This window comes from Rattus norvegicus, chromosome 1 (assembly GCF_036323735.1).
Source record: "Rattus norvegicus strain BN/NHsdMcwi chromosome 1, GRCr8, whole genome shotgun sequence".
Taxonomy (NCBI): Eukaryota; Metazoa; Chordata; class Mammalia; order Rodentia; family Muridae; genus Rattus; species Rattus norvegicus.
This window is the reverse complement of record NC_086019.1, coordinates 147,870,396-147,982,319: the sequence shown is the minus strand read 5'-3', so window position 1 is coordinate 147,982,319 and position 111,924 is coordinate 147,870,396. Positions and strand designations below refer to the sequence as shown.

The 111,924-nt window shown below is 43.8% G+C and overlaps 2 protein-coding genes across 12 annotated transcripts; one reads left to right on the top strand and one right to left on the bottom strand.

Annotated features, from left to right (window-relative positions):
• The first annotated feature begins 1,611 nt into the window (after positions 1–1,611).
• Fah (fumarylacetoacetate hydrolase) lies at positions 1,612–24,389 on the top strand. Of its 2 annotated transcripts, XM_039108811.2 has the most exons (15): positions 1,612–1,895; positions 3,561–3,739; positions 5,193–5,303; positions 6,226–6,347; positions 6,552–6,601; positions 8,234–8,324; positions 10,313–10,410; positions 10,500–10,552; positions 12,035–12,134; positions 12,725–12,855; positions 14,424–14,499; positions 16,418–16,464; positions 19,197–19,298; positions 19,931–20,048; positions 24,206–24,389. In XM_039108811.2, exons 4-15 carry the CDS (start codon positions 6,244–6,246, stop codon positions 24,283–24,285), a joined length of 1,050 nt encoding a protein of 349 aa, XP_038964739.1. In that variant the 5' UTR covers positions 1,612–1,895; positions 3,561–3,739; positions 5,193–5,303; positions 6,226–6,243; the 3' UTR covers positions 24,286–24,389. The 2 variants fall into 2 exon arrangements, with proteins under 2 accessions (XP_038964739.1, NP_058877.1); NM_017181.2 differs by lacking the exon at positions 3,561–3,739 and having other exon boundaries at positions 1,715–1,895.
• A 1,724-nt stretch (positions 24,390–26,113) lies between these two features.
• Positions 26,114–77,560, bottom strand: Ctxnd1 (cortexin domain containing 1). 10 transcript variants are annotated; one of them, XR_010063087.1, is made up of 7 exons: positions 77,272–77,560; positions 51,823–51,968; positions 51,426–51,495; positions 39,886–39,981; positions 36,772–37,057; positions 33,892–34,179; positions 26,114–32,891 (listed from the first exon to the last, which is right to left on the bottom strand). XR_010063087.1 is itself a non-coding variant. In XM_063280965.1 (6 exons), the coding sequence occupies exon 6, from the start codon at positions 32,830–32,832 to the stop codon at positions 32,653–32,655; it is 180 nt and encodes a 59-aa protein (XP_063137035.1). In that variant the 5' UTR covers positions 32,833–32,891; positions 33,892–34,179; positions 36,772–37,057; positions 51,426–51,495; positions 51,823–51,968; positions 77,272–77,515; the 3' UTR covers positions 26,114–32,652. The 10 variants fall into 10 exon arrangements, 1 of the variants encoding a protein (XP_063137035.1); XR_010063089.1 differs by lacking the exon at positions 39,886–39,981 and having other exon boundaries at positions 51,823–51,963; XR_010063092.1 differs by lacking the exon at positions 51,823–51,968.
• Positions 77,561–111,924: the final 34,364 nt, after the last annotated feature.

The window sequence follows — 111,924 nt, the reverse complement described above, 5'->3', positions numbered from 1 at the left end:
AAGAAGCTTTAGAGTCCAATTTAGATGAGACCAACCTAACACATCCACAGAATATTCCATCTGTATTAATTACTACTCTCATGGCTGTAACCAAATACTTGACAAGAGGTATTTGAGGGTAGAAAGATTAAGTTTACGGTTTGAGGAGATGCAGCCCACCGTACTAGGAAGGCATGGCACAGGATGGAGGAGAAGGCAGGCCACATTGCATCCATTATCCGCAAGCAGAAAAAGATGAATACTGCTGTCCAGATTCATGTTTCCTTTATTCAAAGCCTCCAGCCAAGAGGTGACGCTGCACAGTCATTTAACCTTTTGGAAACGCACAGACATGCGGAGGTGTGTTTCCATGGTGATTCTAAATCTGATAGTTAAATTGACAATATTAAACATTAAACTCTCCAACAGCCAGAAAATACAAATTCTTAGCAGAGCTTTCTCTAAAATAGATCACAGTTTAGACCATAAGGCAGGTCTCCACGAATACAAAAGAATTCAAATAACCCCCTCCCTTTTTTTATTTTATCAGATTATGTTTCTAAAGCATTTGCACTAACACAGCCACAGTCTGAGAGGTACTTCCTTGAAACCTAACTTCAACTATAGTGGACGCCCAAGTTTCTAGTCAGTGATTAGCCATACTTCTAACATCTCTGGCCCCAGAGTCTATATGTTTTCCTCCCACTCTTTCATTTGGAAATCAACTAACATTAACAAATCGAATTCTTGTATCTACTGTGAAGTGGACGACCCCCACCTCCCCACCAGTACTGTATGGAAGAAGGCAGAGACAGAAGAACCCCAAGACTTTAACACAGTCGTGGCACACTTTTCTAGATGAGGGCTCAAACTCCAGCCTTTACAGGCTACACAGGCAGATGAGCTAGGGACAAAGCTTCTGAAGTATCCAATGACACCAGAGGAGCTGGAGGCAGACCTAGACAAATAAATGGGGTCACTGGGTGGATCCCAAATTGAAAACTGGAAGTGGGGTCTGGCTGGGAAGCTTTGAAAAGGGGCGAGGCCTCAGAGATTATGGAAATAAAACACCTATAGGGGCGGGGCTTTGGGTCTTGGGCGTTTTAGGTGAGACCAGTACCTGGGCCCAGGTGCTAGACCCGGAAGGGGGAGGTTTAGACATAGGGGCGGAACGGTCTGACAGTTCCGGGATGGAGATGGGAGGGTGGAGGGTGGAAGGGGGAGGATCAAGGCGAGGCGTGGACAAGACGCCCTTTCGGAGGCGGGGCGAGGGCGGGGCGACCCCATGATTCGGGGCACATCTGGGGCAGGGCGAGGGCCGGGCGATCCCAGGGCTTCCGCACATCTAGGGTTGATGAGGAAGATTGCTTTGTATATCCGAACCGAAGCGGTGGTCTTGGCTTCGTGGATTTCGCCGGAAAAGAAAACCGGGTGGTCCCAGGGCGGGTGCCGGGTGGTTCTGGGACAGGAGCTGGCCAGGAAGGATGCGGGGCAGTCGAGAGGCGTGGGAATGGGGTGGTCCTGGGGCGGGTGCTGGATGGTATGGAGGGTAGGCCCAGGGTAGGGGAGGAGGGAGGGGTGTGGGGCGGTCCCGGGGCGGGTGTTAAAAGGATCCCTAGGGTAGGGAGGCGGTCCCAGGAGGGCGGGGATAGGGGTGTGTGCCTGGTGGTACCGGGTAATGGTCAGGGGAGGAGCGGGTGAAGGGGAGGGCAGTCCCAAGGTTCCGGGCGGTCCCTGAATCTAAAGGCTCTCAGCTAGGCTGATCTTTGCCCTAAGCATAATCCCGCTAGCCAACCCCTACCCGTTGTGGGTTCTGCTGCCCAGTGCTCTTCAGCATGTCCTTTATTCCGGTGGCCGAGGACTCCGACTTTCCCATCCAAAACCTGCCCTATGGCGTTTTCTCCACTCAAAGCAACGTGAGCTTCAACATTTGGGTTCGGGAGTGGGGAGGTGGAAGCTCTGGTGGATTTCTCCCCCAGTCTCGGTGAAGGGCTCCTGTGGCTCCAATGCCTCTCAGAACCCATAGTTGTGCACAATACTGAAAATTCACTCTCGGTATATGTGGGGCTGTGCAAGAACCAGATGCAAAGAGAAATGGGAGCTATCACGCCTGCACGGGCAGCAGGCCTATGCGATTGTGTCCCAAAAGGGGTCACATAGTTTCGCAGGCTATTTCCTTACGCTGGGTGGTCGTTCACTTCACAGCTTAGCCCTTGATCCTGTAACCTCGAAAGTACCAGCTGACTCCCATAATTTTGAGCAACTCCTCTGAGCACTTCCTGGCCTAGAGACTGCGTTCTAAGACACCGTTTTCTTTTACCTCTAGCCTAAATTCTTTTTGCTCTAGAGTGAGCTGCTAGGCATTCACTGAACTAATCTCAAGCAAGTCTCATGGGGCAGGAGAAATGAACTTTGACTTGTACACATAGTCTGACTTGAAAGAAATCTTTGAAAATGGTTTAGTGGAGCTGACTTGTTAGCAAATACATAAAACGGATCCTTGGGTGGGAAAAGCACATCCCCCTGAAATGTCTGTGGTATTTTCTGTTTTTCGGGTTAGTTTGTTTTGGGTGGTTTTGTTTATTTGTTTACAGTGTTGATTCAGCTTTGTAAGCTACAGAACTGTGGGAACTGCTTGCACCTAACAGAAGTTAGGAGTCTGAGTATCTTTGCCAGGACAGACGGGTAGCACTGTGGTAAAGTGCTTGGCTAGCGTGCACCAGCAAAAGGAAGAAAGGAAGGAGTGGTTCCTGGTACTTGATACCTTTCTCCACATCTGTTGTTCTTTTGTATCCTGCCTGTGCCGAATGCCTTGGTCCGAAGAGTCAACTGGTGGTTTCACAACCACCAGGCATGACTAGATGTTGCAAGCACACAAAGTTAACTTGTCCTTTCCACATATGAGGTGTGTGGAGGCTTAACCTGAGCCAGCCAACCACCTTCTGGAAGCAGAATACTCCCTCTGGCCTCTTCTGATACTTTGCCCTCAGGAGACATACTCTCATCCTTTTCTGAGAATACCAGTGGGTTTGGCAGGGACATTATGCAGGCAGGCACATTGTGAGGACTTGACTGGGTAGTTAAGAGGGTTGCTTTCCCAGGGGAATCTGGAGTTACTGTTCTTTGATGTGTGGCTAGAGGCTTTGTAGACACAACGCTCTGCATTTTCGTCATCTTGTTTTTCATCATCTTGTTTTTGTTGGGGAAGGGGGTTGTTGTTGTTGGTGGGTTTGTGGGGTTTTTGTTGTTGTTTCCCTGTGTAGGCCTGGCTGTCAGAGAACTAAATCTGTAGACCAGGTTTACCCCGGACTCAGAGATTGCCTGCCTCTGTATCCTAAGTGCTTGGATTAAAGGCATGTGCCACCATGTCCAGCTTCTTTTTTATTAGTAATAATTTAAATTTCTGGAGCATGTCATACAAGCACTGTATCTATATCATTCCTATTGCTCCCTCTCATCTTTCCAACTTCTCTCTTCCCTCTCCCAAATTCACAATCTCTGCTTTAGTCATTACTGTTACATGTATATTCATATGCATGTATAACCCACTGAATGCTTTGTTCATATGTGCATGTATCCAGGGCTGACCACTTGGGATTGGACTGCCTATTCAGATGTTTGTCCCTGGAGACAACCATTGACTTCCTGTGGTTCGTCATCTAATGGTGGGACCATGTGGAATTTCCCATCAGCAGTGGCAGGTCAACTGGTGTCATTGTGCTCGTCTTGTTTAGGCAACTATACTGTCAAGAGTTTCTAGGTACATTTTCCTGGTCATGTCTAGCGAAAATGATCTATCAACAGGTGTCCCAGGCCTCTAGCTCTTACATTCTTTCTGTTCCCTCTTGGGCGATTTTTCCTGAGCCTTAGGAGTATTACAGATGTGTCTTAGGGCTGGGCGCCCCATGATGAGTTGTTTTCTACATTTTGACAGGATCACAGGTTTCTATCTGCTGAAAAAAAAAAGTTTCTTTGATGAGTGAGAGATACACTTACTTGCCAGTATAAGGATACATATTTAGAACACACTTAGATATTTTATTGGTTTAGGAAAATGACAGTAGTGGGTTCTCCTCTTGGGTCTGTGTTCTCTCCAACAGTGGTCAGCTGGCTAGGTTTTTACACTAACAGACATGAATTCCCTCCTTTTGAGCAGGCCTTAAGTCCAATTACAGCTGTTGGTTACCCTCAGAATATACACTATTATGCCACTATTACAGCATTGTGGAGATCTTGCTATCCCAGTGATTGTTGGGATACATAGGCATTAGAGCTGGGTAAGGCTACTCATAGCTCTCCTCGCTTGGCAACTTATAAAGCACTAAAATGACTTAATACAATTGGGAGGCCTTGTTCACACATGACTAGGCAGGTAATGCCTGTGATCAGGTAACAGATGACTTAGTGAGAGGTTCCTTCTTGCCTTCAGCAAGGCATAGGATGATTGCCTCTGAGTCTTTCCTGAACACCACCTGAGTGGACCCCCCAACTTAAGTAAATTCAGCTTGCTGATCTTTGTGGCTGAATGAAGGCCCAGGGAATTACAGAGCTGAGAACACACAGGTTCTCCAGGGAAGCTTCTAAGGTTTATGTGGCCTTAGTCTACCCCTAATCCCTGGGGGCTTCCAGGCAGCTACTTCTCTTAGCCCACTGAAAGGAGCACTGGAGACAGACACAGCCAAGGATTCTACATCTCACCTCTCCTGGATCTCCTAGAATATGGCAGAACTGCTGCTTCAGGTGCCAAGGAAGCCTAGCTTAGGACAGAGTTCCAGGAGGTGAAATCTTCCAACATGCTCAGTGCTGTGAGGTCAGAGACCAGCCTTGACAAGATATTGGGCCTCTGTGTTCATTTGAATCCATGCAGAGCTCTTACAGTGCATAAAAGAAATCCATTCATTTGGTCTGAGCACTGTGCCTTCTGCAGTTCCCTACGGCCTGAGCTCTGCTGCATTTAAGCTACCACAGAGCTGATACTCCAAGTTACTACATGTGTAACACTCACTGCTCTGCTTCATAAGAGAATGGCCCTGAGCAAAGCCCTGGGCCGAGCATGAAAAGAGGTTCGGGTTCTTGGTAAGGTGATGAGCAACTCATAACTAGAGATCATGGCTCTGCTTTCTTTCTTGTCCTGGATCCCGTCTCAATGGAATCCATGAGTCCCTAAGTAACTGTGCTGTGACTGTCAGAACTGACTGTCACTCTTCTCCTAGCCAAAGCCACGGATTGGTGTGGCCATCGGTGACCAGATCTTGGACCTGAGTGTCATTAAACACCTCTTTACCGGACCTGTCCTCTCCAAACATCAGCATGTCTTCGATGAGGTAGGACATTGTGTCATGGACTGTCTCTGTCTCACCACCTACTACAAATGACATAGCATCTTCATAGTCACCAGTTATTCCCGGATGAGGAGGAGCTGTTCTGAGACACACAGGTGGCATGAGGTAGCCTCGACACCTTAGGGCAGCTTCTCAATAGAATGTGAGCTCCTGAGTCCAGTGGATCTCTCCAAGTTGCCTATGAGGTGAGACTGTTGTGTTAGCCTGGTTCCTTTATATACAAGGATGTTCATGCTTTGGTCTTTGGAGGCTCAGGAAAACCTTGAGAAAAGGAGCCATGAGCCTTGCAGTCTAGATTTTAGGGTAAAGCTTGAGACACTCATCCTGGCTTCTATGTTCATGAATGATGACTGCCCAGTACTTCAAGGGTACAGTCCTGGGGCATCCAACCTTGCTTGTGTGTCTGTGTAGGATGCCTACCCTGTCATCCAGGTATGCAGTTGTGCCTGGGGGCAGCCAGCTTGTCTACCTCGTCTGTGTGGGATGGATGTAACTTTCCTCCCTTGTCACAGCTCAGCTCTTAGGGTCTGCTTTTCCCTGAAACACAGGCAGGGATAGTTGTGGTATTTACCAAGTACCTCTTCTGTTCAGGAGCTTTGCATGAATCCTTTCTGCCAGTCCTCCTGGCCACCCTCTGCTACAGAGCCGGCATTGTTGCTAGATAAGTGGGACTTGTACAGTTCAAGAGTTGCTGTCTGCATAATAATAATTGATTGTGAGATGTAAATCCAGAAGTGGATGGGACATCAGGGGAGGTGACAGCTTTCTCCAGCTCTAAGCAGAGAGGGCAAAATGTAAACAAAGGTCCCAACTTGTGAATGGATGCAGAGAAGTCAGGCTGACAGGAGGGATGGTCTAGGGGTTTTCTCAGGTACAACCTCTTCTATTCCTGTTTTGGTCTTAGACAACTCTCAATAGCTTTATGGGCCTCGGCCAAGCGGCATGGAAGGAGGCAAGAGCATCCTTACAGAACTTACTGTCTGCCAGCCAAGCCCAGCTCAGAGATGACAAGGAGCTTCGGCAGCGGTGAGAATACATGGAAAGAGTGTCATGTCAGGGGAGATTAGGCCTGGGTAGTTGGCAGTACCCTTCTGCATGACTGCTTGGTTACTTGTCTATCTATCCTGGTACAGTCAGGCCCACTCCATCCATCCCCACAGCTGGGTTGCATGCTGGTGGGAGGTGTCTGGGCCTGGAAGACTGGATGAAGCTCCTGATTCTGTGTTTCAGTGCATTCACCTCCCAGGCTTCTGCCACGATGCACCTTCCTGCTACCATAGGTGAGTCCTGATTCCCTGCTTTGCCAACCCGAATAGCTTAGTGGGCCTAGATAGCTAGACAGATGTGTTGGAACCCCATATCTTGGTGGAGAGAAAACAGATCAAGAGCTCCAGGATTGCCAGCTGATCCCAATGTGACCAAGCTCATGGAATAGTGAGCCTTGGCTCAGTTGTCACAAGCCTGCTCTCCCAGAGCAGCAGCCTAAGTTTTTTACTACCTGCATGGATACCTGTATAGCAATTTGCTTCATCTTCCCAGATTTTGAGGTAAGCACTTTGAGCAGTCAGGAGAGAGGTGTTTTGAGGAAAACCACAGGACCCTGCAGGGAGCATGTATACATTTGACCAGGCATTTGGTTTGACTGATTCAGCAAGTTGCTGTCAGTATAGTTTCATAGCCTGAAGCAGGTTTAGGCTGCTTCATCTCAGTATGACAGCAATGAGGGGAAGCCTTTGCTCTTGCCTGGGCACCTGTGGTCTGAGAACTGTATAGCTTTGCTGTGGGAAGATGGAGTTTCTTGAACAAGTCTCCCCATTCAACAAAACCTTTCAGAGGTGCTGGTAGCCAACAGCTAGGCAGAAGGTGGGCTTGAGGATGGGCTCCTCTCTTGCTTCTCTATAGGACTGTGCTATGTGTTTTTTATAGCAAGCCGTTTGTTTTCTAGGGATCCTTCATCCTTCCCAGGTCACTGATGCTGTAGCCTCTTGTTTTTACTGTTATGGATGTGATTACTCTTATGATAAATAGTCTCACTGTTATCTCTGTCCACAGGACTGAAGGTGGGAAGTAGTAAGCACAGCTCAGACTGTCTGCCTTTTGCTTAGCTGGCTCCCAGACACTGTTTCCTCTCCTTATTCTGCCGCTTATACTTCTAGTCCAGGCGCTGGGGTTGGGGTACTCAGCTTTGCTTTGTGGGAGGATGCAGAAGGTTTAGGAAGATGAGTAAGCAAACTAGCCTAAATGGATTTTCTAGTAGAACTTAGTAACTCACATATGGGAGGGGATATCTGCTGTCCATGAACCCCCAAGTTCAGCTCATCACAATCAACAGACACTGATAGACAAGTTCAAATACAAAGGCAAGATGCTTTATTCTAGGTGCTAAGGGGCAGGCACATGACATGAGAGCTGAACCAGGACTTCCGGGAATGGTGACATTGAGCAAAAGTCTCCATACATGGAACTAGAGGTCCACCCCAAAGAAGGGTTCAGTAATGGGGCCTTAGACTTGCCAGGATTTAAACCAACAGGGATACAGGAGAAGTGGGACTAAGGGGCAGGCATATATTAAACGAAGATGTAGCAAGGGTTGTGCATGTAAGGGTCACAGCTCAGGGCCACAGTCTGTCATATCCACCCACCTTAAGCAAGAGCCTGGCCTGCTGTGTCCTGTAATTCTGACTGTATTGTCCATTTTTTTTGGACATCTATGATATGTGGTATGAATTGGGAGGGGCATAATGGCAGCTACTCTGCATTTAAATTTCCCTGTCTGACTCAGAGTGTGTGGAGTTACTTTCTTTTTCTGTGTTAAGGGGTCCTTGAATCTTGAAGAATGGTTTGAGGCCCTGCTTTTGGACCTGGACTTCCTCCATCTGGGTGACTGGCTGTTTTGGGTGTTCCCTCTGCAGGAGACTACACGGACTTCTACTCCTCTCTGCAGCATGCCACTAACGTTGGCATTATGTTCAGGGGCAAGGAGAATGCGCTGTTGCCCAATTGGTATGTCCTAGACCAGATGCTGGGATAAATTCAAATCCAGCTGTCTTCTCTACAATATGTTTTTCCCAGCAGCAAAGACCCTCTTTGGTCAAAGTAGCCAAGGGGAAAACGTAGAACCGATGGTGTTACAGCCTCCAGAAAGAACAGGCCCAGCTTCTGGTTCCCTCAGCATGACTTTAGGTGTCCTGGGCTACCCAGACTATCACTGGCCTGTGGATAGGTCCTTTCAGCTCTCCTCTGGAGAACAGACATGGAGATTTGACTTCCTGTGATGCTTGGTCCTCTACCTCCTTTCCTCGACAAGCTGCCTATTACTGTTCTGTTACTATTGCGCTAGCATTCAGAAAAAAAGATCAGAAGTCTAAATTACGTTCAAGTATTTTAGAGTTCAAGTATTATCTCTATAATAAAGTACTTGTGCATGGTGGGGGGAGGGGTAACACTGTGGACCACTCTGATGTTAAATAAATGCAGGCCAAAGGCTGAGGCCCTCAGTTTGGTTCAGATGAAGGTAGGGACCAATTTATTTCCTTACTCATCCTTGCTCCTCACTTTCTTATCACTGGCATTTGACTAGAGGAGTTCTAGTATCCTGATGAAAGCCAGCTCTGTTGGGGCTAGACAGTCTGCCGGATCATCCCCCATCCATCCCCACCCTCCCCCACCCCGAAGTCATGCAAACAGTTTCTGTTTGGCTGGGGATAAACACAGCCTGGACCTGTGCAGGGCAGCAGTCTGTCATTTCCACCCACCTTAGGCAGGAGCCTGGAGACAGGCCCAGCCTGCTGTGTCCGGCAAGTCTGATCCTATTGTCCATTTTTCTGGTGCAGTGGACAGTGCTTGTGGCTGTATCACTCCCATCTGTTTCTGTCTTCACATGGCTGACTCCTCTTCTTCATGTCTTCTACCTTGTACCAGGGCATTCTAGTATACTGGGATGCTCAGATGGGTCCTGGGCTATTAGTTACATCTATAAAGACTATTTCCGCATCTTCTCGGGGGTTGGGGTGTGGACAGACCTTTTGTGGGGTTGCCACTCACTGCACTGCAGGCCTAAGCTTTTGCTTTATTCAAACAACCATAGGTATTTATCACAGCCTGTCTTCTGTGTGTTCGTCTCAGAGCACTCCTAGCCCCATCTTACTTGTTCTGATATTTGGGGGGAAAAGCTCTTTTATTTCCTCTCCATATTCTTGTTTTACATTTTGTATTTTTATACATAGTGTTAGGGGTCAGCCATTTTTTTTTTCGGAGCTGGGGACTGAACCCAGGGCCTTGTGCTCGCTAGGCAAGCGCTCTACCGCTGAGCTAAATCCCCAACCCCCATATTCTTGTTTTATAAGTATCTTCTAACAGTTTGCCCCAGTGTTGGATAGCTATTTGCTCTGAGCTTTATGATTTATTCCCTTTTATTGGAGATGGGCAGAGTCCACAATGGAAGCAGAAGAGCTCTCTGTCTGTGATCAGAAAAACCTAGGTTATTTATAGTTCCCCCCCTCCTCCCCCTCTTCCTCCTCCTCTTCCTCCTCCCCCTCTTCCTCCTCCTCCTTTTCCTCCTCTTCTTCCTTTTCCTCCTTCTCCTCCTCTTCCTCCTTTTCCTCCCCTTCCTCCTCTTCCTCCTCTTCCCCCTCTTCCCCCTCTTCCTCCCCTTCCTCATCTTCCTCCTCTTCCTCCTCCTCCTCACTGTATAGCTAGCTCTGGCTTTCCTAGAACTTACAATGTACAGGAGGCTGGCCTCAAGCTGGTGGTACTCCTTCTGCCTCTTATCTCCTGAGTACTGAAATTGCAGGCATGGCCTGCCCTCTTTTCTTCTTAAAGTTGAATCATTCCTGCTACCCACCTCACCCCCCCCCCATATGATATACCACACTTCTATCCATTCTTCTATCATTAGGCACTTGGGGACATGTTTTATTTTTTGAATAATGAGTGTATGTCGACTGTTCTTTCTGAAGTTTGGGTACCCTATCACCACCCTCCTTTATCAGGCTCCACTTACCTGTGGGATACCATGGCCGAGCTTCCTCCGTTGTGGTGTCTGGTACCCCAATTCGAAGACCCATGGGACAGATGAGACCTGATAACTGTAAGTGACTCCAGTAGCCTAGCTCTGCTCTGTTGCTAGGAGCTCTGTAGCCTGGTGTTGATGGTTACTTTCATCTGTCCTCTTCCCAGCAAAGCCTCCTGTGTATGGTGCCAGCAAACGCTTAGACATGGAGTTGGAAATGGTGAGTTACGGCTGGAGCTTTATTGAGTGGGATCCACAAAGGCCTGTGGCAGTAAGGCAGTCCTTCTGGGGCAGCAGTTCACACCTGTCTGGCCACAAATAGCAGCCCTGTGTCCCCATGTGACCACTGAATGCATGAGGCTCTTTCTTCAGATTCTGTGTTTGTGAATTCTCCCACTCCCTAAAACTTATTTGCAACCCAAATATTAACACAAGTCATCACCAGGCAGAGAGGTGGAAAATTTGAGTCTCCTGATACACACACTTGTCCCCAGTTGAGGTCACACCAGGCTCTCTGTCTTCTTGTTTCAGGTCTCACGCTATAAAAACATGCTAATTTTTTTGGTTTGTTTTTTCCTTATTTTCCACATTCCTATGTGATTTGAGCTGCTTTTAGTATTTATAATGCCCCCTAAATGGAGGTCGGTTGTGGTCCTCTAATGGCCGGAGGGCAGATACCCCTTGCAAAGACATGTGTTAGAAATGTCTCACTCATACCTAAGTTGTAGCCGTTGATGGGGAATGCAGTGTTGATGAGCCAACACTATGCTATCTTTAATAAAAAGAGGTAAAATATGGTTAGGTGAAATGGCTTCCTGGTCATTTTTAGTGTTGTAGTCAGAGGCTAGGAAAACCTAGCGTGTTATATCTTGTGGCAGCACCAGCTCCCTTGTTCTGTCATATTCATGGTGATTTTATACAATGTCACCTGAACAACAAGCGTCAAATAAATGGACATATCAACCTTGCTGACCTGCCACCTTTTCAGTGGCAGGGCCTGTATCACTTTAGAAAGACTTACACCAAGGCTCCACTCTTTATTTAAATTAAGCACTTTATTTTGAGAGTGCTGAAGTCTCACATGTGGTTATGAGAAATGAGGTGGAGATCCCCTGAATTGAAAGAAGTGGGGTCCTCCATGCCTCAGTGCCCTCGACTCTTTTCTGTGTATCTTGATGATGCTGCTGCACTGTTTAAACCTTATCTCAAAGACAAACTAAACTGTGACCCTAGTTCCATGAATGTAATGATTCTGTGCTGTTCCAGGAGCTCCCTCTCCCCCACATTTAGTTTCCCCAGACATGGTTGGTGGATGTTCTCTTGGTTCATGGCTATCGAACAGGTGCCATTCCTTTGGGGACTGTGAGGTCAACTTGTCAATTCTCCTGGCATGAGCATGCCTGATACTTTCATTCTTCACAAGTGTCCTAAGCTGTCAGTTATTAGGGTATGGGGTATGGGACAGAGAAAGAAGCAGAAAGGTCCGAGGTGCCCTGACAGTCAGGAAGAAACCGTCATGGGGCTGGGGAGAAAGGGCATACATGAGTACAGTGCCATCTTAGAGAGCCAGTGAATTAGTGCCAGGTCCTCAGGCAGCCTTAGTCCCCGGTTGAACTTTGAAAACATTTTCCCTTTGCTCTGTAAGCCACAGTGACCCAGAGCAACAGGTCATGTAGATTCTAACCAACTTTCTCCACGGCAGGCTTTCTTTGTAGGCCCTGGGAACAGATTCGGCGAGCCAATCCCCATTTCCAAGGCCCAGGAGCACATTTTCGGGATGGTCCTCATGAACGACTGGAGTGGTAATGTCTGGTGGCCCAACTTCCTCTGATGTTCTGTTCTGAGGGGCACACACAGGACATGAGGATGGGATAAAAGCCTAAGTACTGCAGGGGTGGGTACCCTACAGACCTGTGGCTCTGTGGGTGTGGGCCAGTCAGAGCTTCCCTGAGGAGCTTTCTCATACATGGAAGGATGGAGCTGACAGAACCTAAACCTTTATCAAGCCCTTCACACTCCACTCACTGTTGCCAGCACCATCACCAGCTGATGAAGAGCTGAATATGGGGATTTTAGCCAATGACTGAGTTGAGACTTAGCCCAGCATCTGAGTCCCAGCTCTGCACCTGATACCATGCGTAAGAGGAAGTGGGTTCAGAAATCTTGGGAGAGGGCCTTCCCCCATTCAGGCCCTTTATAGGGATTGTCCTTCATTGTACCCCAACACAGTGCCTCCAAGGACCTCTGTCTTCATACTGAATACCCTTCTTTTTGTTCTCTGGGAGATCTGGTTGGCCAGAGCCCTGTAGAGAGGTCCATGTAGGTCAAGGGCAAGAAGCAACTTGGAGTGACTCTAAGCCACTGTGAGTCTAAGCTTACTGTCTTCCCATAGCTCGAGACATCCAGCAATGGGAGTACGTCCCCCTTGGGCCATTCCTGGGGAAAAGTTTTGGAACCACCATCTCCCCATGGGTGGTGCCCATGGATGCTCTCATGCCCTTTGTGGTGCCAAACCCAAAGCAGGTAAGCACTTTCTGCTGAAAGCCCTGCTCTAAGTTCCTGTTTCTGCCCTTTCCTGTTGCCCTCTGAACAGATACTGAGACATGGTGGTTCTTTGGAGGATCCTGGTGCACCATCCAGGCAGCCATGGTCCGAGGGTTTTCTTCCTCCAATACAATTCATAGAGAAAAAACATAATTTTGTAGTTTTCAGAGTTCAGGGAAACTACCTGACAAAATGCTAACGGCAAAGCTGCCCCATTGCGCTATTTTGGTTTATGCAATGGCTCCCTCTAGAGTCTAATTTGTAGACTGCATTTTGGGATAGAGGATATAAGGAGGAAAGTGTGTGTCTCCAACTTGGTTCCCAGCACAATATCCCACCCCTTCACTACAGTCACCCTGCCCTTATAGTCAATACCTTGAAGGTCCTAACTTCTCTCAAATATGGCTCTGGAAAATGACCTATCTGGTCCTCCTGTATCTCTGGGCCTAACTCTCCTCCAGAGGGTTCTGTTCTGCCCCTGTGTTCTGCTGCACTTTCTCCCGGACTCATCCATGTCATTTTATGCTTGAACACGCTTGGGACTTTTCCCCTGCAAATTGGTCCTTTGTAAAAGTCCCTGCAGGGTTTTCACTCTGTCTCCTTGGATCTTCCCCAGCTGTTCCCACCACAGCACCCACCTCTCCCCTCTGGTGGTCTCCCTCCCCTCTGTCTCTCACGCCCTGCTTTCCTTCTCATCTTCTGCACACCCAGGACCTGTTGGGCCCCTGCTTTTAGTGGACCACATCCTCCTGCACAGTCCTTCCCCCAGGCCTATCTTCACAGGGATGCCTGGATGCTGACTGCCTCTGTTCTCCCCAAGTACTGTTTAAATACAGCTGTAACCACTCTTGCCCTTTCCCAACTAGTCAGCAGCCCCCCCCCCCCCGGGCCAAAGCAGTTTCTAGTTTAACCCTTCATACACTGGGAAAGGAGCTGTATTCACTACAAGTATCGCCAGTCACATTGTTACCAGTGAAAACGCACAGCTGTTCCGACTACCCAGAGTGATCTTAGGTCCTGCTAAATGATTTGTGTGTTGTATTTTGGGACAATACTGTTTGTCCAATAGGCAGCATACTACCTGGACATCAACTGCCTTCCCACATGTTGCAGCACCAAAGATGGCTGCCAGCTTCACTTCTTCCAGTCACTCCACCTTCCAGGACATCCACCTTGCCCTCACTATTGTCCTAGCCTTTTCCTTACAGGTTCTATGGCCCATCTCTGATCTCCTATTGTCCCCCTCCCAAGTCTGTCCTCCTCCAGCTTCCTGAAGCATTGTTACTTCCTGTGACCTCTAACCTACTTCTGTACACACACACACACACACACACACACACACACACACACACACCGCAGCTTATTTTCTCAAATGTGGCACATGTGACCCCCTGAATCTTACAGTACAACCAAGGACAGTGTTCTGGGACTGGGTCCCTGGAGAAGAAATACTGTTGCCACACGGTACACTCTGTACTGGAGAGCAGAGGCTGCTGGGAAATCAGTCCTCCTGATAGCCACATCTTTGATGTGCTCTTCCCTTTTAGGACCCTAAGCCCCTGCCATATCTCTGCCACAGCCAGCCCTACACATTTGATATCAACCTGTCCGTTGCTTTGAAAGGTATGTTATGGGGTGAGTAGTGTTGCCTAGGCTCAGCAGGCAGGCACGGGAAGGCTCTGTTGTCCCAACGGATCCTGAACTTTGCCGGGTAGAACTAGAGGCACCTGCTCCAGCTGTATGGAGCTCTTGTAAAGAAAAGTGTGAGAGCCATCCTCCAGTTCCGGTGCATTGTCCTACACTGGAGGACCTCGTCCTCTACCCCGCATTTCACTCTGCAGCCTTTGAGCCATCGTCTACCTTGTCTGTTCACATTTGTCACTGCAACCCTGATGTGTGGCACATTTCATCAAAACCCTGTTTAAAAGCCTGATCTTACTGGCTCATGAGAATGAGAGAAGTAGGGCTCTGTCATGACTATATCCTGGGCAGCCAAGACAGCCACGTTGATAGCCTACCTCCGCTGAGCCTGTCTGCAACTAAGCTGTGGTATGAGGGGCTAGCACTATAGGCCAAGCTGTGATGTGAGGGGCCTACTATGCAGGCTGTGGTGGAGGTCTAGTCTCAGTTCTATTCTTGTCCCCCTTTTGCCCTAGTTTGTCATCTGTGAAACGGGAACTATAGCATTGGTTTTTTTTTTTTTTTTTTCTTTTTTCTTTTTTTCGGAGCTGGGGACCGAACCCAGGGCCTTGTGCTTTCTAGGCAAGCGCTCTACCACTGAGCTAAATCCCCAACCCCTGTAGCATTGGCTTTATAGATGATAGTGAGGACTACAGCAATGGGTCCTGAACAGAACCTATAACTAGGAAGGGGCAGGTGTCATCTTCATGTTCAGGGTGGAAGACCACTTGCCTGTGGGACACATTTAGAGATATTAAATTCCCCAAGGCCGAACTCTAGCCAACCCCTTATTCGCTCAATTTCTCTCCTTTTATCTGTGTTCACACAGAGGCACCAGTGTGTCCTTATGGCCAGTCCCTGACTCCTGGGAGTAGCAGGAGACTTGGTTTCTTGAGGATCGAGTAGCAAGATGCTTCACCTAGGAAAGATCTCAGAGCCACCGTACCTGTTCCATCCTTTCAGGTGTCCAGTCAAGAAGCTGAGGCTCAGAGAGGAAGAATTACCCAGAGTCACTGAGATAGCTAGGGCCAGGGTGGAACTAAGTGGCAGGGTTGTAAATTCCACACTAGTGCTTTCACTCACAGGCATATCCTTGAAGTGTTATCCCATCTTGCTTTTGTTCTGAACATTTCCCTCTATGTCAGTGAAGGGCGCTGTTATGGAGGGATGGGATGGGAGTGAAAACACTTCACATCTGGCACACTACAGTGCTGAAGTGACAGTTCTGGGGTTCCACGCTGGCAGCAGAATAACAGGGTTGGAAATCAGCAATGTGGGCACTCTGACCTCCCATGGGATTGCTGACCACACCTCCTGTTATAGAGGGACCGCAAGCACAAAGGGAAGAGCTAGGTTTGGAGGTTGCAAGTACTTTCTAGTAGTTCATACTGTTTCAGAACATGGCAGCATTTGCTGAGCTCTTGCATGGAGAAAGGACTGCTGGCATCAATGGTGAACTATTACACTCTCTATCACTACAGAAGTGTAGCAGGTAAACCAGCTATCCCAAGGGTAGCATGCTGTGCTTGATCAAGGTCACATGTAGGTTTCAGTCTGTAGTGTCTTCAGTGGCCTGATGGATATCAGGAGAATTGTTGTAAAAAGTACTTTGAAGCTATGCCTAGATTCAGAAGCACACATGCTTCTGTCAGCTAGTGGTGCTTGCTCAGGTTGATAGCATGGGTGCACGTCTTTGCCCTTCTTAGACCAGATGGCTTCAGTGGTCATATCCCAGTTCTGACATCCTCCAAAGCCTACTGTTCCACCGACAACGTGAAATCATATCAGAGAGCAGGAAGCAGTTTTCTTCCTGGTCAGTAGGACTAAATCTGCATAAGTATTACTTCTCAATTTCTGACAGGAGAAGGAATGAGCCAGGCAGCTACCATCTGCAGGTCCAACTTTAAGGTGAGTTTGGGGGCCATCAGACTGCTTTGTGGAAGGGAAGAATGTGACAGGAACAGGGGATATTCTGTTCCACTTGGGAGGGACTGACACATCAGCCTGGAAGCCCGTAGTCTCCTCTACCCTCTTCCTTTCTAGAGATGCTTGACATCACAGAGTTCCCTCAAGATGCAAGCTGCTGCACAGAGATGGCCAAAGTTTCCTAGGTGCATTTCCCATCCTATAAAGACCAAGCCTCTGGATCCCATGTCCTGATAATCTGGGTTGAAGAAAGTGCTGTCTGTGTGTACATGAGGGGCCCTGAAGTTGACAGGGGGTGTTTTCCTTAGCCAACCTCCACCTTATTTTGGGGACAAGGTCTCTCAATCTGGAGATCACTGATTGGCTAGGGTGTCTATCAAGCAAGTCTTGGGGGTCCTCCTGCCTCCACCTCCTTAGTGCTGACATTACAGGCACACAATGCACCCTGATTTTTAGGTGGGCCATAGGATTTAATAAAACATGGGCCCTTGTGCCTGTGCATCAAGCTTTACTCACATGGCAGCCCACTTATTCTTTAAGCAAACATTTTTGAAATATTTATTATTTTTTACATTGTGTGTGCATGTGTATACACATGTGTAAACACTTACGGAGTCCAGAAAAGACTGTTGGCGTTATGGGGGCTGTGAGACATCTGACACAGGTGTTGACCAACTACCTTGGGTTCTACGCTAGAGAAGTATGTATTCTTAAATGTGGGGCCATCAAAAGGCAGGCTTTTTATTGAAACAACAGCACACACATATACAGATACAGTACAGATTTGCAAATGCCAAAAATTGTACATGAAGACACTGAGGAGTTTTCACAAAGAAAGTATACCTATGCATCTAGTCTGACTCATGTTGGAAAGGGGAATTCCCAGCCCTCAGTAGGTTGCTGCCTCATTTCAGCCATGCTTTCATTTCCCCAGTGTAGGCCCCATCTCATTGTTTCTGTTGCTATACAGTAACTTTGTCTGTTTATTAGTTTAATATGGATTGATATAGTGTGTATCTATTCTGCTGGGCTTCATTGTTGCATGCTGGATTTGTGAGGTTCAGCCACATTGTTTGCAGTGAGAGCTTGTCTCATTGCTATACAGGATACTACTGTGCCAGCTCTACAAAGGGTGATGGCCATTTGGTTGCTTCCATATTTTGGCTATCTTTGAATTACTGTCAATAATGTAGTACACATCTCTTGGAGTAACATGTGTATATTTCTGTTAGGTATATATCTGGGAATAGAACTGCTATGTCATAACACACACATTCACACACACATAAAGAGAGAGAGAGAGAGAGAGAGAGAGAGAGAGAGAGAGACAGAAACAGAGACAGAGACAGACAGAGACAGAGACAGAGACAGAGAGACAGACAGAGACAGATAGACAGATAGACAGACAGAGATCACATGTACACATGTACAATGACAAATATACACATGACAAAGCAAAGTGTATAGTTCAGTCTACTGAATATTCAAACGGAATAGTTTTGAATAACTTTCCAAAACGTTTATCCAAGTGGATTGATTTGGTTACTTTTCTGTTGCTACTGTAACATACCATGGCAAAAGCAACCTAAGGGTTTATTTGAGCTCACAGTTTGAGTTTGAGTCATAGCAGCAGCAGCTTAAAGTAGCTGGTCACATCACAGCCACAGTCAAGAAACAGAACAAAATTTTTATGCTCCATTCCTCTCACCTTACGTTCTATCTAGGACCCAGCCCATGAAATGCTTTCCTCCAAATTTAGGGTTGGTCCTTCCACTTCCATTAACCCTCTCAAGAGAAACCCTCACAGGCGTTTCCACAGGCCAACTGAATCTGGAAAGTCCTTCACAATGGCTTCTTCCTCAGGTAGTTATAGAGTATATCAAGTAGGCAACTGAGATTAGCCAGCACATGGACACTCCCACTAGTGATATCTAAGAAATTTTGCTGCTTCATGTGTAGACAACATGTAGTGTGTACCTTTTCAACTCTGCCATTTGGGGGCGTTGTGACTTCTCTTCTGTTTTCCTATTGGCTAATGCAGCTGAAGACCTCTTCAAATGTTTATTGGTCACTTGAAAATTCTATGCATGGATGCATTTGTTTTACATAACATTCCTTCTAGATAAAAGAAGTAAGGAGGTCTTACTGAAGAGGAACTAAGGGAAGAACCCACTTCTGAGGACTAGTTGTTTGCCTGCATGGTTGTAGAAGGGAGATCCAGGAAGTCGTGTCATCTAGAGGCTCAGGCATCTGAATGCTTGAGGCTATCTGACTCTGACATTCTGTTCAAATAATTTCAACTTCTAGGACTAGGGTCAACTCCAACGCCTAGGCTGGAGGGTGGTCAGCCAGGCCTTGGTACTGCGGGAAAGACAAGCCACCAGGAATGCCTCTGAGAACTCCCAGGGTTGAGGTGGCCATGAACATATAGGCCTGATAGATAACCAGGCCCAGATTTCAGGCATCTTGGAAAAGATTGTTGGAGAGATGAGAGAGAATGAGATTAGGGCTGGTGGACAAGGTGGGCTGAAACCTCAGCAGGTGGGCAGTAGGTCATCTAGAGGGACTAAAGGAAAGCAAAATCTCAAAACAAGGCAAGCATAAATTACAAGTATGTGTGGAATGCAGAGCGCAGGAAAGGCATGCAGAAGCTGGTTAAATCCTTCCCAGAGAGCAGGATGCCCACATACATCCTTCTGTGTTCCTGCCCTCAGCACATGTACTGGACCATTCTGCAGCAACTGACACACCACTCTGTTAATGGATGCAATCTGAGACCTGGGGACCTCTTGGCTTCTGGAACCATCAGTGGATCAGTGAGTCTCAAAGGACCCATGTGGGTCACCAAGCCAAAGATAGGCAAATTGAGCAATTTGGAGGGTAGAGTGCTTCCCTGCCACACACAGACCAAGATAGACCTGTGTTAGAACCAGATCTTAACTCTGTCTCCCCAGAAAGCAGCAGTCACTCTATCTAATCCTCTGTCCCCAACCCCCAGGATGAGGACACTTCATAGTTGCATCCTTCTCATCTGTCCTTGAGCTACCATGACTCTGGGAGGAAGGGTGCGCAACCTTGGAAATCATGGTGTTAGGGGTAGTGGTGGTGGATAGGTTAGCTTCACTGTGAGTCCCTGGCCATGTTGACTGGGGGGTGATAGTCTCTTGCCAGTGGTAGAATGTGGGATATGACAATGTCTGGGGTTGTTAGCTGCAGTGTATGGATTAAGAGGGCACACTGGAGTGAGCCTCTGGTACACTCTAGGCACAGGACCCTGAATAGATAGCAGGCTTACAGGAAGAGTGAAGGCACAGCCTGTCACCAGGATATGTCCAAAGTGGCCTCAAAGGTTTTATGGGCCCCTGGTTCTCACTATACCGTCCACACTAAAGCTGACATATTGCCAAGATATAAATACATGCCTCTTTCCCCCTTTCTTCTTATAAAGGACCCTGAAAGCTTTGGCTCCATGCTGGAACTGTCCTGGAAGGGAACAAAGGCTATCGATGTGGGGCAGGGGCAAACCAGGACCTTTCTTCTGGACGGAGATGAAGTCATCATAACAGGTGTGAACCATCTAACCCTGTAGGCCAAGCGTATCCATCTGACAATGGAACAGTCTGTCTCCTTTGTCCTTATAGGCCTTCCTGAATTCTGTGTTTTCATGATATGCCCTGGCCTAGAGCCTGGGTTCCTGGGAACTTCATGTCTTAGTGTCCACACAGGGGAACACTGAGAATCTGGTTTGCATCCCTTACCACCACCTGCAAGCAGTTACCCAGTAGTGGTTGGGCCCTGACTTTCTGGACTATGTCCAAAACAATGGCTAGGGTCTGACCTGGAACTGGAGTTGGGGAGGGCATGAGGTAGTGCATCAAGGTCTCAGAAACTCCTTTCCAGGAGGTTGGGGACCTCATATCTTTTGTTGCCACTCTGCCTTCCACACATTTATTAATAGCAAGGAAGGCACTGTCTTGCTCAGAAGACCACTTCTTGAGTCAGAAACATTCCAGTGACCTCCCAGAGACTCACCCACAGTGTGCCCATTGTGGTACTCAAAATTCTGTGACTCAGTTGGTCTCATCTTGATAAGGCCAAGTTGGCATTAGATCTATAGGATTATGTCAACAGCTTTGCCCTTGATCGATGTGCACTGAGACCCTGCCCATGGAGGGCATCCAGGAACTCCAGAGATGAGGATACTGGCTCACTCTTCTGCCTCATTTGTGGACTGTTGTACAGGGTACACAGTGAGATTGGCACTTCAGACAATGAATAAGAAAGTCATTTCCCTCTAGGCGACTGATCTATAGAGTCCCAATTCTTTTCATTTTTCAATACATCTAAAGCATTAAGTATATGTTTCAGCTAAAATACTTGAGTTAGTGATGATGTATACCCAGGTTTTCTAGTTCTCTGTTGTTTTACCCAGCTGTTTCCAGAGAGCCCAGTATCTTGACCTTTCATTGATGGGATGTTCTCTGAGGGGCATTCCTCTATGGAGCTTATAACCATCTCCTACCTTTCTACCCACTCTACTTTCAGTCTACCCCCACTCATTTCCTCTTGTGTATCTTCTGGTCTCCCACACTTCCTTGATGCTATCCTAGTACCAATAGTCTGTCCTGTGAACTGGAACCTTGGACCCATCTCTTAGGGTCCGATGACTATCTCTGTGCTGTTACAGACCCCACTGATGCACAGCTGGAGCCCTCACAAAGCCTCTGCAATAGATCCATCAGTCCTGCTCGTAGGGTCCTTAGGCTCGTTCCATACACTTCTATTCTGCCCTAGATCCTCTCGTGGTACCTCTTCCTCTCCTGGTACCTCTCTTTGCTGCCTCATACAATCTGTTCACTTGGCATGCTATTCTGTGTGGCCCACTCAGCCTCTGCTGTCATAGGACTACATTTCTTAGAGCCTGTGTACCCTTAGCCTCAGCCTGGCACAGCCTAGTTCAGCCTTCTTGACCACACAGGCAGTCACGTCTGTCCTTTGCCAGCAGCTTTCTCGGTGCCATTCTAGTCAGCAGCATGCCTATCAGCTCCTATACCAAGCCAATAGCTCCTGTGCTAAGGGCTCATGAGCTTGATGGTTTTCTCTTACAGTTCTGGACAGCAGACATCTGATATACAGGTGGTGAGAGGGCTGCACTCCTGGAAAGAGGCCCCAGAGAAAGGCCCCTTCACCTTAGGCATTATAAATCACACGTAGATGATTGCAAGTATAGGGACGTTGTGTGTGAGCCATCCACAAACTGTTCAGGGGCTTCCTCTGGAGATGCCAGACGCTGGCTACATTTATTAAATGTCTGCAGAGCTTAGCTGTGCTGGAGCTATTTCTACTTCCACTTCATTTTTTACTCACCCAAGCCTTTAGGAAATGTGTTGTTGCCCCAGTTTTGCGAAGTTAAAAAAGAAAAGAAAAAGAAAGAAAAAAGCTAGGAGAGAATAAGGGAGGTGAATCATGGCAGATCACACAGATAGCAAAGGCAGGATACAGTTCTGTTGTGAGCTGCTCTCTCCAAGGCTAGACCCCTGTATGTCAAGCATGTATCCGAACTGCTGCATGCCAGTTTTATCTAGTATTGCTTCAGTGCCTGCCAGCCAACCCAGGTTCTTGCTGTGGTCCTATGGATTGGGTGAAAACACTTTTTTTCGAAGTGTTGATGTTAAAATGAAGGGGGCAAGGGGGTGAATTGGCCCTTTAATGTCAGTATGACAGGACCTGAATAAGCTTCATCTAACAATGCTGTCCTATCCAGGCTGTTTTCTTGATGGTTGTACCACAGAAGGTATGGAGAGTCCTTTGCAATGTAGTTGTGGGAAGCAGAATCCACATGTGCCCTGGTTTGTCGTCCCTTGGCCATGAGGGACTGTATACTGCCACCAGCGCCTGTATACTGTCTTCCAGCTTGACATGTTCCGGGTGTCTTTGCCTCTTTCCTAGGCTTCCTCTGACTTGTCTTTATCTTGTCATTGTCCTGCTTTCTGCCCTCTCAACGGGGAGACAAATTCCCATATCAGTCCTTGATAGCCGAATATATAGTAGCTTCTCATGTAGTTCATGTGATGCTCTGGACAAAGTTCTCCGGGGTACCCAGTCCTCACCCTTCATATACAGAGACCATAACTAAACTGCATTCTTAATCAGTGTCAACAGAAACAGTTACAAGCAGAGCCAGGATTTGAACCTGGTCTCCTGCCTGATTGTGGACCCTGTCTGTGAGGGGACAGCATAGGAGAAGGTAAAGCAAACACTATCAGTTTGAACAAGTGGCTGCAGACATCAGTCCCCAGCCTTGGCATTCTGTTCTGTACTTGCAAGAACCTGTTTCTGGGCACTTCTATGCCCACTGTCTGAACCATTGTGACACCAATCTGTTTCCCACAGTCATGTGGTAGTGGCTTCTCTTCATATTTGCCTCAGTGTCTGTTATTCTTCACCACACAAATGTGCTGCCCCTCTGTTCCAGAGAACCACTGGGCTTCTTGGCCTCCTTTTTTCTTCTACTGGCTGCTGGGATTTTATACCTTTCCATTTCTTCTTTTTTATATTGAGGAGCAGGAGGCACAGCTCCAGGGAGGGGTCCTGAATCCAGATTGGGAGTGTGTGATAAGTAACATGAAAGGCAAAGCCATGGGTTGGCTTCTAAGCAATGCTACCTTTGTCTTCATGATGCCCCAGTTAACCCTCTAGCCTCCATGTGCCTCAGGTTCCAGATAAGCAACTCCATCAAAGGAGTTTTAAAAATCTGTATTAACTTGATTCTGTTGCTACCCTACTGAAAACTTCTGTCTGTCCATTTTCACCAAGACTAAGATTCAGCCCTTAAGATGCCTTCTTGGAGCCCTTTGTAACTGTCTTCTCATGGTACCCTCATGACAGTCTTATAGAGCAGAACTGACCGATGCATGCCATGCCTATTTAATGAACTCCACTCATCAAAGCCCAGCTCACATGTCCCTTTCTCTCTGCACCCTTCTTTCCATTCTGCTCTGCCAATATACATCTGTCCCTCATATCTTGTCCAGTCCTGATGCCCCCACTAAATAGACCTTCCGTTAAAACAGGGACAGGCTTCTCCTTACATTAGCCTCACATCTGTTGAAGAAGAATGGAATAGATGACATCATAGTTGAGGATCTTTACTTTAAATGTTATCCAAATGTTGAATCCAATCCCCTACGACCACGGAAAATGGATTGCCATTCCTTGCAGAGTGGACTAAGTTCTGATGAAACACATTGCTCTACCATCTAGGTAACACTGAGAGGGTCCTCACATGGACCAGGTCCTGTCCTCAGAATTTTGTACACACGTCATCCTTGCAACAAGTCTGTACAATGAAGTTGACATTGGATCTAGTCACAGATGAGGAATCTGAGAAGGGAAGCAGGGAAGCTTTCCTCAAGGGAAGCTAGGCTTTAAAACTCAGGGAGTTTGACCCTAGGCTCATTTATAGATATAGACCTAGAATCTAGACCCATATGCGGAGCTGAGAACCCACAGAAAGGCTGTGGAGTGTGGCACTTCTGGGAATCCATGACTGTGTGGTGAGCCTGGGCTCCAGCTCATGTCCTCCTGGGAGGTTCACATATGTATGTTATGTTGACATGCCTGCCTACCTCTGACTCCCATGATATCTGGTCCTGCAGCTACCTGGGGCTGCATCCAGGAAGACTCCAGCAATGTGGCTGATCCCATTCCTACTGTGTTTCAGGTCACTGCCAGGGGGATGGCTACCGTGTTGGTTTTGGCCAATGTGCTGGGAAAGTGCTGCCTGCCCTCTCGCCAGCCTGAAGCTCCAGAATCCACAGAACACAGCCTTGCCTTGTGAGGATCATACTGCAACTGCATGAGTCAGGAATGAATAAAGCTATTTTGATTGGGGAAGTGCCACAGAATTCTCTGTTCTTGGTTTTGTCCCTTGTCTCTGTTCTATGGAGCCAGTCAATGGTTCATCTTTTTTTTTCAGGTGAGAGGCTGAAGGCCCTGGAATGTGGGAAAAGAATGCCTCCTGAAGTAGTCAGCACTCTCCAAGAGATATGACCTGTGTGGGTGTTGTGGGTGTGTGTAATGTGGTGTGTCTGTGTATGTCTGTGCATGGGAGTATGCATGGGCATGTGCATGAAGAGAAAGACACTCAGATATAAACACACAAAGATAAGTAGATAGATAGATAGATAGATAGATAGATAGATAGATAGATAGATAGATGGATGGATGGATGGATGGATGGATGGATGGATGGATGGATGGATGGATGGACGGACGGACGGACAGACAGACAGACAGACAGACAGACAGACAGACAGACAGACAGACAGACTATTCTAGAGACTTCAAAATCCTAATCTGTAGTGTAGGATATCTGGCAAATTTCTCTTTGTTGCTGTCACCACATAACCAAGTCCTGAGCTAAGAGTAGGATGGGCAAGGGTCCTGATACTTGCCTCTCTCCTTCATACCTATTGAAGCCCAGAAGCAGCCCTAGCTGAGGTCTTCTGTCCCCACCCACTCTACACTGTAGCCCTGGCCATTTCTGGATGATCACAGGAGACTAGATATCCATGACTCTTGGGCTAGAGAATGAGAATGCCAAGCATGCAAATAATTGATGCCCTTCATTATTCATCCATGAGCCCTGTAGCTTCCTGACTTTCCAGAGTCTTATGACTTTCCCAAGTTTCTTGTTTGGCTTGTTTCTTGAGTCTCCTAACCCTCACTCCTGCCTTCTTTTGGAGGAAATAGCTACACAGCACTCCACCCCTTCCTCTGCCCCTCTCTTCCCTCTTCTGAAATGTTCCTTAAGCCTTAGAGAGGATGTCTGATTATTTTCTCCCATTTGTATCCTAGAATAATTGAGCCACTATATATCACAGCAACAGTCACCAGTTTGACCCATTGTGAGACTCCACACTAACCCCTGCTCACTGTGAAAAAGAAGGTTCCTCCACAATGGAAGTTGATAGTTGCAGTGATCTAAGAATATATGCACAAATGTTTAGGGTTTGACAGGCACATATTTCTGCTTAATAAACAATAGTAGTCACTTCCCCAACTGCAGAGATCCGTCCTGGTGTACAGTTTCAAATGTAAGTTCCCTCTAATACATAGGACTTAAATCTGTTCAGAGCATGGTTGACTGTCTCTCCAAGAGTCAGTTCACTATTGTACCATACCAGTAGACACATCTTAACAGGCACATTGTTGCATGGTCCCATGTCAATAACTAAGGAGGACTACTATCAGTGAAAATTTTTCCTCTGAGGTCTGTATAGCATCTTCTGGGTGTATAAAACCTACTCATAGGGGGATCCTCTGGCTCCGTCTCAGCCTGATTCCTCCAGGTCCTGTAGTCAAAGCAAGTGATACTTTCAGCAATACAGACCTAATATCTAATTCTGGCATGCAACCAGCAGCAGAGGCTATAGATTTTATGAGTTATAGTGCCCTAGTCACTTCGATGGCCAGCAACTTGTAGGGCATGCAGCAGCTACAGTCTCCTTCCCAGAGGACAGTCTATCTGCCTTGCTTCCCCCAGAACCAACTGTCACAACTGTAATGTAGAATGGACTTTGAAAGGCTTGGCTTCAGTGACCGACCTACAAAAAAAGCAGTATCTACCTCTTTTCTATTTTATTTATTTTTTAAAATCAATACATGGATTGTACATATTTATAGCATATGATGTTTTGTTAAGTGTGTATATTGTTCAGAATCAGCTCCAGGTGGCCCTATATATCACCTCAAACATTACTTCTTTGTGATAGAAGCAATCAGAATCCTTTTTCCTAGTGCCTTTGAATCTGCAGCATAGTAACAAAACAGAACTTATTTCTTTAACTGTAACACAGGACTCAGCGATCAGGTTTCCTCCTCCCAGCTTCCCCAGAGTCTCTGCTAACCATTCTTCTCTCAGCTTCTGGGAAAGCAACCTATTTAACATTCTGTATGTGACACCACGGGTACTTGTTTTTCTGTGCTTGGCTCATTTCACAAAATGACCTTCAATTCCATCCATGTCCCAATGACAAGATTTTATACTTTCTATAGATGAATTAGATCTCACTGTGCTTAGGTACCACATTTTCTTCATTGGCTCATTCATTGATAAATATTTATAAGCAGTCCAGCTTTTGGCTAGTGTGTATGGTGCTGTGATCAACATGGGAGTGGAGGTCTTTGAAATGCTAATTTTATTTCCTTTAGATATACCCCTAATGTGAGAGCATATGGCATGTCTAGTTTTAAGTTTGTGAGGAACTCTGTTGTTTCTACCAAGGCTGTGTTAGCATGTTTTTCCTGCCAATACTGTGTGACTCATTGAATAGAGTGACCCACCCTTATAACTCTTATATTGTTATAACTGTTACAAATGTTCTAGATTGGGAAGCAGGATGAATGCTTCCACTAGCAAGCGTGGTGGGAGTCTGATACATTGGAAGATGGCTTTATGATATTTGGGGCGTATTGGGTGAACCAGTGTGCAGAAGAGGAGATTGCTGCATTGTCAGGCAATTTCTTTCATACCTCAAGAGCTATGGAATGACTGCTACCCAACAGGAACAAAGGAGACTCATTTTGGAGCCCAAGGGTTCACTGGGACACTTGGTACATCTTGGTACATTCTGAAAGTCTAGGGTTCAATTCTATAGAGACACTGATGCTCTTCGACTTGGGACTACAGTTCCATGAGCTCCTATGTCTCCTGGGAGTTCTAAAGTGCCTTCAGCTAGATCTGCAAGGCTTCTTCCTAAATTCTTTGGGCAATTGTTAACCCAATAAATAAAAACAGGACAGGAGCTTGTCTCCTCTGTGGATGAGGTAAGACACCTCCGTATCTGAAGACTATTCAGGGAATGTGGGGCAGGAGGGGAAAGACCAAGACTGCTATTCACACTAGGCCTTGCAACTGCTACAGAGAAAGCTGTGCTAGCCTCTCTGCCTTACACTGGCTACATTCTAGTGTCAGGTCTTACTCAGAATGGAACAACATTGACATTATCTGGGGCAATATGGTGTCCACGAGACTGTTTCCTTAGGATCCATGTTTGCTTCCCTGTCTTAGCAAGGTTTGTGATAGATGCTGGGAGTTCGTGATAGTTGCTAGGAGTTCGTGATGAATGCTGGGAGTTTGTGATGGTTGCTGGGTGTCGCTTGGGGTGGGCTGTGCTGCTCATTTTTCAGTTGCTCCAGTGTGCTGACATACAAAGACCCTATTACTCAGCAGTCCCACCATTTAGTATCTATTACTTTTGGTCAGTAGGAGACCTAGAAAGGAGGCAAAGGGTCTTTCCAACTCCCTACTGCTCTGAAATTGTGCAAGGACTTTTCTTCTGGTTCTGGGGATTTAACTCAGGATCTCAAGCATCTTAGGCAGGTGCCCTACCACTGAGCTACAGACTAGCCATAGGCAAGAATATTAGATATACCTGTGGCACAGCTCCTCTTGCCTGATTCCATCATGCAACGACCTCTGCTGGGATCTGTTATCCTTCAGGCCTAGAGAACTCTGTCTCACTGTCCTTGGTATCTGCCATTCTGTTTCCCTGAACACCCAACCTCTGTAAACGTACTTTCTTTATTAATATTTCAAGCATGCCCTCTGTCTCTTGCTAGCCACTGCCAGGTAGTGACAGCCTTCTGTAGGGGAAAGGAGGGAAGGTCTTAGTAGATGTCAAGGATATATGGAATCAGCACAGGCCAGCAAAAGTGAGTGTGATCGAGGTTGTCTGTCTTCTGGACAGAGACAACCCATGTCTGTGCTTGAACTGATGTGGAGAACTCAATGTGGGCATTTCTTAGCAACCAGGACCATCAGCTAGAGACTGTTATGGATAAGATCCGTTCTACATGGCATCAGCCATGAACTATTATGGATAATATCCATCCTGTGTGGTGGGACCAGTCCTCAACAGCAAGGCCACGGGACAGGCAACCCACTTTTGTAGAAACTAGGCTTTGCAATTATTTCCATTTGGTGCTTTAAAGTAAGATGGACCTTTTGGAAACCTCTGGGATCCTGGGAAACTTTATTGGCTGGAGGGATGCTTGTTTTCGTTTCAGCAAGATATGTGGGGTTAGGGGCAAATATCAGTGACAAGTGCTGGTCTCATATGTACAGGGCTGTGAGTTCCATATCCCAGAACCAAGATCACTCCACCAAAACAAAACAAAGCATGTGGATATTTGGATATTAAATTGGAAAAATAAAATGGTTGTGATAGCCACGATAGGCCACACCGGGGCAACCGGGTCCTACCACTTGTGTCAATCAGCCCCTGATCATACCCATATGTTCCTCTGATGTCTATGAGTTGCCTTTCCTGTTTCTGAATATTTTTATCACCCATTTGTCTCTGGGACAACTGGGTCCTTTCTGTGGCCATCATGCAGATGGCCCCACTGCTGCAATTACACAGCCATGAAAGGACTGTGCATCCACCTTGCTGGAGGTAATACGGAGGGGCTTCCACACAGTGCATCATTGGTAGCAGCTTGATCCCAGCCACTAGATGCCTTTGTCTGGAGACTATCACCTACTCTCTGCCACAGTTTGCCTTCTTCCCTGCCTTTGGCTGACTCTATAGCTATCCTTTTCTCCAGCATCTCTCCATTTCTTCTCTGCCAACTTCAAGCCTTTAGCACTAATATGTTGCTGCAGTGTTTTCTCTCTATTCACAACTGCAGGCTTTCTCTTAGTTAACAGAAACTTGTGAGGGTGCTCTGGTTGTAAAGGACTACGTCCTCCATCCTTCAGAATGGAAAACATGAGAGAAGAAAAACTTGGGATTCTTCCACTTTTGCACCTCCACATGATCAAGTGACAGAGGTGGGGACCCCACTTTCCTTCTTGTGTATCTCTGAGAAGGGATGTGCTATAAACCTGCCTTTTCTCCTCTCCTGAGCAAGGCCCAGGGTCAGCACAGCCACTTCTATATATTTCTTCTCAGCACATATATAACAGGAAAATAAAAACATATAAAAAGTATTTGGTATAGTGGTCTGCAGTGTCATGCATGTGTATGAGGGGATCCTTTTTTAAAAAAACACAAACCTTAAAAATGATAAAGGGCTGGGAGGGGGCTGGGACATCATTTCAGCAGGCAATTGCTTGCTGTGCAAATGTGAGGACCTGAGTTTTCACTCCCAGAACTTATGTGAAAGTGAGTGGGTGCAGAATGGCACCTCTGTGATTCTAGTGCTCCTGTGGGAGATGGCAGCCAGAGAGAGGAGAATTCCTGGGAGCTTGTGGGCAAGCTAGCCTGGGAAGTAACGTGGTGAGCAACAAAAAGGAGACTCTGTCTCAAACAAGGAAGGTGAGGACCAACACTCAAGATTGTCATCTGACCTCCAAACACGCACTGTGGCAAGTGCATGCTCACACTAATACACCAGGACATGTGCATCTCTCTTGTTCTCTCTCTCTCTCTCTCTCTCTCTCTCTCTCTCTCTCTCTCTCTCTCTCTTTCTCTCTCTCTCTCTCTCTGTGTGTGTGTGTGTGTGTGTGTGTGTGTGTGTGTGTGTGTGTGTGAGAGAGAGAGAGAGAGAGAGAGAGAGAGAGAGAGAGAGAAAGGGAGATTCAAGAAGAAGCAACAATGGGGAAAGGTGCTTGTGGTACACAAAAAATGGTACTTATGGACAAGTATAGCTTGCAAGAGGATGCAAATGAGAAGGGAGGGTGTGAGTACAAATATAAACCACTGCTTTGTTGCCTTGTTAGAAGCTTGACTCTGGGGGAAGAGGCTTGAAATCGTGTCCTTTCTCAGATGTTATTTCCCCTTGCCATGAAACCAACACAAAGAGATTGGGTAGAAAATATTAAAGTCTGTAGGTGTGGGACATTGTCTGAGGCCAGAGGTCCTGGGGAGGGTTTCTCAAACAGGGATGTACTGCCATCCAGGGGTTTGGCTAGCATAGCTAACTGGCCCCAGATGCCCAGTACGATTCTATAGGTCTGGGGAGGGGAAGAGGGCTCCTGCAGGTGTGGTTTGCCCTTCAGCAGGCTCTCAGAGAAGCACAGCCTGGGGCATCCAATTTTCCCTCCTGAGAGCTTCAAAAGACCTCCACAGGAAGTCTTCAGAGCTCTTTAGATCTTTCCTTCTTCCTGCTGTTCTGTCATTAACAGCTAGGAACAGTGCCCCCCTCCCATTGACTGTAAACCCATCTAAACAGGCTCCCACAGAAGAGCATGCCATCTCTGAGGTAGGTATCTGAGGAAGGGTGGGCTGGAAGTGATACCTCAGTGCCAGGTTTGGAGCCTATGCCATGTGTTCTTTTGTGCATCCGACAGTGTGTGTGTGTGTGTGTGTGTGTGTGTGTGTGTGTGTGTGTGTGTGTGTGTTTGTGAGAGAGAGACAGAAACAGAGACAGACACACAGACACACAGACACAGACACACAGACACAGACACACACACACACACACACACACACACACACACACACACACTCACACAACATATCCTGAAACCACCTTGATAGAGTATCCACTACTTTCAGAGGTCAGGTAGTGTGAGAATACTTTGGAACCCATTTCCCAGGTAGCCTAAGATACATGGGAACGCATGGCTTGACTGTGGGTGATGGAGGAGATCTAAGATCCACAGCACAGGTCTCTTTTGATAGGGCAGCAGGTCCTACCCTAGAAGAACACAATAGGTACACCTCACATATGTGAAAATAAATGACAATAGTGACAATGATCCCATAGGCCTTGGTGCCTTGGTGTCAGGTGTAGGTCACTGTGAATGCTCTGCTGGCCACTGTGAACATGGTACTGGCTGGGAGCACTGGCTCTTAGAAGGCAGGGAGGGTTCTCTTCCTAGGGTGAGAGATTCAGGAAAGGACACCCCTGTTTGCTCATGCTCTCCCATTTTATCTCCATGACAACCTTGTGAGGTAGATGTTACACCGCCATTTTATAGATGACAAAATTGAAGCTCACAGGTGCCAACTTATTTAGGAGTCATATAATAAGGAAACAGGAGTTGAAGTAGGGTGGGGATGGTTGTGGGCTCTGACCTAGAATCCTGGCAGCAAGGTCAAAGATGCAGGTGACAGTGTGTGAGAGAAGAAGATGAAGGAAAGACAACAGAAGAGACAACCTAGTCTCACAGACAGACAGACAGACTGATAGACAGACATTTCTCCTTCCCATCTTACAATGAGGAAATGGAGGCACCAAGAGGTGAGGTGACTTTTACAGCCTTTGAATAGCTAAGGAGGACTAGAACCCAGATCTTTCCTGGAGCTCCTGGGATGCAGAGCTTCTGAAGGTTACTGTGATTTGCATGAGTACATTGTAGAAAGTTAGACAGATTAAAGAAAAGGACTATATTCAGCCATGGCCTAGCCAGTTTACTCTCAGTCACTAAAAACAGCCATGGTATCTTGTGAGGCAGAAGATATTTAAGCTATCATACAAATCAATGCAGCATCATGCATATGGTGTGAATTACTAAAAAAAATCCTGTAAAAAAGACTTGAAGAAATGTATCAAAATGATGGCTTTGGGGAGGTTGGATTTTTAAGTGCTATTCGCCTCCCTTCCCTTCTATTTATTTATATTTTCCCAAGTGTCTAAAATGCACATCTCATTTTTAACAGGAAAAATATATCCCTTCTGTATCTTAGTTTGTGTTTTTATGGAGTTTTTTTCTTTTGAAAATAAAAGTTTGAAAGTAGCTGTGTGCCTTGTGAGAATTTGGAGGAGAAGCCCCCTGAAGTCTTCATCCTTCCTGCCCCTCACTGTTAGTCTGTAGAGGGTACTGGGCTCTCAGCAACCTCTCCATGCTGTGTAGTTGAAGGTCAGTCTCCTCCTGACCACTATTTGTAGACCAGAGTATCTGGTTTTGGTTCAGTTTTCAAAGGTGCCCAGGAGCCTGGGCAGGGAACTATCACCCTGCTGTCTCCCAGTGGAGTCCCAACATCATCTCCACTCGACTGAGTCATGGCTCAGCATTCCTCTCCCCAGGATCCTCCAGACTGCCTTGGCTCCTGCACGATGGCATTCCCCTCTGGTGGTCATGTGAGAGCCAGTAAGGCAAAGGTGAGCCTTCTCCAGTTTTGGGTGATCATAGCCACTCCCAGTCTCCAAGTGCTCGCAGGATGTTGGCCAGAGTGTACAAAGGCATGTTGGGGATACTGAGACCTGTCCTGTGCCTCAGTCATCCAGGTGCTGCTCCTCCCAGGTTGACGTGGGGATGGCACTGTAGGGGTCCATGATGACTTTGGCACAGCGGATGATCATGACTACGAGGAAGAGGCAGAGGAAAACGAAGCAAGCCAAGGTCAGCCCCTTGTCCACATCCACATAGACAGGCTCAGGAGTAGGTTCCTCCATCCTGCAGCAGTGACTGTGGGATCCCAGAGCTCTGACCTGACTGGTACCATTTTCTACCCCTGTAGAGAGAGTTAGTCAGGGAGGAAGTCAGGGCCACTTGTCTGTAAACTCCCACCAACAGCAAGAACATACAACTAAGGCCACCTTATCAGGGACAATTATATGGTTGCAACCCTGCACCATGTAGGCAATCTTTATTTCTAGCAAGATGCACCCCAAGGTGGTATTGGAAAGGTGACATGACTCTCAACGGCACATAGGTAGAGTGGGCTGAGGGATCAGCTTGGGGCCAATGCCTGTAGCTGTCTCCACTCCTAAAGCCTTTGTCATGAGGGGCAACACTCCACTCAGCAAAGGCAGTGGTAGGGCATGATGAAAACATAAAAATAGTGGGTGAATATTTCTTAAGAACTTAGTAGAACCCGATTTCTAAAGAAACTGAGGGCTGAACATCTAGGAGGAACAGGCAGAAAAGAAGCTGCTCTTATACAGCAGTAGGAAGGAGGAGGAGCACATCCAGGAACTCCCCAGGGCTTGTGCTGGGGCTGTTTGCTTTGACAGGTATGGCAAGCACAGAAGGGGCAAGTTGGAGCAGCCAGGCAAAGCCCAGCCTGGTTTCTACTGCAGATAGTTCATCTGTGCAGCATCACTCAAGCACCTAGGGATGCCTTACAGACTTTTAGGCCCAATGCTCTCCCTACTGAGTGCAGATGACCATACCTGTTTTATAGGGACCTGTGCATTAAGTAAAATTGATCCTGTGTTTAAAAATCAAGCATAACCTCTGGCCCTGGGATCAGCTAGTTAACAAATGGGTGGGTTGACACAAGCCTGGGGCTGGGGCAGGTGAGAAGGACTAGCTGAGCTCCTAGCAAGGTCAGTTGCAGTGCAGAGAGCATGGGATGAGAGGCCTGTCCAGTGCTCTACACATGCTCATTTTGTAAATATAGACACTCAGCTATGAAGCTGGTAAATGCAAGCCAACACCCCACACCCCAACCTCAAAACATCCTCATTTCCCCATAGACCTCTGTCCTCAACCATCCCTGGGCCACTGACCTGCCAGCTGGAGTGATCACCACTTCAGGAAGACCCTGGATTGAGCTGTTCCAGGAGACAAGATGGACAGACAGCTGAGCATCACAGCTTGAGCCAATGAGTCAGCATGACTTCTCAGAGAGCAGAGCTGTAGGAGGCTGGAACAGAAGGACAGAGGACTGGTTGTTTCTGGAGACTTCTACTCCAAGTGAGACCATGGCTGGGCAGGAAGGAAGGGTGCCTTTCAGCACCTCCATACACTTTTTGGCTCATGCTGAATTTTCTTTTCTTCCAAATTAGTTTTTTTAACTGCATACAAAGAAGTGGGTTTTATTGTGGCATTTTCATACAGACTTTGTTTCATTGGTCTTTCCCTCCTCCTCTGATCCCTGCAGAAACACCCCTATTGCGATTTGAAGGACATTTATTCTAGTACGTTCTGTTTCATCCCCTTCCCAGCCTTCCTTTAAGATCTCTTTTCTTCCATTCCCAGCATCCCTCTTTAGATTCATGTGATACCTCCCACTGGACCTCTTCATAGTTTCTTTTTTCAGAAAATGTATACCATATTTATTAATACTATAATAATGGGAATAAACACTTGAGAATACTATAGATGAAAGGACTGGGATGTGGAAAAGTCCAGTCTTGTGTGGGATCTCTGAGCGATGCTGCAGTGGCATTTGGGGCAAGCCTAGGATTCTGCTATCCCTCCCCAGGTTTCAGGCTCTGCAGCCAGCGTGGTCTCCACATGGCCACTTTTTTCTCCTGGGTTGCAGAGCATAGGTCAGTCCTCTAGTTTTCCAAGAGCTGACTGAAGTTCTAGGCAAGTGGCCTCAGGTAAGCATTAGAAGCTCTGTACAGTGTAGGGGTCAGACCTCAGCGGACTCATTTTGTAACCCTCTCGTGCCTTGTATTGCCCTCAATCTTGTAGGCTCACCCCATGGGAATATGTTTAGTGTCTCCTGTCCCAGAGGCAAGTGCCAACAATGTGGCCTCAAAGAGATTTCCTTGTGCCACCCTCCAGATGGGGACTACTCATTAATTTTAATTACTGGGAGGACACAAGTTCCAGCTAGCTCTGTGTCAACATGAGAGCATAATATCCAGGAAGGAACTCAACATGACACTCAGCTGTTGTGTCTCAGGGACAGAGCTGTGTATCTTTACAGTCTCTCGCTCAGTTAGCGCCAACATAATTGCGTCCCTTTTTGGCACTGATTTGGACTAATCCAGTGTTTATCCTCCATACTTTGGCTTCAGGTAGAAGGTTTATATTGGGGGCTCTGGACATGTTGAACAAGTGACATTTAGGCAGGGAATAGTTTCTGGGTTGACCTTGCAATTGGTCAAAGCTTGTAGTATCATGGCTAGGGTATAGAAGAACCAAGCAGAAAAGAGTCCTGCTAGATGCCATGGAAAATCAGGATGCAAAACAAAGAATACAAACTCAGGAACTGGGAAAAAAGCCTCAGTCAGAGTTGTAGCAAAACCTAGAAATAAGGTCGTGACAACTGAGAGGTAGATAGACACAGAGCTTGTGTGCAAATTTGCATGTACACCAGACCAAGTCAGAGATGCTCAGGGAGGTCTCTGCCCATCCTCTTCATTTTATGCCTTTTCCTTTGGGGAACCTCAATTGGACTCACACCAGCACTGGTAAAACTTGCTAACATGCCGGTCATGACAATTGATTATTTGTTTGCTTTTAATCATGTAAGTATGAATTCAAACTCAGCACAAAGTTATAGAGTCAAAGTCTTCTTGATGGGGGGCTAGAGAGATGGCTCAGTCAGTAAAGTCAACCTGACTACAAGGAAGTACCTGAGTTTGGTCTCCAGAATGCCGTTTTAGGAAGAGTCAGGTGTAAGGCGTGTTGGCATGCCAGCCTAGTACCTGCCTGGTGAGTTTAGAACAATGAAAGAGAAGAGAAGAAATAAAAGATAGACAAGCTGTGAGCAATGAGGAATGACACCTCTGGCCTCTGAGTACTTGAGTCCACATGTGCATCCATACCTGCTCACATGAATATTCTCTCTCTCTCTCTCTCTCTCTGTCTCTCTCTCTCTCTCTCTCTGTCTCTCTCTGTCTCTCTCTCTCTCCTTCAGAAGCAGGTGGCTGTAATCTTCTTATGCATATACATTGAAATATCATCAGAATTTTAGAATAAATTTCTGGAATATCATCTCTAATTATGTCAACATGACTACAGGTCTGTGAATGGTCCACATCTGAGGGTCTCTTCAGATGTGTTTGCCTGCTGCTTTTTTAACTGCTGCCCTTCTCTGGGAGCCAAGTAGTCACAAAGCAAAGTCAGACGTAATCCAGACAGTCCGCTAAGGATTATTACTAAAAATTGATTTAAATTAGCTTGACATGGCAGCACATATTAGTATCAGGAAGAATTGTGAGTAAAACTCACTCCACCTATCAGCTACTCCATTGAGACACAAAGAGCCAGACATAGGTCTTATTTGACTTCACAGGGCAGGGTCTTAGTATCTCAGGTTGTCCTACTGCCTCTACCCTATGAGTGCCTGGATTACAGGCATGAACCACTATGCACAGCTGGTGTATGTACAATATGCTCAGGTAGTGTATGTACTTTAACATAAGGCCACTATTGCCATTAGATTGAGACCCCACTATTGTGACATAATCTTTTTGTATAAGTTTTTTATTTTTAAAATTAAGATATAAGGCATTAGTTACTATGACATTTGCAACCCATGTGTGTTTTAGTGGTTCTCCTTTTCCTCTCTCTCCACCCTGGCTATCTCTGATTCCTCACTATAGCTCCTCCTTTAGCAACTTTTTCTTCATGAGCTATGTGTATATCTGACCACTTCTGATCCTCTCTTGTCATCCGTCTCAATCTTACTTCCTTCCTAAATTCCCTACCTTCAAAACACTGTGAGCGTGCAGATCTGGGAGTTAGAGTTCAATACAGGGCAGTGAGTTGGTGGAGGGCACTGCCGCCTTAAACCGGGGCTGGGCCATTCCTTCTGGCCTCCAGATGACAGCTCATGTTTGGCCTCTTCCCTCCAGGCACCATGGGCAGAAAATGAAGGTATTGAAAGTTCTTGCCACTTTCCACCAAAGGGATCAACAGCAGGCTGCAGCGACATTGTGAATTCATGCAGGGCAACCCGAATCAGGGCTGACCATGAGCATTAATCAGTTTGATCTATAAATAGAAGCAGAACCATTATAGAAGGTGACCTGTCTGAATCACCTCCCCAGCTGACAAACTGCTTAAGTGGATGGCATTTACTCAGGTCAGAAGGAACCAATCTGTGTCTGGTGGGAGTGTACTTTGCTGTCTTACTCTTCTATCAGAACACATAGTTGAGCTGTCAGGATGCTGCTAGTGCTCGGCTCGGTAACTGATAATCGAAGCCATGGTGGCCATCATGGCTGGAGGAGCTAGTGGAATTCAGTACTGTGCTTAGGATTTAAATTCTATTATCTGAACACCTCTAGTCTTTAAAAATCTTCCAAAGCAATAATGCAGTATGTCACAGCACTGTTTCAGGTAGGAGAAAAGAACATTTCTGCTAAAAGCATGTGTGGTCATTGTACCACACTTTTAGCCACCATACCTGTTCTATTGTATGGCTCTGAAACATGGCACTTGTAGTATTGGTTTCCAAGAGTCAACTTGTCATTCCATACACACAGCCTTGAGCCCTTAGCAGTTCTCTCCTAACAGCTCACTACCACAACTTCCTAGACTCTTATTATTATGCATCTAAGGATTATACTCCTATCATATACTCCACGTATAGAACTGAGAGTACCTGAGTTGTCACCCTGGGGTGGCCCATAGCTAAAGATAGATCCTGTAAATCTGGAGAATGTAGATTCTAGGCTTGGGTGAAAACAAACTTTGTTACATAATTTAAGCATCAGAGCACCTTGGCACCAGGAGGTGAGAATGTTTGTCCCGAAGCTGCATGTTTACTGGACTTCCCATAATTCCATGGCAGTTTTTCATGGAGCATGCTAAATTAAACCCCATGCATCAGTCGCTGTCGCAGAGACAGCTTTGGTAGTCAGCTTGCCCAAAACAGACAGACATTGGCTTCTTGTATTTGTCTCATATTGAAATGTCAAACTCTCACTGACGGCTAGAGTAGGAACAAAATGTGTTTGTGATGCTCAAGTGAGTTAGACTTAATCCTTGCCCTCAAGCATTTCAGTCTACCACATCGAGGGGCAAAAGGTGAAAGAATTATGACATTGACAGCAGGGAGCCATGCTCTCTAGAAAAGACCAAGGATGGGATCGGACAACCTTTTATAATAATGAAAAATTAGACGCACCACTCATGGGTCCCCATAGCCATCTCAGCATCAATCAGGGTTAGAGAGGAGAGTGTCCAGAAAGAAGGCTTGGAGGACCCTTTGGTCTAATGGAGTGATCTCCAGGACAGTCATTGGAGAGACACGATATTTGTGAGATAACATAGCAACAGAATTACAGCCAGCTTAGACTACAATGGACAGAATGAAATGAAATTTTGCATACTGATGAAAGACATGCTACTCTCAATCCAAAGAGGAAGGGTCTGGGAGGCCAGCCTTAGCACAGAGAGCAGAGGGTGTGTGTGTAAAGGGAGCATCCTAACCAGACAAAACGGAACCTCAGGGTTTGGAGACTCTGAAGGTTTTCTAATTGGATTTTGAAATATTTTGGGACTGATGACTCCTTTTTTCCTTCCATTTGTTTTTCCTCTTTTGAAATGAGAAAGCATTTAACAGCTGTTTTGCGACAGTCACACCACTGTATTTTTGGAGAAGATAATTTGTTTTTCAGGTCCATAGATAGAGAGAAATTTTCCCTGGGATGGCTCATACTGAAGCCTCACCCTCATCTTACAGAGATGATATAATTTGGGACCACAATTTGTGCTGCAGTGAGCTGAAAGTTTGGGGGATGTTGGAATGAAATGGATACATGTAGGGATAGCACGAGTCTTTGGGACCAGAGTGTGGACTCTGGTAGGTTGAACGTTACTTCCCACAAGTTCACAATATAATCCTTGGAAGTCGTGGGTATTTTATCATAAAGGGACTTTGAAGATGTGGTTATGTCAAGGATATATTATTCTGAGTTGCTCTAAGTAATCACAAATATCCTATATATAAGGCAGAGGGAGTTTTGGCCACAGTAGAAGAGGAGAAGGCAAGGTGACCACAAGCCAGGACTGATGTGGCCAGGAGCCAATAAATTCTGGCAGCTTCTAGAAGTGGAAGAGACAAGGAATGGATTTTTCCCTAGAACTTCCAGAAGTAATCTAATACTTTGGTTTTAGTCCATTTACAGTGCATTTTGGATACCACATCCCCATAATCATAAATATATACTTTTGTATTATTTTAACTCATAGTAACTATCATATGGACACTGGGAAACCAAGAAAGGAGTCTTGAAAAGATTCAGAATAGCATACTTTTATTCATAATCCTTGCTCATTTGTCTTTGAGATGTCTTTCTCTATCACAGTGGCAGTCACTCGTGAGTTGTTTTAGGGAAGACTCCGCCCATTTGTCACTGTTTCTGTGTAGTTATAAGTAGTCACTCTCTGCTTTGGCACTACGTTGGTTTGGAACAGGGTTTCATCATGTAGCTAAGTCTGGGTAATCCTTTTGATCATTTTGTCTAGTTTGTAAAAGTCACAAACTCTTCCTGTGCTATTCCCCTAAGCTTAGAGAAATGGGAACAAATCAGTCAAAGGCACACGAGAGAGAGCATGGTGTTTGCCTGCCTGATGAAAATTGACTCACTGGGATATTATCAGAAAAACTGCACCTTAAAATCAAACTAATGACCAAAATGAGGGAAGAAATTGTGCAACAGCTTTGGGCATAAGCGATGACAGACAATATCAATCACATAGCTGGAGAAAGGGAGAGAAAGAAATTGCACAAAGCTAAGGAAAGCCTTAAGCAAGATATCACCAAGATTGTAGCATTCAAGTGAAGGTATGGATCCTTCCTGGTGCAGCATTACCTGGCCCTCCTTTTGATGTGCTGGTCCATCAGGCTGTGAAGCTCTACCTCTTTTGATGGCAACATCAGCAAGTCAGAGTAAGAATACCAGGAAAGGCTGTGAGAGAAGAACCAGGCTATGCTCTTGCTTGGCCTTGCACTAAATGACCCACCCCTTCAAGCAGCCTTGGGGAACTCTAATTCCTTACAAAATTACTCTCACATATAACTTTCTCACTTTTAGTTGATGGAGCACTGAACAGTCCTATAGATGGACACTAACTTGTCTCTGTTTATGGAGGGCAGAAACAAACATAATGAAGAATTCTACATAATTGTGCCACACAACATGAAGGACCTGTTCATGGGTGCAAATCTTGTGTGGATTGGTGAAGGACTTTGAAAAAGGGTAAATCTTCTTGTCTGCAAAATAAGACAGGTCTATCTTAGGGGGTGTTTACAAAATGTAAGAGCTACCCTTCCTTGACCTGCTCCTTTTCATAGTCTCCCACTAGCCTAGACATAGAATGTCCATTAGAAAATTCTGATAAATTTGGGCTTAACACCCATGCTGATCTCCTCTGAGCCTGCTTTCTTGTTGAGCTTTGCAACCTGGGCTGACAGAAGTCTATGTCTATACTTCTTGGATATGCCTTGCTGTAAGTCCCCTGTTCTACTTAGCTCACATAACTGGTATGTACCTAGGGATCTGGATTCTCTTGTTGATTCTAGTCACACACACACACACACACACACACACACACACCAGTGGTTCTCAAGTTTCTAATGCTGTCACCCTTTAATAGAATTCTTCATGCTGTGATGACCCTCTAAAGGAAAATTATTTGTTGCTACTTCATAACTGAAATGTTGCTACTGTTACAAATAATATTGTAAATATTGATATGTAGAATACCTGATATGTGGTCCCCAAAGGATTCATGGCCCACAGGTTGAGAACCACTGCCCTATGTCATTTTTCTCTTGTTCAATCCTCAGTCTAGGATTCAGCTTTGTTTATATATTCCCTGCTAAGAACATTCTTCTGGTACATTCAGTGGGAGCTCATAGTGTCTCCTACCGATGTTTCCCACTGAAAGGGAGCGGACACCTACAAAGCCACATCCCACACCTAGCCTATGATGACAGACGAGAAGGCTGAGTTCTGTTCATGACTGGCTCTAATACCTCTTATGCCTTCAACCTTCAACACCAAGGAGAGCTTTTCTGCCCCTAAAGTTGTAAAAACCTGGTGCAAATATATCTTCTGATAACAAAGGTTATCATCTACCCAAGAATCCAATTATACTTATAAGAGGAGAGAAAAAATTAGAAGGAATATTTTAAAAATTAATGAACAGGTCCCTGAGCTGAAGAAAGAAAGCCTTACATCTTTTAGAAAGATAATTCAAGACACTTCAGAGGGAGAGAGACTCCACTATAGCTAATTTCCAAAGACAACTCTGTCATATATAAAAAGATATAAAGAGAAAGGAGAAAATGGGTTATCTATACAGAGGGGAAAATCTAATTCCTAGGGTCATGTAGTCTTTCTACAGTTTACATCTGAGGAGAGCATTCACAGGTCGCTGAACACTAAGATTCTTCACTGAATGGGGCTGTGCTCCAGTGAGAGCAGCAACACTCATTTCTTCAGACAGTAAAGGATCTTAATTACTCATGCATGCTGGACAGACACAACCCTCCTAGCGACAGCAACACATTCTATGACGTGGTGCTTCTGCCACCAAGAACAAACAGAAGTGAGGAGTTCAAAAGCAGTAAAGATGGGAGAGAATGAAAAACCAATACGGCAGCCCATTATGACGCGTTGAAGCTACAAGTGCTAAAAATAATTTTTGGAATGCTTCATAATAATTTGCATCTTCAATTTCACATTATTATGACAAAAATTTGTGAGGAGTGGTGACAGGACATTAGGAATAGTTTTAATAGTGTTTGGATAATGCCAGTAAATATTATTTAAAAATATGATTAGGAAAGTGTAGATTACAAAAGATGTTTAGATGTGTAATGAGAACAGTGGTAAAAATGATAGCAATGATTTGAATAATATGATCAATAAACTAAAGGGCATTGCTGTACTTGTATCTCGTATCTATTTGTACCTACTAGCTGTATAAAGCAATGAATTCCACAAGGACATTTTTATACAGACATACAATGTACTTTGACCTTGTTCATCCTCCATTACTCTCTCCTGCCTTCCCTGTCTTCTCCTCCTTCATCCCTGTCAGATCCCTAATGGTCCCTCCCCTTTGACTCTCATGATGTTTCAGCCCTCGAGTTTTAGCTATGAGAGAAAACTTTATCTCTCCGAGTTTGATTTATTGCATTTACCATGATGATTTCCATGTCTCCATCCATTTTCTTACACATAAAGTATAAAGTACTTTCGCTCTTTGTGGCTAATGGAAACTCTAGTTATCTGAAAACACTACATTTTCTTTATCCTTTTATCCCTACGAAAGAGAAAATGTGAGTGCCCAGGGTGACCCAGGTCTTGTCCGTTGTTAATAGTGCAGCAGTAAGTCTAGATTTCAAGTGTTATCTACTGACTTGGATCCTTTCAGGTATGTAAGCAGGAGTATTACAGGTGGCTCGTGTGGTAGTTCAGGTTTTAATTTATTTTGAGGAGGCCCTATACTGATTTGCATGGCCACTGGATAACTTATTTTCAAATAGTGTATGAAGGTTCTCTTTTTCCACGTATGATTGCAAACATTTGTTGTTTTCTCAATGACGGGCATTCTGACTGGAAGGAGACGGGATATCAATGTAAGATTTATTTATTTGTTTATTTATTCTGTTTCTTTGCTTTTTTTTCCTTTTTGAAACAGAATGTTACTCTGTAGCCCAAAATAATCTGGAACTCACTAATTGGCCTAGGTTGGCCGCAAACTTGTCCTGTTCTCCCGGCTTCAGCCTCTAAATGCTGAGATTACAAGTGTACCCCACCACACACAGGTTTTAGTGTATATAGCTTTGCTTCACATTTCCCTGATGGTTGACATAATGGATGTTTTCTTCATGTATTGATCAATCCCTTCTCCTTCGTCTGAAGAGCGCTCATCATTTCACTTGCCCACACCCCACCCCCGAATTATTTTATTGATGATTACTGGCTCTTTTGATGCTCAGCTTTTTTGAGTTCTTTATACATTATGGTTATTAATTGCCTGTCAGATGAATAGCTGGTAAAGACTATTTCTTCCATTATGTTATCAGTCTTTCACCCTGTTATTTCCTTTGCTGGGTAGAAGCTGTTTAAATCGACACAACCCTATTTGCCAGCTCTTGCAATGATTTCCTGGGCTCCTGGAGATCTTTTCAGAAAGTCCTTGCCTATGCCTAAATCTTGAAACATTTGCTTTGCAAATTTTTTTTAGTAGTTGCAAAGTTTCACGTGTTCCTTTAAAGTCAGTTTGAGTTGCTTTTATACAGAGAAAGAGACGAGGCTCTAGTTTTATCCTTTTACATGTAGATATCCAGTTTTACCAGCACTGTGTGTTAAAAGAGGCTATCTCTTTTCCAATGTATGTTTTCAGCACCTTTGACAAGGCGACTGTAACTGTGTGGACTTGCTTCTGGGTCCTCCAATCTGTGTTTCCCATTGTCAACATGCTTGCTCTATGCACCTGCTACATTGCTTTACCCACTTTGGCTTGGTAGCATTGTTAAAGGCATATATACCTTCAGCATTGCTCTTTGCTGAGGAATTTTTAAGTACTTTGGGTATTTTAAGTCTTTCCCTCTACTTCCTTGAAAAAATTAATTGGGACTTTAAAATAATTTATTTGTTTATTTTTATTAATGTTTGAGTACCTGCATATTACTGTATGGGAAACATGTATGTTCGGGTCCCTGTGGAGACTGAAACAGTGTCAGATCCCCTGAAACTGGAGTTCCAGGTACTGATAAGTCACCCAAAATGGGTATTGGGAACCTAACTCAGATTCTTTCCAAGAGCAGTTTATGATCTTAACCTTTGAGCAATCTCTCCAAGCCTACGTGTCATCTGGATTTTCAGGGGTTGTAATGAAACTATGACTCTTGTTAAGTGATGTGGCTTTTTTTTAATGATACTAAAGTTCTTCAGCAAAGGAAGTATTTTGATTTTCTAGGGCAGTGGTTCTCCACCTGTGGATTACAACCCTCTTGACAAACATCTGTCTCCATAAGTATTTACATTATGATTCATAGAAGTAGCAAAATTACAGTTCTGAAGTAGCAACAAAAATAATTTTATGGTTGGGGTCATTGGCCTCATTGATTATATTACTTCTTAGGAATTTGATTTGTTGTGCTGTTGTGAATATAATTGTGTTACTCATTTCTTCATGAGTAAGACACGTTTTAGTGTATTGAAAAACTACTGCTTCTAGTATATTTATTTTTACTCTGATACTTGGCTGAAAAGTTTTATTCAAATATTAGAGTTTTCCGGTGGGACTTATAAGGTCTAGAATCACAGAATGAGCAAGCAGGGATGTGTGGGCTTACCATCCCTTAATGGTATTCAATTTTGTTGTTTCTCTTTCCCTACTGCTCTGGCCAAGGTTTCAAGAAAGATTGAGTAAGAGTGGCGACAGTGACCATCCTTATATCATTCCCAATTTTAGGAGTGTTTTCAGTTTTGTCCCCACTTAGTATTATACTAGTCCGTTTTTTATATATATATATATCATCTGTATTATGTTGTATTAGTTTCACTTTGTTGTGGTGGTAAAATACCATGGCCAAGACAATTTAAGTAGGAAGAGTTTGTTTTGGCTTATGGTTCCAGGGAGAGAGTTCACAAGGTGGAGGAGGCATGGAGGCAGGCACTTGGAGCAGGAAGCTGAGAGACCACATCAACAACAAACACGAAAACATGAAGCAGGGAGCGCTAACTGGAAGTCAGCATGGCTACATACAAACTAAAACCTATCCTCAGTGACCTATTCCTCAAGCATGGTTCCACTACTAAAATTCCCATAACCTACCCAAACTGTGACACTACACAGGATCATGAATTTCAACATCTGCGACTACATGGGTCATTTCTCATTTAAGCGGACTTGAATATATAAATTTGTGGTTTGATGATAAGACTCTCTTAGGATGGCTTTTTGCTCCAGCACCAGTGAACAAACCAGAAAATAATACCAATTATCCCATTTTCATCTGACTGCTGCCCAGATATCAGGTCTCTTGTATTAAACTGTATTTTTGCAGAGCGCGAGACTGTACGCCTTCGGAGCTGTTTTGATTAAAACTCTACTGAGAGGACCTCGTCTCTTCCCTGTAGTGTTGCTAAATGGCCTATGTTACAGCTTATTGTTCCTTAGAAAAATTGAAAGTCCATTCTGGGTTTTACCTGGTCTTTGTCTGCCAGTTGCTCTTTAGTATCTTTCTATACCATCCACCTCTGCCCATATCTGTCACTTTTGTTTTAATCTCTTAGAGATGGGGAAACATGTTGGGTGTCTACCACATCATCTTGCCTCCCTGCAAAATGACATTCTCATCGCCTGTAGAGATTATTCATTCTGTTCAGATGCCCTCAGAACAATGATTTAATATACATTTACAAAGAATATTCACAAAAGTATACCTAAGTTCTAAAAAGTTTAAATTTTATAGGCAGCCATTCTAACCACAAAGAATTAAGCAAATGGACACACTGATAGTTTTATCATTCAAATGTCATTGAAATAATTATTGGGTTAATGATAGGGTGTAATTACAGAATATTTAGAAAATCACTCTGAGACTAGGATATAGTAAAGCCTATGGGGCGAGATGAGTGACAGCTAATTACAATACTCAGAGACAAAACCGTGATGTCCACCAGAGAACGAGAGTCAAACCAGGAAACAAATGCAGTGAGTCAAACACTCAACAAAGGACAGGTAGGAACAGCCCCAAGGGCATCTGGAAGATAAGGCTAGCGGAGTGAAGAGTGGTAGTTAATGATTGATAACGCAAATCAGCCAAATTTAAAAAAGCCCTACAGCAGGTTCTTTGTTAAAGTTTGAATCTAGACAAACTTGAGATAGGTTTACTCTAGAAGAGAAAAACCAAATACACGCCCATAGATACTGGGGTGATAAAAACCCTAATGAGCCCATTCTGTGTAAAACTCCACCAGGACACAGGAAAACATTAACAATGATGATTTTCCAGAAAAAAATAACCCAAATAAGTGAAAATCCCAAATCCCATATGAAACATTTGTCCTCAGTGTTTCCTTGTGATGAGTTGGATCAAGTCCCAGCAGGTGGGTCAAAGCCAAGTCCATAAAGCTGACTGTTGTCCTGCAAGGATCATGGGCTGCCCTTGGAATAACTCTGGATCAGAGTCACTCGTTCTTTTTCTGGAATTGTACATCTGGGGTTGTACATCTACTAGACATGTTTCTCCTCATGGGTCCTAAAGCAGCAGCAACCTATTTCCTGCTAGTATTTTATTGAACTGCTCTGCTAGGGTACCTATTTTGAATATTTGGCTTATGACTAAAGCACCACAGGGTACTTATTTACCACCAAAGGGCTAGTCACTTCCAGGTCCCTTGAAGACAAAGGCTGGCCTGGAAAAACTCACAAAACAACTAGGAAGCTGGCTCCAGTCTCATCCCCATAGCCCTGCACAATGGTCCTTCAGTGAATGATTGGGGATCCCAGTCTTCTTTAGCCCTCTTCCATGACTCCTAGTGCCATAGCACCATCTATCTGTTCACCCAGTTGGGCAACATTGATGGAAGAGTAGCTGGCTTTCAGGGTGGCTGGATTCAGACCTGCCCCAGAACCCACAGCATTATGAATTTAGTGAAACTGCTCTTTTTTCTATTTTTCCATTAATTAATTAATTTATTCACTTTGCATCCTGATTGCAGCCACCCTCTCCTCCCATCTTCCCTCCCCTTCTCCTCTGAGAAGAGGGAGAGCCTCCTGGATACTAACCCACCCTGACACATCAAGGCACTGCGGGACTAGGCACATTCTCTCCCACTGAGGCCAGACAAGGTATCCCAGTTAGGGAGACAGGATCCACAGGCAGACAACGGAGTTGGAAAGAGTCCCCACCCTGCTCCAAGAGAAACTACTCTTTATCTAAGGAAATGGATGACTCTTCTCCCTGTGATGATTCCATTACTGAGCTTTCATAGCTCTTTCCTCCCTTCTATATCCTCAGTCCTTCAGAAAAAGGAGAGGACCATCAGTTAAGTCATCACTTCCAGGGACCCTTTTGTGTATGTTCCTGAATCTTTCTGGCATCTTCCAAAATATGGTCATTAAAGTTTATGTCTCAGAAAGAAATGGGAAATTCCATCTCTTTGAATGTTCATGCACATAGAACCAAGATGATATGTTTTTAAGTCTGTGTTTATCTCCACTTTCACTGCAAAACTTTAAAGACAGTGTCTCCATTCTCCAAGGCTCTACCACTCTCCATAGAATATATATTTTCTGGCTTTGCTCATATTAGACACAGGGCAAAAGCACGCTGTTTTGTTTTTTTGTTTTTTTTTTTTACATCTTTTTCTTTTCTCCATCTTTATTAATTGGGTATTTCTTATTTACATTTCAAATGTTATTCCTTTTCCCAGTTTCCAGGCCAACATCCCCCTAACCCCTCCCCCTCCCCTTCTGTGTTGGTGTTCCCCTCTCCATCCTCCCCCCATTACTCCCCTCCCCCGAACAATCCCATTCACTGGAGTTCAGCCTTGGCAGGGCCAAGGACTTCCCCTTCCACTGGTGCCCCAACTAGGCTATTCATTGCTACCTATGAATTTGGAGCTCAGGGTCAGTCCATGTATAGTCTTTGGGTAGTGGCTTAGTCCCTGGAAGCTCTGGTTGGTTGGCATTGTTGTTCATATGGGGACTCAAGCCCCTTCAGCTCTTTCAGTCCTTTCTCTGATTCCTTCAACGGGGGTCCTATTCTCAGTTCAGTGGTTTGCTGCTGGCGTTCGCCTATGTATTTGCCATATTCTTTCTGTGTCTCTCAGGAGAGATCTACATCCGGCTCCTGTCGGTCTGCACTTCTTTGCTTCATCCATCTTGTCTAATTGGGTGACTGTATATGTATGGGCCACATGTGGGGCAGGCTCTGAATGGGTGTTCCTTCAGTCTCATTCCCATTTTAAAGAAAGAGTGAAGCATCTGCATTTTGGTCATCATTCTTGAGTTTTATGTGTTCTGTGCATCTTGGGTAATTCGAGCATTTGGGCTAATCTCCACTTATCAATGAGTGCATACCATGTGTGTTTTTCTGTGATTGGGTTACCTCACTCAGGATATTTTCCAGTTCCATCCATTTGCCTATGAATTTCATAGTCATTGTTTTTGATAGCTGAGTAGTATTCCATTGTGTAGATGTACCACATTTTCTGTATCCATTCCTCTGTTGAAGGGCATCTGGGTTCTTTCCAGCTTCTGGCTATTATAAAAAAGGCTGCTATGAACATAGTGGAGCATGTGTCTTTGTTTTATGTTGAGGCATCTTTTGGGTATATGTTCAAGAGAGGTATAGCTGGGTCCTCAGGTAGTTCAATGTCCAATTTTCTGAGGAACCTCCAGACTGATTTCCAGAATGGTTGTACCAGTCTGCAATCCCACCAACAATGGAGGAGTGTTCCTCTTTCTCCACATCCTCGCCAGTATCTGCTGTCGCTGGAGTTTTTGATCTTAGCCATTCTGACTGATGTGAGGTGGAATCTCAGGGTTGTTCTGATTTGCATTTCCCTTAGACTAAGGATGTTGAACATTTCTTTAGGAAGCACTGTTTTTTAATAGTTCTTTCCCTACATTCCTGTACATGGACAAAAGCTAAAGTTTTGCAAGTTAGGGAAGAGGTACTTCTTGCTTCAAGATCATCTTTGTTTCCGTGCCTGGAGATCTTCAGCACCATCCATAAACTTTACAACTGTTAAATGGGAGCAGGGCCAACCCACTGACACACCCTTCACTGTCATTGCAAAAGTAGTGTAAACCTTGTTTATGGATCATCCATCTTTTCATATAAAAGTGGAAACAATCAGATCATTCAATGCAGTGAGGCTGTTTTAGAGCTTAAGAGAACCAGGTTCAGGCAGAGCAAGAGATCTGATCAAGTATCTTCATATGTCCCCACAGGGAACCAGAACCCTGGGGCTCTGGTTGCTGATGCAGCAACTTTCCAAGACATTGACAACTCGGTGGTTTGGTTTCCTTGACTTGGTTCCAGAAGCACAGAAGGTAGTTTCTACCACCAGGACACAAGACAAAACTTGTTCCCCCTGCTTCCCACCCTCCCTACCTCTTCCCTCCTCTCTCCAGTTTGCTTCCTGTCTTCCTCTCTCTCTCTCTCTCTCTCTCTCTCTCTCTCTCTCTCTCTCTCCCTCTCTCTTTCTCTCTCCTTCTCTCTCTCTCTCCCCACCCCCACCGCTTGTACAACAACCACAAGCTGGGCCTCTCTATCACTGTGGGTAGCATAGCAACAAATCAAGCTTTGACAATAAAGGAAAAGTCTACAAAATTGAGACAAGTCTTCCAAGAATCAAGTTCAGAGAAAATCCAGGGAGATTCCTTGTTTTAACCACGGTGTTGTGTGTCTGTTTCTGTAAATGATTTTGGTAAAGTTAAGGCAGTTTCTACTCACAGCCTGTTATGTAGCAAGCCTCAATGATCTTTTCCTTGATTGTTTATGCCTTTTGTGACTTCTTTACTTCTTTCCTGCCCCAATATTTTAGGTGTGTTCTACTTGCATATTCTAGAATTTCAAAACATGGTCTTCCACATTCAGGCTTACAGTGCATCTGAAATTGATTTTCAGGTAGGACTTTAGCTATCTGTCTTCCTATACACCAGCAATTGTCTCTTCCTACTTATTGACTACTCTGTCCTTTCCTTCATGATTTATAATGCCAGTTCTAGCTCATATCTCCACAGGCATCCATTTCTGGATGCTTTATCACTTTGAATTTGTTTACTGTCTACATCTGAGCCAATTCCACAGTCTTGAGTTGCATTAAAATGGCATCATCATGCATCTTGTAGTATTCTGCTCCTACTCCCTCTTATAATTTTCATTCAAATATTTCCTACCTCATCACTGGATGTAGGCTAGGAAGATCTTGTAAGTCAATGAAGATCTCTATAGAGATTTTAACTGGATTTGCATTGAAATTGTAATTCAATTTTTTAGTGAATTATTATGTGCATGATATAACTTTTTTGTATTCATGAGATGGTATTTAGACTTCCTGTCAATTAATTGTGATTTATAATTTTATTCATAAGAAAACATTTTCCTGTTTATTATAAAATATTCTGTGCTTTTGTTATTGATGCAGTCAGTAATATTTATTTTTACATTTTATAGGCTGTTTTGGTATGTACCAACAATACAGATTTATAGATATGTAAACAACAGGCTGGCATGTTGGCTCAGTATGGAAAGATGCTTGTCATAAAGCTTGAGAACCCGAGTTCAATCCAGGAATCCCCATGGTAGAAGGAGAAAGCAGCTCCCTCAAGCTTCCTCTGGCCTCCAGACATGCAGCTTGGTATATATGTGCTCTTGGCCCATGTGCACATGTGCAATAAAAATTACTTTTGAACATAGATGCAAGTGGCATCTGAACTGTCAGCAGCCTGCTTGGCTTAGGGAAGAGCTTTACAGATTCTCTTAGCTGCTCTCTGATCTTCATCACTTCTATACCTGGTCTTACTTCACATCCAGATGTTGAGGTCCTTTTTAATATTTTATATTTTTAATGTAACTTTAATAATATAAATACATATTTATATTTAAAATATAAACAATGATATTAAATACAGAAATTTAATAATAAATTTCAATATTAAGTAGGACATATGTTTTAGCAGGAAATAAGACCAGCAAACACATCAGGACTTTTTTTTTTTCTAAAAACTGGTCCATCTCCCATGTTTTCTTTTGTGGTATCTTTCAGGTTCTCCTGATCTCCTGGCTCTGTTAGGAGCCTCTCAGACCATGTTAATTAGTTCAGACAGGAAGCAGTATTACACATGAGCCTACAGTGGGCAACACACCTTTTGTCAGGGGGAGAGGGAGAGGAACCAATTCCAATGCTGGACTGCCTCAGTCTCTTCTGTATCCAGCGCAGAGGTCTCCAAGCCCTCTTTACTGAAATGTCTTTCCCCGGAGGGTCAGAACCAAAGGGTCTGTGGCTCTTCTACTGGGGACAGCACTCTGCTCTTCTCCTGAAGGGTCTTCTTTGACATTGTCTGATGTTCACCTGCTGGTGGCCACTGTAACCCTGTCTGCTCCCCTGACTCTGCAGCTCCTCAGACAGCATCCTAACTCATTTCCTAGCATGGCTCAGATTTTGTATCTATTATTTTCTTAATTTGCCAATTTCACCAGAATGTAAAGAGAGAGGAACAAGTAATCAATTATGCTTTAAAGATGAGCAGGATGCCCCATCTTTTGACTCTTCTGCCTATTAACTAGTTTGTTCTTCATATCTTATTCATGGAGATGGTGGCTTATTGAATTTTATTGCATGCACACAGCAGACACTTTTAAAATGTTTACCTCTGTTTGGGGAAATCCATCATTCCTCCATGTTTCCCTTGATTCCTGAGTTCTAGCTTCTTCCTTAGTGCTATGACAAAAAGAAAACAAAAAACAAAAAACAAGAAACTGGTGCACAAGGAATATGCCTATGTTCCTTTAATACACTAGGAAAATGCACCTGCACTTCTTACAGCAGACTTAATATCCTTTCCAGGTTTACAGGGACCCATCTTTCCGGGTTGTTGAGGGAAACTTATTACCAATGCTACATATTCCTACAATTAAAAATCTCTTTTCTGATTAAACGACCACCAGACTTTTAAAAACTATTTCATCTTATTTTAATTTTTACCATAGATGAGTTCAGTCCTCCATTCTTTAGGCTTTCTGGGTCCCATCTCCCCTCCTTACTTACCTTCCAGCAGATGTGGGTGTACGGAGGGTCATTATGTCCTTGTGATGTGGTGATGAGCATTTTGAGATCCATACAGAGTATTCTGGATCTGTGCTGCCTTCTGATCCCTGGTAGGGTGACTGCTGGATGTATCTGGTTCATCTGACCTTTCAGGAGAAGTGCACTATTTATACTTGTTTCTAAGTCCCCACCAAGGCTATCCCTTTGTCCTAACATTGAAGCCTCTCTGGCCTCCCATAGCATATTCCAGGATGGCTGGATGAGCAAGTCTGGATGCCTTATTGGCTATACATAGAGAGATGGAACCAAGAACATGAGCTCAGGTGTGTTTAACTCATTACCTCCATTCCATTCTTCTTGTACATGCTAACTATGGTTTCAGCATGTCCACAGTTCTGCAGGTTCCTCTGAGTGAAACTCAGTTAGTGGGCCCTGGTCTTATGCCCTTGAACTCTTCATATGAGCCTGGATATTTTGAAATCCCTAGTGTGGACTAGAGTGAAGCTAAGGAAAGAGATTGTGTTGTTTCATAGCTTCTTGTTTTGTGTTCCCCTTCTATTTCTAAGTCTTCCTGGAATGGACAGGTTTACAGACTTTCTAGATCTACTGCCTAACAACTGACACTTTCCTTGACCTGTTGTGACAGGCTAACATTGAGGTAAACACAGAATCAGAAAGTGTTAGAAACCTTTAAAGCAGTCCGCTATTTAGTGATATCTAAGTATATGGCAGGGACACTCTCTGAACATGTCATAGTACTGGGTGGGTTGGCCATAGTGCTTGTAAGGTCCTGGTCACACAACTAAACCATATACAATCCATAATTGGTAAAAAAAAAATAGTGAAAAGAGTATGAATTCATTCACTGGCAAGCTTGAGATATGCTATCATGGGTGACACCATGGTAACATCCGCTCTCCCACAGAATGAAGAAATTGTGATCTAGATATTCTAAATGCCAACTTATGCCCATAAAAACACCCATTGTTCCCTTTATTTGGGATTTTAAAGTCAGTATTTTGTCTTGACTACAAACTTATATGTAGTAGGAAAACACTGATTACATAGATATAGATGTTTTTCTTTGACAGAAGTACAAATGGATCCTTTGGAGGCTCTGTGCCATATGTCTTGTGCATTTTTGTGAGACCAGCCTTCTTGGTCTAGCCAAAGCACACTAGAACAAAAATACACAGCGGTATTCAGAATGATTCTAAGGACTTGAACTTCTGGGCTTCAAAGTTATTTCCTCTATAGACCCCAAATCTGTTGACTCACTCCAAAATGGCTTTCTAGAGTTCTTGGGTCAGTAGGATTACATAAGGTAAAATCAATTCTGTTTCCAAATCTGCAGCAAAGTAATTGCAGATTGCATCCTGCTGGGCTGGCAGGCCCGATGATTGTCTCTAAAAGCCTCTGGTGATGTGGGTGTCGCCTCCATTAGCAAGCAGAAGGACTTTCAGTTCCTATTTCTTAAATATTCATAACCTCCTAAATGTCACAGACATGAGCACATGCTTACATACTTCTGTTGAGAAAACTGTCCAAGATTTTAATGAAGCCAAAGGTGCACAGGTCTTCCTGTGTCTACCCAGGTGCAGCTCTGACTAACGGCTTTGAAGTCATTTGATTTTCTGCCCTGTCCTTTATTTAACTCGCTATTAATTATTGATTAGAATATTACATAACTCCGAGGGGAAGAGGCAACTTGGAGAATGCTGATAGATGTCAGATGATCATTGTCTGATACAACACAAAGACTTTTGTCTGGTTATTGCGGTCCTTGGGGCAGTAATGCAGTCTCAATATAAATTACACATCTTATTGGCCTTTCTTTTGGCATTTATAGACTCACTTTCTGCACTTTTTTTTTTACAACTATCTTGGTCAGTCTGGGTTGCTCATGGGTGACGTGTAAACAATGACCATGTATGTGTAGGTTGGTTGTCATAGGCATCAGTTTTTGATGTGGCCTTGTATAAAGGAAAGAGAAGCACAACTTTATGAGACTCTGATTCTCCCTCTTTCTTTCCACCTGTGTATCTGTCTTTTTTCTTGGGTAGTAAACCTAGGACCTATGGACTAGTCCACTGGACAATATTCCCAGTTCTTCCTTATTATTTACTTATTTATTGCTTTTAAATTTAATTTATGTGTATATGTGTTTTGTCTGCATGTTTATCTACCACATGCATTCAATGCCTGTGTGGGAGCCAGAAGAGGGCATCTGGGACTGAATTCAGAGACAGCTGTGAGTCTCTTGTGGCAGATAGGATTGAACCCTGGTCCTCTGGAAGAACAGCAAAGCTCTCAACCACTGAGCTATCTCTTCAGGCATCATCATCATCATCATCATCATCACCACCACCACCACCACCACCACCACCACCACCACCACCACCACCACCACCACCACCACCACCACCACTACTACTACTAATTTTTAAACAGACTCTTGCTTAATAGCCTGGGCTGGCCTTGATCTTACTCTTGAGCCCAGGCAGGCCTTTACTTTGTGAGCCAACTAACTGTCTTAGCATCTCAAGTAGCTGTGATGATAGTCACCTGGTAGTCTTTTAAAAGGGCACTAATCCTGTTTCTGTTGGCTCTACCTCATGATCTATTCAGTCCCATTGCCAATTCTTAATACTATTGCACTTGAGATTAAGTGTCAGTCTCCAAGTTTCACAGGACACCTTCAGACCAACCACAGCACCAGCTTTACAGTCTTGCTAGTTCTCTCGCTAATGAATTAAATTAATCACTGTCACTTGCTTATTCTACACTTGTATAGGAGTTGTAATTTTAACATTTCCAAAAACTAGACTTCGATACTTCTATTGTGTCCTTGGAAACAAAACTGTGTCAAAAATCAAGACTCATTCCATCGTTTACAGAGACAACGTAATGACTTTCTATTGCCTGTAAAGGAAATAGACTCTTTCTGAAGATCTAACCATTTCACTTTCTCCTTAGCAGGTGATTTTATGATATTTGATAGCTGAAGGCAACCTCCCTGCTCTCTTAAAAGATCTGAAGCCTTGCAGGTGGTCTGCCTACTTGGTGGTGAGGATAAGAAAATATGAGAGTTCGGTGTCCTGTGACACATGGGGAAGGTGTCATTTGGGTGCTTCTAACCAGTGGGTTAGTTCTGGTCTGTCTGAATTTTGTAGGCCTCCATTGCTTAAGCCATTGGCTATAACAACTCAGGCTGTTTTGTCTGGTTGGTTGGCTGAAGTGGATTCTCAGGAGCTCTTGGGCTGTCGAATCTGAACAGTTGTCCCTTATACACTCAGTGGCTGACTCAGGCCCTACAATGGGCTTTCTCCTCACTGCCGATCTAAGAGTTCTAAAGAGCCCTAGAGAAGGTAGACTTGGGCTGCAGTCATTCTGACCATTGCTTACAATTTCTTGTATTTTTAAAGAAATATGTCTATTTTCACCAAACCATTGACCTTAGTGCTATGGAGTCATTCACACAATCCTCTTGCTGTTTTAAGATGTTGGCCAAGTCTGCAGTGATTCCTCTAGCCTCCCAGATACAGAGTTCACATTCTTCCTTTCTCATTAATTTATACCTTTGCCAATCCCCGGCCCAGTAGTTCTTGACTTTCTGCTTTCTGTTTCTTTAGCTCTTGTCATCATTTTAATCTCCTGCCTTTGATTTCTTTGAGTTTCATTTATTTTCTTTTTTACCCTGCCGAGTTGGGAGCTTTCGTTATTGATTTTTGACCTTTCCTTTTGTTCTAAAGTTCACACTTGCAGTTGTAAAGATTCTTCTAAGCAATAACCTGCAAGCTCCAAATGTCTTAGACTCTCCATTCTTTTCTAGTTCAATGGGTGAGTTGCTAAGGATGTTGCTTTATTCCCAAAAAGAACTTTTCTAGCTGTCTTCTTACCCCTGCTCTGTCTGTTCTTCCTCTGTACTCCACCTTGCTCCTAATTCATGGGGTGGAAGTGGCGGGTCCTCAAGGTGACATTCCCAAAATCCTAGGCCAAAGGCTTCACTGCTCCCAACTTCTCCCCTGCATCTTGTCTTCAAATCTGACTAATAAAAGAGATCTGGAGGCAGTCCTCTGACTTCCTCTCTCCTCCCTTTCTTTTTCCAATTTGACTCACCCTGTTACATTTAACTTTCCCAGTGTCCTCATCCCCTTCCTGAATGCAAGCCAACTCATTAAAAACATGAAGATGGTACACGCCATGGGAAAGACTTATGAGCCAGGCCCTATACATTGTTTTGTGATATGCTAAATAAGGAAGGAAATGAAAGAGTTTGGAAGATTGATTCTCGGGGACAAAGCCCGACTGTTTTTCTGCTGCATCACTGTGCTTTGCTCTGACTACACTTGTGCTTTTTAAATTTTTTTCCTGCGTGCCTTCTGTCACATTCTCATCATCTCCGTGCATGACTTGCACTCAACATCATGAAATGGGAAAAAGCACATTAACTTGTTTAATGTTATCTTAGAACACAGAAAAGGTCTATGCACACCGAGAACAGCAGCCATTGGTATTTGCCCATAATTTATATTTTAGAAGAAGATTTCCATTCATGGTGTTTTCAAGCATGAACAAAGAGTGGGATCTTGTGATTATTCAGCCACAAGACTTCAAAAAACTGGAAATTTCATGTACTCAGGGTGGCATGGAGCTCTGATGTCAGGATGGGCCAGAGCGATGGGAATCAGTAACAGCTCCAGTTGTGACTGGAAAGAAAGATGGGTGAGTGTGGGGTAGCGTGGCTGCCAGAATAGGGTGAACCATGGCTGTGGAGAGAACTGAAGGCAGTCAGGCAGGAAAGAATCTGGGCTGAGGACCAGACAAAGCTGCAAGGTATTGCAGAGATGGGAACTGCTAAGAACACAGGCATAGCTCTGGCGACTGTGGCTGCCTTCCCTTTGAGTCTCAGAGGGATTGTTCACAATCTTGGCAATCTCCAAATATGTTAAACCAGTGGCCAAAAGCGTCTTGAAGAAATTGGATTTTCATTTCTAATCTGATTGCCATTTAATCTGCTGCCCTTTATGTGATTACTTACCATTTGCATTGCTAAACCCTGGCAAAGAGCTCTCAATTGATTTTTCTTCATCTTGAGACTGTCTTACTTTGCAGCCCAGTCTAGACGCAAATGTGTAATTCTCCTGCCTCAGCTGAGTGCTTGGATGACAGGGTTTTTGTTTGTTTGTTTGTTTTGTTTTGTTTGTTTTATTTAATGGTAAGCAGCTGCATTCTTCAAACAAGAAACTAAGTTGGGTGCCATGGCTGGGTGGTGACAGTCTCTTGGCAGCATGACATTCTAGCTCTCGATCAAGATTTCCTTTCATAAAACCCTTCAAATTCTCAAAACACCCCAGACATAGAGCTCCCACGTAACATCCCCTACCCAACAATGCTCCAGCAGCAGTTTCTCTCTTCCTAAAGACAAGCAGAGATACTTAGCAGTTATGCCTTTGCAGTGTCGTCTCACCACCACAGTTTGAACCCCAAAGGTCTCTGTAAGGGAAGCTAGAAACCAGACCCTTGGAGAGATTCCCTGGGTTGCAAAGTCTCAACTCCAGATGGCTGCCTGACTGCCAGCAATGTAGCCATAGACCAGCCAGCCATGCAGTTTCTTTACATTTACAACGAGATAGTAATATTCCATTGGCTCACTGGGTCTCTGAGGGAAAAAAATATAAATCCACAGCTCATGTTTTTGTGTTTACTGTTTCCTTCTGTAGATGTCTAGTCCTCCAATCAGGTTCTGGGTATACAAGATTTTCCCTACCCTCCAAGCTATGTATTAACCTCCGTATCAGTCGTGGCTTTCTCACAGCATGGCCCCTGACAAGCAAACACCCCATAAGAACCAAGACCTCTAAGATGCATTCACCCTGCCCAAAGTGAGCTGGGAGCTGGAGCTTCCTGGAACTGGTAAGGACCAGATTGTGCCAAGTCAGACGATGGTGGTGAAGATTCTAGGGAAAACTTCTCAAATCCATATCCTGTATAGTGACTCACACAGACTGTTGTAGGGAGCTGCAAGCCATCAGCTTGGCTGTCTCTGGGAGTGATTAATCTCCCTAAAATTAATGGTCCCTTAAAGGCAGCCGCCACAGAGGCTGTGTGCATCCATAAAGCAGAATTCATTGCATCTGTGGAGATGTTTGCGAGGACAGACATTCCACCCCCGCACTGGATACCCGTAGTCCTCCAGAACCCACAGGGCTTGTCCATGGCTTCTAAGTGGCCAGGAATGAAATCACCATCACAGATCCTTGCTGCCTCCTCTGTCCACATGAACAGAGAAAAATGTATTTTCAGGAGAGGGGTGGTCTTGCTGGGGACAAGTTGAGTGAGCTGAGCCATGGGCAGATCAGGCGTGTTGTGATAGGGAATAGGGTTCTTGTATTCAAGGCAGAAGCCAAGAAACAAAGAAAAGAGTCCCCTCATTAAAGTACACTGCATACCCCATGTGGGGAGGGTTTGGGGAAATATATGGATTATGAAAAACTGACATTTTGTAGATTGCTCCTCTGGGATGAGAGCATTTAAGATAAAATGTTGAAAACAAATCATTACTTGTGTGTTGTCTTAATCTAAGAAACATACTAAGTCAGCGGGACAGTTAGAGTCAAGGGTGTTAAACAGAGAATTAGGGCAGGAGTACAGTCAGGGACAGAGGGAGATAGAGCCATGGTTTATGCAAATTATGAAAAAATAAACACCGCCATTTCATCCTCTGATGCTTTGGAAAATCACTAATGTCAAAATGTCACTGTATGGCATGAAGTCAAGGCTGCTCCTCAGTGCTCCACAGTACACTTTTGCTCTAGACATTTTTTGAACACACTTCTGCTAAGGTCCTTTCTTTATTTCTTAGCCATGGCCCAAGAGGGAGCAACAGTGAGATGGTGAGAGCCTTACACTGGGGCCTGTCCTCAGCATTTGAGCTCTGCCCTTCGGTGGCTGTGTGACTTCAGATAGATTTTATGATTTCTCTGTGCTATTCAGCTAGGGTTCTTCTTCCTCTGTTCTCAGCTGATCTTGGATTTCAACTGGAAGAAGGGATGGGGGTGGGGGACTCTTGAATTGGCTGGGCCAGATAGGTGTAAGGTGCCTCTCCTAAGCTAAGCAGATAGAGAGCCAGTATGTGGGTCTCCTCTGTTCCTTACTCCATTAGGTCCTAGCAAGGATCCAGAAGGTTTCCAAGACCCACAAGCCTCAGAAACAAATTTCTTCCTCTCACTATGCAAAGTACCACCTCAGCCAAACTATGGGAAGGGTATAGGAGAGACATACCCTGAACCAAGAGCCATTATATACCTGGGTCTTGATGGAGTCACTTGTCAGGACATTGGCCTGCTTAGTTCAGAATCACACAAGAAACTCACCCTAAGTCACACTCATTTGCATAGCCTACTTGTGGGTTTGACTGACTGGGGCAGAAGGAATGCTGGGAGTGGCCTAACGAGACTGCTGAAAGCTTCAGGGGAAATCAAGTCCCAATTTCCATTTTCAGCCTGCCTTCTCTCCTGAGGAGGTTCAACCATGCTGGAGTGTTCCTGGATATTGCTGTAACCCTGCAAAGTCCTCACTGTGTGGTCAGGGCAAGAAACTTTTCTCCTGCCTCTTCAATATGGTACGAATGCCTTATTTCTTCTCCTCAACTGGCTCCTGTATGGCTCTGCTCCTTGCCAATTGGGCAGTCTGGACCATATCCTTTTGAACCTCAGCTTGCTCTTCTGATAAATGGGATACACAATAATGTGTTTGCGAGGTGTGGTGAGGACCAAGCTTAGCTGATGCCTGTCAGGCCAGTAGCTATGCCCCTGGCTCAGAGCAAACAGCACTGCACACTCAGGCACTAGGCGGCAGCCCACTTTTGTCTGGGAGCTGTCCAGAAGGCTACAGGTTTAGATTGTTACATAACATGTCCCATAACAGCATGTATACTCAATGGTATAGCACAGAGAGCTCCCCGAGTGTTGATTCCCACAGAGTAGGGCGTTGAGATCATGCCCTCTGCCCTAGGGATTCCCACAGCATAGTACTATAAGAAGGAGCAGATGACAACCCATGGTCAAATCTGGTTTACAGTCCAGGAGGTAGGAATAGCTTCTGCACCTTAAAATGGTAAGAAATCAGTGAAAAAACAAAAACCATGAGATGTATGGGTCTTACAAAATTCCACCTCTATGTTCATAGGTAGTTGGACTTAGCCATACATCTTGACCTACAAGCATCCGTGGTTGCTCTGTCAACTGATGAATAGCTGTGAAAGACCAAAGGGGAGACAAGTTTTGAAGTATTTCCATTCTGGCCCATTATAGAACATTATACCATTCCTCTTAGAGGTTCTGAGAGATCCAATTTAGCCATTTTACAATAAGCATTTCCTAAATGGGTGAGCATATCTTTTTTGTCATAAGTAGGCACTCTGAGCAGACAGAGACAAGTTGCCTAGGATCTCCTTTTTCTCTCACTTATCCTCAACATCGCTGTCTCCAGCCCTGTGCTCTCCTTTCTGGATCTGCTCTACTAAGTTCTTATGTTCTAGGTTTCTCCTGAGCCTAGCTTTCTTCTCCAATCTTTTATAACCCACTTCTGTCTCCTACATCCACTACCAGACAAAGTATCTCAACCAGCACCTTGCTTCACAGAGGCAAGTCCAGGTTCTCTGGCTTAGTGCTTCACAGAGCCAAGTCTGGACTCCCTGGCTGAGCCTTCTGACTCCTGTTCTGTGGGAAGTGCACTGCAGGTGACTGCCCTGCTCCACTGTTCCTCAGCATTCTGATTTTTCATACCAGTCTTATGCCTGGGCTATCTATCCTCAGTGCCAGCCAGAGTCTGCAGGCCTCGTTTGTTTCCATTTTCTCCAGAAGCCTTCCTTTATGGATTCCACTACAGAGACTCATACTAATGTATTGGAGCTTAAGATCCAAACCCCTACTGGCATGAGCCTCTCCTAAACTCTTGCAAGGCATACACTGAAAGACTATGTTTACATGATCCCCTATTTTAGCAAGATTTCCAGAAGTTACTGTGACTGAAGATTGAGAACCACAGCCAATGGGGCAGCACTCTGATTCTGGGCTCATAGCCACAGATCCCTGAGAATCCATAGCATTTGGGGAATTTGGGTATAGAGTGGCTGAACTGGGGATGCACTTCATGGCAATTTAATGACATATATATATATGTATATATGTGTATATATATATGTATATGTGTACATATATATATATATATATATATATATATATATATATATATATATATGTCCAAGGTGGCTTTTTCATAATGAGCTCACTTGTAACAAGGTTCCAAGAGGTATTCAATGGCAAGGAGGATTTGAGCTCTGGATTTTCTTCTAGTTAACTATTTTAGGAACACTTTCTCTTTGCTGTTGGATGCTCAGAAACTTACCGACAGGCCGATTCCTTAATTAAATGCAGGCTAGTTGGTGCCTAGAGATCTGCCAATGTCTAATGTTGTTTTCCGCCCTTCACCCGTTCCCATGTATTTCCTTCTCCCATCCAGCCCCCAAGCTTGCTGGAATGACCCACTTGGACTTTTCGCCTCTTCCTGTTCTTCTTCCTTGAGCTGAAGTCGCCCAATCATCTGTGAAACTCTTATTAACTTTGTGCTATTTAAACATGAAATACTAACTCCCAGGAAGACAAGAGGCGGTTCATCCAGTCTCACAGTGGCACGAACACTGCCGACAACCGGCAAATGAATGTCATCAATTCAGAGTCATTAAGATTCATCATGCCTGAGAAAATTGGAAATGCCTCGAAGGCTGACAGTCTGATCATGAGAGAGCATTGACAGGATTTCTTCACAGACATCCCATGACAATGTGAGCCATGAACTTAATTTTTTTGTGAGCCTAGTCAATAAATTTGATCAATTATGTAAGAAGACTGGCAACATTTGTATTTTCTGTAGAAATGACTATACAAATGTAATTAAGATATAAATAGTTGATCAAAGATCAACCAAAATGTTTTAAAATGTCATGGAAGTAAAGCATTTAGTTAGCTCAGTTGATAGAGCATGAGATTCTGAAAATATCCCAGGGTTAGCTTCAACAGTTACCTGTTTCAAAAAGATTCTGAGGACCTGGAAAGAATGCTCAGTGGTTAGGGATACATACTGCTTTTATAGAGGCCCCAAGTTCAGCTCCCAGAACCCACATTAGGCAGCTCCCAACCATCTGTAACTCCACATCCAGGATATCCAAAGCGCTCTTCTGGCTTCCATTAGTCATGCATGCAGACACATCAACATAAACAATGAACCATGAAAAAGATGTTTTCATTTTTCATAGATTTTTGTCAGGTCTTTGATATTCTTTTCCTTTTACAAATAAAAACAAGTCACTTTACTATTTGTAATTTTCTGTGACTTTTCTCCTTCCAAACATTTGGTTTTGTATTTACTTTTGTTTCATTATTACAAAGAACTTCCAAACTTCATAACCTTCAGGAGCCATAAACCTGCATCTGTTTCCATATTGTGTATCTAAAGGAGATCAGGTCTTTCTCTCTCTCTCTCTCTCTCTCTCTCTCTCTCTCTCTCTCTCTCTCCTTCTCTTTCCCTCCTTCCCTCCCTCCTCTCTTTCTTCTCTTTCCCTCTCTCCTTTCCCTCCCTTCCTCCCTGGGTGTCTCTCTCTCCCTTCTTCCCTTCATTCCCCCCCCACCTCCCCGTCGTTCACTCTCTAGCTTGCCTGTCTTTACCAGAATCCCTTTTGTCTGCTTTGAGGCTTATGTCTGCTATTAAACTCCTAGGAAAGCTTGCACTACTTGCCCACTCATCTCATTACTGCTGGTGGCACCACCCCCTCCCCAAACCCTAGCTCTTAGCAGCTAAGTCAGATTCAATTCATCCTATAAAGTGGCGTTTCTACCATCTGGAAGTCCTGAGAACTTTCCAGACATGCTGTTAAGGGGAACAGGATATTAGAAGCTAATTTGTCTCACTGATTCATTGATAAGAGCTCTTGAAGACACACCTGCTTATTGGAGACACTCTGTTCAAGATATAAAAATTGGGAGCAAATACCATTTAAAGTGAAAATAAATCTAATGAATAAAGGCATATACAGCAGTTACTGTCACTTGGAGATAACAGGACAGCAGCATGACTCTCCATCCAGGCTCTTGGGTCTCTAGGGACCTACAGTGTCCCCCCAGGACAGCTTGGCTTCCTTTGTTTTCTCATCTCGTTCTATCAGGCCCTAAAGTAGTGCACTAGGGATTTTCATCCTACAGAGACATACATAGTACTCCAAAGGATGCCAAGACCCTGAAGATATGGCCACCTGTCCACCAAACCTGCCTGTGAGCTCTGCTCTTTAGCTCCCACACACTGCCCTCTCCAGACCTTTCGAGAGAAATTAAGAAGAGAGCTGTGTGATCCTTCATATGAAAAAGAGATGGAGGCCAGTATCAGTTAGGAATAGGACTAGGAGATGAGGCTATAGTTGAAAATGCCTATGAGTTAACTGATGATCTTGAGTCTGGGCAGGAGGAACCCCAAAAGGGCGTCTCTGGAGTAGGCTTCCCACTAAGGAGTGATCCTGCTCTCTGAGAATGAGTTCAGTTTGGATAGGAGGAGGTAGCAGAAGACACAGCCCAATTTTCCACATCCAAATTTCCTAAGAGCAGTGAGCCTCTAGGCACAAAGATCTGCCTTTATTCTGCATTCCCCCCCCTCCTCCCTTACCCTTCCCACGGGTTACTTTTCTAATCCCCCTAAATTCTTAAACACAATATGGGTTTTCCCACTTTTATGACTTGCTCAACAGACTCATCTGTCTCAAGACCGCAGGAAATCTTTCCAATCTAAATGGAAGACTCCCCTTCTGGGTTACTTATGATTTCCGAACAAGTAAAGGCTTTAGCAGCCATGGGGGCAGGGAACCCTGCACTTCCTCCTCTCTACTTGAGTATAAGCAGGATCTCAGTAACTATGTAGGACTAGCCATTCTGATCCCTACACTTCCCCATATGACAGAGCTGAACAGGGTAGAGTCACATGTGCTCATTGATGCTGATGCCGAGGGTACTTGTCTGGAGGAGAGCCTGTTGTTGACTTTCCCTTTCCGCCCACAATACCACAATGGTAACATGCTCCTAGCCAAATCTGAGTCCTGATGGTCAGTGCATTCTGAAAACCACAAGGCCAGGCCTTCTCCAGGACATCTGTCTAAAGCAGATTGGAAAAGGAGGAGCAGAAATGGCAAAGTCAATGTCTTCCCTTCCCATGACCAAGGAAGGCAGATGTGCAGAATGATAGCATGCCCTTTCTTCTGTCAGCCTCCCAGTGAAAGAAACACTATTATGTCCACATCCCACTTTTTCATTCCAGTGTTACCCTGGTAAGGTAGGTAGGACAGGAATGAGGTGAGGAAACAGGTTCACAGCAGCTGCTCACTATTCGTGTGTCATGCTGTGCAGGCTGCAAAGACCTGGGGCATCTCAAGAGACACCGTCGCACCTGTACCTGCATGATAGTAACTCTGAGAGATTGTCTTTCATAGTGCTTTCAGGATGTGGTGACAACTTAGAATCTCTGAAGTACACAGCAGCCCCTGTTCCACAGTGGGGAAGCAAGTCCGGTGAACCAGGGCAAGAACATTTTTATTTCTTTTATTTTTCCCCATCCTGGTGCTGAGGATTGAATCACGGCTTTATGCATGCTATGCAATCATCCCACCACTGAGCTATCCCCAGGCCTTAGCTTTTGAAGTCAGTCAGGGTCTTGCCATACAGTTTAAACTGGCTTTGAACTTGCTAAGTAACCCAGCCTGGCCTTTATCTATTTTTCTGCCTTTATCTCTGAAGTATTCCATATCCATCTGAGAGTGGGGGTTAATAGAAAGGCTTCCAGATTTGGACACTGTGAGGCAAGATCGAGAAGCCTAAAGCTCCATCTGAGTCTTCATCCACCAGAACAGAGAGTTTGTATCTTTCAGTACTGGAGTAGCCCCAAGTCTGAAAGTCTGCAGAAACTTCAACTCACTAGTCAATTTCCATGGAGTATCTAAACCAAAGGTCATAACGTGGTGTCTCTTCATGTTGATCTGAACAAAGCTATATGATATTCTCATTTGAATGTGCTGACTATTGGAAGATTTCACATGATACTTGACGGTTTTGCTCTTGGAAAATAGTCTGGCTATGCTGGGGCTACAGTTTGGAGCAGTAACAGAATGTTGAAACTGAGTCACCAGCAACCCTCAGGCTGACTGTATGTCTGTTCTCCAGTGTCCCCCATTCTCTGTCCCTCAGACTCATCTGCTTCAGTCATCATGACACTTGGCTGATTTCCACAAACATCTGATTTTGCCATCCCATGAGCATGTGGATTTCAAGGAGCAAACTTGGGATGAAACCTTTACTTTCCTGAGAGTTCAGGAGCCTTTAATTCATAAGAGATTTGTTGGAAAGCCACATGAGCTGTACCTTCTACCTGCCACCCATCAGAGTTCTCTTCCCTCAGGAAGGTGACTCCAAGTATACCTGATGTTTTCCCTAACCTGATACTCAGAACAGATAGATGCCAGTTGGTAATGGCCTGGTGAAAGGGGCTCCAGGAGCTTGTATATAGTCTACAGAATGGGGGCCTTAACAAACCACTTAAGATTGACAAACTTAAGCTATGGCCCCTGAGCCTGGGTTCAATGTGCACATCACATGGTAGCTATTTCAATGTGTACTGGGGCATCTGGAGATTCCATTTGCCAACTGTTACCTCAGTACAATCTCTAAGATAAGAGGAGGACATAGGTGACCACTTGAGGTGAGTGGCAAGGGGTGAGGTTGAGTCCTGCACTGGCAGAATCTTCACAGGTTGGTACACTCAGGATGCACACATGACTTACACAATTGGCCAGAGTTACCCTTCGGGGGATAGCCCAGTAGGGCCCTTTGCTGTTTTCATCTTTCTTACCTGCTTGTCTGTGAAATTTAGTTACAGATCCCCTCCTGTTGTGCTGTTGTTACTGTCCTGAGTTGTGCTGGGGGCTGAGGGCTGGGGACTGGAGGCTTGGGATTGTGCCCACCCAGTGCTAGTTGGTGAATCCTCTCATTCCTTATAATTATCATGACACTCTATCTCTAGGATTGACAGCCTGGTTGAAGTAGGTAGCATGATGAGTGTTTTATCTAGTGGAAAGAGTTGGTTGTCAGTGTTTGGGGCAGAGTAGTAGCTGTTAGAGGAACCTGACATTAAAACCGAATGCTTCAATCCTTCTTTAAAAGGGGAACAAGAATACCCTTGGCAGGGAAGGGAGAGGCAAAGATTAAAACAGAGACTGAAGGAACACCCATTCAGAGCCTGCCCCACATGTGGCCCATACATATATAGCCACCCAATTAGACAAGATGGATGAAGCAAAGAAGTGCAGGCCGACAGGAGCCGGATGTAGATCACTCCTGAGAGACACAGCCAGAATACAGCAAATACAGAGGCGAATGCCAGCAGCAAACCACTGAACTGAGAATAGGACCCCCGTTGAAGGAATCAGAGAAAGAACTGGAAGAGCTTGAAGGGGCTCGAGACCCCAAAAGTACAACAATGTCAAGCAACCAGATCTTCCAGGGACTAAGCCACTACCTAAAGACTATATATGGACTGACCCTGGACTCTGACCTCCTAGGTAGCAATGAATATCCTAGTAAGAGCACCAGTGGAAGGGGAAGCCCTGGGTCCTGCTAAGACTGAACCCCCAGTGAACTAGACTGGTGGGGGGAGGGCGGCAATGGGGGGAGGGTTGGGAGGGGAACACCCATAAGGAAGGGGAGGGGGGAGGGGGATGTTTGCCCGGAAACCGGGAAAGGGAATAACACTCGAAATGTATATAAGAAATACTCAAGTTAATAAAAAAAAAAAAAGTCCAAAGGGTAAAGCAGTATGGCTCTGCTGAAGTTCCCATGTCTGCACCCAGCTCCTTGCTCCTCATTCATTTCTATCTCCACCTCCTAGTCACCAAGGGTGTGGGAAATTGGAAAATCAATCCAGCATCTATTCATTACACCCCCCTGCTAGGAGTCCTTGAAAATGTCTGCCTCGTTTTGGCTGAACATAAAGCAGTTGTGCTCAGCCTCTACCAATACCTTTTTCCTTCTCAGTTCAGCAAGCAAGCTTCTGAGGCTGAGATGAAGCCAGAGGATGTGGTAATATCCCAACTTAAGGCAATAAGGGGTGTACAGCAACAGGATGTGTCAAAATCATCAGGAACCACAGTGATTCTTGTATCCTACTTGACCAACCAAGCCCAGGTTGGCAGAAAGAGGCTGCTGGGTCAGTAGTCATCTGCTTCTCAGGTAAGTCACTGCTCACGCAAGCTGGAACACTGCTTGTGTGCACAAAAGTTGGAGAGGTCTTAGTCTCAGGACTGATAAAGTTGCCCTACTGACTCTCATGGGAGCTTTTCCTCCTAGTTAGTGAAGATGGGCTCTCACCAAATCTAATGTGTGGGACCAGGGTTTCCATAGTTCTGGCAGCAGGCATGAGAGTAACCCAGATGCCACTCTCCGAGGTTGGAAGCAGGGAAGCACAAATGATTAGAAATTGCTCTCTGAGAAGTTTCCTGGCAATGCCGTTGCCATGGGTCCCAAAGCCTGTCAGCTGGATCTTTTCCAAACGGAAGGAAGCATCTCCCAAGCCAGCCAGCCACTTCACATACTTTATCAAGACTCCCACGTGGTATTCCATCAGTGTCTCAGAAGCCTCCACCTAACTTGAAGTAAATATCAGGGTGGGCAGTGGAGACAGAACCAAGTCTTGGGTTTTAAGAAATGGCACCACAGTTGATCAGCATCAGTGTTTAAATGACCTCTTTTACAGTTTGACCTCAGATTCTAGGATGCTTATATCTAATGACCAGAATGGCCACCTCCTAAAGTCAGAGTGAAGGTACAGGAATGGTGGCAATGTGGAAAGAACCCTCTGAAGATGGCTATGCCTGCCAGCTGTCATCAAACTCCTTCCACAGGAGCTGACATTTCTCTATGCCACAGCACCAAGACCTCTATACTCTGTCCCCAGACAGCCTCACCAAGCATCTTGCCCTTGACAATCTGTTTACCTCAAGTCTAAAATAAATACAGTTTCCAATGAATTCACCCTGGCTATTTTTAAATAACAATGAGAATCATTACATTGATCTTGAATTTAGGAGGTGACTGGACTCTGTTGGTGGTGGTACTGTGTGTTTTGGCATATGGTGGTTGAGGTTGGTGTCCTGGAGAAGGACCTTTACTCACAGCCCCAGTTCCTGGCCTTGGGAAGCTCACATCTGGGGTTCTTCAGGTATAATTTTATGTGAGCCCACATGGTGGCTTAAGGGAAGTTAATATGGCAGATCAAATGTCATAAAGCAACTGTCTCAAAACAGACCAGAAAAAAGTGGCATGGCCTTTGCTTCCTTAGCCCTGAAGATCACATAGCATCACTTTTGATTCCTTTGGCCCACCGAGGTATCCTCCAAGGCCCTCTCAATGTCTGTGGGAGGGGGATAGACTTGTCTACCTCATGATAACTGACTGCAAAAAAAGCCACACTGACCTTAGTCCCTTCCACTCTTGATCTCTCCACCTAAAACACTATGCCTGACTCTGTGGCCCATATCCCACCCACTGTATAGAACATTCTCCAGTAGCCTCCAGAACCTCTCCAGGATGTGTTACAGGACACATGGGTCTCAGTGCTTACATAGAATTTACTCTGCTTCCTTTTTATGTAACCTATTTTTTCTTCTAAATATAAAACCATCACAAAGATAGTAGCAAAAACTGGGGGAAATACTAAAATATGGTCATGGGTCTGGGGCTACAGATAGTCATGTCCTCCTTTTATTCTGAAAACTTCACATAGAACACCTAGTATAATCAAATAATAGTTTCCAAAAAAGATTCTATTGGGGATCTGATTTTACACTTAGTGATAGAGTATCCATTTAGCCTCGCAAGACTCTGTTCTCAATCCCCAGCACCATAAACAAACCACAACAACCACAAAATATAACTAGTAAATGCTTGAATACACAGGATAAAGCTATGCAAATTTTTGTTCCCCTAAAGAAACACATTATCTATAACTCCAAAATTCATTTTATATAAAGATGGAAACACACACACACACACACACACACACACACACAAGTCCTAATATGAAGACAGACTCCTTACTTGTACACTGAAATTGGAGCAATCCTGGGCTTTTACTGCACAGTAGCAACAGTTAAGAGACAATGTCATCAAAGCTAGCAGCCCTGTGGTTTCTCTCCGGGTCCAGGTTTTATCTTCATCCTGTAATTTTTCTAGGCAGGAACAATGAAGATTGAGGCTGAATCAGTTGGACTGAGAAGCTCTGGATATGGGCACAGTTGATGACTGAGAGTGTCGTGGCTTTTGTGGAAAGCAGAAAATTAGCAAATGCCCTTTCAAAGTCTGCTGTGGGTGCTAACGTGCATGTGTGCATTTATAAGGGATAAGAGGGCATTTGTTTTTCTGTCAGATGTTGAGCTGTAGATATTGGATGATATGGAGTTTAGGTCAAGCAAGGGTGAAACACTGATACATGTGCCCAAGCACAGTCAGTGACTCTCATACTTGAGCCTTAAAAGTTCTACCAGTTTGCTCAAAATGTGTATTGTTGCTACTATACCAGGAAGTTCCAGTCTAGGGAGATGAGGATTGGGCTCCTGACTCTAGTTTATAAAGAGCCTTCTAGATGATTCTTTGGGTATCATTCTCCTACCTTGTGCATGATAAGGTACACTCTCATAATTAGGCTTGTTTGCCAAACACATTTCCCTGGGCCTACTGTGTGGTGAACATGGTGCTAGATTAGTCACACATAGTTCTCTATAAGATTCTCTTAAGGTTTAGAAGACCATAGTCCTGCTTCCATTTCATCCTGGAGAAAAGGGAGCTCTGAGCAGTAGGGAGATATGTGTGCTCATTCACCTAAACATGGAGTTTAGAATCTGAAGCCATGTCAGGGGAGTTTGACAACAGAGGCTCCTGTGCGTCTCCAGGATAATTACTCACGTGGTTCTGAAATGGATCGATATGCCAAATGAGTCTTGACAACTAGATCTTCTCACTATCTTTACAACATCTTAGAACAGTGCTCCACTATGTTCATAGCAGCCTTATTTATAATAGCCAGAAGCTGGAAAGAACCCAGATCCCCTTTAACAGAGGAATGGATACAGAAAATGTGGTACATCTACACAATGGAATATTACTCAGCTATCAAAAACAATGACTTTATGAAATTCGTAGGCAAATGGTTGGAACTGGAAAATATCATCCTGAGTGAGGTAACCCAATCACAGAAAAACACACATGGTATGCACTCATTGATAAGTGGCTATTAGCCCAAATGCTTGAATTACCCTAGATGCCTAGAACAAATGAAACTCAAGACGGATGATCAAAATGTGAATGCTTCACTCCTTCTTTAAAAGGGGAACAAGAATACCCTTGGTAGGGAATAGAGAGGCAAAGATTAAAACAGACACAGAAGGAACACCCATTCAGAGCCTGCCCCACATGTGGCCCATACATATACAGCCATCCAATTAGACAAGATGGATGAAGCAAAGAGGTGCAGGCTGACAGGAGCCGGATGTAGATCGCTCCTGAGAGACACAGCCAGAATACAGCAAATACAGAGGTGAATGCCAGCAACAAACCACTGAACTGAGAATAGGACCCCCGTTGAAAGAATCAGAGAAATAACTCGAAGAGCTTGAAGGAGCTCGAGACCCCTTATGAACAACAATGCCAAGCAACCAGAGCTTCCAGGGACTAAGCCAATACCTAAAGACTATACATGGGCTGACCCTGGACTCTGACCTCATAGATAGCAATGAATATCCTAATAAGAGCACCAGTGGAAGGGGAAGCCCTGGGTCCTGCTAAGACTGAACCCCCAGTGAACGTGATTGTTGGGGGGAGGGCGGCAATGGGGGGAGGATGGGGAGGGGAACACCCAGAAAGAAGGGGAGGGGGAGGGATTAGGGGGATGTTTGCCCGGAAACCGGGAAGGGGAATAACACTCGAAATGTAAATAAGAAACACTCAAGTTAATAAAAAAAAAACCAAGAAACCAAAAAAAAAAAAAAAAAAAAAAAAAAAGAACAGTGAACAGTGTCCGTGTAAGGAAGCTCTCTTAGACCCCCTACTCAGTTGGAACTTCTGAGGGCCTTTCAGAGGCATGCCTCTTGTTGAGTCAAAGGGTTAAGTTTGGAGTAAGGCTTTTGGCTTCTAATTTCTAACAGAGGTGAAAATCCCCTCCTTGGCACCACAGGTTGGAATACCCACTTCCAATTGTGAATTAAAAGGACCTGGGGAGAGTGGCAGTGTAGCAGGACTCAAATCCTTCCTCTTCAACAATAGTCAGAAATCCTGTATCTTTCTGAGATAAAATCTCAGCTATCAGGGAAATCGCTGAAGAAGAAAATGAAGTCTCAGAATCCTGGATTTCAGTGGGCATGTATATTGATTAACAATGATGTCCTTGTTCACTTGAAGATGTGGCTGCTGGGGAGAGCACGACTTTCACTGCTCTGCTTGCTAAAAGTGGCAGCTTCCCTCCATTCTTCTGCAGAGCTGAGAATGAATATGTTAATATTGTAACTGGGACACAGGGAAGGGGACACAGACTTTGCTGGCGACTGAACAATTCTGTTACAGAGTTGATGCCAGTGGAATGGAACTCCCTTCTTGGGAGTTTGGCCCTGAATATCTATTTGTCAAATCAATTGGCCCAGTGAAGACAAGGGCCCCTATGAGACTTCAGTTAATAAGAGAGGGCTGCACTGTTTTCCAGGCGTGGGGTCAGCTTGGAAGATGAAGGCCATGCTGTTAATGAGGGTCTAGCTGGCAGGTCCACCTAGCCCTTCAGAGGCCCAGAGGTCCCTGTTCTCTTGCACAAAGCCTCCTTGCTATGCCAGTGTGCCTTTGCCTTCTCAGAGTGTACATATTGCAAAGCTTAAGTCTCATTCTCTCTAGTGTCTTAGCTGTATAGGTAACACATAATTTAAGGTAGGCAGTCCAGGGTAGACACAGGCACACCCCTATCAAGCCCAGTAGAAGAGCATCAAATAATTTAAAGTGAGTATCTGAGGACACTTGGAACGTGATGGACTGTACAGGGGCAATTTTATAAGACACCCTTTTGACTTGGGAGAAGCAAGGATGTCAGGATAGGCCAACCCTTTCAGAAGTTACATCTTTATATTGTTCCCTTGGCTGAAAACTTCCGTTTCCCATCAATCATTGTATCCCAGTAGAGATCATTTCTCAAACCAACCCTAGGCAACTCTTGAAGCAGATTTCAAGGCCTCATTCAGTACCATGATCAACTAGTAATACCAGCTCTAGACATATGGAGGTGTGACAAACATGAAGCATTTATTTGCAGTCTTCTAAAATATAAAAAGTTCCATTGAGCTAAGGAGAACCTAAATTACCAACAAGAAAGAGGTATTATGATTCTATACAGTATTGGGTCACTTGCCAGTTGTCCATCTCAAACACATGCCATCATGCCCACAGAGCATGAAAATTCATGTCCAAGGAAAGGACATTGGACTTCACTCACCTTATCTTTTCCAGTCTAGACTGTAGGAGCAGCAGCACAATTCTTGCCTTTCCAACCTGTTTCAACTTCTGGGGGCACATCAGGGTCCCTTCCCATCATTCTGTCTCAAGGGCAAAGAAGAAGTCCTTGGAATTCTAATGGGGTCAAGTACTAGGAGTCAGATCTTTTAGAGGCAGAATATGAAACTCCCCAAAGGTCAGTACAAAACTCTACATGAAAGCAAAATGTTGCTGGGGTCATTTGCTGACTACCCAGGGTCATATCTCCTGTCACTAGTAGGCTTCAGTAGAAACATCAGAGAGGTTTAAGTGACTAAGTGCCTTTTTACTTCATTCCTCTGCCTGGGCCTGTCCTTGCCCAGTGAGTCACTTCGGTCTTTCTATAAATGTGTGTAACTATTATGAGTCGATTAAAAGCAAAACAAAGACCTTTAAAAATTCTAAAAACTCTTGAATGCCAAGGTTGGGACTAGGCCCTGAGGAGTGGCCCAGGGAGGCTCTTGCCCTTCTCTTAATCTAGACCTGGGGTTCCTTGTCTAGCATTGCTCCAGGGATGGACGTGAGTGGATTGGCAAGGGGATGAAGAAAAGAAAGACAAGCGGACACAGAGACAGAGAGCTGGGATCACATAGGACATGGTCTCAGCTTTCTGCTAGAGAAACTCCAGCACTACAGAAGTGCAGCATGCTTACTATGTAGAGTTTAACATGGAGGTAGGGTTTGTGGTACAATTGGATCAAGGAGACTGGTTTAACTAATCTTGGTAGAAGTAGTCTCTGTAGGAAAGCATTCTGCAGGCTCTAAGCATCCAGGCAGGGTGGGGCAGAGGGAGAAGCTATCATGGACATTTTCTGCACTCAATATCTGCATCCACACATGGGACCAAGGAAGGCTTTGCCACTTCCCTATGAGCCTCACCCTGGTGGCTGGGAAGCATTGAAATTTTTCTATGGGTCTGATGCCCTGCCCGTGTCAATAACACATTCTCAGGGATTCGGGGCTTCCTCAGCTGTCCATCCTAGGGTGAGGTTCAAAAGCAGTCCTGGGAAGGCACCAGGCAAGATACCATGAAAGGGGATGCAAGCCAACGTTACATGATCTCTGGTGGATGCTCATCTGTATAGAATGTCCGTGGCTGTGGGAATCTCTTATACGTCCATGGCTCTAGGGTGAATTTGAGAGTAGGCATCCCAACCTCCATTCTTCCAGTCCATGACACCACCTCCCTATGTTACTTTAGAAATGAATTTCACAAGGACACTTTTACCTGGAATGGCCCAAAGAAATGTAATCAGGGTTGGGGATTTGGCTCAGTGGTAGAGCGCTTACCTAGGAAGCACAAGGTCCTGGGTTTGGTCCCCAGCCCCGAAGGAAAAAAAAAAAGAAATGTAATCAAAGGAACACATCAAGGGGTCCTTTAGGAAATGTCTACCACAGAAGTCTGTGTTCAAGGACATGCCGTGGAAATCTATTGATCACTATTGTCCATTGTGAAACCATAGGAGCAGAGCGTGGGAAGGACCAGCCAGGAAGAATTAGCTCTAAGCATCCTGTGTCGAACACCTGCTATGTGCTGGGCTTATTCACATAAAGTACCAATTCCAGTTCCAGTTCCAGTTCCTACATTGCCCAAGCAAAGAAAGCAGTATTTCCTTCGTCTATAAATTTAGATACTGAGTCCTAGAGGCAGAGAGGAGCTTCCACGGAATAATAGGTAAGTCATGGCCAATAACAAAAGGTTCCATCCATAGGTACCAAACATGAAAAAAGACCTTATACAATGGAGTCTTCAGAAAATGGAAGTGGTTATCACCACAAAGCATACCTCCACAATTTTTAAGTGTTGACTATCAGAGATTTCTTTCTATCCTTTAAGTGACTTCAGGCAATGAGTACAGTTCGGGGAAGAAGGGAGTCATCTTCAAATGTCTTCATGCCACTTTGGAACCCAAGTTCTCTCATCTGTAATCAACTTTCATTAATTGGGATAGTTCCTTTAATTATCAGTTTCCTCATGAGAAAATAAAGATAAAAATGTGATTCTGAGGGCTGGGGAGATATCTTGAGTGTTCAAGTGTCTGCTTAAAAACATAAAAACCCATGTAAAAGCTACACATAGTGGCTCATGCCTGTAATCCTAGTTAGTAAGGCAGGGACAGGAGTATCTCAGGGTCCCACTGGCCATCTGATCTAGAAGTATCATGTGAGAGATCATTTTTTAATGAATGAGGTAAAGAGTGGTTGAGGAAGATGCTTAATGTAGGATTCTGAACTCCACATGCACCCCACTACACATATGCACACTTGTACACATATGCACACTTGTACACACATGAACATATACACACGTATACTCCTCTACTCATATACATACATAAAATGTTACTGAAAGTTACATGAATGCACATAAATAATACTTACTGTATGGCAGGTACTTAATAAGAGCAACTGACTTGGTATTGATTATTCTGGGACTTAATAAATAAGGGAACCAGAAAGTCACTTGCTTAATGTCATCTGACTAGTTACAGAGCCAGAACTAAACTGACCAGACTCCCTCATACATATACCTATGAGCCCTCCCCTAAGGAGTCCAGGATAACAGTTTTCACAGCACCCATCCTGAATCAGCAGGAAAGACAGATTCCCATTTGCCAACATCTGATTGGGGGATACAAGGATGGCACTTTAGGAATAGTTCTTTGCAGAGCAAATACTAAAACATGTCACTTCCAAGAACAAACTTCAATCACTTAAAACACTCGTAAATGGGGAGTAACTCCAGAACCTTCAATGTCCAAATTCAGAGACAGCATGCCTTTTTTTTCACATTTGAACTTATTAGAAGCATTAACCTCAGGGACTTGGAACTCTGTCAGTTTTATAAACAGTGTTCCTTTTGCTGTGGCCAGGCAGGATAATGTAAGGACATTTTCCTTGATGTCATTTCAGTTCCCATTTAAATCTTGGAAGTAGTGTTGAATTTGAGCCATATTATATGTGGACCGCCACAGAGATGCTGATTTTGAGGCTGCGCTGTGATATCAAGCCCTTGTAGTGTAAATATTTGTCAAAGAAAGATTAACTAGTGAGGCAATATATTCAGAATGATTGCATCTTCCATTAACCCAGTAAGGAAACAGGCTAGAAAGATACACAATTTGTTAAAATTGCAGCAAGCAGCCATTGAATTTCTAGTTATTTTTTTCAGGCACATACATGAGTGCTTTTCACCAATGTATACATATCCCTTTTCCACTCTACCCTTGTTTATTTCAGAGTTACGTTTTGCCTTTAACAGCCTCAAAGTTGCTATGATTTTCCACATGTAGGTGAATTCAGAAACATAGCTCATGCATTCATTACCCACATTTTCCTCAGAAATAATAAAGGACATTATTGGAAAAATGATTAGGGAATTAATCTGTTGGAACCAGAGTATCTTAATGCAATGGTACATGGAATAAGTGAATAGCTTTCTCACAGTTCCTTGCTTGGGCAAATATAAGGCCATTTGCTTCCAAGTACTTTCTTAAACAGGGGCTGCTTGCACACCCTCGTATATTCTCAAAGCTGGTGAATACCATACTGTTAGCTACTTCCAAAAAAACAACCTTTACCAAAGTCCAGTTTGCAAATCACACCCAGAAGCTTGGTGTCCAGCTTTATGATTGCCTGAACCTCCTTTGCAGAAGAGCATGAATTGCAACAAATCAGATTATTACAGCCTTGCTCAGGAAACAGCTTGCTGAGGGTGAGGGAAACCCGGGGGCTGTGATGCTGGACTGACAATTCACAAGACAACATACTTAGGGGGCAGGGGGGAGTAGCAAGATTTCATGGATTATAGTATCAGGCCAAAAGCTTAAATTCTCTGGCTGGGGTCTGGGAGGCCAGGTATACCCAGAGGCTGTGGGAACAGAACCTTCAAGCTGGTGCAGAAGTGGTAAAAGGGAACCTCTCCTAGGAAAGCAGCAGGGAGGCTGGGTGAGGCTTTGTTTCTGGGTACATGGTCACATCTTGAGAGATCCTCGTGACACTAGTACCCTAGAGTGCAGCTAGTGAGAAGATTCATAACCTCGGACAGAGATTTTCCATTCCAGAACTTTCCCCGTGGGCAAAAAGACTATTATCAAATTTAGCATGATAACACAGTTTTCACAGAATCGTCAGGAACATTCTCCACTGACATGGGGGAAAATATTGAAAACTTGAGTTAGGCTTTTCACAGAGATCAGGACAAAAAATCCTACTGAGACTTGACATTTCTTTAGAAAGACATCCACCAACGGAACTTTCCCCAGAAGTCCCATCAATCATGACCTTCATCAACTACACTGATGAGAAATCTGTTCCCTGATGCTGGCAGCCACAAGCACATGGAATTTTCAGCCCTGAACTTGACAAGAGGGAATTGGTAACTTTGATTCAGTTTCAACACACACTGCTCTGGATCCCTTAAAGGTCGATGGAGAAGGGTCTCCCACTGGGTAGTGATGAATCTGAACCCAGAATTAGCAGCTCCCTGAGTGTTGAGACCCGAGTCCCCCAAGGCAGCTGTTTGCTGCAAAGCTTTGCCTTGTGCCATTCCACCCCAAGCGCTGCAATTACCGGCCTCTCGGAACTGGCCCTCCTGCTTAACAGCTAAGGTTTTAGGCACTGGGCTGCCAAGGGGTCCTGGTGTCAAGTCCTCTCAGGTCTTCTAGCGGCCAAGGCTCATTCAGGCCAGGCTGGCTGCTTTTGCAGATCCCGCTCCAGTTACCTGGGACGATCTCCCGCAGGGTGGAGAGGATCTCCCGCTGGAAGGATGCTCAGGGTGATGCTCCTGCAGTCTTACCTGGTCAGCCGAGTCCGATGCGCTCTGGGACCTAATCGGTCCAGCCCCCAGCTCTGGAAGCTAGTTCAAGCGCTGCGGTGCTTCCCGGATGGCTCCAGGCGCCGGGCACCGGGCACCGGGCACGGTCTCCGTGCGCGCGCTCCCCAGGTCCGGCTCGGCGAAGCAGCCGGACTGCGGCTGAGTCAGCGCCCGGCGGCGGCGCGGTGAGCCCCGGGCAGCCGCCGAGAGCGGCTGTGAGCAGAGCCGAGGCAGCCCTGGCATTTTAAAGGCGAGACTTGGACGCCGTTCAAGCGGAAACGCAGGGAGAAACTTCGGCCCCCCGGTGCAGTGCCGCCCGCTCCGGGAGGGCGCCCAGGCTCTACAAAAGTCTCTCTGAAAGGCAAAAAAGCAAACCCCTCTCCCCCAAATCACGAAGCTTCCCTATGAGGATTCTTAGAAATCTCCATTCAAGTTGGAAATCAGACCAGAAGGCCAGTTTGGAAAGTACTAGATGAAAATAGGCAAGAGAAAGAAGAGAGAAGACAGTGAAGTCTAAGTTACTGATCCTGTGTCTCGGTCTATGTAATGGGTTCAAGCTGGAAACCAGGAAGAAAACAATCGTAGTTTGCAGGGGATAGGATTGTGTTGGAAAAATCCAAAGTAAAGGGAATAGTTACGTAGTAGTTCCCACAGTGAACTGTTAGGTCATGATATAAACACAACAACAAACTTACACTGTTACTGTCAGTAATATGGATGGTAAATCCTCTCCTCACTAATAGAACAGTTATAAATATCTGGAAATATAAACTCACTGTTACAGTGGTCTTGCTCGGGGCTTTGTTGAGGCCCATTAAGTGAACGCTATTTCTTTCTGATAAGAGAATGGACTCTACCTCTGCCTTTGGGTTAAGATCCACCACCCCAAGCTATCCGAAGCAGAAGAATCGATCCAGAGTCTGCGCCAGTCAGTTGCCTAGTAGAGCCCACCACTCAGGAAGACCAATTCACCTTAAGGCATGCTAAGGAAACTGGAGGAATGCTTATGTCTTTAGTGAGATACTACGCTTTTCCTTTGTAACAAGCCTTCCTCGCAAGTTGCTTAGGGAGTCGTAGCTGCACCATGTGCACCGTAGCTGCACCGGCTAAGGTCTGCTTTTCTGAGTTAGAACCCCATCATATCTTCTTTCCTCCTCTTGGATACTGGTCGAAGCTGTGGCTGCCTGTCCACCATTTGGCCTCATACAAATAGCATGGCTTTCTCTCTTCCTCTTCTTTGTCTTCCTCCTCCAAAGCAGCTGTGTGTATTTATAGCCTATTTGTCCTAGGTTTTTTTTTTTTTAACTTAGATGAAACTGTCCTTAAGCCTTTTTCTAAGTGTTTTAAAATTTTCCTTTATTAATGGTACTAAGAACCCCGAGAGAGGGCCCAAATTTCCCAAGTAGCATTATCAGGGACCATACACCATACTGGAGACCCTTCTGGTTTTTATTGGAGGAACTGAGGACTTTGACACTATTAGGACACAAGCCTTATTCTTGGACAAGGAAAAGAAACCCTATAACACAACCAGATCCTCTGTGTTTTAAGTTTCTAGCACAATCATCATCATATTCCAAACAGAATTTTCTTTGTAAATTGATACGGCAGTTTTAGGGCTCCATTGGGAAAAAAGAACAATCAACAAAATGGGGACAAAGAAGAGGCTGTGAAGCAGTCCTGCTGGATACTGCATGGAAGTGACGTGATGTGTGTTACTGCTTCAGGAATGCTTTGCAGGCATAAGTGCATCTGACTGCAAGTCTATGAAGCAGATAACGCCACTGCCGCCATTCACAGATGAGTGACGGAAGTAGGTAACCAAGGCTGTACAGGTAGGAAACAGAGGCCGGGGTCTCATGCCTATGGAATCTGTGCATCTGCGTTACAGTCCTTAGTTCTACTATGGAGTAACAGTGATTACAACAGCGTGGTACTGCTCAGAGCACCAGCCATGGGTCAAGACCGACTGCCCCAAGTACAAATGCAGGAAAAAGTTCAGGGTGGTACTTCAGTGAGTGCAGCAAACAGACTTTCAAAGTAACTGATATTAGAATAGTTGTAGGCAAAATCACGAGGTAGGAATATGCATTCTATGTGATTCCCTAGACCAGAATAGATTACAGACCACTCAAATGCTGAATGTAAAATCACAAATATTATTATTCAATAATGAATATATAGGTATTTGCCATAAAATTGGGGTTCTGAAAGCCTTTCTAATACACCGTGAAGCCATAAAGAAAAATGCTTACAGATATAAGCATTAAAAGTCCAAATGATGTTTATGTTAAAAGGCATAGTAACCAGAATTGAAAAAAAAAAGCTGGAAAAAATATTTACCATGCATATGACAGGGAGATTGCTAAATTTAATTTTAACACCAAAACTTTTGTTTTATTTATTTATTTTTATTTTATTTTCCCCTGGGTCTCACTGGGCAATGCAGGCTGGCTTGGAACTTGCTGACTACCTGAGGCTATCTTCAAAATCGTGATCCTCCTGTTTCAGCCTCCAGCTCGCTAGGATTACAGGCATGAGTCACCATGTTTGGAACCATGAGTTATCATTTAGTGCAAATAGTTTCATTCACTGTGTATCCAAAAGTCAAATTTAAGTGGTAGTCTATACTTTCTCTGATATCCCTAGTAGAACAACACTTTAACTTAATTTACAAAGGGTGTAAAAATCATTAAATCAAGAGAGTATTGACCCCCTAGAACAGGACTAGACAAGAGCTAGAGATAATTTCCAACAGAATTTAAATAACAAAACAAAACAACTGTTATCTCTGGTGATGCAATAAATATAAATAGGAAAACATGCTTTTTAAGTAAAGCTGGAAAGATTTAAAATATTGACAACATCCAGTGCTAATAAAGGGTTTAGATAAATTAGCCTACATTTATGAGAAAGTGTATTAGTACAGTATTTCTAGAAAGCAGTTTGTGAAAATGCCGAATTGAGCACTCATTCTTCCTAACAATAAAGCAAGCAAATACATTTTCAGGAAGTTTCCTAAGGATATCATTTGATTGGTCTGGAGACAACTCAGTGATTAAGAGCATTTGCTGCTCTTGAAGAGGACCCTGTTTCCCGGCATCCATAGGGTGACTCATAACTGTCAGTAACTCCAAGTCCAGAAGATTTGTTACCCTTTTCTGGCCTCTGTGTTAACTTCATAAACATGGTACACATGAAAGTAAAACACTCATATGCATAAATTATAAATTAATTCATTAAAAGAAGAAATAATTTACCGTTACATGAAACACATACCAGAATTGTTTATTGTTTTACAAAAATAATTTATAATAGTGAAAAAGAACTGAACACAATCTAAATGCCCAGATACAAGAACTAGTTAAAAGAATTAATTGAGAGTGTACATTGAGACGTTAAATTCATAGAGCATGACTTTAAGCACCTTCTGGGCATTTGTTCATCAAAAGAAAATAAAGAAGTAGGAAGTAGGAAGAAACACCTAGCTCCTCCATTTTTAAGAAAATAGGACAGAGAGTTAAGCAATGTGTTAGCTTAAAGTATTGCTGTCACTATAAACTGGAAAGCTCCTCTCTGCTCTCCTTGTCTCTCCTCTGCACACTATCAGTTCATTTCTCTATAATTTCATCCCAACTTTTATTCATCTCCAAGTTATAAAACTGGACAGCACATAGAACTTTATGTAACAGTTTCGGTCACCTTAAGAAATAAATTCTATTGGGTTCCACTTTAAAGACTTCTCTCTCGGGTTTTACAAACCCAAGTTGGAGCATATCCACATGGTAGAGCACCAGTTAGGATATGTTGAACGTACTGTAGAGCAAACAGTCCTTCATTCTCACCATCTGGAAACAATTATCCACCCGTGGTTCGTGGTGGACATCTATGATCGGTTGGGTGTGTGTTGGCTTCATATGGGTAACATCATGATGATTCATGTGATTCAAGATGGAGAAGCCGTTTATATCGGCAGGGCTTTGGTTTCATGAGAGAGGCAGGGATGGATGTGGTTAACAGGATGGTTTATGGCCCGGCTCATAAAGGTCTTAAAGTTGTTATCAGAGCAAGTCACTTCGCCAAGCAAGAAAAGTATCAGCTTCCAGGAACGAAAAACAGGCACACAAACTGAAGACACACACACACCCAAGACACTGGGGCCAAAGTTTTGGGCTTGTGATAGCCAATTGACTACCACGACTATTGATGGAATGGATGTTTTTACCACATTCTGACATGGCTACATTTCTAAAAGTAGAGGACTGGGGAGATGGCATGTTTGGTAAATTGCTTGCTGTGTAAACATATATTCCTGAGTTCAGATCCCTAGTGAAACATAAAAACTGGGAATGGCTATCTGCTCCTGTAATCTCAGTCCTGGGAGAAGGAGAGAGCAGGATTCTCAGAGCTTGCTTGTCCAGCCAGTCTAGCTGCATCAGTTGGCTTCAGAGTCGGTGAAAAGGTCTGTCCCAAATAATAAAGTGAAAACCAATAAAAAGGACACTGATATTGACCCTGGTATCCATATGTACCTGTCCATACATGGACACACACATAGCGTGAGAACAAGAGAGAGGAGGAGGAAGAGAAAAATTAAGAAGGAACAAAGGAGAAGGAAGAGGAGAAAAAGGGGGAGGTGGAAGAGGAGGAAGAGGAGGAGGAGGAGGAGGAGGAGGAGGAGGAGGAGGAGGAGGGGTGGGACACTGGGTAGACATTTGTATAAATTATGACCACAGTGATCATGAAGATGGGACTCTGGTTAGAATGTGGGGCTTAGAGTCATATATCTCTGGCTACTCTTGCCCTGTAATTAACTGGATAGGCAACAGTTGCTAAGACATGGTATTTACCATATTTTTAGTCACAAAGTAGAAGCAATTCTTGTAGGATTCATGGAGAGATCAAATTTGGCACCAAAAATTAGCTAGTAAGCAGTGTTGCAGGGTGGGCTCCCTAATAAACTTGACAAAAGGAAGCCCGTCTTTCCTCTGTGTCCACTGAAAACAAATAATAATTGCTTGCAAAGAGATGTCCAATATCTGTTTGAGCTTTTTAATTAAGTAATTATTTTTGCTTGGCAAGATGACGTACAACCTATTTTGAAATATGTGTCCATAGGACCCTGGATCAGATTGATCTCACCTAGTTGTTAGAACTCAATCTTTAGCTATAGAATTTTCTCTCATTGTCAAAGTTTAAAACAAAGGTCATTGTTCACAGATTAGTTAAGTCTCAGTCTTGGCTTTAACTGAGTAAGTAAGCCCTGGAGCTGGCTTCTGTGGGAGCTGACCTTCTTTGTGACAGTGACCTGAAAGCGCTAACTTGGGTGTCAATGTTACTCTCCTACAGGCCAAGTTGTCATTACTTCAACTTGCACTGTAGAAATACACTCAAAGCCCTGAATCAGGGTCCATGGACCTCTCTTATCTTTACAAATATGAAATGTAACAAGTGCCATGTGTGCACAACAAAGTCACAAAGTAGGCATGTTCCTTTAGCTTCCTGACTCCTAACTCCTGTTGAAGGGGTTGCTTGTTATCATAGCAAAACCAAACCTAGCTTATCCTGACTACTATCCTGGACAGAGTGTCCTTTTCAATTTGTGTTTTGAGTTTCACAAGGACCTAGTTGGGGGGAAAATAAGTGCCCAAACCCTATGGTTCTCATATTGACTGGGAATTCTGATTATGACAAGATGCAATGGGTATTGTCTGATAAGGTCAGCAAAAGTACTAAGGCAGCCTTCATATTTTTCCAAGGGCCAGCAGGAGCTTTCAAATTATGTGTATGTGTATATATATATATATATATATATATATATATATATATATATATATATATATATCATAGTCTACTGTGGCCAAGGCTAGCCAAGAACTCACTGTGTAACTGAGAATGTCTTGAACTTGTGATCCTCTTGCATTTACCTCCCAAGTGTTGAGATTACAACAATATGCTACCATGCCAAGTTTATGTGGTGCTTTGGATCAAAGCCAGGGTTTCATTGATGTTAGGCAAGCACGCTACCAACTGAGCTAATCTCCAGCCTCTCGGGAATCTTGCTAGCCATTTTAAACTATTGGCAGCTCAAAAAAATCAGTATTTACCTTTCATGAACTATTAATATAGTCATGGGGGAGTCTTTACCTTACATGAACTGTCAACGCTACAGATGAAGAAAGAGTCCCTTGCTGCCACTCCAGGGTAGGTGTTAATGTTCCAAAGCATAGTCATTGATTCAAAGTGGTTTGGGAAATTTCAACTTTGACATGAGTTTGGCTACTGTTTTCTGAGTTTCTTCCAGGGGGCAGGGTTCTGACTTCCTGGCACTACAGGAAGGCAGCTGGGTGCTTATGCTTCCAATCTACCCCAGCCTCGTAGCTACAAGGGGAGCATATTCAGGGAGAGCACTCTGCCACACGTAATTCAGTTCAGGAAGACAATGCCACCCTGCCTCCAGACCGGCAGTTCTTTTCAGTGTACTCCCTCTCTTTCTCTGGGTTTCCTGCCTCTCCTGTGAATACAGTTTGAAGACATTTAGTCTTCCACACAGCAAAAAATGTTCCCTTTAGTGCCCAAGTCAGGAAATGTCACTGCTTTGCACAGGAGTCAGCAGTGGCTTTTGTCACATTCTAAGTTGTTTGGAGTGTCTTGAAAGATCTCCAGATCATTCTCTAACCTCTTCTCTGACACCTCCCTCATTCATGCCTCTCCAAACCTAACAGCTCATAAGCAATTTCCCTGTACCCCACTTTGTTCTACTCTGTGGGCCCTCTACTCAGATTGCTCTTCCTCTACTCTCTGCGGCATCTACTCAGCCTGCTCCCTTCCTCACTCAAATGATTTGTGACCTCCGTTGATGGTTCTCTTCTGCACAGTCAGTCTCTTCCACGAGTTTCCATTGCATTTGCCTTGTTTTACACAACTTTCCTGCTCTCCTGTCATGTGACATGCTTGCTGATTCACCCCTGGTTTATCTACCCATTAGCTAGTAAACTTACAAGGCAGAAATACTACCTTGACTCTGTATCGTTGGAGGCTTGTCTGAGTTGACAGCATAAAAGTCCAGATGCCTAACACAGCTGTTCTCCAAGGATAGATGAGGTTCCTACTCCTAGGAAAGCTCGCCTTTAGATTTCTCTCCTGTTTGCCTTTGTTGGAGCACAGATCAGATCAATGGCTCCATAGAGAAAGAATGAGACAACCATCTCAGAAAAGAGCTCTAGTTTCTAGTTTTGGAGTGGCTTGGTAACTACACATGAGACAATCTTCCATCCACTCGTGGCTTTGGGCAAGTTACTGTCTTGGTCTCAGTTTTTGCACTGTACTGGGGTTGAAGCTGTTTTGAGAGCTTCCTGTTAGTACTGACTTTCCTTTCTTTATCCCTGGATGGATGGAGGAGGCAGCTTTTGAGGGAAGCTTTGGCAAATTCCCAGCTGTTGGCTGTTGTTTAGCTCAAGGTTCTGTTTATGCCTCTGTTCTGGGCTCCCTGCCTCTGCTGATGACACAGCATGGCCATTGTAGGGTCAGCTTCTCCTTCTGCCCATTCTATGGGCTTCAGGACCACAGCTTTCTGGCTGATTCATGCTTTTACTCTCAGAAGGCAAGACAGCAAAGAGAAGCAGACATGGGTGACAGTCCATCCCTCCTCTTTGCATTTTGGGAGAGCTGATGGATGATCCAGCCTGAAAAGCAGACAATCAAGGGAAAAAGATGACTGCTGCCTGCTGGACTAGACTCATGCCTACAGTGTTCACTCCTACACATTCTGGGCACATAAACTATCAGCTTACAGGACAGAAGAGTGGGTGGCATATTGTATCTGTTTTCCAGATGACGGAATAGAGGCAGAGGTCAGTTAAGCAGCAAGGTCTCAGGGCCTCAGTTCCAAGTCTCAGAACCTGTGCTCTGGTCTTCCGAGTCCTTGCTCGACAGTTTCTGCTTATGTCTACCTGGTCACAAAGAAATGGGAAGTGTTATTGAGCAGCTAAGTAGCATCTTCCTGGGTTAATACCTCCCTAGGTTCTGTCAAGCGAAGAACTCAAAATATTTAGCCAGCAAGGGATGACTGGATAGCGTAACTGCTTTGGGTCCCTAAGAGCCAAGAGTGAAGGGAGTTTGGGGAGAAACACCCAACAAGAAGAGATCCATCAAGGCAGACATGAGCTTTGGAACTCTCTTCATTCATGCTTAAAAAGGACACGCAATGCTGCTCCTACATGTTTGAAATCTTGTTTCTATACCATGGAGAGAAGGAGCAGAGCATGAGGGAGAGGACATGATGTGGGGAGTACCCCATTCACCAATCCTTTGTTACTTTATCAAGAGATGGGTTCTTAGCACATGGGATATGGGGTGCATACACCTTGGATTTCCATCTCAGGGTGTGTGAGGAGGGGAGCTGAAGGTTCAAGAGGAATGAATTACTCTGCCTGATAAGAAGATATGAGTGCAGTCATGAAAACAGCAGGGAGAGGAAAGAAATGCAGGGGCAGAGAAGGAGCTTGTTGGAAATGATTCAGAGCTGAGCTCTGAAGATTTCAGAGTTATGACTGGAGTAGCGTGCAGAGAGAATGGGGCAAAGAGGTAAGGGGAGAGAGACATGATGTGATGTGAGCAGGCTTTCAGGAAAACCACAAGCTTTTAAGCATGCCATATTATACACACACACATACACACACACACACACACACCTGCAGAGATTATCATCTTTAAAAGTCTATTGCTGTAGACAGTTTGTAGGGTCTACTCTGATGAGATCTCACTGTCCCAGTGAGTTAAGGTCATTGAGCAGAGCCTCCAGGGCCATGAAAAGCCAAATGTGAAAAACTGGTAATTTATCATGAATCCTTAATTTGGTTCTGTACTTGCCTAAGAACATGTCATCTCTATAATATTCCCCCAGAGTCTCAGGCTTCCTAAATATTTATATCCTATAAATGAGGAAAAGATGATATTTTAGGCATGTTTTGAGGGTTAAACATTTTTTTTAAAGCAGCTCCTCCATTCAGATGGAAATGAACAGGGAGGCAACAATGTTGACAGCCTATGGGCTGGGTTTCTAACCCACAGGTTTCTACACTGGGCCTTGATTTTCAAAATCGCCCCTAGGTTTTCAAAATGGCCCCTAGGTTTTCAAAATCGGAGATTTATAGCTCAAGGTACTTAAGTCAAACACTTACTGCTTTAGGCTTTGAATAACTATGGCACAACACTCAGCAGCTAGTAGAAGAGTTTCTAGCTGCTGGTGTCACGGCTCTCAGTTCTTAGCCTTGGCAGATGTCTGGAAGCTTTCCACTGGCTGGCGCCTGCGATTCTTCCACTTGACTCTTTGTAGTATTTCCCAAAGGCTTCCCTTTCCACCCATTGGTGCCTGCTCAGGACCTATGCAGTCCTTTGTCATCTCTGTAGCCATATCCTCTCGACTGAGTAAGCCACGAGCTTAAAGCCCCCAGACATCCTCAGGGCCTTACACAGCAGAAATCATTCTCTCAGAGTCATGTACCTGCTGTGGTCATCTGAGCTGGAAGACCCAGGGATTTGCCTGTTATTCTACCTGCAATAAAGGCCAAAAACAGGATGTAAATATATAAGACCATTTCGAGAAGCTTTACTGGAGAGTGTGTTATAACACAGCAGGGCTAATGAAGAGGAATAAAACCTATATTGACCAAAAGAGACCAAGAAACAGACTGCTTATATAGTCCCCTCTCCACAAAAGGCTGGGTAGATTTATGCATTTATGCACAACTTCCTTTGTCTCCAGCCACAAATTTTATATGTGCACAACATCCTTTCTGCCAACCACAGGATTGCTGCTGAGTTACTGGGAGAAGAGGTTCCCAATGCTTGAGTAGGAACAGCTATGAGACAAGTGTGCCAGCCAGTGCCACTGTAGGCAAGGTTATCTAAAGGTCACGAAGGTTTCTTTTTATTTTTTTAATTCTTTTTTTCCCGTTTTTTCTTTATTAACTTGAGTATTTCTTATTTACATTTCGAATGTTATTCCCTTTCCTGGTTTCCGGGCCAACATCCCCCTAACCCCTCCCCCTACCCTTCTATATGGCTGTTCCCCTCCCCATCCTCCCCCACATTACCGCCCCCCCCAACTATCACGTTCGCTGGGGGTTCAGTCTTAGCAGGACCAAGGGCTTCCCCTTCCACTGGTGTTCTTACTAGGCTATTCATTGCTATCTATGAGGTTAGAGTCCAGGGTCAGTCCATGTATAGTCTTTGGGTAGTGGCTTAGTCCCTGGAAGCTCTGGTTGGTTGGCATTGTTGTTCATATGGGGTCTCGAGCCCCTTCAAGCTCTTCTAGTCCTTTCTCTGATTCCTTCAACGGGGGTCCCGTTCTCAGTTCAGTGGTTTGCTGCTGGCATTCGCCTATGTATTTGCTGTATTCTGGCTGTGTCTCTGAGGAGAGATCTACATCCGATTCCTGTCAGCCTGCACTTCTTTGTTTCATCCATCTTGTCTAATTGGGTGGCTGTATAGGTATGGGCCACATGTGGGGCAGGCTCTGAATGGGTGTTCTTCTGTCTCTGTTTTAATCTTTGCCTCCCTATTCCCTGCCAAGGGTATTCTTGTTCCCCCTTAAAGAAGGAGTGAAGCATTCACATTTTGATCATCCCTTTTGAGTTTCATGTGTTCTGTGCATCTAGGGTAATTCAAGCATTTGGGCTAATAGCCATTTATCAATGAGTGCATACCATGTGTGTTTTTCTGTGATTGGGTTACCTCACTCAGGATGATATTTTCCATAATAGTCCCAAATAATGTAAAGTGCCTCGGTGTGACTTTAACCAAGCAAGTAAAAGATCTGTACAATAAGAACTTCAAGCCTCTGAAGAAATTGAAGAAGACCTTCGAAGATGGAAAAGTCATGAAGGTTTCTTATAGCTAAGGTCTATTCTCCAGAAGCCAGTGCAGTGGAACACCTGTGACTAGAGAGAAGGCAAAGGCCATGGCTTCAACATCAGCCATACTCACTGCAGTCTTGCAGCTGCAGCAGAAATTATCTTGAAGATGAAGTATTCAGAGTGGTCAGCATATTGAGTTGACAGTCCATCTAGTCATAAAAATCAGGATTGTTTGGATGACAGCTTCCTGCTCAAGGCATCCAAGCACAAGGAGATGATCTGACAGCTGCCAATCAAGCAACTTAGTGCCTTCCTCCTAAAAGCTTCAATTATTCAAAGGGAAAAAATACTGCAAAGATTTAATACTTTATTCTGGAAACTTTGTCCAACAATACTGACCTCACTCAGCCTAATACCTTTAGGCAGGGCTGGGTCAATCCATCTGACTCAGAACCAGGTGATGCACTTGAAATACTTTATGCTAAGCTATGCTCAGTATTGAGCATAGGACAACCCATGAACTGAAGTGATTGACAGTTCTCGGATGATGCTACTAGAGAACATGGAGCAGTGTGGAAAAGTACTGGACTTTGATTTAGTGTGGAAATGTAAAAAGAAACATTGACCTCAGTGAAGTTATTTATACAGAAACATGGACTGGAGAAGAAAATGACTGAAAAACAAAGTGTGTTAGAGTGATGGAATTGCCCAGGAATTCTCAACGTACTCAGCTCTTAGGTAAATTACATATTCGACAGAGATTTTTATTAAATTTCATGTTTTATATACATGTCTGCATAGGGAAATAGGCAGGTTAAACGTGTTATAACTCAGGGTTGAAGGTCACACCAAAGAACAACTTGCAGCAGTCAGCTTCCTTTTTCTATCAGAAATTGGGACCAGCTTAGTTACAAACACTTTTACCCAGCCGGGGCTTAAATCGCATGTTTTTGCTCAATAAGTGCAAAGGAAGACCTGGGCAATCTTGAGTTATGGGAAGTGTCTATCCCTGAAGTATCTGTGGTGGTTTTTCTCATTCTGTATCACAGCCAACTCTCCTCTCCTGATCACAAAGGGAGATTGTACTCAACTGTTTCTGGTTAATGGATTATAACTGTGTCACTCGCAGAACTCCAGTGCCAGTGCAAAGGCTTCTTGGCTCCTTCTGTGAAATGGTAAGACCATGGATCCAAGACTGTAGGCACCATAGGCCTGGATCTTCCAAGGACAGAGCTCCCTGATGACCTCTGCAGGTAGTGCAAGGCTTGAATAAGAAGTACATTTTGCAGCCTGAAGCTTTGAAGAAGCACATCTAAACCTCTGCTTGCTACAGTCATGTGCATAGAGCCTACTGCAGATGGACACATATGACTGAGTCTGATTGTGTCTTAAAAGAGACAGAGAAAAGTCAGCTCTGTGACAGCTGACTCAAAGCTGGGCTTTCCTTCATTCTCGGCACTGTCTCTCACCTGGTGCTCCTTCAAATTTGCCAAGACAAGATTTGAACCTCATTTCCTATCTTCAGCTTAGTGTCTAAAGACACTTTCCCACTGAATGCATAGGATAAAATAAGCAAGGCATGAAAAAGCAAGGGAATCATTCAATATAAGCCAAGGAGAAAATCCTTGCTCAGAGTTTGGACATCATGGTAAATGGCGAGGAAGTCAGAATCCTCCTAGAATGTGGAATATATATATATATATATGTGTGTATATATATGTATATATATATGTATGTATGTATATACAATGTAATATATTATATACCATTTGTCTTCCACTGTGTATCACCTACTTTGCCATTTGAGCACCTTGTTCTCCATAACCACACCCTCACTAGGCAGCTTCAGTCAAGAGTCCCTTTGTGGGTGAGATACTTTATGTTAAAGAGGGTTGTAAATAATCAGTTAACTCTAACCAAGGCTCCCTAGTTAATTAATAAGTATTTTCTATGGTTTTTATTGCTGTTGATATCTAGCTTTATTTGTGGTGAGATAAAATTCAAGAAATTATTTCAGCTCTCCTAAATATGTTGAGTCATGCCTTGTGCCCCAATATGTATTCTATTTTAGTATAAGTTTTACAGGCTGCTGAGAACAATGTTCACTCTGTAGTGCTTAGATGTAATGCTCTGTAGGTGTCTACTAGGTCTGTTTGATCTATGATGTCATTTAGGATTATTATGTCTCTATTCATTATGGATATAGACGATGTGTCCATTATTAAAAGTGAGGTGCTCATTTCACCTACTCTTAATGTGTAGATACTAATCTGTGGCTTTATCTCCAGCAGCATTTACTTTATGAAGTTCAGTGTGTCAGAGTTTGGTGCATATATATTTAGCATTGTAATGTCCTCTTGACTGATTATTCCCTTAATCCATCTAAAGTGACCTTCTTTAGTTTCCATTTGAAGTCTATTTTGTTTCCTGTTTTGTCATGCTTGTTTCATGGTTCTATTGGTTTGGAATGTGTAGGTGTACCATTTCACACTAAGGTAAATTTTAATCTTTGGTGGTAAGGCATGTTTCTTGTAGAGAGAAAAATGATGGATCCATTTCTAAATTCAGCCTTTTACTTGAGGTAATGGAACCATTAGTGTTCAGAGTTATTATGTGAAGTTGTATAGTGATTTTTGCCCTTTTGTTGATTTTATGTCATTCTTTTTCTTAATTCTCCTTTGATTAGTCACTGATCTAACGTAGTTTATTTTTTCTGTCACCTCTTGGATACATTTGTCCTTTTAGTCTGAAGGATTCCTGTCAGTCAGTATCCTTTGCCAGGACGATTTGGTGGTCAGAAAATCCTTTGACCTTCTTTTATTGTGAAATTTTTCTTTATCTTTCTATTATGACAGTTTTGTTGGGTATAACAGCCTGGCCCTGCATCTATGGTCATTCCGAATGCTAGCAGCCAACCATTGAACTGAGAACGAGGTCCCCATTAGAGGAGTTAGAGAAAGGATTGAAGGAGCTGAAGGGGCTTGCAACCCCATAAGAACAACAATACCAACCAACCAAAGCTCCCAGGGACTAAACTGCTACCCAAAGAGTACACATGAACAGACCTATGGCTCCAGCTGCATATCTAACAGAGGATGGGCCTTGTTGGGCACCAATGGGAGGAGAATCTCTTGGTCCTGCCAAGGCTGAACTCCCTAGTGTAGGGGAATGACAAGGTGGGGAGGTGGGAAGGGGTGGGTGTTTGGGGAGGGGGAACGCCCTCATAGAAGAAGAGGAAGAGGGGGATGGATAGGGGGTTAATGGACAGGAAACCAGGAAAGGGGATAACATTTGAAATGTAAATAAAAAATGTACAGTAAAAAAAAGTTGGAGTGGAATAGTCAGGGAATGGATTTGATTAAAATACATTACATTCATGTATGAAATTCTCAAACTTTTTTAGTGTATAGAATCTGCGGGGCTACTTTCCAAAGTGTTAGGTTGAAAAGCTACTCAAATTATTATTTTGCTTCAAGTTAAAAAGGAAACAAATAGCACGTTTCCAAGAATCCTAAAATTATTATATTATTTCAGGAAGTGGGCACATAGCTTAAAGGAATAAAAACAACTGAAATTTATACAAACTATTAAAATGACTATTTACAATAGAAGTATTTTTGTAGAATGCTATGAATAGTTTTTAAAATATTTTTATTTAATGTGCATGTGTGTGTTCCAGAGTCTATGCATGTACCAGCTGAGTCTAATACCAGAGGAAGATAGATGAGAGCAAGGAGTTAATAGGCAGTCGTGAGCCACCTAATGTAGGTGATGGAAACTATATCCAGATCCTCTAGAAGAACAGAAAATACCTTCAATCACTAAGCCATTGCTCCAATTTCAGTTTTATGAGTGTCATGCTTAGTAGCACAGTTATTGAGATCAATAAAATGTTATGGTATTGTGTAGCAGGTCATTCTTTCACATTCAGACAAAGAAACAAGGGCTAGGAAGATAGCTTTGTAGGTAAGAGTACTTGCTGTTCAAGGATGAAGACCCAAGATCAAATCTGTGGCACTCATGGTAACAAGCCAGGTGTAGCCACATATGTGTATGTAAGTCCAATGCTGTGTGGAGTGCAGACAGAGAATGGGAGAGAGAAATAGAAATAGCACCTGGCATCCTCCTCTGGTCTCCACCTGTGCATATTTGGGCACATGCATATGGCATATTGCACCCTGCCTCTCTGCTGGTGGTGCCTGAGCACTGGTGTTACCTGAGCACCACTGGCACACTGCTCAGGGGAGGCAGAAGGAAGGCCGAAATAAGGGTCCACAGTCTGTGTCTTTCTTTGCTGGACTGGAAGGAGAAACAATGGAGTCTGGGACAAATGCTGTGGTTCCTGGTCTCCTCTCTCAGTACTTGGGTGCCACCAGTTTACCATTGGGAGTCAGGAACAGGGGTCCAATGTCTTGCTTCTCCTCGGGGTATCTAGCCCCTGGGCAGGAAGGTGAAGGCAGAGCCTGGGATAAGAGGAACCAATGAGTTCCCGACTACTGAGGGGCTGGAGGAGAGGAGGCCTTCCTGGGGAGTTTTTGGCATGGCTCTTTAAGACAAAAGCCTTCCCTGCAGTCATCCTTAACAAAACAACTCTCTGAGATGATCCTTGCTTGCTCATTCTGGTTTATTTGACAGTGGATGTAAATGTATACACTTTATTTGGGGTGAACAAAAGATTAATACCTTTTGCAGGAAAGAGTACCCAAGAAAGGAAGCTCATTGACTTAAGGCTCAGGACTATCTAGATATCTCATTAGCATGGAGAAGAACTCTAGGTGTTTATAGTACATGACCCGGTGACAATGGTCCTCAGTGGGGTGTTCCAGAGCAGGTAGAAGCAGGTAGAAAATGACTCCAATTCCTGCCATTCTCAATTCTGAGATTCCTAGGGTTTGAGATCATTCAATCTTACCATTTTTTATGTGTGTCTGGTAACATGGTCCCACATGCCCTACATGCACCTACACACATGTATGTACAGTATGTGTTCACCACACATATTCAACACACATACACACACACACACACACACACACACACACACACACACACACACACACACACACCCTGGGATACCAAACTTTGCCATTGAGCTGTATCTGGTCATTATTCCTTCATGCTGGGAGCTCAAGTTACCCCTCCCCCAGACACAATCGAGCTTTGCAGAAGGCTTTGCTAGAAAGAGGCTAGGGTGGAAAGCCCTAAGGGACCCCACTCTAAGAAGATTCTTGACTATTCACCTGTCTAGCATGTGCTGGGGACTTGTGTTGCTGACATCTCCTGAGCTCCAACTCCAGTCTCTAGTTCTCAGCACTGTCCACCTGAAGGGATACACTTCTAATCCAACAAACAAGACCAGAGAAGAGAGAGGAAAGGCTGGAGATGACACTTAATGGAGCTTTGAACCTGAAGCAGGATGATGAGTGAGGCTGAAATCGAATCTCAGGCCACTCAGTCTGTCTGCAGGCTGTTCTCTTTTTCTCTAAACAATGAACCTATCATTGGAGAAGACCAGCCAGCAGGTACAGGCAAGTGTGCCAGATGTTCTTTTCAGTGATTCTCATCAGCACTAGTCCTTTGGGATGACCTGCTTCTCATAGCCTACTATGCAAGCTGCAGCTGATGACCTGCTTTCTCTAACTCAGGAGCAAACAGGAAACCCTCTTGTTTGCATCTGCTACTTCCCGTCATAGTGCCTAGTAATATCACCTTCTCCATGAGTCAGCAGAGCAGAAGCAATGCTCACTCTCACTTTCATTCTCTCTTTTGGCCTCCTCTCTACCATGTGCTCCTTCACCTAGCAAGCACATGTGAATTCCCATGGCAGATTCAACAGACAGTGAAGGCATGGTGCCTGGCTCCTGGACCTTCTAACCCAATGAGTTATGGTGTTGTTCGAGAAACATTTACACCTTTTCTTCTTGCAAATGCATTAAGAGCATGAAGGAGACATATGGAGTACGGTGGGACCTATGCAGTAGGGAGGCTGACCAAATCTTGGTGCATGAGGAAGCCTCCTTGAAGAAAGAATATGTACGCTGAGCTCTGCCACAGAATCATGAGTTTCAATGGCAGGGATGGATAAAGACAGGATGGGCATAGATGTATATGAGTTCAGCCTTAAGGAGGAAAAAATGTGGTCTGAATAAGAAATTAATGTACTGAAGTGAGGTCAGAGTGGAGAGTCAAGGTCAAATACAAATTTCTTTAGAGACTGATAAGAATTTTAACCTTGGGCCAGAAAGATGGCTCAGTATTTATTATGTACAGCACAGGAGAAGGTGTTAGGTAGTGTTAGTAGGAGATATCTATAGGTGGCCTCTGTGGGTGAGCATCCTCAGGCTGTACAACATGTGTGGAGGGCTGAGGTTGCTGGGAAGTTGGTGCACATGGCCCACCTGATCCCAGCGCTTCTGTATATGTGTCCTTTTGTGATTCCCTTGGCACCGTAGTCAGATTCCCAGGACTATGCAAATGGTCTGAGAATGGCAGGATGACTTGGTCAGTTCTGCATCTTACAGATGCAGAGAATGACCTACAGAGTAGCAAGAAGGCCTGTGGCCATGGTGAGTGGCTGGCAGATATATTCAAAGGATGAGCAGCTGTCTATTGCTGGAGGAGGAGGGGCATGCAAGGTCTCAGGAGAGAGCTGTCAAGAAAGTTGGTGCTCATTTGAGTGGCTAAGCAGAGATGAGCCAAGGACTAGAATGGACCCACTTTTTGGGATATGGGAAGGTTAGCGAACTGCATTATGGCTTCCAACTAGATGAGTGCACTTCGAGAGGTATGTGAAAGGTCAAGTGAGGCTTTGTGGACAGTCAGATATCAGGGCTGGAAGCAGAAGAGAGATAAAGTTGGGGGTACTGTGGGAAGTCTGTGTGTACTAGGTTGAGATTTTGGGGGGAGATGCTTAAAATGGGAACACTAGCTTTTTAATGGGACAGAGAAGAGAATGGGAAGGCTAAGGAGATGAGATAACAGAAAATATGAGGGGAGCCTCAGACGAAAAGTGTTAGCAATATGCGAGGCTGACTTTTCCAAGAACAAGTGTAGAGGAATGAAAGAGTGATCGAGGGAGAAACTGAGGTCAGACAACTCTTAAGAATGAAAAGATAAGGGCGTGAGTTTGGAAAATGTGCTTTTGTGGTTGATTTACTCTTTCTTAAAGTTTTAATTGAAATGTTACATGTCTCTCTCCCTCTCTTTCCTCTAGCACTTTCCATTCCTACCCTCCCACCCCCTCTCAAATTAATGGCCTATTTGTCTGCAATTATCATGGTGACATAGTCATATTATAATAAATATATAAATACAACTTACTGACTTTTTAATTGAAAATTCATACAATAAATTCTGATCATGGTTTTCTCTCTCCCATCTGTCTCAGATCCTCCCTACCTCCCTACCTCCCTACCTTTGCAACTCCTTCTTTCTCTTTAGAGAAAAAAAGCAGACAAATAAAAAACAAGTAAATAGAAAGCACAAGAAATACACATGTACACACACAGACACAGACAGACAGACAGACAGACACACACACACACACACACACACACGTACAACAACAGCAGCAACAGCACCACCACCACCCATAAAAACACAAAATCAGAAGCCATAATACACAAGCAAATGACCAGTAAGATTAAAATGCTCAAACAAAGCATTAAGAGACAAACAACAAACAAGCAAAACAAAAAACGTCTGCAAAGCCTTCCCTGAGACTGGGATAAGATGAAATCTCGAGTCGTTTTGATCTGTGCTTCCCTGATGATGAAGGATGTTGAACATGTCTTTAAGCGTCTCTCAGACACGTGTGTTTTAAGTTTTCAAAACTCTTTAATTCTGTATGTAAGTTTTAATTGGATTATTTGTTTTCTTGATAGTTAGGTTTTGCTTCTCTATAGATATATTAACCCTGTTTAAATGCATACTATGTAAAAATCTTTTCCCATTCTGTAGGCTGCTGCTTTGTCTGAATGCCAGTGTCCTTTGCCATATGGAGTCTTTCCACTCTCATGAGGTCCCACTTACTAGTTGTTGTTCTTAGTGTCCAGGTTGTTGGTATCCTGTTCAGAAAGTCTTTTCCTGTGCCAATGTGTTCAAGATTATCCCTCTCTTTCTTTTCTATCAGATTTGGGATATCTGGAATTATGTTGAGGTGCCTGATTCATTTGGAGTTGTTTTTTGTTACGTTTGTATTTAGATTCTTCTATATGTAGCCATTTAGTTTGATTAGCACAGTTTGCTAAAGATTGTCTTTTCAGGTGTCAATAGGTGTGTGGACTTATAGATGGGTCTTCAGTTTGATTCCATTGATCAATGTATCTGCTTTAAAGCCAATACTGTGCTGGGTAGGGGTGGATGTTCTAATATAGCTGTGCAGTCCAACTTGATACCGGAGTTGGTGATAACTGTAATAGCTTTTTTTATTATTCACAGTCTTTTTAGTTATCCTGTTTTTGTTGTGTTTCTATACAAAGTTGAAAGTTGTCCTTTCGATATCTGTGAAGAATTGTGTTAGAATTTTAATGAAGATTGCAGAGAGTCTGTAGATTGCTTTGGGTAGCATGGACATTTTTGCTATATTAATCCTACTGATCCGGGAGCATGGGAGATCTTTTCATCTCCATATATCTCCAATTTCTTTCTTTGGTGTCTTATCATTTTTATTATACAAGTCTTTTACTTGCTTGGTTAGAATTATCTCAAGATATATTTTCAGGCTACTGTGAAAAACATTATCTTCCTGATTTTTTTCTCTGAGTTTCATGAGGTAATTTTGAATGCTGCTACTTTGCTGAAAGTACTTACCAACTGCAGAAGCTTCCAGGTGGAGTTTTTAGGATCTTTTGTATATAGAATCATATCACCTTTACATAAAGATACTTTGACTTCTTCCTTTCCTAATTGTATCCCCTTGATCTTAGTTGCCTTGTCACTAAGATAAGAACCCCCAGTGAATGTGATAGTTGGGGGCAGGACAGTAGTGGGTGGAGGATGGGGAGGGGTTAGGGGGATGTTGGCCCGAAAACCGGGAAAGGGATTAACACTCGAAATGTAAATAAGAAATACTCAAGTTAATAAAAAAATTTAAAAACAAATTAAAAAAAAAAAGAATAGATATCCTCATCTTGTTCCTGACTTTTTTTTTTTTTTTGGTTCTTTTTTTCGGAGCTCGGGACCGAACCCAGGGCCTTGCGCTTCCTAGGCAAGCGCTCTTCCGCTGAGCTAAATCCCCAACCCCTGTTCCTGACTTTCTTAGTAGAGGTTCTTTGCATTTCTCTCCATTTAGGCTGATGTTGGCTATGAGACCACTGTACACTGCCCTTATTATTTTAGGTATGTCCCTTATATCCCTAGTCTCCCAGGGTTGTTGAATTTCATCAAAGGCCTTTTCTGCATCTAATAAGATGATCATATACTTTTGTCTTTTGGTCTGTTTATATAGTGAATTATGTTTATTGATGTACATGTGTTGTGCCATCTCTACATTTTTGGGATGAGGCCTACTTGTTCATGGTGGATGATCTTTTTAATGCTTTCTTAGATATGATTTGAAGGTATTTTCCTGATGATTTTTGCTAATTTTCATAAGGGAAATTGGACTATAATTCTCTTTCTTTTGGGGGTCTGTATGTGGTTTAGGTATCAGAGTAACTGTGGTCTTGTAAAATGTATCTCTTTTTGTGAAATAATTTGAAGAGAATTGTGTTCTTTCTTGAAGACCTGGTAGAATTCTGTACTGAATCCATCTGGCCTTGAACTTGTTTTGGTTGGAAAACTTTTACTTACTTCCTCTATCTCATTAGGAGTTGTGAATCTGTTTAAGTTGTTTATCTGATCTTGATTTAACTGGTAGGTCATATATATCAAGACAATTACCCATTTATTTTAGGTCTTCCAGTTTGTGCAGTACAGATTTCTAAAATGTGTCCTTACAATTCTCCGAATTTTTCTTGTCTTTTCTGATGTTTCCTTCTTTATCTCTAGTTGTATTAATTTTGTTCTTCTCTCACCATATTTTAGTTAACTTAGCAAAAGGTTTATCCTAATTCCCAACTTTCTCAAAGACCTAACTTTATTTCACTGATTCTTTGTTTTGTTTTGTTGTTGTTTCTAGTTTACTGATCTCTAGCTCGATTATTCTTGCTGTCCACTCCTCTTGGGTGCCATTTCTTCTTGTTGTTGTTCAAGAGCTTTCCAGGATGCTATTAAGTTACTAATAGGTTACTGCTCCAATTTTTGAATGTAATCACTTACTACTATGAACTTGCCTCTTAGAGCTGCCTTCATTATGTCCCATGGGCTTGGGTATGTCATGTTTTCATTTTCATTCAATTCCAAAAAGCTTTTAATTTCCTTCTTAACTTTTGTCTTGATTTTTCATTCACTACTGAGTTGTTCAGTTTCCATGAGTTCATAAGCTTCCTGCTTCTATTGTTCTTGATATCCAGCTTTGATACCAGCGGTGGTTAGATGGGATGCATGGCGTCATTTCAGTTTTCTTGTATCTGTTGAGACTTGTCATGTGTCCTAGTTTGTAGTCATTTTGGAGAATGTCCTTCGAGCTGCTGAGAAGAAAATATGTGCATTTGTGTTGGGGTGAAATATTCTGTAAAAATCTGTTAGGTCAATTTGGTTTATGACATCAGTTTCTACATTTCTCCATTTAGTTTTTTCCTAGATAGTCTGTCTATTGATGAGAATGGAGTATTGAAGTCACCTGCTATCACTGTGTGAGGGGAGACATGAGATTTTAGCTGTAGTCATGTTTCCTTTATAAACTTGAATGCCCTTGTGCTTGGTATATAGGTGTTTAGAATTGTAATATCTTCTTGGTGAACTTTTGCTTTGAGGAGTACATAGTGTCCTTCCCATCTTTTCTGATTAGTTTCATTTTGAAGCCTGTTCTGTGAGATATTAAAATGTCTTGAAATATCTTCTTCCACCTGTTATGCCGAGGTGATTTCTATTCTTGATGGTTTTTGAATGCAGCAGAAGATAGATTCTTTTTTTGAATACAGTGTGTTAGTCTGTGTCTTTTTATTGTATTTGAAAACAGGATCTTATTATTTGAAGATTTTTTTCTTTTCATAGTTTCTCCAGATTTATTGTATGCATTGTGCCTGGATATTTTTAGATTTAATATTTTCTTAACTGAGGTATCCATTTCTTCTGCCTTGTTTTCAATGACTGGCATTCTCTCTCATCCTCTGTCTTGAATTCTGTTGGTGAAGCTTGCCTCTCATGTTTTTGTTTGACTTCCTAAACTTTTTATTTCCAGTATTATCTCATTTTAGATTTTCTTTAGTGATTCCATTTCTACTTATGTCTTGAATTGTTTATTATTTCATTTCACTTATTTGTGTTTTCACAGACCTCATTAAGGAATTTATTCATATACTCTTTTAAGTTCTTTGAACATAGTCATAATAATATTTTGAAGTTCTTGTCATGTGTTTAAGCTGCATTGCATTCTCAGGGCCTAATGCAGTAGATTTAATGGGTTCTGGTGGTAGTATATTGTCTCGGATGCTAATGTTTGTGTTTTTGTGCTAATGTCTAGACATCTGTGGTTAGGATGGTTGAAGTGATTCTAGGTGTCGATATCTGGTCTAGTTTTTGTTTTGGCAGGGATGAGGGTGTTACATTCATCGATTTCTACTGATCTCCCTGGATCTTAGGAAAGTGTGGTGGCTGTAGGTTACCTGGGACAGAGAGTGCTTCTGCAGGTCAGTGAGTAGCAGAGAGGAGTAAAGATGAGCTAGGAGAAAAGACTAAGTTCAGGTCTGGTGTGATTACTGGGGATGCCAAGTAGAAAGTGTTTCTAGATCTGGTGAATAATACAAAGAAATGGGAATGAGCTAGAAATAGAGGGGATGGGTCACCAAGAGGAGTCCCCAGGGAATGAAGGTAAGGTGGGAGGAGAGACCCTGACAAACAGGCAGTTGTTACAGGGCTGGAGTTGAGAGTAGAGAGATTGTAATGAAGGATAGGAGAGTTACATACCAAGTCTCTTTAGTCTTGCTTGTATGTATATGCTTTTAGGGCTGGCTTCTTGATACTGGATGAGAAGTTATGGGGCTCATCCCTGGGGAATGCTGATTCTCCTTTGCTCCACAGTCATTAATTGCCTATAACTCTTCACTAATCTTAAACCCAGTTCCAAGCCTCCATGAACTTGCTGCACTTAGGCTTTTAGGCAATGATTTAGGAACGTCCACACTGTTATGTAGTTCTTTCCTCCATATTGAAATATTCTCTTCTGGAGAGAAGATGCAGAAAGCCTAGAAACTTGTAAGTCTCAAGAAATACAAAATTTACAAGACCCGCGAGGCCCTTCTCCAATGTTCTATAAGCAGCAAATCATTGCTTGGGGAAAGAAAGCTCTTCAATGGAGCTGTCTGCAAGGTGTGATGCTGCTTGGGTGAGTTGTCGTTCATGTTCTTTGGTGATGAAGCTTCCTGAGTTCACTATGCTTCTGCAAATGACCCCCAAAAACTCATTGATCTGCCTAGCTTTCTTTGCTTAGAACTCTATCTGTGCTTGATAGATGTTTGCTTCTCCATAGAAAAATTTATGTAGCACCCCCTGACCAGCCACCCCCTCCCTCCACCAATGCTACTGCTTGCACTTATTTCCTTATCCACCACTTCAGGATACAATGCTGCTTACTACACATAAGTGCACACCTGTCACTCAGACTCAATGAATACTGAGATTTACCTCACTCTTTCCTTTTACCATGAAATGCAAACAAAAACGGAGTCCTTGTGTATACATCATGGTTTTGTGTCATATATTTTATACTGTATTTTATACTATAGTATAAGTTTCAAATGTGATGACAGTTTGTGCTTTTCTATCTCCAAACAACATCAAATGAGCCTCTTTTGGTACATTTTGCTGACGGGGTGCATCTGAGTCTCTGGTGCAACCAGGCTGTAATAGAACTTGGGAAGTGGAAGTATCAAATCAGTCAGCACACCCACATGTACCTATCCTTGCCTATGTCCCAAAGAAGCTATGAGAACCCGTGTTTTGCAGATTAAGTTAGGGTTTTGTTTTCGCTTAAGTTGCTATATCATAGTACTTTACTATTGGATAACTTATCAATAGTATAAACTTATTACACACAGTGCAAGAGTCCAGATGTCAAAGATCAAAGTATTAGCAGGTACTGTGTCTGTTAAGACTCCAGTTCTCATAAACAGTACATTCTATGTCCCCAGAAGGCAAAAAGGGTGGAAAGTGTTTCATCCCAATAGGAATATAGGATCCCATTACACACCAAAGCCCCATCTGTTTATACACAGCACAGTAGAAGTTAATTTTGGAGAGACACTCAGAACCTCACACAGGTGGCACATAAACTTGGAATTGGGAATTGTCTTTGTCTGTCTGACTCCTATATCCATGCCTCTCTTTTCTCTATTCCCTAGCAGACTACCCAAGAGATGAGCAGTCTCAACTACCTTCAAGATTTGTAATCACTATAGGAAAGAGGAACAAACATGCCACTTTTACCAAGTTTTGGGGTACATTAGAGCTAAGGGACAATGATCTGCAATACAGCTTGTAGGCTCTGCCATAGCAATGGCCAAGCAGCACTGAGTCTTTAGGGTCTGGACCAGTAGGATGCAAGGTACCATTGGCTCTTCCCCATGCTCACTCTCACTGTCTGTGCTTATCCCACATTTTAGGTCTTGTGGGAGCTGGAATCTTCTTTCCCTGGCACAAGAGCATATGGTGAAAAGCAATGAGTTCTACAAGGCTGAGCCAGCTCATTATGCTGTTTGTAACAGAGGGGGAAGGAGTTTCATTTTCCTTAATCCCATCAAAACAAGTCATACAACTCTCTGGATGGCATGGTAGGGTCTACCCAGACAATACATGTCATTCAGAGATGTACACCCCACTACCAAATCTTTTACATATCAGTGCTTATGTGTTAAGCACCATTGGTCTGTTGCTAGAAGGACTATCCCTGGATTTAAAGTATTAGGAACTGGCTGGAGAGATAGACAGAGCATTGAATAAAGTGTATCAAGAAAGCATTCAGTTTAAGGAAAGCAAGAAGAAAATATAGAAGCCAATGTAAGCCAGGACTAGCTGTATTTCCTCCACCTCCCTCAAGCCTCTTGTTCCCTTTTCCTCTTTTTAATTAAAACTTTTTCATACATTTTCTCCTCTCCTAAGTCCTTTTAGATCCTCCTCATCTCCCTACCTACCCAACTTTGTTCTTTCTCTGCTTCAAAAGGTGTCAGTTCCTTTTCTTCAGTAAGTTGTGTGCACCACTGCTCGCTACTCAACTCACAGAAATCCCTTTTCTCATTCCAACACCCCAGACAGCTTATCCACCCTGGGTATCAGTGACAACCAGTGTCTCTCAAGCCAGTGGGCAATGTTCCTCTATTTTTTCTTTTCCTATCTTACCATTTCCCAGTTATAGGCCCAGAAATTCAATTAACAATGAGGCAGCAGATTTTAATAGACATTTTCCCAAACACATACAGGATAACAAACATAAAGTATGTTTAACATTGTTTGTCAATCAAAGTCTATAAACAGAGTGTGATACAATCATGTAATAGAATATGAGTTAACCATCATAGATTTAAGTTACACATATGGAGAAATGCTGGTATTATGCTACAGTCAAAGATCTGGCCACAGAAGCCATATTTGTATGCCAATAGAATAATCCCATTTATGAGACAGAATTTAGATCAGTCAGTATGTGCTGAGCAAATGGAAGTTGACTGTAATCAGTGTGACCTTTTTAGGGTAATGAAAGGGTTAATTCACTGGAATTAACTGGTAGTGATGGTTGCATGGCTGTGAACTAACTGTAAACCACTGAGCTGGGCAAGTGTGAGGGTAAATGCTACAGTATGTGACTTCAACAAAGCTATTAGGCACAGCCAGGAATAATGAATAGGGCAGTGAGGTTGGAGGCAAACCACAGAGGTGGGTCTGTGGGAAGACATTGGGGCCTCTGTGTGTGACAGTGACAAGAACAGAGTTGTACCATGGTAGAGGATACTTGTTGGGAGGTATAGATGAATTTTGCAAGGAAGGTGAAGATCCATTTGTGTTAAGTACATCTTCCCGCAGTCAACAGGATTAGGGCTCCAACACCACTTCTTGATTTGGCCTCTACTGCATCTGCCACATTTTCAACTGAAACTGCCTCCCGGACACTGGGAAATGGGATCCATTCCCTTGCCTTTCTGTTCCTAAGATTTACTACTCCTTAGCTCCTTTTGTCATCAAGATCATCTGAGTAGTGGCCTAGGTCACTGCTACTCTCCCTTAGAAGGATCCTGGTGATGTATTGATTCCATGGGATCCAGCCCCTGGTCACAAGCTAATTGATCTCTAGTCACCACTGTTCCCAGTGGAAATAACTGGTTTTTGTCTTCTCTGGGATACAAAGCCATAGGTTAAGTCAGCCCAGGAGTCCTAGGCTACTGGCACTGAACTCTGATGCTGTCTGACTTCAACCTATCCTGAATCCTGGAGGTTCAGGTGTTTATGGAATGAACTGCCATGTTCTACTGGTCCGCTGAGTTGGAGAGCTCCTTGGAGTTCTGACAGGCATGGCTCAGTGCAGTGTGGGCTAGGATAAGTTCACATTCCAAAAAAGTACAGTTTCAGGAACTGTGGTCAAGATAGAATTCCTTGGCCCCAAGAAAGGATATTACAAGAAAGATTGGGGAGACTTTCACACTCTGAATTGTAGAGACTTTCTCCCTCTGGCTTTCCCTCAGAGACAATGTGGCACTCCTGCAGGAGGAAAGGGATATTGGGAGGGCAGGATAGAAGACATCTCCTGTGGTCAGGAATGGCATGGGATGAGAAAGGGGAAGTGCAGTTGAATTGGAAGCCAAGGACCATGCTACAGCCTTGCCTGGCACTTCCATATAGAGTAACATGCTTAGCAGAACCAGGCACAGTTCCCCCTATTCTCAGACAACTGTGACTTCTGATAAATATCAGACATCCCATATTTTCATTTCAGCTTCTTTTTTTTTCAGAGAGCCCAAAGGTGGTTAACAACCACCAGAAAGCAACCCCACGTCTGGTGCCTAAAATTCCAGGGCTATACCACATATGTAGACCAGTTGCTGGGACCTGTGTGACTGGAAAAAGAGAGACAAAACAAGTGTTGACCTTATCTAGCATTCAGCTGTCTCCAGAGGCTTCCAAGACCACCTACTTCTGGAGAGTAGCAGGAGAGAACAGAGGAGGAGCCATGACATCTGAAAATCCACCTACCACGCAGGCTTAGCAACAAAACATTCAAATGTCACTAATGTCACACAACTGCATGAGGCTCATGAAGATTAATCCAGTAAAGACACCACTTTCCTCTACGTATCTGAGGAATCCTAGCATGGACTCATATATGTGAACTCATGATGTCACCTCTAAGCCAATTCTGCTTCCTTCATCAGATGATGTCTATCTGAATCCTCTTTGTTTCTTTCTGTAACTCCTCTTGGGTTTCAGTGAAGGAAAAGGAAGAAAGAAAAGGAATAAAATGAATAAAGGAGGAATAAAGAAAAGGAGAGAAGAAAGAAAGAGAGAGAAAGAAAGAAAGAAAGAGAGAGAGAAAGAAAGAAAGAGAGGGGGAGGAAGGATGAATCAATGAAGAGAGGGAGGGAGGGAGGGAGGAAGGGGATGGGGGGAATTACACAAATGTGACTTGAGTGATTAAGGACAAGCATGAGGAGAGTTATAAGAACCCAGCAGGGGAAAGAAAGCCACTGAACCCAGCCCTGGTAATGTGGACTTTTCATGGTGAAATTTTATATATTTATATTTTCTTTGTGAGACTTCCTAACATGATGTTCCCAGGAGTATAGGATGTTGTCTCATCCCTATGAAAGGTGGTTAATTAACTCATTCCTCCCATGGCACATTGTTTCTGCCTCAGTGCAGGGGCCTATAGTACCCATAGCAGACCTCAGTCAGCATAGTGAGAGAGTTACCACAAGACTATTTGTGTGGACAAGTGGAGGTAGAAGAAACAATTCCTACAAGGCTTAGTTTGGTCTAAATAAAAACAGGGTGACAAAATTTACCACTCACATGTGAACATAGTCAACGTGGAAGGTCGAAAAGGCCTTTTGGGGGTTAGTCCAGACTTTTATTTTTAGTCTAAGGAAGGTGTTGCCCCAAGTGACAAAGTTGGGGTGGGGATCATTTATTGATCTTTTGATGATCAATCTAGTAGGACCTTTAGCTGGAGAGTTTGCAGTCCACCAACTATGAATAGAGTAGGGCATAGAGGATGGGCCACATGTAACACTGGTGCAAATGGCTATAGCCTGGGTAGGATCAAGGGCCTGGACTACGACCTTGAAAATTGTCCGTAATGAGTTTAGGCTTATACTGTGTTTATACTCGTGTGTTTAAAATACCATTTTTGTAAGATATAAACATTTAACACTTACTACAATTTTCCTTTACCCATTCAGGCACCTTTCAATTTCTTTTCATATTCTGGCATCCTGAACAGAAAGAGAAAATTGGTTCAAACCCTTCTCAACAACAAGATGTTTTGGCAAATGCTATTATTATATTAATCCGTCATCAAGTATTCAAATATTCATATAAAACCCAGTTGGTGCAAACAAGAACAGGAAACATAGGTTATGCAAATTAGACATTTTGGTCCTTCTAAAATAATTTCCTCTCCATATGGCTCCTGTTGTTTTAAGTTCCAACCAAATGATAGAACTTGCCATTGGCTGTCATGCTATTCACTTCTCTGGGCTGAAGAGGCCTGGGAACTAATAAAACCAAAATAGGGTCACCATATACAGGTGGCAGCAGGGGCTTGGTAAGAAAATTATATGTTATGGCTTTCATTTACCTGATGGTGGATCGGTGTCAGGAAAGAGTTTAAACTCAACTCCTGAACCTACTTATGAAATCTTCCCTGTAGACATGCTTAGATTTGTCCATATAGACTAATCTTATGAGCTTCACCAGCAAAAACTCAGACATTATCCTGATTTTAGGTTTCCACATGACAAAGAATATCTGCTGTTGCCAATGACAGGCCGAAGTTATGAGTACATTTCCTAGAGGGGAAGCTGCTTCGAGAATAATTTACCTTTTCATCTCCACTTCTCTTAGCTCACGTGCCTTTGCTCTCACCAGCTTGGTCCTGGGACTTAATGAGCACAGTCTGATGGCCCACCTCCCATAGCTGTGTGCGATTCCAACCACACCCAGGCTCTGGAAGACCATATACCTGCTGCTCTACCCTCTCTTCTACATCATTAACTTGCTCCTCTCCACTGGGTGGGCTTTGCCAGCATCGATCTGTGTCAGGGCTTGAAGAGATGATAGCTTGGTGGTGTGCTTGGGTAAAAGAATGTGTCTCACACGTCAGGGACTGCAGTCGTGTATAGGTCACACCAGTGGTTGTCTGGTGTCTGCTAATGAACTGCGTTAGTCTTGATTCCACAGATCTTAGACTTTATTATGAATGGGATCTAGCTATACACAATATCAGATATTCAGAAAGTGACCAATGATATCAAAACAGACAGACTAGGAAATTGAAGAACGTTGAGACCAGGGCTGGGGCTGCTGCTGCTATCATCAGGGAATGTCTGTGCCAGAGACTTGCGTCAGATCTCAGCTCAAATGTCATCTCCCATGGAAACGTGGACTGATCACATCTCCACACACTCTAATCCTCCACAGCACCTCACTCCACTACATCAGATTGTGGACCTCTCAGTTTTATATGCATTTAGGTGGCTGAGGAAACCGCTTCTGAATGGAACCTCTCAGGCAAACGCTGATAGGTGGGTTGGTCCAGCATCCCTCCAGAGCAAATGCTCAAAGGATTGCAACTCTCCCAGGCTTCTCAGCTTTTCCTCACCACCTGACGCCCCCTTAGCCTTTTGAAGTACTGTAAGTCCTAGTTCCTTCACAAGTCTCAGTCTACATCCTCCACTTCATCCCTTCTTCCATTGTCTGATCTCTTATTTGTAGGGTCTCTGTGATCTGTACATTTTCTTGGTATGTTGTGATTGTTCCTTTCTCTGGAACCCTCTGGCTCATTTATTTTTTGTGTATCTCGTGCTCTTCTGGTATTGTTGCTATTTATAACCTTGTGGGAGAAGTAATTCAGACTTAACTGTGACCATCATTGGCAAGGAAATGTGACAGCCAGCATGTCTACAGTTAGAAGAGTGGCATTTTGGAAGTTTGGACTCTGGATGTTGCTTCCTTAGGTTCAAATCTCATCTCTGCTTCTTATTTAGCTTCATGAACTCAGACAAGGATCTTTAAACTCTCAGTTTCTTTGTCTACAAAATGTGGGTTGGACAGGCCTTGCCTTCAGTGGTTGTTGAATTAGCTCATCGGTGCATGTGGAACCAGAGAAGAGCACCAGGACTCCAGTATAAGCTTGCCGACTCAGCTTTGTGCTCTTACTTTAATGCTTATATTTTTTTCTTTTTTCTTTTTTTCAGAGCTGGGGACCGAACCCAGGGCCTTACGCTTGCTAGGCAAGCGCTCTACCACTGAGCTAAATCACCAACCCCTTAGTGCTTATATTTATTTATTTTCTAATTATTCTTTTTTTATATTGCTAACTTTCCATGCTGCCCATTTCATGTATTTCAGGAGCTATTCTATTTGTTAGTATCCATTTGATTGGATGAAAAAAATAAAATAAGAATTTTCATGTTCAACTCTGGTTTACAGGATCAGGAGCAAGGTGAGAGCTAGCATGTATCTGAATGATGGTAGTTTTATGAGCCAACCTGAGTGGTCCACCAGATGCTCAGGTTGATCAACTTTGGGAGTGTTGAGACAGTGATTCTGGTTTTGGGCTAAATAAAGCAGATGACTCTTTCAATATGGGAGGGGAACTGCCCCATCTGCTCAGGGCCTGGGCAGAACAAAATGGGGACAAAGGGAGAACTTGACTGGATCTCCTGCCCTGAGGCTTGAGCTTGATGTCTCGGAATTCACTCTACCTTATTCAACTCTCAGGCAGTTGGCTTTGGGCATTTGTCATCCGCATTCCTGGGTCTTTAATTTAAAAATTATCAAAAGTGGGGAACCTTAACCATCACAATTATATGGCCTGACTTCCATATTCTCTGTCATCTACCCATTCACACACCTGACCAATCCATAACCTCTCTTTTCTGTTGCTTCTGTTTCTCTGGAGAACACTGACTAATTCAGGTGTGTGTGTGTGGAGGGGAAGTGTGTTATGAAATACTCAGTAATTAACACATGTGAATTCTTCAGGTGATTTTCTCCCACATAGAAGAGGGTTTTTGTTGATTTTGTTTTTGTTTCTAGATCCTGTGGTCCATTGTCTTTTTCAACTAGTGTTGGCAGATGCAGCTGACTTTCAGATAAAACTGGTAAACAGTTTTACCCAAATTTCTTTCAAATTTGCTGCTTGGAATGTTATTTTTTCCTTAGAACATGTCTATTGGTCAATAATGTACTTATGTTGTCTTTATTCTTTTGGTTCTCTCTCTCTCTGTCTGTCTCTGTCTCTGTCTCTGTCTCTGTCTCTGTCTCTCTCTCTCTCTCTCTCTCTCTCTCTCTCTCTGTGTGTGTACACATATCTTCGAAGTGCAGAGAGCTGTATTTTTCTGTGAATAATATTTCTTCCTCATCCCTTCTCTTTCAAGCTTCTGGGGGTTATTGTGAACATTTGCTAGACCTCAGATACAAAGACCTCATTTTTTCCTTTTATCTCTACCTTCACCCCAGTTCTTCACTCCTCCATGTGGGAAATGTAGCTTAATTCATTTATTCTGGAACACTGTATAAATTTCAATCCTTTATCTGCTTGCTGCAGATTTCCCTAATTTTGTTCACCTCCAAACTACAAAAAGAAAAAAAAGCCAATAGCATTTTGGACTTGAGAACATTTACCATTGTCAGATTATGTTAGAATATCTGGGCTTACCTCCAGTTTTCTTTGGAGCAGGATGGCATGTAGTTCAGGCTGGTCTTGAACTCATTATGTAGGTAAGACAGACTTGACTCACTGTCCCTCCTGCCTCTGCCTCTTACATGCCCACGCTGGGATTACAGTTTTCTTCCTGTATCTTAAAGTGTCCCATGGGGGAGGAGTCACAACCTGCTTTCACTCAGCAGCTAGTTCCTGAGGAAGGCAATGAGTGCAAGGGTGAAGAGCAGGGGCGCTGGAGTCAGACTGCCTGTGTTCAAGACCAGCTCTGCACTCAGCGCCATGTGACCTGGATCAGGTGGCTAAACTACTCTGAGCTTCAGAGACTTCAAATGGGACAGTCAAACATTTGCCTCACTCATAAAGCTGCAATGGAAATTAGATGAGTTTAAAATTCACTTTGCTTTTTGAAAAATCCTGGTACTTAGTCTTACTACATTTGTAGTTGATGAAACGTGAAGATGGACTCTAGTCTAGCTTCTCCTCACACTCCTTCACCTTTGTTAAGTACTGAGACTGTGTGTCGCAGACACCCAATAAGCTGACATTGCTATCTAGAAGTCTGGCTGGCCAGGGCCCTGGGTAGGAATATGGAACTCCGTGACCGAGAGGCTCCCAATGGCTGGGTATTCACCCACCCACAGTTGTGCTGACATGTGGAGAGCAGTTAAGACGTCGATTTTAACAGCGTCCCTGTGTTCTCAGTTCGTGCCTGTAGGAGGTAAAGTTCATTTAGTCATTTGTTTTATGTCATGTGGATGGGAGCCTCCTCCACGTGATGTACACTGTGGGTGGATGAGGGGAGGGGATTTCTGAGGAGGAGCCCCTTCCTTTGGTCTTTGTAACTCCTGAAGAAATGCCTTTCATCTCCAGCCTGTTGAGAACACACTTCTGTCCTTTTTTTCTTGGATTTTTTTAAATTTACATTTCAAATACAATTCCCTTTCCCAGTATCCCAGACATAAGCCCCCTATTCCATCCCCCACCCCTTCTTCTATAAGGGCGTTCCTCTCCCCAAACACTCCCCTTACCATCCCCCAACATTCCCCTAGACTGGGGGTCCAACCTTGGCAGGACCAAGGGCTTCTTCTCCTTCCATTGGTGCCCAACAAGTCCATCCTCTGCTACATATGCAGCTGGAGCTATGGCTCAGTCCATGTATAGTCTTTGGGTAGTGGTTTAGTCCCTGGAAACTCTACTTGGTTGGCATTGTTGTTCTTATGGGGTTGCAATCCCCTTTAACTCTTTGAATCCTCTCTCTGATTCCTCCAATGGGGGTCCTATTCTCAGTTCAATGGTTTACTGCTAGCATTCGCCTCTGTATTTGACATGCTCTGGGTGTGTCTCTCAGGAGACATCTATATCTGCCTGCTGCCAGCATGCACTTCTTAGCTTTATCAATCTTATCTAGTTTTGGTGGTATATATATGGGCCACATGTAGGGCAGGCTCTGAGTGGCCGTTCCTTCAGTCTCTACTCCAAACTTTGCCTCCATATCCCCTCCTATGAATACTTTTGTTACCCCTTTTAAGAAGGAGTGAAGCTTCCACATTTTGGTCATCCTTCTTTTTGAGCTGCATGTGGTCTGTGGATTGTATCTTGGGCAATTCGAGCTTTTGGGCTATTAACAGTGAGTGTATATCATGTGTGTTTTTCTGTGATTGGGTTACCTCACCGAGGATGATATTTTCTAGTTCAATCCATTTGCCTACAAATTTCATGAAGTCATTGTTTTGGATAGCTGACTAGTACTCCATTGTGTAGATGTGCCACATTTCTGTATTTGTTCCTCTGTTGAAGGGCATTTGGGTTCTTTCCAGCTTCTGACTATTATAAATAAGGCTGCTATGAACATAGTGGAACATGTGTCTTTGTTGTATGTTGGATCTCAGGAGAGGTACAGCTGGGTCCTCAGGTAGTACTGTGTCCAATTTTCTGAGGATCCTCCAGACTGATTTCCAGAGTGGTTGTACCAGTTTGCAATGCCACCAACAATAGAGGAGTGTTCCTCTTTCTCTATATCCTCACCAGAATCTGTTGTCACTTGAGTTTTTGATCTTAGCCATTCTGACTGGTGTGAGGTAGAATCTCAGGGTTGTTTTGATTTGAATTTCCCTGATGACTAAGGATGTTGAAGATTTCTTTAGGTACTTCTCAGCCATTTGATATTCCTCAGCTGAGAATTCTTTGTTTAGATCTATACCCCATTTTAATAGGGGTATTTGGCTCTCTGGAGTCTAACTTCTTGAGTTCTTTGTATATTTTGGATATTAGCCCTCTAACAGATGTAGGATTGGTAAGGATCTTTTCCCAATCTGTTGGTTGCCATTTTGTCCTGATGACAGTGTCCTTTGCCTTACAGAAGCTTTTCAGTTTTATGAGGTCCCATTTGTCAATTCTTGATCTTAGAGCATAAGCCATTGGTGTTCTGGTCAGGAAATTTTCCCCAGTGTCCATGTGATTGAGACTCTTCTGCATTCTTTCTTCTATTAGTTTGAGTGTATCTGGTTTTATGTGGAAGTCTTTAATCCACTTGGACTTAAGCTTTGTACAGGGCAATAAGAATGGATCAATTTAAATTAAAAAAGAATGGATCGATTTGCATTCTTCTACATGCTGACCTACAATTGAACCAGCACCATTTGTTGAAAATGCTGTCTTTTTTCCATTGGATGGTTTTAGCTTGTTTGTCAAAGATGAAGTGACCATAGGTATGTGTGTTCATTTCTGGGTCTTCAATTCTATTACGCTAATCTACCTGCCTGGCTCTGTACCAATACCATATTTTTATTGCTCTGTAACACT

What these genes read in the sequence shown, in the direction of transcription:
- Fah (NM_017181.2), top strand. Translation starts at nt 1,815, where the DNA reads ATGTCCTTTATTCCGGTGGCCGAGGACTCCGACTTTCCCATCCAAAAC. An exon ending in ATCAGCATGTCTTCGATGAG is followed by an intron (nt 5,304 to 6,225) that starts GTAGGACATTGT and finishes TTTTGGTCTTAG; the next exon opens with ACAACTCTCAATAGCTTTAT. An exon ending in GACAAGGAGCTTCGGCAGCG is followed by an intron (nt 6,348 to 6,551) that starts GTGAGAATACAT and finishes TCTGTGTTTCAG; the next exon opens with TGCATTCACCTCCCAGGCTT.
- Ctxnd1 (XM_063280965.1), bottom strand. Translation starts at nt 32,832, where the DNA reads ATGGAGGAACCTACTCCTGAGCCTGTCTATGTGGATGTGGACAAGGGG.